The 144,179-nt window shown below is 43.8% G+C and overlaps 2 protein-coding genes across 2 annotated transcripts; both read right to left on the bottom strand.

Moving 5' to 3' along the window:
- Positions 1-29,850: 29,850 nt before the first annotated feature.
- LOC145396174 (cytochrome P450 2L1-like) lies at positions 29,851-37,386 on the bottom strand. Its single transcript, XM_080269615.1, has 5 exons — positions 37,372-37,386; positions 36,385-36,587; positions 36,058-36,175; positions 35,165-35,309; positions 29,851-30,064 (listed from the first exon to the last, which is right to left on the bottom strand). The coding sequence occupies exons 1-5, from the start codon at positions 37,384-37,386 to the stop codon at positions 29,862-29,864; spliced, it is 684 nt and encodes a 227-aa protein (XP_080125741.1). The 3' UTR covers positions 29,851-29,861.
- LOC145396205 (cytochrome P450 2L1-like) lies at positions 37,382-135,966 on the bottom strand. Its single transcript, XM_080269640.1, has 3 exons — positions 135,876-135,966; positions 38,382-38,581; positions 37,382-37,575 (listed from the first exon to the last, which is right to left on the bottom strand). The coding sequence occupies exons 1-3, from the start codon at positions 135,955-135,957 to the stop codon at positions 37,414-37,416; spliced, it is 444 nt and encodes a 147-aa protein (XP_080125766.1). The 5' UTR covers positions 135,958-135,966; the 3' UTR covers positions 37,382-37,413.
- Positions 135,967-144,179: the final 8,213 nt, after the last annotated feature.

The following is a 144,179-nucleotide window of genomic DNA, read 5'->3' as shown; positions in this document are numbered from 1 at the left end:
TGTGGAAAAAGGTGCGCAAGATTTCTGGTAGGTTCACGCCTCCCTCTCCACCGGTGTTGCGACTTCACGGAAACCTAGTGTCTGCACCTGATGCAGTAGCCTCTGCTTTTGCAGATCAGTTTTGCGCTGTCTCAAAAAAGGATCCTTCTAGGCCATATGCTAGCTTTCATAGAAATCAGGAGAGGCTTGGTCTTGACTTTAGCTCTCGTGGCGGAGAGCCACATATTTTAGGCTTTAGTCTCCGAGAGCTGCATGCTGCCCTCTCGGAGTGTGGTGACACTGCTCCTGGACCTGACGACATTCCATACGCTATGTTACGTCATCTGCCGACTGATTCAATTCAATTCTTATTGGACCTTTTTAACAGGGCTTGGAGTGAGGGCTCTATTCCCATGAGTTGGAAGTTGGCTGTTGTCCTTCCCATTCCAAAGCCTGGTAAGGACCATTTCCATATCTCCAACTATCGCCCTATTAGTTTGACATCATGCGTGTGCAGACTGTTTGAAAAGATGGTCAGTGTCAGGTTTATGTGGTTTCTGGAGAAGGGTGATTTTCTCTCTCCTTCGCAGAGTGGCTTCCGGAAATTACGGTACACTACCGACAACCTTATCAGACTTGAGGCATCAATCTGTGAAGCTTTTGCCTCTAAGCAACATCTTGTGGCTGTGTTCTTTGACCTTGAGAAGGCTTATGACACTGCCTAGTGCCATGGTATCCTCCAAGAACTTCATGCCTTTGGTTTACATGGTCGCCTGCCTGTGTTGCTTGGAGACTTCTTGACTGATCGTGTATTTCGGGTCCGTGTGGGTTCTAGCCTTTCTGCGCCACTGTGCCAGGAGGAAGGTGTCCCACAGGGGAGTGTCTTAAGTGTTTCCCTATTTGCAGTGGCCATCAATGGTATCATTGACACTGTGCCTGCTGGGGTATCCTCATCCTTTTATGTGGATGATTTAGCTATATGGTTTTCGGGCTCCCGCATGTCTGCTATTGAGCGGCGTATGCAACTTGTCTTGGACAAATTCTCTGCCTGGGCCACTACCAAGGGTTTTCGGTTTTCCTCTTCTAAGACTGTGGCTATGCACTTCTGTAGGATGAGAGGGGTACACCCAGACCCTGATCTCCAGCTTTGTGGCATGAGACTCCGTTGTGTGGAAGAGACGAAATTCTTGGGCCTGACGTTTGACTATCGTTTGACTTGGGTCTCACACTTGGCAAGTCTTAAAGCATCATGTATGAGGGCTCTCAGTCTTTTGAGCATTCTGTCCCATACCTCTTGGGGTGCTGATCGGAGGATGCTCTTGCATTTGTTTCAGGTTTTTGTAGCCTCCAAGATGTCATATGGCTGCGAGATCTACTCGTCTGCCACAGAGCCCAACCTAAAAACCCTAGATGCTGTCTATCATGCTGGTCTTTGCCTTGCAACTGGGGCTTTTCGGTCATCTCCAATTCCCAGCTTGTTGGTGGAAGCTGGTGTGCTTCCCTTCGATCTACTGCATCAGTCTGTTGCAGCATGGTGCTGGCTCCGAATTTGTCGCCTTCCAGACTCACTTGTATGTAAGTGTGTGATGCAACAGTCTTGTTTTTTATATCATAGTAGACATCCTCGCATGCCTCGTCCGTTTGGCTATAGGGTTCGGGATATCATGGAGGAGTTTGGTTTGTTGACAGTACCTGTCAGTCCTGTTTGGATCCCGAGGGTTGCTCCATGGATCTTGCCCAAGGTGACCTACTGCAGGTTTTTTGCAGACTCCAAGGATTCTGTTGCTCCTCAGTGTCTTTTACAGTTATTTTTAGAACATTCTTCTAGTCATGGTGGATCTGTACCTGTGCATACTGATGGCTCTAAATCCGCCTCTGGTGTAGGTTTTGGAGTGGTATTTCCCAAATTTAGCCGTGGAGGTAGTCTTCCTTTGGCTGCCTCAGTTTTTACTGCAGAGTTATCAGCTATAGTTTTAGCCCTGAAGTTGGTGTTTGTTCACCATGGCAATCATTTTACTATTTTTAGCGACTCTCAAGGGGCACTTTTGGCCCTGGACTCTTTCGACTCTTCCCATCTTATAGTTTTATCTATTTTGGAGTGTTTGTTCCTCATTTGTCGTCGAGGGAAGAGAGTGGATTTCTGCTGGGTTCCGGCACATGTTGGTGTCATAGGTAATGAAAGGGTAGATGCACTTGCTAAGGCTGCAGCTTTACAACCTGTACTGCTCCTTGCCCTTTACCTGCTACTGATTTACGCACTTCAGTGTTGTCTGCTGTTCGTGCTTGTTGGCAGTTACGGTGGGATAGCGTGCCTGTCAGCAAGCTAAAGGAAGTCACCAAGTTCGTCTCTAAGAGAGTTTGTTTTACAATACCTCGTAAGTTAGAAACTGTTCTGACTCGTCTTCGCATTGGACATACCAAGCTCACACATGAGTTCCTCATGTGTGGAGGTGTGCAGCCATTCTGTGATGACTGTTTGGTTCCCCTTACTGTCAGGCATTTGCTGGTTGAGTGTCCCAGTTTGGGCGACTTACGTCGGAGGCTGCTACTGAGGCACCGAGGGGAGGATGGTGCTTACTGTCTCTCTTCGATGCTTGGGAGAGAACCTGGTATCCCTGGCAATGATTTGTTTTTATTTCTGAGGGAGGCTGGCCTCCTTCACCTTTTATGATTCCACTGTTTTTACTTTGATGTCTAGTTTTTAATATGGAGTTTTACTTTTTAATGTTGTTTATATTTCTACTGCTTATATTTTTGCTTATATGGCACCATATGACCATATTGTTGCGGTGCCATGAGTTTTATCAATCAATCAGTTATCTCCCGTTACAAGTTGGCCTGGATGGTGAGATTAATTTAGGGAGCAGTAAGGAAGTGTAGATGAGTGGGTGAGGAAGAGTGAAGGGAGAGGCTCAGTGGTGCATTTGTCCGATAGTGTTAATCCGATAAGAAATATTTATCAGTACCCTTATACTGTACTCAACATTCCCCTCTCGTCTCTCTCTCTCTCTCTCTCTCTCTCTCTGAAACACTTCCCTTGACGTTTCTGTAATGTTCTATGCAATGGAGATTATGAAACAGAGATTCAGACCGGAACCACTGACAGAGTATGGGTAATAGGAAAGCCGGCATCAGAATACCATGTAGTAGCAGATTTATCAAGAGTGGGGGTGGGTGAACATCATGATAAAATTGTCTATCTGAAGTTGTAGTTCTGTCACGGTCTGCCCATGATATTTCCTGGGAACTTGGTATCTCGGAGGCTACAATAGAGATTCATTCACACTCTTTCACATACGCATCCACTATGACCCCTGTCTCATTTAGTTAGTCATTCTCGCATACGCACAGTGCTTAATAGTGGGTTGTGATTTATTAGACGTAAATGGCAACTGTTTCTGGTTACTTTTATTAAAAAACAATTGCCGAATTGGTAGTAGTGGTATCCAGCCCAAACCTCGGGATAGTCATATTTATGTTGTATATCATGGCCCTGTGGGCTGGCATGCTATTGCCAGAAGGACGCGCCATCCTCCGCGAATATATTCAACAAACTGTACTGCACCATGCCCTTCGTGTACTGACACTTATCCGGATACTTTTTAACACACCTCCTGAGTGTTACTAAAATGATATTACTTAAATTTGAGACAAATCTTTTATCATTCCCAATTTGATGGTAGGGTATAAACATTTTTCAACAGGAAATTGTTTCACAATCCTCGAATCACTGCAAGTAGGGGAAGGTGTAAGGCTCTCAGCTGAGAATAACACTGTATACTGGAAATTTAATATACTGCAAGCTTGACTTCCTTCGATTTAAATATCATATGCTTCAAACACACTTGAAGTACAACTTACTTGAAGTACAACTCTGCTGCATACGAACTGAATTATTTTAGTTGTTCGCCTAATAAATGCGGGGTACATTTGCTAATTTGTCTGGTCAGGACAATCTGATTGCATTAACATACCCATACACAGCCCCGGGAACGTGTAATCTCCAAGTGATTCAGCCGAAAAGGATTTATAGGAAAAGTGGCAAGGGGGCTGAGATATTTCAGAGTTCACTATACAATGTCATGTTGTTGTTTTTTCCATGACGGGTGGATAAAACTATTATTTCTACTACTTCTACTACTACTACAAATCAAGAATAATAATAATTATTATTATTATTATCATTATTATTATTACTATTATATAATTATAATAATAAAATACTAAACAATAATCATCATCATCATCATCATCATCATCTAGACCTTCTTTCCCACCCTATGGCAGGGTGAGGAGTAGCAATGTCCCGACAGTCCAAATTTGCCTAATCCAATGGGCCAAGCATCAGTTCACTCATCATTCAAGCCCCCGGAATCCTGGCTCTATCGGATACGCCAAAAAGATTCACCATGTTCTGTAGCTTCACATAAATGGATCCGATAGAGTCAATCCGGATGCTGTCACGTTAAAAAGTGGTGCCAAATCCTTGATCATGCACTTCTCACAATATTCATCCAGCCAGCTTGATCTCTTGTCAGTTCCCTAGCCTCGCCGACTTCCAAACCTCTCTTCCTCACACATTCATCCATCATGTCTCTCCACCTTCTCCTTGGCCTACATCGCCTCCTCCCTCAAATTCGCTCAGATATACCTTTTTCACCACTCTATTGTTATCCATTCTCTCCACATGATCATACCAACTCAGTACACTCTTCGATTCTGACGTCCACAGACTTCCTTACTCCACATCTTTCACGAATCACATTATTTCGTATCCTATCCACCCTCTGTAATCCACATACATTCCTCAACAATCCCATCTCCAATGCTCTTACTCTTGACTTTTCATTTTCATGCCACGCCATAGTCTCACATCCATATGTTAAAATTGGTACTAACACTCCTCCATGTAAGCCTCGTGCAGCCCTAACACTTAAGCATCTGTTTCTTATCAAGGCCTTCATTGCACCAGCTACTTTCTTCCTTGTGTCACCCTACTTTCCACTTCTTTTGCACATTTTCCTCTCTTTTCAATCACTGTACCAAGGTATGTGAACTCTCACCAATTCCAGTCTCTCTCCATTCACTGTAACATCGTACTGGGAGTCACCTTCTCTCTCATTAACCATCACTTTACTCTTTCCTACATTATTTTACTATCAAGGCACGACGCTCGCAAGTATCAGCAGAACTCTGCATTAGCCTACCAAAGTTCTTGTCAGGTATTTGCAAGTAGTATTGCATTATCAGCATATATCAGGTTTGAGATATTCCATCCATCATCATTCATTACCAACGCCATCCCCCTCTCCACTACTCGTGTTTTTACTTGTCTCATCACCTCATCCATATATATATTGAACAACCGTGGGGACATCGCACAACCTTGTCACACGCCTACACCGATCGTGAACCATTGGCTTAGATGCCCATTAACCCTTACACATGCTTCACTACCATCATAAGAACTCTTGACAGCACCTAGCAGCTTACCATCTACACCGTACATGAGCAACATTTCCACAATCCTTCTCTGTCCACTTTGTCGTATGCTTTTTTCCAGATCCATAAAAGTCATAAACATCTTATGGTCCTTCTCACAAGCGTTCTCTGTTATCTGCCTCACTGCAGATATTTGATCCACACATCCTCTGCCACTCCTAAAGCCACCCTGCTCATCACTCACCAGCACTTTTGATATCTCTCTCTTACTTTATAATAATTCTTCCATATACCTTCCCTACCACACTCAATAAACTTATGCCACGATAGTTCTTGCACTCACTTCGCTCACCTTCATTTTTGTACAGGAGTACAATCACAGCCTTTTTCCACACTGCTGGCACAGTTTCACTCATCCATTCCTTCTTACATATCTCCAACAAGCACTTCATTCCACTCTCTTCACTACACTTAATCATCTCTGCATACACCTCATCAACCCCAGCTGCTTTTCCATATTTCAGCTGCTTCACGGTACTCTTCACCTGTATGAGTGTCATTTCTCCGGGCACTACATTCCTTCTCTGCACACCCCCAAAACCAACCATGTTTATAGCGGCTCTGCTCTCTCTTTACCCATTCATCAGGCTTGCAAAATATTCTTTCCATCTGGTCCTTACTTCATCCCCATAATACTGTATTGGCAAAACATCCCTGACATGCAGTTTAATTCAAAATTCAATACTGCGTATAAGTATTTAAATACCAAATACATACCCATTGTGGAAATCATGTAAATATGAAATACATAACTCATATACACATTTTTAATAAACACATTTTTTAAATATCTATAGTATGGTAAGTTTATGAAAGCCTATGGTTCCATAGTAATATTCGTTTATTAAGGCAACGATTTCCACTTCCATTGCGAACAGTTAGAACAGAGCAGACTGAGTGAAAAGAGTTCCAGACAAATTTAGAAATATTTTTGGTAAGGCTTTAGAATAGCAAGAGTGTTTTTGATGGGAGATGTGAATGGAAAAGTTGGGACTGAAAGAGCAGATGAGGCGGCTGGACAATGTGGTGTGCGTCCTGACGTTAATGAAAATGGTAGAGCCCTTGTGGATGCCTGTGCGAAGGGGTTGACAATAGCTAGACCCTTTTTCAGGCTCTAGATATTTTTACTTGTCTGTTATCCTATTAATGGGGGAAGAGGTATTTTGGCCAGATATGTAAGATGGTATTATAATTTCATATTAGAGCCTCAGCCTTATTGGGCCACAAAGCACTTTCCCGTATGAGAGCCGTTTCTGAACCACCACCACCATCACCACAGTTGTACCACCACCAACATCGTCATAGCTACCACCAACACCACAGTTATACCACCACCATCATCATCATAGGCACCATCACCACCATAACTACCACCACAACCACCACCATAACTACCACACCGCCACCACCACCATCATCCTCATAGCTACCATCACCACCATCATCCTCATAGCTACCACCACCACCACCACCAACACTATCACAGCTATCACCACCACCACCATAATGATCATCACAGCTATCACCACCACCGCCACGATGATCATCACAACTACAACCTCCACAATAGTCTTACCACCATCATCACAGCTACCACCACCACAATAGTCTTACCACCATCATCATAGGTACCATCACCACCATAGCTACAACCATTACCACCATCATCACAGCTACCACCACCAGCATAGCTACAACCATTACCACCATCATCACAGCTACCACCACCACCATAGCTATAGCCATTACCACCATCATCACAGCTACCACCACCACCATAGCTACCATCATTTTCTACTAAATTAAATCGTGTGTTTATTGCATCAATGAAGTACCAGACATTGAATTATAGATGTAGTCATGAGAAAAGGTATCCTTACCCCAGGAATGTTCGATGTGAAACGAGCGTTAGCTGGGCTATGTGGGCGGGTCCTTACTGTTTGCCCCTCCTCTATCTAGTGTTGCCATATCACAATCCCATTACAAGAGTTGGAATAACGAGCAAGAATGAGCCATATCGCGGGGAAATATATAAGACGTGTTTGCGTTACCCTGAGCGCCCCGCCGGGGATTAATAATGAAACTCGGCAGGTTTGCTATTTTCCTACTATTCAGCACTTATTATCTGTAGAATACAACAAATAAATTATTTTGGAGGGTACTAAATCTATAGGCATCGACTGTTTTTTTTTATTTTTTTTATCATAGTCTAGCAGGGGTGCACGAATTCATTTGTTTGCTTTAGATGGGTGGTTAAATGCTGAACGTGGATGCTTCAGACGTCTAGAGGCTGTTTTGGAAGCCGGGGATGGGTATACAAAATATTAAAGCAATGAGACTGAACATGTATTATTATTTTCCTTGTATTCAACATTTATTATATGTAGAAAGCAATACACATCATTATTACACTGAAATTTACTAACTTGGCTTATATCGGCTGAAATACTATCATACCTCTGGCATGGGTGCACACACTCATTGCCCGTCTGCATGTGTGTTGCCGACTTCAGACCATTCGGTTACATTTTTATTTAATGAATTCGGTGCCAGATAATAAAGTGTATTGTCTCTATGCATAGAGGCCAAACGATCTAATTAGTTTTTATTACCTCTAGCACAAATTCCAATAACTGTGTGTCACATAACCAATATTGACGGGTTTGAGTTATAAACGTTCCAGTCCCGTCATTCCACAACACTTCGTCGATGTGTCATAGTGCATAGCTCTGAAGGGTTGCGATAGTTTTTCTTATGACTGTAATGTGCAACCTCCCCCCCCCTCTCTCTCTCTCCCCGCAAAGAAGTATGGAGCTCCACAAAAATGCCCCATCACCTCTTCCATGTGTATGTATTGTAATACCAATGAGGGCAATTAATAGGGTCCAAAACACCCCTTCAATCATTGAAACTGGGAACCAGTTCCATCCATCATGTCAAGTTTCTTCAAATTCCTTTTCCCAATTTTTGCTGCACCTCTCCCCCACACACACACGCATGCATGCAGGCACGCGCGGGGGGTGGGGATTATTTTATTGGTAAATAGATATATATACTAGATGGCAGAGTTATGTGATCTAAATGTCATGTTTTTAAGTTAGATGAGGTTAGGTAAAGTCTTAAAAACACTTTTAGAGATCAAGTAACAACAAAAATGCCAGTTATGTAAAAACCATAAAAAGAAGGACTTTCTCTCCATGACACGCCCTATATTATTACAAAGATTTACAAAAAAATACTTACCACATTCTCTGTCGCGATTACGTACTGCCTCTGTACCCACTGATGGAGAACTGTGCTGCTGACAAAATACCTAATCCAAATTCACAAGGATCACCAAACATGCTAAAAAATAGCTAGAATGTTGCTCAGTAAAAGGACCTCGGAAGAAAATCTAACATATTCTCTAAAATATTGCTAAGACTATGTAAGCTACAGACCAACAGATAATCACTTATACTCATGTCACTAGATGTAAGGACCGCTTAGAGTCAGTCTGTATGTGAACATGTAGATGTAGCGAAAAGTAGCGCTAAACTGGCAACTCTAGCTGATAATGCCAACAGATGCATGGTTCCCAGACTAGATAACGGATAATACAGGGCCACTTTAATCCGTTAATCCAGATTTGAAGTTCATTATCTAATCTGGGCATTTAGATCAGCCACACCAGCCAGACTTACAGGACTATGCAAACAATCTTTATGAAATCATCTGTGCAACACATGAAACAACTTAGGTTGTTCAGAAATACTATGATCTTATTACAAGAAGGTCAGTAATCTTCTGTGCAACACATGAAACAACTTACATTGTTCACACACAGACAGCATGATTTTATTAAAGGAAGGTCAACAACATAGCAACATAGTTAAGTCTTGAACAAGTGGAACCAGGCACATCAAACTCGTTTGACAGCATTTATTTTCAACTTAAAGCCATCTGAAAATCCGTGATCTTGCATTTGACCTTTCAAGGTCACTCATGGTCAAAGGTCATGGTGCCAAATGAAAGCCCATATGAGACTTCCCATATCTTGATAATGGTAAATATATCTACTTTCAACCAGTTTCGAGTTATAGCCCCCTGAATATCTGTGACCTTAAGTATGACTTTTCAGTGTCACTTAAGGTCAGAGGTCTTGGTAATAATTAAAAACCCATATGAAACTTCATATATGCTGATGATAGTATATCTTCACCCAGTTTCGAGCTGTAACCCCCTGAATAACCGTGACCTTGAGTTTGACCTTTCAAGGTCACTTTAGGTCAAAAGACATGGTACCATGTGGGATTTCCTTTATGTTGAAAATAGTAATATCTCTGCAAACAGTTTCAAGTTATAACCCCCTGAATATCCATGACCTTGAGCTTGACCTTTTAAGGTCACTTAAGGTCAAAGTTCTTAGTATCATATGAAAGGCCACATTGGAGTTACGGTATGTTAATAATACACAATTACCAGAATCAGAAAACTAGCTCGAAGACAAATAATCCAATACAGTTAGAGACACAAGAACCATCAGAAAATCAAAATCCACCAGAAAGACAAGATACGCAAAGCATGAAGATGAAATTTACTTTGAAGTGAATAATGACAATTGGTCAGAGGGGTCAGACATAAACAGTGAGGATTTTAGACCTATCACACATACTTATTATGATCTAGACAACTTAAATAAGGGAGAATTCAGATCAGGAAACAACATGATTTACCTTAAAACTGCAAGGAAATTCCACAGAAAGTTGATAAGACTACATCCAGTACATTTACTTCCTCACAAAAACCAAATTCATACCAGTATATGTGTACCATGAAGACAAAAATTTCTCATGATTTTCAGGTATGATGAAAGACAGAATAGCTATCCAGACAGTGATGGATGAATGTCAGCAATATTTCGTTAGAAGAAACATTACAGATGAAAAGGATTTTTTTTTTTTTTAAGCTAGAATAAAACATGAATGTTGCCCAGCTGCCAATATGCTTAAATCAGACAAGCTTTTGAGAGTTCAAACATATGAGGAATTTTGGACAGGATTCCTCAGGAAGTTCTTTGGAGGCAGGAATTTTCTAGTTGGTTTAGCCCCAGAATTATATAAAGTTGTGGACCTACTAAGCCAAACACACTCCGACTTAGCTTTAGGTAAAATAACAGCAGACATTTCCACTATCAAGAGAACCCTGTTAGCTTAGCCTAGAAAACTCAGAATGGGTCACAGAAAATGGTAATATGTCACCAATGCATGCCGCTGACATCATTAGTTACATAACTGCTCTATGTAAATTGCAAGAAAAAGTCCGCAAGATCCCCAAAACAATCCCCTATAATCCAGGAATGTGCTTACCAGACAGCAGTTATGAGATAGAATTGCACTTTAACAAAGCCGGTGTGACTGACACATCACAGAGATGAAACTACCAGAGACTGCTACAAGGATAAATAAAACAAGGCAAGGCAAAGACCAAAGACAGTCTCCAACAGAGTACAAACAAACAGTCATGTGAACTCAAGAACTCACTACACCAGGCAACAGGCAGGCTCAAAAATACGGGCATAGCCCTATTAGGCAACGTCTATCTATCTCTATCTATATACCTCGGCTGCTTCCCCCAAGGAAAGGGAGGCAGCCGAGACAGGACGAAACACTCGCCATTAACTCATCCATTTAAACACATTCATTCGCATGCATCTTAGCCCAAAAGGGGAGAACGGACAAATCCTCACCGCACCACTCCACACAAGGGTCAACTGCGCAATGCAGTCAGTGACATCCGCAGCAGGGCCCGACAGCAGAGCTGGTTTACCCCTGCCACATCATAACAGACCCATCCCCTTACCCGCACCTGACCTGACTAGCTGATCGGACCAAATGCGGGAGAATATCCCCTCAGGGCTGCGTCATCACTTATTCATTCACAATTTCTCTCCATTTATTTCTGTCACGCACAGCCACTCTTCCTTGCTCAACAGACATCCCTTTCGCATCCAGCGCTCTCTTCACACTGTCCATCCATCCTATTCGTGGTCTTCCTCTCAGCCTTACACCTCTCACATCAGATCTAGTTATCTTTTTCACGAATCGCTCATTATCCATTCTCTCCATATGCCCAAACCATCGCAACACCCTCTGCTCAACTCTACCAGCCATCTCCCGAACAACTCCAGTTCTCCTTCGCACTTCATCATTTCGCACTCGATCCATACGCGTCACTCCACACATACTCCTCAGACACCTCAACTCCATTACATTCAAGCTTTTCCTCTCTGTTACACCCATATTCCATGTTTCAGCCCCATATAATGCAGTCGGTACCACAACACCCTCATACAGCCTTCTCTTTACATCCATTCTAAGCGAACGACATCTAAACACTTTTTTCATTCCTCCCAGCACCTTTCCTACTTCATTTATTCTAAACTTCACTTCTGCATCTATTCTTCCATCCACAGCAACATGTGACCCGAGATATTTAAAACACTCTACCTCCTCAAGCAACTCGCCATTCAAAACTATATTCATCCCCCTATCATCTACCAACCTCGTACACTTCATCACTTTGCTCTTATTCTCATTTACTTTCAATTTCCTCCTTTCACACACCCTTCCAAACTCCTCTACCAACTGTCTCAATCTCTCCTCTGAATCAGCCACCAGTGCGGTATCATCTGCAAACAGCAGCTGCTTCAGATTCCACTCTCCACCATCAACATTCACCAGACTCAGACCTCCACCTAAAACTCTTGGATTCACCTCCCTTACAACACCAACCATGTAAATATTAAACAACCAAGGCGACATCACACATCCCTGTCGCAACCCCACTCTCACGGGAGACCAATCACTCACAGCATTTCCCACTCTTACACATGCTCTACTATTTACATAAAAACTTTTCACCCCTTTTAGTAACCTACCATCAAGTCCATACAAACTTAAAACAGTCCACAAAGCCTCCCTATCAATTCTATCATATGCTTTCTCTAAATCCATAAATGCCCAAAACACATCCTTACCTTTCGCTAAATACTTTTCACACACTTGTCTCACAGTAAACACCTGATCCACGCATCCCCTCCCTCTCCTAAAGCCACACTGCTCCTCACCAATCACTCCCTCTGTACCCTCTCTAACTCTCATAATTAACACTCTACCATACACCTTACCTACAACACTCAACAGACTTATACCCCTAAAGCTAGTACATTCATACTTATCACCCTTGCCTTTATACAACGGGACCACACAAGCACTTGCCCAGTCAACTGGCACCATACCTTTCACAAAGCACACATTCAACAATCTTACTAACCAGTCAACAATAGTCACTCCACCACCCTTCAGGCATTCCACAGCACACCCATCCATACCTGCAGCTTTCCCTGTTTTCATCTCCTTTACTGCCTTCTCCACTTCCTCCTTCGTGATCAAAGAATCATTCAACTCTCCCAACACATTTATTGCTTGCACCCTTCCATCCGCCAGAATCTCAGCCACCCTCTCCTCCTCTACATTTAACAATCTTTCAAAATACTCTGCCCATCTCTTCCTTACTGCATCCATCTCAATTAACATCCTTCCATCCTCTGCTTTTACTCGCTCTTCCTTCCCAGACTCTCCCTTTCGCACCCTTTTCACCTCCTTCCAAAACATTTTCTTATTCTGTTGAAAATTCTCTGTCAGCCGCCTATCCCACCTCTCATCTGCTGCCACTTTAGCATCACGCACAGCCCTTCTCGCCCTATTCCTCTTTTCCTTATACCTTTCATATGACATCTCATCCTTCCTCTGCAGCCACACTTCATATGCATGTCTCTTCTCAGCCACAGCCATACTTACTTCCTCACACCACCATTCACTTCCTTTTCTTACACCACCACCCACACGTCTCACACCACACACCTTTTCTGCATGCACCACCACAGCACTCTTAAACAACTGCCATTCCTCCTCCACACTGCCATTTTCCCTATCTTTCACTGCGTTCCACTCATCTTTCAATTTCTCCTGATACGCTATCTTTTTCTCTCTTTTATCCAACTCACTCACTTTCAAAACCTTCCTGCCACACCTAACTCTCCTAGCTCTCACCCATCTCTTGCCTACTCTTAACTTTCCCTCCACCAGGCAGTGGTCAGACATACCTCCACCCTCCCCTCTCAGAACTCTCACATCCAGCAATCTTCCTATTACATTCCTAGACACAACCATATAGTCCATCAAAGCTCTATCAACAACCCTTCCACCCTCCTGTCTCACCCATGTATACTTATAAATATCTTTCTTCTCAAACAGCGTATTTCCAATCACCATCTCTCGCTCAACACACATCCCTATCATTCGTTCCCCATTTTCATTTCTTCCAGGCACACCATGCATACCAATTACACCTTCAACTGATACATTTCCCACTCTAGCATTCAGATCTCCCATCATTACCACATTCACATTCGCTCCAAAGCTCTGCAGACATTCATCAACATCATTCCAGAAAGACTCCCTCTCTTCTTCATCCCTTTCACTACCAGGCCCATATGCACTCACAAACACCCACAACTCACGTTCAAATTTCGCTTTCACCCACATCAGTCTCGATGACACCTCCTTCCATTCAATCACACACTGCTGTACTTCCGGACTCACTAAGAAGGCCACACCTTCTCTTGCCCTTCCTCTATCAACACCTGACAATCTTCCATTCACACTTCCAAACATAGACTCACCCTTCCCTTTCATCTTCGTTTCACTCAAAGCTAACACATCCAACTTTCTTCTCACAAACATTCTCCCACCTCGTAGGTCAAACTCGAGAGATAAGCTGTTACTACTATGCAAATCCAGGCCATACAAGATCTCAGTGTTACATCAAAGATATAAAGAAATTAAATTTCCTTGGCCATAGGCTTCATGCAGAAAAATCCACGCCTATCTGTCTATCTGTTGCCAGACGCCTCAATCCCGTAAGGGGTGGCCACAAACAAATCGCCTCCATGTCGCCCTGTCCAGTGCCATTTCACTGCCCTGCTCCCAGCTCACACCCCTATCTCTCATATACCTCTCCATTCCATCCCTCCATCTCATCCTCAGTCTCCTTCTCCCTTCTCCACCTCGCCTGCATACATTCTCCTCGCTAGTCTCTCGCTCTCCATCTTCTCAACCCGGCTAAACCACCTCGACGTATTTCTCCTAATGGTTTCTATCACATCCACATCCACACCACAACGCTCCTTCACTTCCTCGTTTATCAGTCTGTGTCTCTACCTAACTCCAAATGCTCCTATCAAATAACTCCCTTCCACTGCTCTCTTAAAATGTGTCCTTCCAACAACGTCCAAGCATCACTTCCATACGTTATGGCTGGTATCACAGTTCTGCCATGCAGCGACTTTTTACTTCCATGTTCACTTCCCAGTACCTTAACAACACTGTCAAAGAACCAGCAACCTTTCTTTCCTGTTGTGCCCTTTCAAGCCCTTTACCCTCTAAACTTCCATCCTTACCCATCACACCACCCAAGTACTTAAATGCACTCACATTTTCCATTTCCTCCTCATCCAGCCTTACTGTACATTCAGTGGCTTCATTTCTCTCGAAGACCCTAACTTTACTCTTCCTTACATTCACCATTAGTTTCAGTTTCATACACACTCTCCCAAACCCATTCACCAAGACTTGCAGTTCCCCTTCACCTTAACAATACAGTATCATCTGCAAACAACAGTACAGGGAGGTGCCAAACACTGCCCTCTCTCATTAGGGTCGCTCCAACATCCATTGCCCTACCTTGTACCTCTTACATAACCCCATCCATATACAGATTGAACAGCGATGGGCACATGACACATCCCTGTTTCAATCTAACATTCAAATAGAAAAATTCACTCAGTTCGCTATCCACATGCACTCCAGCCTTGGTCCCCTCATACATACTCTTCACGGCATTCAGCAACTACCCATTTACTCCATATATTCTCAATACATTCCACATTCTTTGTCTATCCACCCTGTCATATGCTTTCTTCAAATCTATGAAGGCCGCGTACAACTTCTTTCCGTTCTCTAGAAACTTTTCCACTATAGACCTAAAAGTGAATATCTTATCTACACAACCTCTTCTGTTCCTAAAACCTTCCTGTTCTTCTCCAACTATTTCCTCTGTTATTTCCCTAACTCTGTCAGTATCTTACCATATACTTTTCGTGTTACATTTAAGAAGACAAATGCCACTCTTCTTTTTCCCCTTATCTTTTGTACAGGGGAATAATTATACCTGACTTCCAGTCCCCCAGGACTCTTCCTTCCATGTCAATCTGCACATCTTCCATGTCCATTCTAGTACTATTTCTCTCTCATGCTTCAGCATTTCACCACACACTCCATCCATGCCTGGGGTTTTTCTCATTTTAACTTTCTTCATTGCTCCCACTACTTCAATTCTACTGATTTCTTCCTCTCTTCTCACCTCCCTCCTTCTCCCAGCCATTCCTCAGCCACTTCCACTCGCATTTCTTTCACTCTCTACGTTTAACAATTCTTTAAAGTGTTCTTACCATCTGATCACTTTTTCTCCCTTCTCCACTAGCAATCTACCATTTCTATCTTTCAATCTCCTACGTACTTCTTTATCACCCTGTCTAACTCTAACTCTTTCCAGAACATTGTCTTACATTCCCTCCACTTTACACTCAAATTCCTTCCAAATTCCTCATCCACTCTCCTCCTACTCTCTCTTACTAATCTTTTCATGTCTCTCTTCCTCTCTCTATATATAACTCTCTCTTCCGTCTCTCAACTTCCTCCACACCCTTATTTCTCATCCTCTCACTATATGCTTTTCTTTTTTTTCTTTTTTTTCTTGTGACAGCCTCTCTCACCTCTTCATTCCACCATGGTGTTCCTTGCACACCCTTTCGTCTTCTCTTCACCTCACACACCACTCCACAACAGATTTCTTTTGTGAATTTCTTGCATGCACCTTCCACGTCCCCCATCAGCTCCTTTAAATATTTACCCAATCGCTCCTCCACTTCTTTCTTATATTCTGCCTTTTTTTCCATCTTCTTGTAACCTTTCCACCCTCCTTGTATGAAATGCTTCCTCGTGTCCTTCCCTTCTTCTATTCCTCCATTTCATTTGAACCTTGATTCTCACCATCACCAAGTGGTGGTCAGAATCTCCACTCTCCAAACCATTAAATGCTCTTGCATCCGTTTCACACATTCTCATCCTATCATCCGTTCACACATTATCAATCATTGCCTTCCATTCATTCAGTTCACCACCCACCCTTCTCATCACTCGCCACGTATACCTGTGGATTATTTTAGAGGATATTGGCTATCATCAACCCCCTCCTGTCACAAATGTCTACAAGAGCACTGCCATTCTCATCCACCGCTGCAGGCACGCCCCACTCACGAACTATTCCATTCACCTTCACATTCCCTACTTTTCCATTCATATCTCCACCAAAAACACTCTTTCATTCCTTTCAAACTTTTCTATGCATGATTCCACATTTGTTCAGAACTCTTCTTTCACTCTACTCACACGATCTTGCATTGTCACATACACACACACAGTCGCCTACATTTGTAATCCAACTTTCAATCTTACCCGCACAATCCTTGAGCCAAAGGATCCATACTGTCTTATATTGTCCTTCCATCTCTTGCACACAATACAAACTCCTTCTTTTGCCCTCTCACTCTCACCTACTCCCGCACATATACCCCATCCATACTCCCATTCTCTCACCGTCTCACCCCTCCATGTTGTTTCAGTTATTCCACATACATCCAGTTTTACATTTTCAATCACTTGGACAGCCTCTCTCTCTTTCACCTCATCATTCACACCCCTTACATTCCATGTTGCAATCCGTACCATGTTCATTGTTTGGTCCTTAGTTGTCACCTGTTGATCGATCCTTGTCCGAGGCTTGTTCGTATTTTTAGTTAGTTGTTTTCCGAGGAGGGGCACTAACCCTCTGCCAACCCACATGTTATCACGTACGGAACATGTGTTGGCTGGTTATTAGGTTACCACCCAGCACTGTAAATGGTTTCCTGGTTTACAGGAATCATTTGGCTTGCCACTCAGTGTAAATCTACCCAAAAATAGAGTACCATTACACTAAGTACTACTGCCAAGGTAACGGGAGACTCAGGGAATAGCCTGGATTCCATTTTCTCTCCTAGGCCTTGGTATCTGGTTACACATCTTTCTGCCTCAAACATCAGAGGGCATCAGGCTGCCCTCTTTGCACAACACACACATCCACATTATATCACATTGCCTTAAACCAGCTATCCTCTCTCCATAAAACACCAATCTTGTCATTACATATCATACACATTCCACAACGCATCCCTGCTCTCCCCCCCATAAAAAGAACCATGGCTGCTGCTATACTGGGAATTAGTGCGGTGGTATCTTGGGTGACCACCACCAGCAGGGTTGGGTCGTCTGCACAGGGCCCTTCCGGTCGTCATCAGGCGACTGTGCCACCTCCAGTGTTGCGGCGCCCTAAATCTGCTTGTCAGTGCAGTAAAAAAAAAAATTGAAATATTAGGGGACTTCACTCCAACATCAACTCTGTTCAAAATTTCCTCCAGTTTGAATCCCCTGATCTGCTATTTTTGACAGAGACACAAGTTAGCTCCTCCTCTGATTATTTAGCATCAATTTTCCTGGTTCTATCTTGATTCAAAATTTCAGACCCAAAGGAGGCGTATGTTGCCTTGCTAAATCAGAAATTGCCCTGAAGGAGATTACTAAATTTAATTGTTCTTTTTTCGACTATTCCATATACAAATGAAATTCTTTTGGTAAAATTAAGTATTTCCATTGTGTTTATCGTTCCCCTAATGCCCCTCCAGAGCCGAGTTTATTTGACTCTCTGTCTTCACAACTAAGTGTCCTCAACATTAATATTGCATCAGAAATTACTGTTTTGGGTGATTTTAATGTCCATAATGTTGAATGGCTCACTTATTCAGCCAGAACTGATGACTCTGGTCTTGAATTTGAGCTATTTGTAGACTCATTTAATCTCACCCAGTTAGTCAGTCAACCCACCCGTGTACCAGACAACCCCGATCAAAATCCCCACATATTGAACTTGATTCTAACAACCAATTCGGATGATTATAATGTTGAACTGAAGTCCCCTCTCGGGTTCTTTGATCATTGTCTGATTCAAGCCACCAGTTTAACACTTACCACACCCTCCTGCTCTGAACCTGTCGTGGTGACTAAATGGCACTACGACAAGGCAGGCTGGAAGGGACTCCATAATTTTTTCATGGATGTTTGTTGAACCTCCTTTTTCTCCCACGATGCAAATTCCACATTGGGCCACATACAGGATTTCATTAAAGTCGGCATGGAAACAATCATTCCCCATCATAGTTACAGAAAAAGATGTAATTCTCCTAAATGGTTTGACCACAATTGTGCCAGAGTAACAGAACATAAAACAATAGCCTATAACACTTTTACAAGGACCAAAACCAAAGAAGCCTTTAACTATTACAGAAATATCAGAAATCATGCCAAACTATTATCAATCTTTCTAAATCAAACTTTCTACATAGATAGGCTAACAAACTACTAAACAACCCAAATGATAACAAAATATTCTGGTCAGCCCTTATTTTATTCAAAACTAACTTCACTACCACCTCTTCCATTCCACCGTTACAGTCCCCCAATGGAAATCTAGTAAGTGACCCACGAGGAAATGCCAAACTTCTTGTTGATATTTTTTCAACAAACTCAACCCTAAATACAGAAAATCACAATATTCCTGTAATTGATTTTGATTCCCCTCAAATACCTCCTTTCATGATTCACACCAGACACGTACAAGCTGTATTACAGAATCTCTCAGCAGACAAAGCTACTGGTCCAGATGAAATTCCTTCAATAGTACTTAAAAATTGCTCCTCAGTGTTGGCTCCTGTATTGGCAAAATATTTCCACTTATGCATTCGTACCTCAAGTTTTCCAGCCTCATGGAAAGAAACAAATATCCATCCTGTTCCTAAAAAGGGGACAACTGATCCATCAAACTATAGACCAATTGCAATAACTTCCAATCTCGGTAAAGTTTTTGAGACACTAATTAACAAACACATAATCAAGCATCTAGAAATCAATAAATTAATCAATGATCGGCAGTATGGATTTAGACAAGAACGTTCAACTGTAGACATTCTTTGCCTTCTTACCCATCAGATTAACAAAACAATAGACCAACACGGTGAAACACACACAATAGCACTTGATATACTAAAAGCATTTGACAGAGTATGGTATCGGGTCTCATTGTCTAAGATGTCACACTATGGCCTTGCATCACTGGTTCCTCTAATTTCTTCTTACCTTCATAATAGAAAAATACGGGTCATGGTAGATGGAATTTATTCTCAATTTCATTCCATAAATGCTGGCGTACCTCAGGGATCAATTTTGTCGCCAACTCTCTTTCTCATTCATATAAACAACCTCCTATCTGTCACTCACAACCCAATACACTCTTATGCTGATGACTCCATCCTTCATAGTTCTTTCACATTTAGTACCTCCTTTACACAATTTGATTTTATAAATTCTCAAATAAACACAGCAATCTCTCTGAACCAGGCCCGGGATTCACAAACGGCTGCTGGGTGACTGCGCCGCACGACGTCGTAAAGGAGTCAACGATCACCCCTCAAGGGCTATTCACAAACGCTGTATTTGGCTCCCTTCCAAGTCTCTTCCGTAGCGAGCAGGAATTTTTCTGGGGAAAATTTACTCGACCAATCAGCAGGCACCGATCTATCACGTGACTGAATTTAAACAGACCACACCCTGCCCCATTCTCCTCCCTTCCTCCTCCTTCTCTCCTTCCCTCTCCCCAGAAAACAAGTACATACTGTACATAAATACGTACATATGCATTTACGCACGTAATTACGTACGTACTTAAGGACAAATGTATCCCAAGGCGGACTAAGGTATTTACGTACATTTGAATATAAGTATTAACGTACGTACGTGAATACTTACATAAGTACAGTCACGCGTACTAATATCTGCTCAGGGGTTACCCCTTCCTTCCCCCCTCTACCCTGGACAGAGGGAAGGGGGGAATCGAGAACAAGTCTACCCCGCCTTCTGCCCCCAACTCCCCCATCCCACACCTCCAGCTGCCAGTTACTGATTAGACGCAAATTTTCTCATGTCCTGTAAACATGACTAAACTGTCGTCGCACACGCTTTCAACGGCCAAGATTTGGACTATATTTTTAGAATAAATTATTACCGTATTGAACTGCATTCTCAAATTGAAAATATTCACCATCATTGTAATCCAGTGTCGTCCGCTGCACAATTCTGGGTTCCAGTGCTTACCTTTTCACTTCCCCCAGCTCTCTCTCTCTCTCTCTCTCTCTCTCTCTCTCTCTCTCTCTCTCTGAATTTACTTTTCCCACTCTTTCTTTTTAAATTTATATAACTCTTTGCTTCTCTCCCTCTCTCCCCTTTCTCTCTCGTTCTTTGTTTTAAGTCTTCCCCGCCTCCTGCCCCTCCCCTCCCCCCACCTTTGGCGTGATCAGCAGTCAGTTATACCGTCACCGCTCCTTCGTGTATCGTGTGCAGGCAACATTTATCACACACACTTAGGTCAGATGTATGGAAAGCTCATTTTTTTTTATATATAATTGTATTTCTCATTATGTGCCAAGTTCAAATAGAGAACACCAGACCAATATTCGTAATTTTTATTAGAGTGACCGTTCCACTTCACATAGCTGGGTAGCTGGGCTTATAAACTGCACACACACACACACGACTTAAATAGTGCAATGACAGCGTGGCGTCTACAAATATGGTCATTCTAACAACTGGATTTGCTGGCTCCAAACCTTCCCTGTCCCAGTCAAACTCCTCATTCAATAACCGGTTATTGAGTGAGGAGTTTGACTGGGACAGGGAAGGTTTGGAGCCAGCAGATCCAGTTGTTAGAATGACTATATTTGTAGTCGCCACGCTGTCAGTGCAAAATTTAAGTCGTGTGTGTGTGTGTGTGTGTGTGTGTGTGTGTGTGTGTGTGTGTGTGTGTGTGTGTGTGTGTGTGTGTGTGTGTGTGCAGTTTATAAGCCCAGCTACCCAGCTATGTGAAGTGGAACGGTCACTCTAATAAAAATTACGAATAATGGTCTGTTGTTCTCTATTTGAATTTGGCACATAATGAGAAATACAATTATATATATAAAAAAAAATAGCTTTCCATACATCTGACCTAAGTGTGTGTGATAAATGTTGCCTACACACGATATACGAAGGAACGGTGACGGTATAACTGACTGCTGATCAGGCCTAAGGTGGGGGGAGGGGAGGGGTGAGAGGCGGGGAAGACTTAAGACAAAGAACGAGAGAGAAGGGGGAGAGGGGGAGAGAAGCAAAGAGAAAGTTATATAAATTTAAAAAGAAAGAGTGAGTGGGAAAAGTAAATTCAGAGAGAGAGAGAGAGAGAGAGAGAGAGAGAGAGACAGCTGGGGGAAGTGAAAAGGTAAGCACTGGAACCCAGAATTGTGCAGCGGACGACACTGGATTACAATGATGGTGAATATTTTCAATTTGAGAATGCATTTCAATACGGTAATAATTTATTCTAAAAATATAGTCCAAATCTTGGCCGTTGAAAGCGTGTGCGACGACAGTTTAGTCATGTTTACAGGACATGAGAAAATTTGCGTCTAATCAGTAACTGGCAGCTGGAGGTGTGGGATGGGGGAGTTGGGGGCAGAAGGCGGGGTTGACTTGTTCTCGATTCCCCCCTTCCCTCTGTCCAGGGTAGAGGGGGGAAGGAAGGGGTAACCTCTGAGCAGAAATTAGTATCCATGACTGTACAGTACATGGTCCCATATCTGTGCTCCAGCACTTCTACTAAGGACTGATAACTGTTCCTTTCTACCGACATCTGGCCCAGAATTTCCACTGCAGAACCCTTAAGGCTATTAGCAAGCTGCACAGCGCTCTACCTATCATCCCAACCATTGTGATCAGCAAGTAATTCAAACTGTGCATGCTAAGCTTTCCAAGTCACTCTACCATCAAATTCCTGAGGTTTCTTTTTAATTGGACCCCCATTATAGCCATGCACTTCACTGGTTTCGAGCCTAAAAACTGGGGCATCATCATTCAGTCCAGGACTTAAAACTTCTGCATTCTGATTTTTCAACCCTGTAATGCTACCCTTAAATGCTTGGAATTCGTCAAGATCCATCATACAATGTCTTTTTTTTTTTTTTTCAAATGCTCCTTGTACACTAACCTGAGGCTCAGCAGTGCAATATTTCTCCACAGCCTCTATTCCCTCACAAATTATTTTTAAATGGCCATCTACTTTACATGCTTGAACTGGTCATCTACATGCTTCATCTGGTCACCTACATGTTGTCTGCACTCCATCACATTATTGCTTGCCTCATACTTCCGCTGCTCTAGCTTGAGATCTATTTCCTCCTTAAGTGGTTGCTGTTCTTAATTCATTTCCCCCATGAAAGCATCTAGCTGTCCTTGCATCCTCAGCTGTAATTCCCTCTGTTGCTCCTATAATGCCTCTTGAAGTTGTTCAAATCATTCTTTTTGTTCTTCACGTTGTGCCTGTAGTTGTTCATTCTGTACTTGCAATTGTTCTTTGAGTTCTTTCTGTCCTTCATTCTGTGCCTTTAATTGTACACTTTGGGCCTGTAATTGTTCTTTGAGTTCTTTCTGTCCTTCGTTCTGGACCTGTAATTGTGCTTGTAATAGCTTCATAACTACACCCAGCGATGCCTCCCCCTGCCTAGCTTGGCCTCTTGTCTGTACGCTTTCTCCCTCCATGTCGAAGGTTAGACTTACTGCAGCCCAGTCCCACTCCTGACACCAGTGTTATGTCCCCATCCTACACTGCCACAGGCTCCAATAGCAGTTGTTCAGTACATGATGGACGTTGCCCGGTGAGTTGTTCTTCCTATGGTCAGCCTCTAAGTGTACAATACACAAGATCAGCTAAGGCATTGCAAATAAATGCTGGCTTCTTAAGTTCACTGTCTTTACTTTCCAAATAATTACACTGAATGCTTTCCAACTTCATTTCACTGTTCTAACAAGCACCGGAGCTATAGAAACTTTACAAACTTCAATTACACTTATTGCTTGATAACATTTCACTATTTTCACGAGTACTGATTATATACAAACTTCAATAACAAACCACTGTTTGCCAAAAACACTTCATTGATTTCACAAGTACCGTAAATTTGCAAACTTCACTGCTCTGACACTTCACTACACTCAAACTGAACTGAAAACTGAATGAGCCCCTCTAGTCTCTTCCCCATCCTTATATAAACTTGCATTACTCTAGAAACTTCCAGTACATGCTCGACCTAACAACAGTTAAAACAGTTACCACCTATGAGACATCAAAACATTCCAGAGTTTTCTTACGTTACATAACACTGTAAATTATTTAACATACAAACTAAAATAAAATTATATAATTTAACAAGAAATCACATAACGAAAACATTATACAGCAAAAAAAGAGCACAACAATTAATGTATAACTTACAAAACATCTATGCTCACAAACAGCCGGCAAACTGGCAACTCTGACACGTACAGGAACTACCGCAAGCATCGGGAATCAGTGAAAAACTTCTAGACTACCTAGCTACCAAATCCCGCTTCTTAACAGTACAAACTAATATTACCCAGCTGTATCCAAATATATATTGCAAAGAAAGAAGTGCTAGGGAGCTTCATTAACCAACGGGAAAATGGGTCATGATCCATACTTCTATCTATCTATCTATCTATCTATTGCCAGACGCCTTAATCCTGTAAGAGGTGGCCACAAACAAATCGCCTCCATTTCACCCTGTCCCCAGCCATTTCATTTCCTTCCTCCCAGCTCACCCCCCCCCCTCTCTCATATCCCTCTCCACTCTATTCCTCCACCTCATCCTTGGCCTCCTGCTCCCTCTCACTCCCTCCACCTCACTCACATACACTCTCTTCATCAGTCTCTCACTCTCCATCCTGTCATGACCAAACCACCTCAATGTGTTACTCCTAATGCTTCCTATCACATCCACATCCACACCACAACGTTCCTTCACTTCCTCATTCGTCAGTGTAATAACTGAAACGAAACTTAACAAATTAATCACTGGTCTGGTCGGAATTTGAACTCAGGCCCTTACGCTTCATACACGCACACGTTACCACTGAGTCAAAGAGAGGATCCCCACTTTGCGTCTAAGCAACGCGGGTTTTTGTACACCCCATTACATCCCTCTTTTCTCCCCTTGGTGATTAATCTGGTGAGTTTTGAACACACAAGGTAGCGTAAGCATCAGAGGCCACCATGGGAAGCCTGCGCACCACACCGAAACAGCCCATTGCCGGGACATAAGGACATAAGGACAGGGACACTGTCAGCTAACAATGGATCAACATGAAATTGCCAACCAAGCCCCGCCTCACATCCCACACCGCTGCCTGGTCGGGATTTGAACTCAGACCCTCACACTTCATACGCACACATGTTACACTGAGCCAAAGAGAGGATCCTCACTTTGCCTCTAAGCAACACGGGCTTTTCTGTACCCCATTACATCAGTCTGTCTCTCCTTGTGACGCCACATTCTCCTCTCAAATAACTCATTTCCACTGCTCTCACTCTTGACTTCTGTCCCTCCAACAAGGTCCAAGCTTCACTTCCATATGTTAGAGTTGGTATCACTATATTGTCATGTAGTAGCTTTTTCACTTCCATGGTCACTTCCCTGTTTCTTATTACTGCTTTCAAGGACCCAGCAATCTTTCTTCCTTGTAGTACACTTTCAAGCACTTCACCTCCTAAACTTCCATCCTTACTCATCACACAACCCAAATACTTAAATGCACTTACATAATTTTCCATTTGCTCCCCATCCACCCTCACTGTACATTCACTGACTTCACTCCTCCTGGAGACCATCACTTTACTCTTTCCTACATTCTCCTTTAGATGCCATTTCTTGCACACTCTTCCAAACTCATCCACCAAACCTTGCAGCTCCCCTTCGTCTTCACTTAACAACACAGTATCATCTGCAAAACAACAGTACAGGGAGTTTCCAAACACTGCCCTCTCTCACTAGGGCCGCTCCAACATTCACAGTCCTACCTGGTATCTCTTTTATAACCCCATCCATATACAGATGGAACAACCACGGACACATAACACATCCTTGTTTTAATGCAACCTTCAAATAGAAAAATTCACACAGTTCACTGTCTACACGCACCGCAGCCTTAGCACCCTCATACATACTCTTCACGGCCTTCAACAACTCCCCGTCTACTCCATATGTTCTTAATACTATCTACAATCTTCATGTATCCACCCTGTCATATGCTTCCTCCAAATCCGTGATGGACACATACAACTTCTTTTCCTTCTCTAGAAACTTTTCAACCAAAGATCTAAGAATGAATAGCTTCCTCTCAGGTCAGTCTGCACATCTTCCACATCCATTAAACTACTATCTCTTCCTCATGCTTCAGCATTTCATCACACACGCCATCAATTCCTGGGGCTTCTCCCATTTTAGCTTTCTTCATTGCTTCCGCAACTTCCATCCTACTGATTTCTTCTTCGCTTCTCAAATCCCTCCTTCTCCCAGCCATTTCCCAGACACTTATAGTCGTATTACTTTCATTCTCTATGTTCAACAATTCCTTAAAGTGTTCTCTCCATCTGCTCACTTGTTCTCCCCTCTGCACTAGTAATGTACCATTTTTTCTTTCACTCCCCAGCTAACTTCTTTGGCACACTGTCTAACTCTTTACCTCTTTCCAGAACATTTTTTTACATTCCATCCACTTTGCACTCAAATTCCTTCCAAATTCCTCATCCACTCTCCTCTTACTCCCTCTTACTAATCTTTTCACCTCTCTCTTCCTCACTACATATACCTCTCTCTTGCATCCTTCTCAGCTCCTTCGACATCCCTGTTTTTCATCCATTCACTGTATGCTTTGTTCTTTTGTACCATAGTCTCTCTCACCTCTTCATTCCACCATGCTGTTCCATGCACCCCCTTTCGTTTTCTCTTTACCCCACACACCACCTCACATGCTGCACAGATTTTGTCCGGATATCTTGCACACACTTTCCACATCCCCCATCTGCTCCAATCCATATTTACCCAGTTGCTCCTCCACTTCCTTCTTATATTCTGCCTTATTTCCATCCTCTTGTAACCTTTCCACCCTCCTTGCGTATACTACTTCCTGTCCTTCTCTTCTTCTATTTCTCCATTTCATTTGGACTTTGATCCTCACCACCACCAAGTGGTGGTTAGAAGGTCCACCCTGCCAACCTATGTGTACTCTTGCATCCATTACACACCTTCTCATCCTTTCATCCACACACACATAATCAATCATTGCCTTCCGTTCATTCAGTTCACCACCCATCTTTCTCATCGCTCACCATGAATACCTATGGATCATTTTGTGCCTGAAGAGGGTATTGGCTATCACCAACCTTCTCCCGGCACAAATGCCCACTAATGCACTGCCATTCTCATGCATCTCTGCAGGCACACTCTACTCACCAACTACTCCATCCACCTTCACATTCCCTACTTTTCCATTCATATCTCCAAACACTCTCTCATTCCTTTCAAACTTTTCCATGTAGACTTTCACATTTGTCCAGAACTCTTCTTTCACTCTGGTTGCACAATCATGCATTGGCGCATACACACACAAAATTGCCCACATTTGTAGGCCAACTTTCAGTCTTACCTACACAATCCTTGACCCAACTGATCTATACTCTCTTATACTTTCCTTCCATCTGTTACTCACAACAATACACACTCCTTCTTTTGCCCTCTCATTCTCACCTACTCCCGTGCATATATCTCATCCATACTCACATGCTCTCGAACTCTCACCTCTCATTTAGTTTCATTTAATCCACATACATCCACTGTCGCTCCCTCAAGCACCTGGACAGTCTCACTTTCTTTCACCTCATCATTTGCTCCCCTTACATTCCATGTAGCTATTTGTACCATGTCCTTTGTTCGGTCCTTAGTCGTCACCTAATGGTCAGTCCCGGTCCCAGGCTTCTTGTTCGTATATTTAACTAGATGTTTTCCGGGAAGGGGCACTAACCCTCCGTCAACCCACTTGTTGCCGCATAGGAAACACGTGTTGTTTGATTATTAGGTTACCACCCAGTGTCGTAAATGCTTTCCTGGTTTACAGGAAATCATTTGGCTTGCCATTCAATGTAGAGCTACCCTAAAAACAGAGTACCACTACACTAAGTGGGTGGATGGTGGGCGCCCTCACCTACCAGCAAAATAATTCTGACTAGGTTAAAAAAAAAAAAAAATACTTGTTTTTATTGTACCCAAAACTCAATTTCCGTATCTTTTTGACCCGGCAAAGTCTTAGACGGGAGTAACCTTCAGTGTTTAACAATTTACTGCTCAATAATTCATGTGGTGAGAGGGATCCTGATATAGATAGATAAATAAATAGATAGATATACAGACAAACAGATAGATGGGTACAGAGAGACAGATAGATGGAGATTCGGTACATAATTACAAGGGTCTGCATCATTTTAGACGTCTTAGTTCCTTTGGATGTTTCTAAGTAACGTTTGGATGCTAATTTAAAAAATGTAAGTAGTTTTGCTCAGTCAGGTCAGGTTTTTGTGTTATCGCGGTTTTTAACAAAGATGTAGGAAAATCATTAATTCAGTGAGAATCGGTGAGTTTGTTGATTGAAACCTGCTTAAATTGTTTTAAAATTTAAGCCAAATACCTGTAATGCAATACTCGTTTCTTTCAACACATACACTATACAGTACTTCGCATCACTGTCATTCATATTTCTCAATATGAAGAGAAAGTTCAAGAATGACCCAGACAGGATCTGCCGTACCTGTGGTAAGGTAACTATGACAGACCGCCAGTCAAAATTCATAAACTTTGTGAGGAAAACTTATCATGCCAACTTTGGGATCAGGCTTGGTGATCAAAACAAAGCCTTTGCATCTCACATGTGCTGCAAAACTGCAAGCAGGAGTTTTTGCTGGTCTCCAGATCAGGTAACTCATGAAAGATTCTCAGTTCGATGAAAATCTTGAAGGCAACGAGATCAATGACAGCCTTGCATTAAAATCTACCATTAGGAATTTCCTGGGTAACCACACAAGTCCAGAGTATGAACTCGCTGTGAAACTCCTGAAGAGTTTCCGGGATCTTGAAGCACGGATGTCTGTAAAAATGCATATTCTGAGCTTGCATTTAGACTGCTTTCTGGACAATTGTGGTGATGTCAACGAGGAGCGAGGTGAGCGCTTTCACCAAGACATTAGAGTTATGAAGGGAAAGTACTAATGCCACTGGGATGTGAACATGCTCGTGGAGTACTGTTGGTGCCTAAAGAGAGACGGTCCAGAAGTGAAAAATATGGGAAGGTCTGTGAGGAAAACATTTATCCTAAATAAAATGTAACGATGTCTCCCCTGTACTGTATCTAATGTTTAGATTTTCCGTAAATACATGTATATTGGAACAAATAAAATTGTTAATCTCAACAATTACATTCTTCATGTATGATGCCTGTATACTGAATTAGCATAAAAACCTGACATGTTTGAACAAAATGGTGAACATTTTTAATTCAGCATGCAAATTATATATAAAAACACCAAAAAAAATTTTCACCATAATTTTTTTTGTTAGACTCAGACCTGTGAGAAGGGTGGCTAATGAGACACATCAACATAAGATATATCGTTTAATATAACTACATGTAAGTACTGAAATGAGATAAATGTATAGATAGACAGACAGATTAATAGACAGATAAATATTCAGCAGTGTCATAGATGTACAGACAGGTAGACAGATTGATAGACAGATAGATAGTTCATTTGTTAGAATGATAGATAGATAGACATACTGTAGAGTGATAGGTACAGATATACAGATATAAAAAAAGATATATAAAGAGTAATATATCTGCATGAGCAAATCCCTTTTCTAGTTACATGTACCGCAATAAAATACACATGAAACCAAATCCACTTTACAAAATGGTGCCAAAATTGGACAGATTTTTAATTATTTCTTCCCTCATTGGATGCAGTGCTGAGTTTAGGTGACTCTTCACTGAATGTGGATCCAAGGTGTGTGATGCAGCCTTGGGAACTGATCTTTTCTTTATTCTCTCTCTCTCTCTCTCTCTCTCTCTCTCTCTCTCTCTCTCTCTCTCTCTGTCACACACACACAGCTTTTCCCTCCCCTCTCTCCTTCTCTCCTACTCATTCCTCTTCACGCTCTGCCTCTCCTCAATGACCACCCTGTAAGGCTTCGGGACATTCATAACTAACACATCAGGGTCTCTCTCCGTCTTCAGCGTCTCTCCCTGCGGCGGTGAGAAGGTGAAATTCTGCAACAACGCCGTCAGAAACACAAAGATCTCTACCTTGGCCAAACCTTCCCCCACGCACACCCTACGACCTGTGGATAAGGGGCTGGAATAAGGGTTGGTATGGGTCGGAATAAGAGCTAGATTAAGGGCTGGGACAAAAGCTGGAATAAGGGCTGGAATAAGAGCTGGTGTGGGCTGGAACAATAGCTGGTGTGGACTGGAATAAGAGCTGGTGTGGGCTGGAATAAGAGCTGGTGTGGACTGCAATAAGAGCTGGTGAGGACTGGAATAAGAGCTGCTGTGGACTGGAATAAGAACCGGGATAATGGTAGTGAATGATAAGACAATAATTTTTTCACTACAGTAGCTTGGCCTAAAATTGCAATCCCTCCACCTTGAATCCTGATTTTTAACAGCAGATTAGCATAAGAGAATGCTAGTCATGAAGAAGTGCTGTGGAGAGGAGGGAGAACCATAGCATTGTCTAGCCTCTGAACTACAAGAAATCTATCTATCTATATACCTAGGCTGCTGCTGGGAAAGGGAGTTAGTCGAGACGGGACGACACACTCCTAATTTACTCATAAACACAAACACATTCATTTGCATCTTAGACCCAAGGGGAGAGGGGACAGATCCTCACCATACCACACGCACGAGTCAACTGTGCAGTGCTGTCAGCGACATCTGCAGCATGGTCCGACAGCAAAGCTGGTTAACCCCTGCCACATCATAATGGACCAATCCTCATACCCACACCTGACCTGATGAGCTGATCAGACCAAATACAGGAGAATATCCCCTCAGGGCTGCATCATCATTTGTTTTTTCACAGTCTCACTCCATTCATTTCTATCATGGGCAGCCACTCTTCCTTGCTCAACAGACATCCCTCTTGCATCCAATGCTCTCTTCACACTGTCCATCCATCCTATTTGTGGTCTTCCTCTCAGCCTTACACCTGTCATATCCGATCCAGTTATTTTTTTCACCAATCACTCATCATCCATTCTCTCCATATGCCCAAACCATCGCAACACCCTCTGCTCAACTCGATCAGCCATCTCCCGTGCAACTCCAGTTCTCCTTCGCACTTCATCATTTCTCACTCGATACATACGCATCACCCCACACATACTCCTCAGACACCTCATCTCCAATACATTCAAACTTTTCCTGCTTGCTACACCCGTATTCCATGTTTCAGCCCCATATAATGCAGTCGGTACCACAGTATCCATCCATCTAAGCAAACAACATCTAAACATTTTTTTCATTCCTTCCAGCACCTTTCCTACTGCATTCATTCTACACTTCACTTCTGCATCTATTCTCCCATCCATAGCAACATGTGACCCTAAACACTTAAAACACTCTACCTCCTCAAGAAACTCACCATTCAAAACTATTTTCCTCCTCCTACCGCCTACCAAGCTCGTATGCATCATCACTTTACCCTTATTTTCACTTACTCTCAATTTCCTCCCTTCACACACCCTTCCAAACTCCTCTATCAACTGTCTCAATCTCTTCTTTTAATCAGCCACCAGTGCAGTATCATTCGCAAACAGCAGCTGATTCAGATTCCACTCACTACCATCAACATTCACCAGACTCAAACCTCCACCTAACACTCTTGCATTCACCCCCCTTACAACACTGTCCATATGAATACTAAACAACCACGGAGACATCACACATCCCTGCCGCAGCCCCTCTCTCATGGGAAACCAATCACTCACCATATTTCCCACTCTTACACATGCTCTACTATTTACATAAAATCTTTTCACTCCTTTTAGCAATCAAGCATCAAGTCCATGCAATCTTAAAACAGTCCACAAAGACTCCCCATCAGTTCTATCATACGCTTTCTCTAAATCCATGAACACCCAAAACACATCCTGACCTATCGTTCAATACTTTTCACACACCTGTCTCACAGCAAACACCTGATCCACGCATCCCCTCCCTCTCTTAAAGCCACACAGCTCATCACCAATCACTCACTCTGTACCCTCTCTAACTCTCATAATTAGCACTCTACCATACACCTTACCTACTCTGTAGTCGGCCTAAGAAGTGACAGCGGAGTATCCAGAAGTTTTCGGTCTGGGATAGTGCACATACTCTTCCTTATATCTCTACGAGGTGAAACCTAATACGTAAAACTGTTACATAAAACAATAAATCAATGCCAAAGTACCTGTACGTTTCAAAATTGTAGGAAGCAGTTCGTTAGTTACGATAATAGGAAATCCTAAACGGAACTAATTGAAATTTCACAACTATCTCTCAGGAACAGTCAGGAATAATTTGTGGAGTTCAAATCTAGTATGGTAACATGCAATAATTTTTTAGAGCGTAAGACTGAGCAAAATGGAGCTTCAATAAACTATGAAAATTTACAATTATTATTTATAAAATAATTTCCGTTACAATACTAGGGAATAATTTAAAGTCATATATTTCCGTTTCCAATGTCTCCATGGACGACGACAGAAAGCGGTAAGGTGGCGGAAGCCAGTAAGCTACAGTATTTTAAATGTTTCGAGCAACACGCACGAAAGGAGATAACATTTACTCAAAGACATGCAGTCATGACGGTGCCTTTGGCCAGTTTTCCATTAAGGAAAATCTCTGGATTATGAAATATAAGCCAGAGGGCTATCGGTGAGAGAATTTAGAAAAAAAAAAAATCGAAATTTGCCTAGAGTCGGTGCTCCTCGGAGAATGCTAACTTTTGTCGTAGTCTGATATCCTCAGTGCATAATCGATTAGGAAGAGTAATAAAATGCAGAGGTTCATAAACAAATAATTGAGTTCAAAACTTCCAAATCAGCATTTTCTATTCAGCAGGACATTACGATTTATATAAAAAGAGAGATATGAAGATTACACGATGGAGTTAAATGTGCCTGCTTTTGCATTGCAAGAGTTTATGAACTCATGTTTTGGTCCTGTTTGTTGCCTAGTGTAAGAGAAAAAACAGAATCTGTCATACCTCCTTACAACTAAAAATAATTGCATCATTTGGGAATAAGGTTGCTAATTATAGTTATTATTTGCGAGAGGAAGGCGGAATAAAAGACAGTATGGTCTTGCTGCTACCGCAGGTAGGGCATCATTACGAAGAAAAATTTCATTGTTATGGCATCCTTATTGTTGCTGTATCATCATCATAGCATTTGAAAATAAGGCAGTGTATTGCAGTCACAAGAATTTTCATTAACTGGTCTTCAAAACCAGAGCATCTGTATTTGAAATCCTGGGAAACAAATAAATCAAGAACAGGGAGTTATAGGCCTACTGCCCACCGCGCACGGAGCAATACAGTTCACATTCATTCAGTTAGGGTAAAGGTAGCTAAGTGTTAACTTCTGATATATCACTGCCTCCTGTTATTCATTTTACATCATTCTTAGTGCGATATAATATATATGTTATTTGATATGACTTGATGAAGGCAATGAATGTTTACCTTATTTTCACTGTTTTCATTAAACGTATGGCAGTGCAGAGTGACCGAAGCAATCTGAAACTCTGCCATCAGTTCTTGGGGCGACTGTACAACACTGAACAGACTTATAGCCGTAATGCTAGTACATTCCTACTTATTACCCTTGCCTTTATACAGCGGAACCACACAAGCACTTGTCCAGTCAATTGGCACCATACCTCTCACAAAACACACATTCAACAATCTTACTAACCACTAAGCAATAGACGCTCCTCCACCTTTCAGGCACTCCACGGCACACCCATCCATACCTGCAGATTTCCCTGTTTTCATCTTCTTTACTGCCTCCTGCACTTCCTCCATCGTGATCAAAGAATCATTCAACTCTCCTAACATTTATTCCTTGCACCCTTCCATCTGCCACAGTCTCAGCCTCCCATTCCTCCTCTACATTTAACAATCTTTCAATCTACTCCGTCCGTCTCACCCTTTACTGCATCCATCTCAGTTAACATTCTTCCATCCTTTACTTTTCCTCGTTCTTCCTTACCAGACTCTTCCTTTTGCACCCTTTTCATTTCCTTCCAAGACAATTTCTTATTCTGTTGAAAATTCTCAGTCAACCGCCTACCCCACCTCCCATCTGCTGTCACTTAGCAACATGCACAGCCCTGCTTGCCCTATTCCTCATTTCCTTATACCTCTCTCATTAAACCTCATCCTTCCTCTGCAGCAACACTTCATATGCACATCTTTTCTCAGCCACAGCCATACATACTTCCTCGCACCACCATTCACTTCCCTTTCTTACACCACCACCCACTCCTCTCACACCATACACTTCTTCCGAATCACCCACCACGGCACTCTTAAACAACTGCCATTCCTTTTCCACACTGCCATTTTCCTGATCTTTCACTGCATTCTACTCATTATTCAATTTCTCCTGATACTTTATCATTTTTTCCTTTTATCCAACTCACTCACTTTCAAAACCTCCCAGCCACACCTAACTCTCCTAGTTCTCACCATCTTTTACCTACTATCAACTTTCCCTCCACCAGGTAGTGGTCAGGCATACTTCCACCCTCCCCTCTCAAAACTCTCACATCCGACAATCTTCCTCCTATACTCCTGGACACAGTCACATAGTCCATCAATGCTCTATCAACAACTCTTCCACTTTCCTGTCTCATCCATGTATACTTCTCAAAGTATTTCCAGTCACCGTCTATTGCTCAACACACATCCGTATCATTCTATCCCCATTTTCATTTCTTCCAGGCACACCATGCATACCAACTACACCTTCACCTGCTACATTTCTCACTTTAGCATTCAGATCCCTCATCATTACCACATTCACATTCGCTCCCAAATTCTGCAGATACTCATCAACATCACTCCAGAAAGACTCCTTCTCTTGTTCATCCCTTTCACTACCTGGGCCATATGCTACTCACAAATACCCACAACACACGTTCAAATTTCGCTTTCACCCACATCAGTCTTGATGACACCTCCATCCATTCAGTTACACTCTGCTGCACATCCGGGCTCACTAACACTGCAAGAAATAAGCTGCAAAAAGATGAAAAAAAAAAATCTGGCAGAGTTAAAGTAAAAATAACATAGTGTCAATAAAGATCAATGATCATGATGATGATAATGATGACGATGATAATGATAACTATTTTCTTTGCCTTTTCTTTCCTTATCATCAACTTACCAATTCCAAATGGCAGAAACCCTTCCCTCCTGTTGTTAAATGAGCCGTCTGGGTTGAGGAAGTGGTCTGGGTTGAATTCGTTTGGTTGGTCCCAGAACTGAGAGGCTTTGTGGCAGAACTCCAAGTGAGGAACAACCACTGTGCCCTGGTAAAATAAAAATAATAATAATAATAATAAGAAGAAGAAGAAGAACTAGAGGATCCCCCCAGGGAGGGAATCACACCAGCCGCGAGCCGATCCATATCTAGCGCAGCTCGCGAAATGACCTTGACCTACCTTCACCAATTTCTAACTCGTCCGAGATTTTCATGCCTAGTACACACGCATAAAATTTTGTGATGATACTGTATCTTGAGTGGCTGCGATGTTATCGTGCTACCAGACACACAGACAGACAGACAGACAGACAGATAGACAGACAGACAGACACACACACACACACACACACACACACACACACACACACACACACACACACACACACACACAGCCATACACTCACACACAGACGAACTGAAAAGAATAGCAGCATCACTATCAGGGCTGGTAATAATAATAATGTGGATAGTGTGTATTTTCAAAGATTTTTCCTTATTTTCTTAACTACTTTAATAACTTGAATTCGAATTTTTTTACTTGTTCTTTCTAATTTTCTTCCTGGCTGTTTTAAGAGGCTTTGGATATTTTGCAACATTTGTTTCTTACTGATTTGTTTTGTACAGAGTACCTCAATAACCACTTCTGTGTTATTACTGTGATATCGAAATTATATAAATAGCATACAATTCAGTGTAGTGTTCAAGGCATGGTAAGCATGATAAATCGCTTAGGGAGAGGTACTACGGAACCTCCTAGAATATGGGTCTCATGAATTCGAATCACAGACACCAACCTTGGGAATGAGGTACCCATCCAGCATGGTGTCTGCAGAGGCGACGTGAGCGGTGGCAAAAGGTGCCAGAGAGACAATACGGTGCACCTCATGAATCACTGCCTCCAGGTACGGTAGTCTGGGGAGAGAGAGGAAGAACTGTGCATGAGAGAGAGAGAGAGAGAGAGAGAGAGAGAGAGAGAGAGAGAGAGAGAGAGAATAGTTGTACCACCAAAATATATGTACTTACATAGCCATGTGGTGGTCATTTGGAAAGTTGGAACTGGGAATCTTATGAGTGACAGACAGACAGACAGACAGTGATATTCTACCACCAAACTCTCTTACTTGTTCCTCTCGTAGTAGAAGAGAAGGCTGTCTCTCGGGACCTCTTGATCAATTTCCCTCTGGACCCTGGCCTGTACCTCCGGGTGCTTGGCTAAATACAAGATGGCCCAACGCACAGTGGATAAGGTGGTGTCAGTCCCGGCGACCAGTAAGTCGATAATCACAGCACGCAAATTCTGCTCTGAAAAATGTGAAGAGGATAACTGGTGGTTTGAATGTAGGCAGAATATTCTGGTCCTGTTCAGAGGAAAGTTGGGGCCATCTTCTCGTCGGTTGGGCAAGCTGCCTAAGACCTCTTCCCAAGCAACTTATTTTGCTTATTACTTTTTGTCATTCTCTTTTGCTTCACTTAAGTCTTTCAAATACCACCATACTCAGCGTAATTAACATACAAATTGATGTTGACCAGCCGTATCCAAAAATAAATCACTAACAATGAGGTGCCAGGGAGCTTCCTTAACCAACGAGAATACTGATCTCGATATGGTGGTGTTGATCCCAGCAAACCGCAAGTTAGTTTATTACATGCAAATCCAATAATGAAAAAAGCAGTTTGAAGTGAGAAAGTTATTTGTCTGGAATTTGAGCCTAGCTAAAGTATTACACTTGGCAAAGTCTAAGATGTCCAAGTGCAGTGTGGATATCATAGCCTTGAGCCCAGCAAACAGTAAGTCACTCATCATTACATGTGGGTCCATTTCTGAAGATGTAATAAATAAATAAATAAAAGTTTGGATCTGTTAAGATCAAAACTGCTTGAGTTGACCTTGCTGTGTGACACTGGCCTGTGACTTTGATCTTTAACTGATTATACTCAAAACTGAATCCATTTATTCTTGCCATATCCTCAACCCTTCCACAGAGTCTGATCTAAACAGAATAAAAATTATTTAAGTGGACCTTACCCAGTGACCTTGACCTTTAACCTATCATTATAAGGGTTATAGGTACCTCCTAATCCACATAGAATAATGGCTTTAACCTCACCTGTGTAGGGAGCATCAGTGGTCTCACTCTTAAATAAATCACTCAGGGAGACGTGTCATGAAGCCTCCTGTGGGACTTAATCTCACCTGTGTATGGAGCGTCTGTGGCCTCTCCCTTGTTGTGGTCCATCTGTATCAGGTACTGGTCTATGAGGTCCCTGGGGTGAGACGGGTCCAGTGTGTCCTTGTGATCCTTCAACACTTCCTGCAACACCACACCATGCCCTGAGTTGCCTGTCCTTGGTAATATGGCCTTGAGTTGCCTGTCCGTGTTAATACGACCTTGAGTTGCCTGTCTTTGTTATGGCCTTTAGTTCCATGCCTTTGATAATGTGTCCTTGAGTTGCCTGTCTTTGTTAATTTGTTCATCCACCATTATCCAGTTCGATATTGTACTATTTGTTTTGCTCTCTTTCTAACTTGGTCCAGAGTTTCATCCTTTTCTAATTTATTTCTCATAGTTCAGTGGCAGAAAAAGACAAGGTTGCAACTCCACATCCTGTCCATACCATATCTTCGTCACAAGAAGACGAAGAGGAGGAGGAGGAAGCAGAAGAGAAATAAGAACAGGAGAAGAAGAAGAAGAAGAAGAAGAAGAAAGAAGAATGCTAATCACTGCTACTTTTATTACAATTAAATGTAACTTGTAACTAGCTGTGGCATTTTACTGTACATAGATAACACACTGCCACACCCACATCAGCAGACTGCGCCTTTCCCACAACGTATAGAATTGACATGGGAGATGTAATATATAGATGATCCAGTACAAGTGGAAATGTTGGATGGGAGGTAGACACAGAGCTTCAATTCTTTATTCACTTTTACGTTTTGGGCTACACTTCCTGAAGATGGGTTCTGTGTAGCCCGAAACGTTCTTTTCTCTATGGGTTTGGGCTACACTCCCTGGGTTCTGTGTAGCCCAAAGCGTTAGAGAAAAGAGAGTTCAAGCTCTAACCCGTATCTCCCACCAAGAGGCGCAATATATACCCGACCCTCATGTATACTTACGGAAACTATATCCAGGCATCTCTCCACACATCGCTGAAGTTTATCGTAGCCCAGTTTTTTCTTGAGGAAGGGAGGGGCTACTTTACGAAGCCAAGGGAAGATGTTGAAGAGGTAGACTCGACCTACAAGAGATTCGCTAGTGGAGCAGACTAACTCGACGACTTCCTGTCCTCGCGGGTCGTCCATTTCGTAATGCATGTCTGGGAAAGGAGAGGAAGGGAGAAAAACAGAAAAGAAATGAATGTGGGAACGTCAAAGATTAAGTGGAGCAAGAGCAGAGCAGAAGGAAAGTTGAAGGAATAAAAACAGTGTGGAAGTAAAGCTTGATGAGAGAATGGTGGACCAAGAATATTATGGAAGAAGAGCTAAGAGATATGATGATGATAATGATGATGATGATGAGGACGAGGAGGAAGAGGGGGAGGAACACGACCCTGCTGGCAATTCCTGGTGAAGCACACGATTACTACTCGTATACTACAACAGCTTCTGTTTCTGCTGCTGCTGTTACTACTACTACTACTACTACTACCACTACTACTACTACCACCACCACCATAGGTACTGCTACTATTACCACCATCACTACTACTACCGCACCACTGCCACTGCCATTGTCATACAGTACTGTATATTTGCCAGACCCTGTTGGCAGCACGGGCCAACTTACAGTCACTCTTATCTCTGTCATTTGTGGTCTCTTAGTCACTTAACCTGCTGTATCGGAACAGAGAATTATTACAGAGTAAAGCACCCTGGACGGCTCCAGCATCCTTCTCTGTGTCTAACAAGATGCTTGGCATCGATAACCTATTCATACCTTTGTTTAGGGTCTTTTTGGAGACCTTTTTAGGCCCTGTTTATGTATCCTGCAACAGTCAACCCAGTGTTTGTCAACCAGACTGCACCTGTATTGTCATAGCGTAGGACTAGACCTCTTACGTGAATCGTGTTCAGAGCTTCCAGTGGTATAGTTTATGTTAAATACAAATATTGCATACATGTCACAAAAACATATGACTAAAAAAAACACGTAACTTAACAGAAGCAATTGTGAGTGTTTTTTCAGCTTGGCAACGTCTGGGCCCCTGCCTGACTACTCTCGGTCTGCTTATGGACTGGAGGAGGGGTTTATGTGGCCACTCCGACCTCCCTCAGTCCTTCCTCAAATTTCTCAAAGTTCTCATTAACATGTAATTTTGTCATGTCTTTTAGAGAGTTCAGCAAATGTTGTTCTAGTGTTAAACTCACCACCAACCAACTTCCACACCACATTCAGTAAGGCCACCCCCAGAGACAGAGGGAGTGGTTGTTCCTTGCCCGTGTGCTTCATATAGTCTTGCACCAGATACCCTGCCTCCCTCTGTATCACCTCCTCGAAGCAAGTCTTCCCCATGCCCAGGTCCCGAAGCTGATGAAGGGCAAAGCGACGATTATTCTGCCACAGGGCCCCACTGCAGAAGAGTATGCCTGCAGTAAAGGATGTAAGTTTAGTTGTATATATTAATCTATCTGTATCCATCTATCTATCTGTCTGTTTGTCTGTCTGTCTGCTGCCCGCCCGTTTGTTTCTCTCTCTCTCTCTCTCTCTCTCTCTCTCTCTCTCTCTCTCTCTCTCTCTCTCTCTCTCTCTCTCTATCTATTTATCTGCCTGCCTGTCTATCTGTCCTTTCTCTCTCTCTTTCTCTTGCTAGCTAGCTAACTGCCTGTCTGTCTGCCTGTCTGCCTGTCCATTTGCTTGCCTCTCTCTCTCTCTCTCTCTCTCTCTCTCTCTCTCTCTCTCTCTCTCTCACCCAGCATGGAGCCACTGCCGATTGCACCGTAGGTATGGAAGTCTGGCCTGTCTGACAACTTCAGCTTTGCCATCGCTCTCTTGATGACCTCATAGTTGCACAAGAAGACGTTGACCCGACTGCCAATGCGCCATCTGCGGGAGACAGTGAGTGACCTGCTGTGTGGAGAGGAAATTACTGGCCAGCTGTGTGGAGAGGAAACTTTTGAATGACCAGCTGTGTGGAGAGGAAACTATTGAATGACCAGCTGTGTGGAGAGGAAACTATTGAATGACCATCTGTGTGGAGAGATCATATTGAATTGGCTTGTTCCTGACCATAATGCCCATCTCTTGGATTTATTCTTAACAAATAATCCAGATCATTACAGGATAGAGGTACTGTCACCACTTGGATCCTCTAACCACAATCTCATCAAAGCCTCATTAGTTAACCCTCCCACACCTCCCCGTTCTGAACCTGTCAGGGTGACCCGATGGCACTTTGATAGGGCAGACTGGGATGGATTTAGAAATTATCTTGCTGACATTCCATGGCAGTCTTTCTTCTCTAGTGATCCCAATTCTACTCAGTCCCACATTTGTGACTTAATACTAGCTGGTATGGACTTATTCATACCAAGTCAACAGTTCACTAAAAGATCGAACTCTCCAAAATGGTTTGATGGCAACTGTGCCAGAGCAACAGTTCAAAAGTCATTAGCATATAATTCTTACTTAAAATAAAAAACATCTGAATCACTCTCCCAATTTAAAATTGCTAGAAATCATGCAAAAGCTGTATTAAATCTATCTAAATCAAACTTTCTTCAAAAGCAAGCATCAAAACTACTTAACAACCCTAATGACAATAGAATATTCTGGTCAACTCTTAATTCTTTCAATAATAACTTTAACAAGTCATCTTCCATTCCCCCACTAAAATCTTCAGATGGCAGTATTACAAATGACCCACGTGGGAAAGCAGATATCTTTGCTAGTACCTTTGCAAGAAACTCTACCATAGACGATACCAGCCAGAATGTCCCAGTACTGGACCTTGATTCTCCCGAAATTGCCCCGCTTAAAATACAGACAAGATACGTAAAATCCATCCTAGACGATTTACCTACCAACAAAGCTCCAGGCTCAGATGGAATTCCGCCAATTGTTTTGAAAAAGTGTTCCCCTGAACTTGCCTCTGTCCTAGCTAAATTATTCAGACTATGCATACCTACTTCTTTTTTCCCAAATTCATGGAAAGAAGCCAATATCCACCCAATTCCGAAGAAAGGAAGTTCGTCTGACCCCTCCGATTACAGACCAATAGCTGTCACATCATCTCTTGGTAAGGTATTTGAAACTTTAATTAATAAGCACATTGTTAAACATCTTGAATCCAACAACTTAATTAGTGATAGACAATATGGTTTTCGCCACGAAAGATCTACCATTGACATACTCTATCTCTTAACTCATACCATCCATCAGTCAACTGATCTTTTTGGAGAAACTCATGCAGTAGCTCTTGATATCTCTAAAGCTTTTGACAGAGTATGGCACCGTTCCCTGCTGTCCAAACTCCCTTGCTATGGACTAACGTCTTTTCTTCCTTCGATTTCTTCATATCTTAGTGACAGGAAAATAAGAGTAAAAGTAGATGATGTATATTCCAATTTCCACTCAATTAACGCCGGTGTGCCGCGGGGATCAGTTCTGGCGCCAACCCTATTGCTGGTTCATATTAATAATCTTTTATCTATCACCCACAATCCAATTCACTCATATGCAGATGACTCAACACTACAGAGTTCATTCACACTCAGACGCCCATTTACAAAGTCTAATATCTCTACCTCTCAACTCAGTACAGCCATCTCCATAAATCAAGATCTATCTATGATCAGTGAATGGGGACAAAACAACCTTGTCTCTTTTAATGCTAGTAAAACTAAATATATACAGTTTACTGATAGACAGATATTGCCAGATTCGTACATTACCTTTAGTGGTACTAATATTCCCATCTCCAAAAGTATTGAAATTCTTGGCGTCTCACTTAACAGTGCCCTCTGCTGGACCTCTCATGTCAGATCACTTGCTAAAACATCCTCAAAGAAACTTGGATTATTGTACAGAGTCTGTAACTTCTTCGCCGATGAGCAGTTAGCTATAATTTATAAGGGTCATGTGCGCTCTCAGCCTGAATATTGCTCACCCTTGTGGAATGGTTGTGGAGAGGTTGCATTAAGACAACTAAAATTCAGAACAAAGCTGTTAGAATCATTAACAACCCTGTCATTACATATAAACTACCTCCTCTGCAATTAAGAAGGAATGTTGCCTCCCTTGCATTATTTTACAGATATTTTTTTGGCAAATGCTCAGACGAAGTTGCGTCCATGATGCCACGTCGCCATGCCTTCCCTCGTGCTACACGGGCATCTGGTAGCGCTCATGACTGGAATGTCACCCAACCATATTGCAGAACTTCTGCCTATCAGAATTCTTTCATTCCCCGAACTGCATCTCTCTGGAATTCGCTTCCCCAGAGTTGTTTCCTTCCAAATTTCAACCCACAGCTGTTCAAGTCTAACTGTTACAGATATTTTATGAATGGAGGATGCCAGTAATCTGGTGTATGGATTGTTTTTTTTTAATCATTTGTTTCCCCTTCCTCCGTTCTATTATTTATAATAAAAAAAAATTGTTTTGTCTATTTTTGTTAAGAAGCGGGATTTCCCAGTTGGGTAGTCGAGAAGTTTCTCGATGTTTCCCATACCGTAGTTCCGTTACAAGTCAAAGTTGCCAGTTATCCTATTGTTTGTGAGCGTTGTTCTTTCGTAAGTTGTACATTAATTTTTATGCTCTTTTTCTCAATAACGTTTTATTTATGTGATTGTTAACCCTCTCAGGCACAGTCAGGCGATTCACGTTCCATGTGGATTGATCTAAAGATGATCAGTCACACGAATCGCGTTCCTAAGCACAAAGAAATTCGTCAAAAATGAAGTTTCTGCCCGATTTGCGTCAAATTTTGAAGCGTCGTAGCGAGTGGAGCGCTTTCCCATGGTAAGGCATTGGCAACACTAAGCTGCCTTACGGGGCCCAGCATGTGGTGATAAACCTCAGTCTCTTCCAAGCAGCCACGCAGTGAGTTTGCATTGCGTGTCCTGTCCCTTTAAACTTCTACTAATTCTCCCCCTCCTGCCTGAGCTGAAGCCCCTATGGACTCAGTGTGATAATCCAATATTTGTGAGCATATTTGTATGTGATATTGTCGATGGAACATTGATATATGTCACGAAAAGGAATAGTGGCCATTTCCATTCGTTAGGGTTAGAGGCGATGTGCGTGTTCACTGTTGCTGGGTTTCGCCTCTCGCCCTCCCAAAGGCCCTATTGCGTGATTACAAATACATATACAATAAAGCCAATGCCTAAACTGTATTTTGTGTGAAAGATATTGTGGCTGGCTTGATGAAATTGTGGAAGTAGTTAGCGTTATGCATGCTATAAACCATAGTGTGGAATGGGGCAGGCATTACGTACAGTTTTTATAGTCAGAAAGGGAGAATTCGAGGTGTTTTGGGATGAAATTATTGTGATTCTGAGAGTGAAAATGGGTATAGAATTGTGTGAAATATACGTCAAACATGCTGCGGGTGTTCGTGAAGAAGTGTGGTGTGTGCCAATACAATGGAGTTGCATCGCATTCTCCTGGCGAAGGATGCTGCATCAGTCACATTGAAGCGTAGTAAGGAAGGGAGTAATTGCAGAGGTTAGGATGGAATCATTGTGGTAGTCACGTATTTGTGCATGATATTGTGTGAAGTGTAAGTGAAATGTGCCATGTATCCTCGTGACGGCATAAATTATGGTGCGTAGCATACATTAGCAATACCTTAGTGGCAGGGGTCCTCAGAAATAGGGACGCCTAGAAATGACGGACATCAATGAACAGGTACTGTACCTTGGTCTGACATTTAGTGATAAATAATTATACTTTATGTAAAATATACGTGAACTGTGCTGCGAGTTTTGTTTAGGTGCATAGCGTAGATGAGCAATACTTTAGCAGCAGGTGTGCTGTGAAAGGTGACGATGCCAAGGAACGAGGGACATCATTGAACAAGTACTGTACCTTGGTCTAACATTTAGTGATGAATTAAACTTAATGTAAAATATACGTGAACTGTGCCGTGAGTGTTCGTTTAGTTGCATAGCATAGGTAAGCGATACTTTATAGCGGCAGGTGTGCTGTGAAAGATGACGATACCAAGGAACGAGGGACATCATTGAACAGGTACTGTACCTTGGTCTGACATTTAGTGATAAATTATACTTTATGTAAAGTATACGTGAACTGTGCCACGAGTGTTTGTTTAGGTGCGAAGTGTAGGTGAGTGGTACTTTAGTGGCAGGTGTGCTGTGAAAGGTGACGATGCCAAGGAACGAGGGACGTCATTGAACAGGTACTGTACCTTGGTCTGATATTTAGTGATGAATTATACTTTATGTAAAATATACGTGAACTGTGCCCCGAGTGGTCGTTTAGGTGCGCAGCGTACAGTAGGTGAGCAATACTTTAGCGACAGGTGTGCTGGGAAAGGAAACGACGCCACGGAACGAGGGACGTCAGGGGACGGGTACTGTACCTTCCAACGCCGGGCAGCCACGGACGCCAGTGGACAGGTACTGTACCTTTCTAAAACAATTGTTCAAATTTATGATTCTCTTCTAAAATGTTTGTGATATGTGCCACGAGTGTTCGTGGAAAATATCGTATCATGTGTTGGGGGGAACGTTTGGGGAAGTAGGGGAAAGTATATATATATATATATATATATATATATATATATATATATATATATATATATTCTCCCTCACAATATCTGAAGGTTCCCCACACATGATATACTCCCTCGCACACACACACACACACACACACACACACACACACACACATATATATATATATATATATATATATATATATATATATATATATATATATATATATGTGTGTGTGTGTGTGTGTGTGTGTGTGTGTGTGTGTGCGAGGGAGTATATCATGTTTGGGGGAACCTTCAGATATTGTGAGGGAGTATATCATGTGTCGTGAAACTTAGGGCAAGGAGGATCGAAAAATAAAAAAATAAAAGTTATATATATATATATATATATATATATATATATATATATATATATATATATATATATATATATATATATATATATATATATGTGTGTGTGTGTGTGTGTGTGTGTGTGTGTGTGTGTGTGAGGGAGTATATCACGTGTGGGGGAACCTTTTATTTTATATATATATATATATATATATATATATATATATATATATATATATATATATATATATGGCACACACCCACGGACGCCATTGGACAGTTATGAGACCGTGAAAAGACAATGAAAAGTTATCATTTATGTGAACTGTTCGTAAAGGGTGCAGTGATTGGCTGTACAGAAAGATATAACATGATGTGTGTAGTGCCACTCTCAATGGAAGGTGTTGCATGACAGTGAATAATATCTCTTCTTTTTCAGCAGAGAACCTAAAAAGCTCATACTTGACTTTCTGTGTCAGTGCTTGCCAAAATGGAGAAGAAAGGTTTGTCTTCGGACCAGTGGCAAAAGGTTCTCTATGAGGAGGAGACTGAGAGCGAAGTAGAGGACGAGCTGAGCGATGTTTCAAGTGAGGAGGAATGGGACGATGTCCAAGAGGATTCCCCCCGGGCGTCATTGCCCCCAGTGTCAGGACTATCAGCCCAATCATCGTCTTCACTTGAACGACAGACATCGCCTTGGCTTGGACCTCTCGCTCCCACAGCCATCGTGGTCTCTCCACCTCAAGCCTCCAGTTTCCCCTTGGCCGAGCTTATGTCACTGGTAGCAGGGCCTAGTTACGTGACACTGGCACCTGCACGGCGCGCATTGTCTGCGGCACAACTGGTGCAGGAGGCAACTGTGTTGTCGTCCCCTGCCCGGTCGACAAGGGCACTGTCTCTGACAGCTTTCATCCCCCTGACGTTTTCCAGCACCAGGAGACAGTCTCGTCCTCCTCATCACCGGAACCCTCACCACCTTCACGAGGCCGGCGTGGTCCATGGCCCGGCTATGGGGGGCGGCCAAGGGGTGTCCGAAGAGGAACAAGGGTGTCAGTACACCAACCCACTGCCACCACTGTGGAAGGTGTTGCCGCAATGGATCCAGGGTGGAGCAGTGCCCCTTTCACACCAGCTAATGGGCCCTTCCCAGGATCCCCTGGAATGAAGGTGGATCTGCCAACAACTCCTCTCCAGTTCTTCCAGCTGTTCTTCATGAGGGAGTTGTTGACATATTTCACTCACGAGAAACACAGCTACGCGTCATTCCTGGGAACAGCGTGTGAAGCATGGTTCATCTGCAATGAAGAGGAGATGGCCAAGTTCCTGGGGCTTTACTTTTTCATGGGGGTGATGAATCACCCGAGCATCCGACACTACTGGATGAGATCCTGCCTCCTCAACTACTCGCTCTTTACACAAGTGATGAGTGGAAGGCATTTCAGGATGATCCTGAAACACTTGCATGCCTTCAACTCACTTGCGATACCCCAGGACAATCAACACTTGCTCATCAGGGTTCGCGCGGTGATGGAGTACCTCCTTCAACGGTTCCAGAACACCTACTTACCCGAGGAGCACCTCAGCCTGGACGAGGGCTCACTGCCGTGGAAGGGGCGCCTAAGCTTCCACGTTTACAACCCATTGAAGCCCTCAGAGTATTCCAACAAGCTGTATACCCTGGCTGAGGCTTCCTCAGGTTACATCTGGAATTTCAAGGTGTATATGGGGCAGAAGAGGGCGCTGGAGATCACCATGTGGAGCCTCGTAGAACTGCTGAAGGATCAGGGATACAGAGTTTACATGGACAACTATTGTAACTCTGTATCCCTGTGTGAACGCCTCCTCAGTGCAGGAACCTACGTGTATGGGACCCTACGCCTGGCAAGAGGAGCATCAAAGCAGCTGCAGGACATTGCCAGGACCATGAACCTGCCAGTGGGGGGCATGACAGGAATGCATAATGACAACGTGATGGTGTTGCTGTGGAGGGACAAGCGCATTGTCAACATGGTCTCCACCTTCCACAGCACACAAGCACCATCCAGAAGCGGGTTCAAAAGAAGACCATGGCTCATGACAGGAGGACAACCTATGTCCAGAAGACCGTGGACAAGCCCGTCATGGTGGATGACTACAATCGACACATGGGTGAGGTGGACCACTTCGACCAGATGGTCCAATACTACCACATCCAGCGGTGGATCGTGAAATGGACCAAGAAGATCACCTTCTACTTCATGCACATGGCCATTTTCAACGCGTTCGCCCTGTTCAAGAAGTGCTCACTTGGGTCAGTCAGTCTGCTCGAATTCGTGGAGGAGATAGTGGACAAGCTCCTCTACTTTGATGAAGCAGAGTGGCCCGCATCAGGGCACGTCATCCACCATGCCCCTGACCTTCCAACCCGACGGCCAGCAGAACATCCAGCACCTGCGGCACCTGCTGCAGAGCCAGCACAGGTGCCATCACCACCGGCTCCTGCACCAACACCACCATCTCCAGGAGGAGGGCCAGGACAGGAGACAGCACCACCATCACCTGTGGGACCAACACAGGTGCTGAGAGAACCTTCACCGGTTCCTGGTCCATCAGGAGAACCTGCTGCCGCTGCCATGCCTGGGCCTGCAGCTGCACCTCCAGGACAACAGGACTGGGGAATGCCAGGAGGACATCCAGCCAAGCGTCATCACTTCATCAATGACAGAGTGCTGTTGGATAACACACTGGGCCACAGACGGGAGAGGATCCCCAACCGGAGGAGGCTGCAGTGCACCATGTGTTCCCTGGCGAAGTTTAGGAGGGACACAAGTCACATGTGTCCTGTTTGGGATGTGGCACTGTGCGTGGGTGATTGCTTCAAATGGTTCCATGCCGAGCGAAGTATTCCCTAGTGCAGTGTATACACACACACACACACACACACACACACACACACACACACACACACACACACACACACACACACACACACACACACACACACACACACACACACACACACTCACACACACACTACCACACTTACACACACACTAACACAGACACACACACACACACTCACACACACACACTAACACACACACACACTAACAGACACTCACATACACACTCACACACACACTACCACACTTACACACACACTAACACAGACACGCACACACACACTCACACACACACACACACACACACAGACTCTTGTAAAGAGCTACAAGAAGAATTAAATAAACTTCATGAATGGATAGTACATGGCAAATGGAATTCAATGTGGACAAGTGTCATGTAATCAAGTTTGGTAAAAGTGGAAAAAGACCTGATTGGGATTATAAGTTAGGAAAAACAACCCTATGCACATCAGAAAGAGAGAAAGACCTAGGTGTGATTATCAATAACAGACTATCTCCGGCTGACCACATCAGCGAGAAGGTACGGAACATGTATACACTGCTTGCAAATATGAGAATAGCATTCACATACATAAATGAAGACATGCTAAGAAGGATAATAACATCATTCATTAGACCAACCCTGGAATATGCGTCAGTATTCTGGAGTCCTCATCTCAAAAAGCATATAGACAAGATTGAAAAAGTTCAAAGGGCCACCACAAGATGGATACCAAGCTTAATGGACCTAAGCTACGAAGAAAGACTAAATAAACTGGAACTACCAACACTACAGGAGAGAAGGAAGAGAGGTGACATGATAATGCTATATAAGTGCATATCAGGAAAGGAGAAAATAGACATAAATGATTACTTAACATGTGGAGAAGCATCAGCAAGAGGACACTGCAAAAAACTGCATAAGAAGAGAGGTGATAAAGACGTAAGGAAATTCAGTTTCCCAAACAGAGCAATTGATCAATGGAATGCACTACCGAATGAAATAGTGTGTGCCAAAACAATTCACAAATTTAAGGATATGTACGATAAATATGGTTTAAGACACGGGACAGTACGAGCTTGACTCATTCCTGTAAAGATACAATTAGGTAAGAACAATTAGGTAAGAACACTAACACACTTACACAAACACTAATACAGACACACACACACACACACACACACACACACACACACATTACCGCTCGCTGGTGCAGTGGTAACGTTCTCGCTTGCCAACTGGTGGACGGGAGTTCGCGCCTCGCTCGGGTTGCGAAAAGTTTCACTGACGAAATGGGTGGTTACTGTCCCCCTGGAGCAAGGGAACGGGTGTGTGTGTGTGTGTGTGTGTGTGTGTGTGTGTGTGTGAAGGTCACAGCCTTGCCCTTAGATCGGACTATATGAGCTCTCAGCTCCCTTCCGGGAGGGTAAAATGCTGACGATCACGACCACCAAGTGATCCTGACCGACCCGGTGAATTTATAATTACACACACACACACACACACACACACACACACACACACACACTACATACCTCCTCATCTTCCAATCCCAGAAGGTCCTACAACTCCATCAACACCCCTGGAGGAAGTGAGTTCTCCGAATTTTGTTGATATGTATAGTGACCTATTATCATTACCCCTATAATTTTCAGGCAAATAACCGTCTTTTCCTACATATTACACATATGACAGAAAGTAAAGCCTCATTAGCAGTAACTTGGAGAAGGTAGTGTTCATGTGTAGTAGGTTACAACCATAAAAAATCAACCTTGAAAGATGTGTCTGTATATAAAAAAAAAAAAAAAAAAAAAAAAAGCTTTGGGAGCATAGTCTTTAGGCAAAGGGGGAGAAAACACTTTTTTTTTTTTGCTTGCAGTAAAAGTAGGTGCCGACCGGAAGAGTAATCTACCTTTGTCGTCCTATTACTTGAAAACTATTGGGTGTATCAACTTTCTGTAAGAACCTTGATAAAGAGCAGTAAATTCTACGTATGTTCATTTGCAGAATACAAACGTTTGGGAGCATTTTCTGTTAGAAAAGCTGGGAGAAAAGACTTTGTTTTTTTCCTCACTAGCGGTAAAGTCGGAAGCGCTCGGAGGAGTATCTCACTTTGTTGGCCAATTACTCGAAAAGTATTGGACTTATCGATTTCCTGTAAGAACCATGATAAAGAGCAGTAAATTCTACGTATGTACAAGACATAACAATGTAATATCTATGATAAAAATTCATTGTTACGTAGGCGGTAATATTGCATATGCTATGCGCACATCACGAAAGTGACGTACAGACGTGAGTTCCCAGTCGTTTTTGGCGATTTACTCGAAAACTATGAGCCGTATCGAAACCATTTTAGGTCATTAGAAAGCTGGTGAAATTCTGCATAATATTTTGCAATAAAAACATAACATGTGCGAGAAAAGTTCAGAATTAGAGCTCTTTGAATTTTTTTTCCAAAAATTCAGTTTTTGGCTATTTTCTCGAAAACTACAAATCATATCACAACCGGATTTGTCTCTTTAGAAAGCTGGTAATTTCTCTGAAGAATACAGAGTTGAATAATCAGAATCCAGACGTTTTAAGTCTGGGCCTTAATTATAATGCCCCAGTTTTTAGGCCCCAAACCAATGAAGTGCATGCCCATAATTGGGGTCCAATTAAAAAGAAACCTCAGGAATTTGATGACACAGTATCTTGAGAAGCTTACCATGCACAGTTTGAGTTACTTGCTGATCAAAATGATTGGGATGATAGGAAGAGGGCAGTGCAGCTTGCTACTAGCCCTAAGGGTGACGCAATGGAAATTCTGGGCCAGATGTCAGTAGAGGAGAGGAACATTAATCAGTCCTTAGTAGCAGTCCTGGAGTGCAGATATGGGACCATGTAACAGACTGAGGTTTACAGAGAAAGATTCCGAAACCATGTACAGGCATGAGGTGAATCCCTACAGCAGCTTCCTCATCCCCTTGAGAGTATGGCATACAAGGCTTATCCTGGAGCAGCACCTAACCTGTTGGCTATTCTTCTGGAGGACCAGTTGATCGATGCTCTTGATAGTGCAGAACTGAATGTGCAAGTGAAGCAGGCACAACCCAGGCACAGGCATGTGAAGTGGAAAAAATTGAAGGAAGGTGCTTGTACTGTGAAGAGCCAGGACATAGAAAAATGGATTGCAACAAGTGGATGAGAGAACAGGAGAAGACTGGAGAAGGTTGCTGGTTCTGTGAGAAACTGGGACACAAGATGGTGGAATGTTAAAAATGGAACAAGGAGCAAGAACTGAACAGTGCAAGGAAATCCCCGATTGCAACAAATGGGTGTTGGAAATGTGATGAGGTGTGACACTTCAGCTATGAGTGTGCAAATGAGAAGGATGAGGGGAAATTAGTGAAGGCTCGTGACAAGAGGCAAAAATCAGCCAGTTTTTCCGAAGAAGTCCAACCACTGAGGAAATGCAGGAGAACCTTGATGAATAGCGTGTGATAAGACGGAGGAACAGACGACAAGCAGTGTGGTAGGAATGGGAATCTTAGCAAGAAATGCAGCTGTACTGCAGTGAAAGGGCCAGCGTCCATTGAAGACGACCTGAAGATGATGCAGATTTACAACCAGTGCTAGAGTGGCTGCAGCGAAGTACAGTGCGACCATTTTGGAACGAAGTTTCCAGGATAAACCCTGCAACCAAGAGCTACTGGAGTCACTGGACATTCTTCGTTTGAACAACGGACTTTTGGAGCGTCAGTGGGAGATAACTGATGGCCTCAAAAAGTACTGGCAACTGGTGGTTCCAAAGCAAAGGAGGTCTGGGATCTTTGATGAGTCTCATAACCAGATCACTAGTGGCCACCTGGGAGTGAAGATAACTCTACACTGGTTTGACAGAGGTTCTACTGGACTGGCATCCGCCAGGATGTTGAGGAGTGGTGTCGGGCCTGTGATGTATGCTGTACCAAGAAGGGACCCAAGAAACGTGGTTGCAGCTCTCTTCAGCTGTACCAAGTGGGTCCACCAATGGAAACAGTCACAGTGGACATTGTTGAACCTCTGCTACTCACTGAAAGAGGAAACCAGTATGTATGTGTCTCCAGGGACAACTTTCCAAAGTGACCAGAATCCAATGCCATCCCTGATCAAGAGGCTGCGACTGTTGCTCAGGTGTTGGTTGACCAATTTTTTTTGTCGTTTTGGGATGCCACAAGAGCTACATTCAGACCAGGGTAGAAACTCGAGTCTGCTGTGTTCCGTGAATGCTGCAAGTTACTGGGGATCAAGAAGACCAGGACAACCCCACTATGGCCACAGTCAGATGGGATGGTGGAGAAATATTCAACTGGATCCTGGGACAGAAACTGGCCAAGTACTGGATACAGAGACAAACAGAATGGGACCAGAAATTACCTGCATTACTGGCTTCATATCAGTCTGCATCCCATGAGTCTACTGGCTACTTACCTGCAAGACTGATGTTGGGCCACCAGTTATGCTTACTTGTTGGCTTTTTAATGGGAAGATCACCTTGTGAAGAGCTGCCTACAGACACCTCCAGTTATGCGAAGCATCTTCAGGAAAGGCTGACTGAGGTACATCATCAAGTGTGAGGAGCCCTTAAGTTTTCAGGAGAAGTGATGAAGATCACGTATGATGCCAAGGCAAGTGAGGTGAGCTTCAAGGATGGTGACAGAGTTTGGTTATACAATCTTCATCAAAAGAAGGGACAGTCACCGAAACTGCAAAGCCGATGGGATGGGCCTTACACTGTGCTGGACTGCCTATCAGATGTAGCGTACCAGATTCGGGGAAGCAGGAAATCTCGCCCAAAGGTGGTGCACGTGAATTGTCTGCGGCAGTACCATGGGCCAGGACAGTACAACTGGGACGTCTCTTAGGATTTATGCTCTCCCACAGCCGAGGATATTGAGGAGAACCAAGGAGCTGAAATACAAGAGGATGATGACAGTTTCCCAAGAGAAGAGGTGCATCAGGAAGACGACCAAGACCTTCCTGGAGGAGAGGACTGTATGGAGGAGTGGCATAGGAGGAGACCTGTTAAGCTGAAAGATTATTTTGTGTATCGTTAGATGTTACATTATGATTAATGTTTATATTTGTATATATTGTGTAGTTTTGTCGGGACAACAAAAGACTAGGGACGGATGTAGTGTTAAAAAGTGGGATTTGCCAGTTAGGTAGTTGAGAAATTTCTCGACGTTTCCCATACCATTGTTCCGTTACAAGTCAGAGTTGCCACTTAGCACGCTGTTTGTGAGCGTGGTTATTTCATAAGTTCTGCATTAATTCTTATGCTCTTTTTCTCATTAATGTTTTATTTATGTGGTTGTTCAATTATGTATTTTAATTTAAGTTTGTATGCTACATAACTTAGAGTGTTATGCAGTATAAAAAAAAAAACTTCTGGCATGTTTTGGATGTCTTCAAGATGGTAACTGTTGCAACCCTGCTCCCTCGGGAATAGATGAGAACTTTATAGTAAATGAACACAATAGAACAATGCAAGCTTATAAAAGGATGAGGAAGAGAGCTGAGTTCGTTCAGTCATTTTTCAGTTCAGTTTGAATGTAGTGCAATGCCAGTGAAGTTTGTATATCATTGGTACTTGTGAGAATAGTGAAGTGTTGTTGGCAAACAGTGTTGTGTTCTTGAACTTTGTGTATCATTGGTACTTGTGAATAATAGTGAAATGTGGTCAAGCATTAAGTGAAATTATAGTCAATAGTGTTTATATAGCTCCAGTGCTTGTGAGGACAGTGGTGAAGATGGAAAGCATTAAGTGTAATTATTTGGAAAATAAAGACAGTGAACCTAAGAAGCCAGAGTTTTTTACGACGCCTGAGCTGATCTGGTGTCCTGTACACTGGTAGGCTGACCATAGGAAGAACAGCTCACTGGGCAACGTCCTTCCCATCCTGAACTACAGCTGTTGGAGCCTGTGGCAGTGTGGGATGGGGATATAACATTTTCGTTTTCTTTCTTCCTTTCTTTATTCATTTTCTTTCTTTCTTTCAGCCTTTCTTTCATTCAAACGCCTGTTAACATGGGTGTAGCTAGACAGACTGATAGATATGTAGGTAGACTGATAGATAGATAGGAGAAGGAGGAGAACGAGGACAAGAGAAGGATGAAGACTAGGAGCACGAAGAGTAAGAGGACGAAGAGGAGGAGGAGGAAGAGAAGAGGAGGAGAAGGAAGATGATGGTGTATAATGACTCACGTAATGATATCTCCGTAAATTCGCCTCAACTTCTTCACCTGCTCATCTAAACACGTCGAGGAGTCTGGCAGCTTCCCCAGTATAGGAAGACCCCAGATGCCTGTGGGGGAGAGACATGTAGTTGTAGTAGTAGTAGTAGTGGTGGTAGTAGTGGTGGTGGTAGTAGTAGTGGTAGTGGTAGCAGTGCTGGTGTTAGTAGTAGTAATAATAGTAGTTGTTATGCTAGGTGTTCTTAGGTCAACTCCTCGCCCTAAGAACACTAGCTGCTGAGCCAGGGTTCTCTTTCGAGACCGGAACTAGAATACACTACGAGAGGAACAGGGCATAAATCTCTTGGCAAACAACCTTACATTATCTTAAATTCACAAACCACTAGATACAATGTAGATATATCAAAGGCATAATACACTGTTTGGGTTCAAAGTCAATCTCGGGACAGGAGGGTTTCTACAGGGCTGCTGAAGTCCTGGGCTCCTATACGTGTTGGCTGGGTGTGGGAGGGGTCTCGTCAGGTGTGCCTTCCCTTAGAGGGCTCGGGACTGCTCTCAGGGTCTATGTTGTCATCTAGGGGCTGCTGGGCAGCGTGAAGAGGGGCCCTTGTCAAGCTGGGCCTCGGTGGGGTGTTCGGTCCCTTGGGCGGGACCAAAGAGAGAGAGGAGGCGCACTTGTCTGCGCCCACCCTGGAGAGAGGGTCATCGTCCTTTTGAGCTGGGGAGGTCATGCCTCAGGGTCCGAGGGGAGCCTTGGGGAGTACGAGGTCTGCAGTCTCCCTCGGGTCGGGTTGCCGTCAGGTGTGCGCTGTGACATCCTCTCCTCTGGAAGTCCGACAGCAGGCGGTCTCGCCTGGGTGCTGGCTAGGCTGCTCTCACTTCCAGGGTCATGATGGGGCCTTGCCAGACCTCCTTCAGACAGGGTAGTTCCTCCTGGGGGTTGCCTTTGTGTGGAGAACAGGAGGGGTGTCCCACTCGGCCACAGGAAGGGTGGGCTGAGCAAGGGATGTCTTCTGAAGGGGAAGTCACAGGGGGCAAGAGACAGATGGTGCCTGGTGTCTCTCTGACACAGCTATTGGCTGTCACTGAGGTCCCAGGGGCAACATGGGTAGGGCAGCTGGTGGCCATCCCTCTCCTGTCAGAGCTGCTAATGGCCATCACCGGGCCCTTCTTCTTAGCAGGACTGAGGGCGAGGCGCAGCTAATGGCGTGGGTGGACGGGTGCAGCTAGTGGCAATCACCAAGGTCCTTTGAGGGGAGGCGCGGCTAATGACTGTCGCCCGTTTCCCGGCGAGGCTAGTGGCCGTCGCCGGGCCCTTGTTCTCCAGGTGGACTGTTCGCTGAATGCGGCTAGTGGCCGTCACCTGCTCACTGGTGCAGCTAATGGCCATCACCGAGATCCTTGAAAGAAAGGGGACAGCAGAAACAGTGTGAATAGTGGCCGCCACCTGCCTGCTGGTGCGGCTACTGGCCATCATCGAGGTCCAGCTCCCTGGGACAGCTACAGCAGGAGAGTGGTTAGTGGCCAACTCTCCACTAGTGTGACTAGTGGCCATCACTGGTCCTTGCAGTAGAGGGGGATGCAGCTAATATGTGGCTACAGGCCGTCACTCAGACACTGTCTGGTACTGAGAATTCAGCCCCATCCAGAACCTAGTGAGGGCTAGTCTGGCTGGAGGGTAATGCCCTAGCACTGATTACTTCTGGTTGGGTCCATTGCGGGGAATAAGGGCACAAGGAAGTAGGGGACATAGGCCCATACCACCTGGGTAGCGCAAGCGCCCTTGAAGCCCCTCCGTGGTCTCCCCCTGGGGTGGGGGTCGCGACGTCCTGGTGGTGTCTCGTCGTGGGTGGTATTTCAGTAGTAATAGTAGTTGTAGTGATCGTGGTGGTGGTGATGGTTGTAGCAATAGTAGTAGCCAAATAGTGGTGGTGGTAGTAGTAGTAATAGTAGTAGTAGTAGTAGTAGTAGTAGTAGTTGTTGTTGTTGTTGTTGTTGTTGTTGTTATTGTTGTCTAGCCCCATGTTCATCCGAAAAATGTGACAAAGACATATAATAGTTGGTACTGTCTTCATGATCATCATGATCATCACCATCATGATCATTATCATCATCACCATCATCATCATCATCACCTTCACCATCATCATCATCACCATCACCTTCACCATCACCATCAACTTCACATCATCACCATCATCATCATCACCATTATCATCATCACCTTCACCATCATCATCATCATCACCATCACCATCATCATCAACTTCACATCATCAGCATAATCATCACCGTCATCATCATCACCATCATCATCATCATTCTCAATTTAGAAAGGCTTCTACTTACTTGCATGAGTCAGCCTTAATCACCTAATGGCCGCTCTCCACGCTGCCCGATCTCTAGTAGCCTTTCTATTCAGTCTTGTATCCCTGAGGTCACACTTCATGACCTCGCTTTTTTTTTTTTTTTTTTTTTTTTGCTACTGTACGTTACACTGTGCCTAAAACCGCCACCTCTCCATCTAGAATGCTGAGTTGTAGCGATAGATTAGCACAAGAGTATGATGCTAGTCACGAAGAAGTGCCGTGGAAAGGATCCATAGCCGTAATATTGCCCTCCTGTGTCAACGAGCTACGTGAAATAATCCGCAAAAGGACGAAAAATCACCAAGTTATGATAAAGAAACTACGGGTATTTATATATATCTGCTGGACATTAGAAAATACAAAAATAAACATTGGTCACAGCATTCAGAGAGCGCATACCTCCGCCAACGCTTATACCAGACTACTCAGATCACGGCCAAAATGCAGCCAACTCTTCCTTGGCCCACGACCCACATGTCCACAAAACTTCTTTCAAATCCATCGATAACTTTTTTAGATATCTTGCGCACAGACAGAAAATCAGGAGTGAATACATAATCTACACCAGCTTTTATCGGCGGAGGTAACAACAACAACAACACCATATACTGGTTGCTCTTCGTAATACCGTTCAAGTAAATATTTATTCTTAATCATCATATGTAAATGAGTGTATTAGCTGTTCATTCATTATTTGATGAGAGGATGTGGCAGCTGTGTGTGGTGGCATCACTTACACATTTTACACACATTTACAGATTTGACTAACATTCGTGATTATGGCGTCTGGCTAGAGAGAGAGAGAGAGAGAGAGAGAGAGAGAGAGAGAAAAACATTTACAGATTTGACTACCATTCACATATCTTACCAACTCAGCTGGTCCCCACGCCCTGTTCACAATCATACCACCTTGGTAGGCTGTCGCTGCGCCCTCCTGGCTCCCTAACACACTTCCTAGGCGATTTATTTGGTTCATTACACCTTGCTGTCCTGTATGCATCAAGCTGTTTAGAAATGTTAAGAATATACTCGCTAAATCCATCTTTTCATCCATCCTCAACCCAAAGTGGATCTGTAATACTTAATATTCTCTAATGATTAACCCGCTAAAGCAAACGACAACAAACAAATACAAACAACAAACAACAAGCAACAAACAACATCAACAACAACAAACAACAAACAAAAACTTCAAACAACAACAAACAAAAAAAGAAAAACAAGCAACAACAAACAACAAACAAAAACATCAAACAACAAACAACAAACAAAAAGAAAAACAACAAAGAACAACAAACAGCAATAAAAATAAAAAACAAACAACGACAATAACAAACAACAACAAACAATGACAACAAACAACAAACAACACAAACTAACAACACCAAACAACAAACAACAAACAAAAACAACAAACAACAAAGAACAAAACAACAAAGAACAAAACAACAAAGAACAAAACAACAAAGAACAACAGTAACAACAAACAAAAAACACAACAACAAACAACAACAACAAACAACAAAATACAACAAAATACAACAACAAACAACAAATAACAACAATAACACCAAACAAGAAAAAACAACAAACAACAACGACAAACAACGACAAACAACAACAAACAAAAACAACAATAAACAAAAGACAACAATAAACAACAAACAACAAACCACAAACAACAAATAAACAAACAACAGCAAAGCAACAACAACAACAACAACAACAAACCACAAACAACAACAAACAACAAACAAACAACAGCAAAGCAACAACAACAACAACAACAACAAACCACAAACAACAACAAACCACAAACAACAAACAAACAACAGCAAAGCAACAACAACAACAACAACAAACAGCAACAAGAAACAACAAACAACAACAAACAACAATAAACAACAAAAAGGAACCAAAAAACAAACAAACAAACAAAAAACAATTAAAACAAATAACAACAAACAGCAACAACAAACAACAATAACAACAAACAACAATAACAACAAACCACAACAAACAACAAACAAACAACAACAAACAACAATAACAACAAACCACAACAAACAACAAACAAACAACAACAAACAACAATAACAACAAACCACAACAAACAACAAACAAACAACAACAACAAACAAAAACAAACATCAACAAACAACAATAACAAACAACCAATAACAACAACAACAACAATCAACAGCAACAACAAACAGTAACAGCAACAAATAACAACAAACATCAACAACAACAAACAACAACGACAAACAAGAAACAACAACAACAACAACAATCAACAACAACAACAAACATCAACAACAACAACAAACATCAACAACAACAACAAACATCAACAACAACAACCAACAACAACAACAAACAACAAACATCAACAACAACAAACACCAACAACAAACAACAACAAAAACAACATATAACAGCAAACAACAATCAACAAACAATAACAAAAAACAAACAAACAAACAACAAACAAACAACATCAAATATTCATTGTCTGACTAAATATACCTGCGCTGTTTACTTATCTCCTAATTCTACGGACTATCAAAAATTCTTTTACTATATTACTTCTACGATGGAACACATACTATCCATATCTCCTTTCTCTGAAATCTCCATTCTAGGAGATTTCAATGTTCACCACCACCATTGGCTCTCCTCTCCTTTCACTGATCCACCTGGTGAACAAGCCTACACCTTTTCTATCTTTAATGAACTACAGCAGCTTGTACAGCACCCTATCCGTATCCCTGACCACCTTGGAGAGAGTTCCAACCTACTTGACTTCCTTACAACCACTCCATCTGCTTACACTGCTAAACTTTTCTCTCCGTTGGGCTCCTCCAATCACAACCTTATCACCTTACCCTGTCCTATCACTCCAGTATGGCCTGTGGACCCTACAAAGAAACGTCGTCTGTGGCACTTTGGAGCTGAGGAGTGGGAGACCCTCATGCAGTACTTCTTTTATTTTCCCTGGAATAATTATTGCTTCCATGGCCGAGAGCCATCCGAATGTGCCTTCTGCATTACAGAGGTTATTTTCTCGGGCATAGAAGCATACATTCCTTTCTCATATCCTTTGCCTAATGCAAGAAAGCCTTGGTTTAATCACGCTTGTTCTAATGCTGTCTGCAACAAGGAGAGGGCCTATAAAAGGTACCATAGCCAACCCACCCTTGAATCGCATCTTTTATACGTTTCTGCCTGGAATCGTGCTAAGTCTGTTCTTCGCTCTGCTAAAAATAATTTCATCTGTACTAAATGCTCTCAACTCTCCAACTCGAATTCTTCCCGCTCCTTCTGGTACCTTGCCAAAAATCTTTCTAACAACTTTACCTCATCATCCTTCCCTCCCCTTTTCTACACTGATGGCTTTGTAGCTATTTCTTCTACTGAAATAACAGATCTGTTAGTCCAGACTTCCTCCTCGAATTCCAGCTTAGACTATTCCGGTGCTGTTCCTTCATCACTTCCCCCCCTCTGACTTCCTCATGGCTGACATTAAAATTTCTTCAGCTGATGCATTTTCTGCCATCCCAGGCCTCAAGACTAATTAGGCATATGGGCCTGATGGAGTCCTTCCTGTTGTTCTCAAGAACTGTGCTTCTGTGTTTACACACTGCCTAGGCAGACTCTTTCGCCTTTGTCTATCAACTTGTACCTTTCCTTCTTGCTGGAAGTTTGCTCTCATTCAGCCAATCCCAAAGAAGGGTGACCATTCCCAACCCTTTAACTATAGTCCAATTGCTTTAACATCCTGTGTCTCAAAAGTTTACGAATCAATTCTTAATAGAAAACTTTTAAAGCATCTTTCCTATCACAACCTTTTTTTGATCGTCAGTATGGGTTCAGTCAGGGATGCTCCACTGGCGATCTTCTCACCTACCTTTCAGACTCCTGGTCATCCTCCTATCGGGACTTTGGCGAAAGCTTTGCCATTGCACTTGACATCTCAAAGGCTTTCGATCGAGTCTGGCATAAATCTTTAATGTCCAAACTGCCTCTTCCGGTTTCTATCCTTCTATCTGTGCCTTCATCTCTACCTTCCTTTCTGGTCCTTCTATAGCCGCTGTTGTAGACGGCCATTGTTCTTCTCCTAGATCTATCAACAGTGGTGTTCCTCAGGGCTCTGTCCTATCACCAACTCTCTTCCTTTTATTCATCAATGACCTTCTAAGCTGTACATCTAACCCTATCCACTCATACGCTGATGACTCCACCTTTCATCTTTCCATTCGGTTCCTGCAATCCATCTCAGCAGTTATTTTAACAAACAAGGGATGAGGCTAAGGCACACCTAATTTCTGACTTGGGTCGTATCTCTGACTGTGGTAAATATAATCTTGTTTGTAATGCATCAAAGACTCAGTTTTTACACCTATCAACCCAACAAAATCTTCCACAGGTATATCCACTAATGTTTCATAATATTCAGCTGAATTCTGCATCATCCTTGAACATGCTTGGGGTTTCATTTACTCGGGAATTATCTTGGAAACATCATATTACATCTCTTGTAAAATCTGTTTCCAAGAGATTAGATGTGCTAAGCTGACTCCATTCCTTCTTAACCCCTGCACAATTTTTGACTCTATGCAGGGGTTTTATCCACCCCTGTGTGGAGTACAACTCTCATGTATGGGAAGGCTCTCCACATACAGCTCTTCTCAATAGGGTGGAGTTAAAGGCTTTTCGTCTTATTAACTCTCCTCCCCTTACTGACTCCCTTCAACCTCTGTCTCTTCGTCGCACTGTTGCATCTTTATCTCTTTTCTATCGCTACTTCAATGGTCACTGCTCTTCTGAACTGTCTGCATGCATTCGTCCACCTCTATGATGGGCGCGTAGCACCCGTCTAGTAGCAAACTCTCATCCCTCTTCTGTCCAACTCTCTAATGAAAGAGTTAACCGTTACTCCCAGTCCTTCATTTAAGCAACAGCTCATCTCTGGATCTGTCTCCCTCTGTCTGTGTTTCCTGCTTCTTATGATCTCCATTCTTTCAGACGCAGTGTGTCCAGGCATCTCGAAATGATCGAATCTTGAATTTGGCTCTCTCTTGTGTATTGTTTTTCTCTTAGAAGGAACAATAATTGCGGGCTCGTGGCCTTTGGCTCCTTCTTCCTTGCATAAAACAACGACAAACATCAACAACAAACAATAAGCAAAAACAACAAACAACAACAAACAACAAACTAACAATGACAAACAAACAACAAACTAACAACGAAACAAACAACAAACTAACAACGACAACAAACAACAAACAAACAACAACAAACAAACAACAACAAACAAACAACAACAAACAAACAACAACAAACAAACAACAACAAACAAACAACAACAACAATCAACAACAACAAACTAACAACGACAAACAAACAACAAACTAACAACGACAAACAACAACAAACAACAAACATCAATAACAAACAACAACAAACAACAAACATCAATAACAAACAACAAACAAGAAAAAACAACAACAAAAAACAACAACAACCACAACAACAAACAACAACAACAAACAATAAAAATATCGGTAATGTCTGCGTGGATGTCAAGAATACATATTTTCGTCCATTAAGAAACCTCCCTAACACTTTTTCTTAAGCGATTTAATCTGCTCATTACAGCTTGCTGTCCTCTTCCGTGTTATAAAAGTCCTTCCAATATCGCCATATTCTGCATAAATGACCTTCAACAGAATGTTGGCCAGTCACAAAAAATAATAAATCGCTAAGGAAGAGGTGTTAGGGTCCCTCCGCACCCAGTGAGCATGCGGGCCAAGGTCAGACAGGGATACACAGGCGTCCGAACACCGCATTGAAATTCCAGTCATGATCCACGTCACCTCACAAAGCGCTTCACCACCTGGAAGAAATACTACCTCGAATTTATGATCACAATATTGAACACATGTACGTGACCTACATACATACATACACATGCTACAAGGACTTACAAATAAAATCCACTACACACATTCTCTCTCTCTCTCTCTCTCTCTCTCTCTCTCTCTCTCTCTCTCTCCATTTAATTTATCTATATAGAGCTAACACCATACTCTAGATATACTCAATTTCTTTTTCACTCTAACTTGGCCCAGATTTTCGTCCTTTTGCAGCTTGCGTCACGTAACTCTGTGGCGGAGACAATAATACCGCTCTACACGCTTTCCACAGCACTTCTTCGTGACTAGCATCTTAATCTAGCGTCAGTCTACGAGATGAAGATGAGGAGATGGTAATTTTAAGCCAGGTAAGAGTTTAAAGAGTATTCAAGTCCCGTTCCCTGAGGGCCGCCAGTGACCTTCCTATGATGCAATTCGTCCACAATCCCTCCATCATGTTTTTGTTTTTGTAGAGGATCAATATGCCCTTGAAGAAGCCAGCTCTCACACCCTGCAGTGACGCCATCCTTCCTGTACTTATCTGACGGTCAGAATCGCTAATTTTTATTCTAGTTAAATTACTAGAAGTGAAGGAGCGTTGTGGTGTGGATGTGATGTGATAGAAAGCGTTAGCAGAATACAATGAGGTGGTTTGACCATGTGGGGAGGATGGAGAGCGAGAGACTGACGAGGAGTGCGTATGTGAGTGAGGTGGAGGGGGGGTAAGGGAAAGGGAGACCGATGATGAGGTGGAGTGGGGAAGAGGGAGGGGGAGATCGAGGATGAGATGCAGGAATGGAATAAGAAGCTCTATGAATGGTGGATGAGTTAGTACAAAGGAGTACAAAGGAAAGCAAACAGCAACAGACCTTATGGTACTTTCGAGGCTACTTGTTACAGAGTAGACTATAACTGCGAGATCTAATTCTACATGCTGAAGGATAAGGACGGTAAAGCAAAAAGGCTCCCCCTGCCTCCAAACCCTCCTGTTAAAACTGGCAGGAAAAAGTGAGGAAAAACCGGAAAAACTGACAGGGAAATTTCATAGGAAAGACTGAAAGAAAAAGTTACATTCTGTAGTACTTTATCTTTAAGCTACCACTTTGAATAACCTGAAAGTGAAAGCAGTAAAGTAAAATGAATAATCAAATAATGAATAACTAAGGCACGACATGTATGGGTACGTTCAGTTAACGGGGTGTCTGTAGACAAGGCATGGAAATTGCATAGTGCACAGTTCAGTGGTGGTGTGGCAGCCTTGCCTGGTGCATTTAAGGTAGGCAGCAGTCAATCAGGCCACAGCTCCGTTTACTCCACTGAGACATGGAACTTTTCTATGTGAGAGAAGTATACAAGTTTTCTCTTGACCCCTGGTACATAAAAAAAAAATCCCAATAGTGGTCACGTTTTTTTTTTTTCTCTTTCTTTATGTGTCCGACTCTGGGCAAGGGCTTTCAGGTCCTATGTCCCGGGGGCACTAGCTTATCCCAAGGCCCAGTAGTCCTCCTACACCTCCACATGTCACCACTTTGGCGCTAACACCCACCGTCCATATTGAATACAGGCTAGGGCTGTCTCATACAGGACTGGTGTATTGGCATTAGCGGGGGTATTTTTACGACATGTTGGCGAGTCATCTGGTATGTCAGGAAAGTCTGTTTTTTTATATATGAAATTCAAATCCTTAAACTGTTCCCTGCCCCAGCCGGGATTCCAACCTGGGTCCATCAGGACTCCAGGCCGCCTCTTCACCGATTCAGCCACCGCCTCCCCCACTTCACTAACAGGGACCCTCAGTGATCCACAGCCCATCACAGGTCGAAAGGAAGAGTAGTGACCGTCAACTCAGGGCTATCTGTGCATATCCAAGTCTGTGCTTATACTGTATTTGCATTTAATAAATTGATCTGGGCACTGAGAGGAAAAAAAAAAAAAGTTCATACGAGTATATACACAAGTCGTTTATTCTGGAGCAAACATATTAAACTGGGGGTTAGACGACAGACACTGATCCATGCGACCTTTAAAGGTTAGTACTGTATTATGGCTTACTACATTGGAGGGCAATTTGTTCCATATATTTACAACTCTGTTAAAGAAGAAATGCTTGGCTTCATGCGACTGGAATCGTTTGCCAATTATTTTGTGCCCATTGCCTCTAGTATAAATCGAATAATCAGCTGTGAAGTATTTATCAACAGCCATGTTATCGTGCCCTTTGAATATTTTAAATACTTGAATTAAATCTCCTCGTAATCTGCGCTAGTTAGGGTGAAGAGATTCAGGGTTTCTAAACGCTCCTAGTATGGTTCGTTTCTCAAGCTAGGTATCATTTTGGTTCAGGGTTGGTGTTTTTCCTTATTTTTTGAATAAAAATAAAAAATAAAACAATGATTTTTATTCATTCAATTTATTTGATTTTTTCATTTATTTGATTTCTCTGCTAATTATACAGCTAATATTTTAAAAGCAGTATACTGAATACTGTTAACTTCATGTCCTGTCTATCTACTGATGGTTGAGGCTGAAAGCTACAGCCCAGAATCCAGATACATCATTGGTTATGTAGCTGCCTTGTGTAAATTACCTGATAGGACCCTTAAGATCGCCAAGACGATCGCGTACTCCCCACGCATGTGCTTACTATACTTAAAGAACGAGGTAGAGATGCAGTGCAGTAAAGCAGGGATGATCGACACACCCGCACATTCTAGTAGAATGAGAGTACCTGAGACAGTATCAGCTGTGAAAACATCTACACCGACCTCAAACAGAGAACAAAATCGATCGCGACCCGAAAGCAGGCAAACAACTAAACGTGTCGAGGGTTCGATCACAAACACCGAGCTACATGCAGTTTCATAAGTTTTCGCTCAGCCCGAGCAGATCTCGCGCCACAAACAACACTACATATGGGAAGTCACCTCGAAGGTCACAGTCAAGAGATAGGTCCATTCTATGTCATTATTGTGCAAACCCACGACACAAGGAATGAATGCTTTATCAAAACAAAAGAGGATAGACAAAAGACACAAGGATTTGGTCCTTACTGTAGGCATCATAGATGCCAAGGGCACTGGACCAGTAACTGCAAAACAGTAGAAAAAATTGTGTCTATGTTCAAATTGGGGGAAGACCAAGTCATGACAAAAAACGAACAAACGTAAAGAAAAGAAATTCTAAAATTCACATAGGATGCATGTTGGGAAATGAGTGTATCTTGATACCAGCTGTATGTATGTGAGGATCAAAACGTTTCCTTATTTTTAGACACAGGCTCTCGAGTGAACTTAATAAAACAAGAAGAAATAAATAGAATTTTTAAAACTAAGAAGAAAGTAACTTTTCTGGAAGAAGCTGATTTAGGTTTATATACGGTAGATGGAAAAAAAATTACAGTAAAAGGTATGATAAGGTTAAATATCAGTTTCACAGAGACTACACGACCATTCTCTGCATTTTTCTATATCGTTGAAAACTTAGCAATTAAAGCTCATATGTTACTGGGCTTAAGATGCATGAGAGCAGAGAACATAACTTTACTCCCACAAATGAATGGAATAGACTTTGACAATGAATTCATAGAGGAAATACCATCAGAACCCTCACCGATTTGTACAAGAGAACCAAAAAGAATTGGTAATATTAAAAGCTTAAATAAACATACACAAACAGATGAGTGTATAGATCCACTCACACCACCAGCCCCAGCCTCCAGAATTAGAGATCCAGATAACAGTGCTGATTTATCAGTTTTTCCCGCCCATCTGACCAATGATTTAGTTATACCACCTAATTCCTATATGAAAGTTACCATTAAGAGCAAATTACGGAATAGTACTGTTCTTTTCTTAGAAGAATTATGTAACGTAAAGGGATTGTCAGTAGAAAACGCATTATGTCAGATGAACGACGAAAGGCAAACTCAGATATTCATAATTAATCACATGAATGGGGAAGTTCAGTTGAAAAAGGGGACTTGCATAGTTAATATTGAAAAATGTTCCGCCCCTGTGAAGGAAATAGTTATAGCTGGAGTGACAGGTGAGATAAAATCTACGGATAGAGAAAACATAAAAGAGAATTTAATTCACTCAGGTGAATTTGATGAAGAAAATGATTTGTTAACCCTGCTGGAAACACACAGGGACACTGTAGCATTACCCGGGGAACAATTAGGGTGTACTAACCTGATTAATCACAAGATTAATGTGCACCCAGAAGTGCATTTATTCAAATATGTATACAACTTGTTTAAAATGTAATATTACTAGATCATTGCAATTTACTATGAATATTATATGTATACAATATTATAATCAATAATATGTACTAATAGATTAGCATATGTCAATGATAATTACTGTCGGAGGACGTCCAGCGTGTGACCGAGCAATGTTAGGACTCCATATTATAAATACAATTAATTATGGAAAACATGATAGATAGATAGATAGACAGAGCACCAGGCAAGCCTGGGAATGGGAAATGAGCTTGCAAGTGTAAGTGAGGAAATGTTGACAATACACTGGAAGCAGCAAGTCAGGGGATGATATAGGTAGGGTGTCAGCGAGATAAGCATACGAACAATGCCTAGTGACCATACACACACATACCCACATACTCACACACAGGTTTCTAGAACATTCCAACAACAGTGTAACACACGTGACACGACCCCTGCTACACCAGAATTTAGGAAGCAGAGCTCAGAAGGAGGCTAGCTATAGAACCGACAGGTAGTGGAGAGAGTGAACAAGAAGAGGGGTCCAACTAGACTTACTTAGTATATTAAGTCTCTGTAATACATACACTGCTCAACTTAAGATTTTCTCTGAATATAATAAATCAAGATCAACTCCCTGTATTCATCTTTAACTCCTACTACAAGAATCGAGAGTCACAACTCCACCCTTCATCTTTCCATTCGGTTCCTGCAACGTCCATCTCAGCAGTTGCTTCAACAAACATGGGATGAGGCTATGGCACACCTAATGTCTGACTAGCCTTGTATCTCTGACTGGGGTGAAAATAATCTGGTTGTTTTTAATGCACCAAAGACTCAGTTTTCACATCTATCAACCCTACAAAATCTTCCACAGGTATACCCACTAATGTTTAATAATATTCAGCTGAATCCTGCATCATCCTTGAACATGGTTGGGGTTTCATTTACTCGGGACTTATCTTGGAAACATCTTATTATATCTCTTGTAAAATCTCCTTCCAAGAGATTAGGTGTGCTAAGCTGACTCCGTTCCTTCTTTACCAGTGCACAATTGTTGACTCTATACAGGGGTTTTATCCACCCCTGTGTGGAGTACAACTCTCATGTGTGTGGAGGCTTTCCACATACAGCTCTTCTCAATAGGGTGGATCAAAGGCTTTTCATCTCATTAACTTTCTTTCTCTTACTGACTTTTCCACCTCTGTCTCTTCATCACACTGTTGCACCTTTGTCTCTTTTCTATCGCTACTACAATGGTCACTGCTCCTCTGAACTGTCTGCATGAATTCGTCCACCTCTACGGCGGGCGCGTAGCACCCATCTAGCAGTAAACTCTCATCCCTTTTCCGTCTAACTCTCTAAAGCAACAGCTCATCTCTGGATCTGTCTCCCTCTGTCTGTGTTTCCTGCTTCTTATGATCTCCATTCTTTCAGACGCAGTGTGTTCAGGCATCTCGAAATGATCGAATCTTGAATTTGGCTCTCTCTTGTGTATTGTTTTTCTCTTAGAAGGAACAATAATTGCGGGCTCGTGGCCTTTGGCTCCTTCTTCCTTGCATAAAACAACAACAAACAATAAGCAAAAACAACAAACAACAACAAACAACAAACAACAACAAACAACAAACAAACAACAACAAACTAACAATGACAAACAAACAACAAACTAACAACGAAACAAACAACAAACTAACAACGACAACAAACAACAAACAAACAACAACAAACAAACAACAACAAACAAACAACAACAAACAAACAACAACAAACAAACAACAACAAACAAACAACAACAAACAAACAACAACAATAATCAACAACAACAAACTAAGAACGACAAAAACAACAAACTAACAACGACAAACAACAACAAACAACAAACATCAATAACAAACAACAACAAAGAACAAACATCAATAACAAACAAGAAAGAAGAAAAAACAACAACAAAAAACAACAACAACCACAACAACAAACAACAACAACAAACAACAAACAATAAAAATATCGGTAATGTCTGCGTGGATGTCAAGAATACATATTTTCGTCCGTTAAGAAACCTCCCTAACACTTTTTCTTAAGCGATTTAATCTGCTCATTACAGCTTACTGTCCTCTTCCGTGTTATAAAAGTCCTTCCAATATCGCCATACTCTGCATAAATGACCTTCAACAGAATGTTGGCCAGTCACAAAAAATAATAAATCGCTAAGGAAGAGGTGTTAGGGTCCCTCCGCACCCAGTGAGCATGCGGGCCAAGGTCAGACAGGGATACACAAGCGTCCGAACACCGCATTGAAATTCCAGTCATGATCCACGTCACCTCACAAAGCGCTCCACCACCCGGAAGAAATACTACCTCGAATTTATGATCACAATATTGAACACATGTACGTGACCTACATACATACATACACATGCTACAAGGACTTACAAATAAAATCCACTACACACATTCTCTCTCTCTCTCTCTCTCTCTCTCTCTCTCTCTCTCTCTCTCTCTCCGTTTAATTTATCTATATAGAGCTAACACCATACTCTAGATATACTCAATTTCTTTTTCACTCTAACTTGGCCCAGATTTTCGTCCTTTTGCAGCTTGCGTCACGTAACTCTGTGGCGGAGACAATAATACCGCTCTACACGCTTTCCACAGCACTTCTTCGTGACTAGCATCTTAATCTAGCGTCAGTCTACGAGATGAAGATGAGGAGATGGTAATTTTAAGCCAGGTAAGAGTTTAAAGAGTATTCAAGTCCCGTTCCCTGAGGGCCGCCAGTGACCTTCCTATGATGCAATTCGTCCACAATCCCTCCACCATGTTTTTGTTTTTGTAGAGGATCAATATGCCCTTGAAGAAGCCAGCTCTCACACCCTGCAGTGACGCCATCCTTCCTGTACTTATCTGACGGTCAGAATCGCTAATTTTTATTCTAGTTAAATTACTAGAAGTGAAGGAGCGTTGTGGTGTGGATGTGATGTGATAGAAAGCGTTAGCAGAATACAATGAGGTGGTTTGGCCATGTGGGGAGGATGGAGAGCGAGAGACTGACGAGGAGTGCGTATGTGAGTGAGGTGGAGGGAGGGTAAGGGAAAGGGAGACCGATGATGAGGTGGAGTGGGGAAGAGGGAGGGGGAGATCGAGGATGAGATGCAGGAATGGAATAAGAAGCTCTATGAGATGGTGGATGAGTTAGTACAAAGGAGTACAAAGGAAAGCAAACAGCAACAGACCTTATGGTACTTTCGAGGCTACTTGTTACAGAGTAGGCTATAACTGCGAGATCTAATTCTACATGCTGAAGGATAAGGACGGTAAAGCAAAAAGGCTCCCCCTGCCTCCAAACCCTCCTGTTAAAACTGGCAGGAAAAAGTGAGGAAAAACCGGAAAAACTGACAGGGAAATTTCATAGGAAAGACTGAAAGGAAAAGTTACATTCTATAGTACTTTATCTTTAAGCTACCACTTTGAATAACCTGAAAGTGAAAGCAGTAAAGTAAAATGAATAATCAAATAATGAATAACTAAGGCACGACATGTATGGGTACGTTCAGTTAACGGGGTGTCTGTAGACAAGGCATGGAAATTGCACAGTGCACAGTTCAGTGGTGGTGTGGCAGCCTTGCCTGGTGCATTTAAGGTAGGCAGCAGTCAATCAGGCCACAGCTCCGTTTACTCCACTGAGACATGGAACTTTTCCATGTGAGAGAAGTATACAAGTTTTCTCTTGACCCCTGGTACATAAAAAAAAAATCCCAATAGTGGTCACGTTTTTTTTTTTCTCTTTATGTGTCCGACTCTGGGCAAGGGCTTTCAGGTCCTATATCCCGGGGGCACTAGCTTATCCCAAGGCCCAGTAGTCCTCCTACACCTCCACATGTCACCACTTTGGCGCTAACACCCACCGTCCATATTGAATACAGGCTAGGGCTGTCTCATACAGGACTGGTGTATTGGCATTAGCGGGGGTATTTTTACGACATGTTGGCGAGTCATCTGGTATGTCAGGAAAGACCATTTTTTTATGAAATTCAAATTCTTAAACTGTTCCCTGCCCCAGCCGGGATTCCAACCTGGGTCCATTAGGACTCCAGGCCGCCTCTCCACCGATTCAGCCACCGCCTCCCCCACTTCACTAACAGGGACCCTCAGTGATCCACAGCCCATCACAGGTCGAAAGGAAGAGTAGTGACCGTCAACTCAGGGCTATCTGTGCATATCCAAGTCTGTGCTTATACTATATTTGCATTTAATAAATTGATCTGGGTACTGAGAGGAAAAAAAAATGTTCATACGAGTATATACACAAGTCGTTTATTCTGGAGCAAACATATTAAACTGGGGGTTAGACGACAGACACTGATCCATGCGACCTTTAAAGGTTAGTACTGTATTATGGCTTACTACATTGGAGGGCAATTTGTTCCATATATTTACAACTCTGTTAAAGAAGAAATGCTTGGCTTCATGCGACTGGAATCGTTTGCCAATTATTTTGTGCCCATTGCCTCTAGTATAAATCGAATAATCAGCTGTGAAGTATTTATCAACAGCCATGTTATCGTGCCCTTTGAATATTTTAAATACTTGAATTAAATCTCCTCGTAATCTGCGCTAGTTAGGGTGAAGAGATTCAGGGTTTCTAAACGCTCCTAGTATGGTTCGTTTCTCAAGCTAGGTATCATTTTGGTTCAGGGTTGGTGTTTTTCCTTATTTTTTGAATAAAAATAAAAAATAAAACAATGATTTTTATTCATTCAGTTTATTTGATTTTTTCATTTATTTGATTTCTCTGCTAATTATACAGCTAATATTTTAAAAGCAGTGTACTGAATACTGTTAACTTCATGTCCTGTCTATCTACTGATGGTTGAGGCTGAAAGCTACAGCCCAGAATCCAGATACATCATTGGTTATGTAGCTGCCTTGTGTAAATTACCTGATAGGACCCTTAAGATCGCCAAGACGATCGCGTACTCCCCACGCATGTGCTTACTAGACTTAATGAACGAGGTAGAGATGCAGTGCAGTAAAGCAGGGATGATCGACACACCCGCACATTCTAGTAGAATGAGAGTACCTGAGACAGTATCAGCTGTGAAAACATCTACACCGACCTCAAACAGAGAACAAAATCGATCGCGACACGAAAGCAGGCAAACAACTAAACGTGTCGAGGGTTCGATCACAAACACCGGGCTACATGCAGTTTCATAAGTTTTAGCGCAGCCCGAGCAGATCTCGCGCCACAAACAACACTACATATGGGAAGTCACCTCGAAGGTCACAGTCAAGAGATAGGTCCATTCTATGTCATTATTGTGCAAAACCACGACACAAGGAATGAATGCTTTATCAAAACAAAAGAGGATAGACAAAAGACACAAGGATTTGGTCCTTACTGTAGGCATCATAGATGCCAAGGGCACTGGACCAGTAACTGCAAAACAGTAGAAAAAATTGTGTCTATGTTCAAATTGGGGGAAGACCAAGTCATGACAAAAAACGAACAAACGTAAAGAAAAGAAATTCTAAAATTCACATAGGATGCATGTTGGGAAATGAGTGTATCTTGATACCAGCTGTATGTATGTGAGGATCAAAACGTTTCCTTATTTTTAGACACAGGCTCTCGAGTGAACTTAATAAAACAAGAAGAAATAAATAGAATTTTTAAAACTAAGAAGAAAGTAACTTTTCTGGAAGAAGCTGATTTAGGTTTATATACGGTAGATGGAAAAAAAATTACAGTAAAAGGTATGATAAGGTTAAATATCAGTTTCACAGAGACTACACGACCATTCTCTGCATTTTTCTATATCGTTGAAAACTTAGCAATTAAAGCTCATATGTTACTGGGCTTAAGATGCATGAGAGCAGAGAACATAACTTTACTCCCACAAATGAATGGAATAGACTTTGACAATGAATTCATAGAGGAAATACCATCAGAACCCTCACCGATTTGTACAAGAGAACCAAAAAGAATTGGTAATATTAAAAGCTTAAATAAACATACACAAACAGATGAGTGTATAGATCCACTCACACCACCAGCCCCAGCCTCCAGAATTAGAGACCCAGATAACAGTGCTGATTTATCAGTTTTTCCCGCCCATCTGACCAATGATTTAGTTATACCACCTAATTCCTATATGAAAGTTACCATTAAGAGCAAATTACGGAATAGTACTGTTCTTTTCTTAGAAGAATTATGTAAAGTAAAGGGATTGTCAGTAGAAAACGCATTATGTCAGATGAACGACGAAAGGCAAACTCAGATATTCATAATTAATCACATGAATGGGGAAGTTCAGTTGAAAAAGGGGACTTGCATAGTTAATATTGAAAAATGTTCCGCCCCTGTGAAGGAAATAGTTATAGCTGGAGTGACAGGTGAGATAAAATCTACGGATAGAGAAAACATAAAAGAATTTAATTCACTCAGGTGAATTTGATGAAGAAAATGATTTGTTAACCCTGCTGGAAACACACAGGGACACTGTAGCATTACCCGGGGAACAATTAGGGTGTACTAACCTGATTAATCACAAGATTAATGTGCACCCAGAAGTGCATTTATTCAAATATGTATACAACTTGTTTAAAATGTAATATTACTAGATCATTGCAATTTACTATGAATATTATATGTATACAATATTATAATCAATAATATGTACTAATAGATTAGCATATGTCAATGATAATTACTGTCGGAGGACCTCCAGCGTGTGACCGAGCAATGTTAGGACTCCATATTATAAATACAATTAATTATGGAAAACATGATAGATAGATAGATAGACAGAGCACCAGGCAAGCCTGGGAATGGGAAATGAGCTTGCAAGTGTAAGTGAGGAAATGTTGACAATACACTGGAAGCAGCAAGTCAGGGGATGATATAGGTAGGGTGTCAGCGAGATAAGCATACGAACAATGCCTAGTGACCATACACACACATACCCACATACTCACACACAGGTTTCTAGAACATTCCAACAACAGTGTAACACACGTGACACGACCCCTGCTACACCAGAATTTAGGAAGCAGAGCTCAGAAGGAGGCTAGCTATAGAACCGACAGGTAGTGGAGAGAGTGAACAAGAAGAGGGGTCCAACTAGACTTACTTAGTATATTAAGTCTCTGTAATACATACACTGCTCAACTTAAGATTTTCTCTGAATATAATAAATCAAGATCAACTCCCTGTATTCATCTTTAACTCCTACTACAAGAATCGAGAGTCACAACTCCACCCTTCATCTTTCCATTCGGTTCCTGCAACGTCCATCTCAGCAGTTGCTTCAACAAACATGGGATGAGGCTATGGCACACCTAATGTCTGACTAGCCTTGTATCTCTGACTGGGGTGAAAATAATCTGGTTGTTTTTAATGCACCAAAGACTCAGTTTTCACATCTATCAACCCTACAAAATCTTCCACAGGTATACCCACTAATGTTTAATAATATTCAGCTGAATCCTGCATCATCCTTGAACATGGTTGGGGTTTCATTTACTCGGGACTTATCTTGGAAACATCTTATTATATCTCTTGTAAAATCTCCTTCCGAGAGATTGGGTGTGCTAAGCTGACTCCGTTCCTTCTTTACCAGTGCACAATTGTTGACTCTATACAGGGGTTTTATCCACCCCTGTGTGGAGTACAACTCTCATGTGTGTGGAGGCTTTCCACATACAGCTCTTCTCAATAGCGTGGATCAAAGGCTTTTCATCTCATTAACTTTCTTTCTCTTACTGACTTTTCAACCTCTGTCTCTTCATCACACTGTTGCACCTTTGTCTCTTTTCTATCGCTACTACAATGGTCACTGCTCCTCTGAACTGTCTGCATGAATTCGTCCACCTCTACGGCGGGCGCGTAGCACCCATCTAGCAGTAAACTCTCATCCCTTTTCCGTCTAACTCTCTAAAGCAACAGCTCATCTCTGGATCTGTCTCCCTCTGTCTGTGTTTCCTGCTTCTTATGATCTCCATTCTTTCAGACGCAGTGTGTTCAGGCATCTCGAAATGATCGAATCTTGAATTTGGCTCTCTCTTGTGTATTGTTTTTCTCTTAGAAGGAACAATAATTGCGGGCTCGTGGCCTTTGGCTCCTTCTTCCTTGCATAAAACAACAACAAACATCAATAACAAACAATAAGCAAAAACAACAAACAACAACAAACAACAAACAACAACAAACAACAAACAAACAACAACAAACTAACAATGACAAACAAACAACAAACTAACAACGAAACAAACAACAAACTAACAACGACAACAAACAACAAACAAACAACAACAAACAAACAACAACAAACAAACAACAACAAACAAACAACAACAAACAAACAACAACAAACAAACAACAACAAACAAACAACAACAAACAAACAACAACAAACAAACAACAACAAACAAACAACAACAACAATCAACAACAACAAACTAACAACGACAAAAACAACAAACTAACAACGACAAACAACAACAAACAACAAACATCAATAACAAACAACAACAAAGAACAAAAATCAATAACAAACAACAAAGAAGAAAAAACAACAACAAAAAACAACAACAACCACAACAACAAACAACAACAACAAACAACAAACAATAAAAATATCGGTAATGTCTGCGTGGATGTCAAGAATACATATTATCGTCCGTTAAGAAACCTCCCTAACACTTTTTCTTAAGCGATTTAATCTGCTCATTACAGCTTGCTGTCCTCTTCCGTGTTATAAAAGTCCTTCCAATATCGCCATACTCTGCATAAATGACCTTCAACAGAATGTTGGCCAGTCACAAAAAATAATAAATCGCTAAGGAAGAGGTGTTAGGGTCCCTCCGCACCCAGTGAGCATGCGGGCCAAGGTCAGACAGGGATACACAGGCGTCCGAACACCGCATTGAAATTCCAGTCATGATCCACGTCACCTCACAAAGCGCTCCACCACCCGGAAGAAATACTACCTCGAATTTATGATCACAATATTGAACACATGTACGTGACCTACATACATACATACACATGCTACAAGGACTTACAAATAAAATCCACTACACACTTTCTCTCTCTCTTTCTCCCTCTCTCTCTCTCTCTCTCTCTCTCTCTCTCTCTCTCCATTTAATTTATCTATATAGAGCTAACACAATACTCTAGATATACTCAATTTCTTTTTCACTCTAACTTGACCCAGATTTTCGTCCTTTTGCAGCTTGGGTCACGTAACTCTGTGGCGGAGACAATAATACCGCTCTACACGCTTTCCACAGCACTTCTTCGTCACTAGCATCTTAATCTAGCGTCAGTCAACGAGATGAAGATGAGGAGATGGTAATTTTAAGCCAGGTAAGAGTTTAAAGAGTATTCAAGTCCCGTTCCCTGAGGGCCGCCAGTGACCTTCCTATGATGCAACTCGTCCACAATCCCTCCATCATGTTTTTGTTTTTGTAGAGGATCAATATGCCCTTGAAGAAGCCAGCTCCCACACCCTGCAGTGACGCCATCCTTCCTGTACTTATCTGACGGTCAGAATCGCTAATTTTTATTCTAGTTAAATTACTAGAAGTGAAGGAGCGTTGTGGTGTGGATGTGATGTGATAGAAAGCGTTAGGAGAATACAATGAGGTGGTTTGGCCATGTGGGGAGGATGGAGAGCGAGAGACTGACGAGGAGTGCGTATGTGAGTGAGGTGGAGGGGGGGTAAGGGAAAGGGAGACCGATGATGAGGTGGAGTGGGGAAGAGGGAGGGGGAGATCGAGGATGAGATGCAGGAATGGAATAAGAAGCTCTATGAGATGGTGGATGAGTTAGTACAAAGGAGTACAAAGGAAAGCAAACAGCAACAGACCTTATGGTACTTTCGAGGCTACTTGTTACACAGTAGGCTATAACTGCGAGATCTAATTCTACATGCTGAAGGATAAGGACGGTAAAGCAAAAAGGCTCCCCCTGCCTCCAAACCCTCCTGTTAAAACTGGCAGGAAAAAGTGAGGAAAAACCGGAAAAACTGACAGGGAAATTTCATAGGAAAGACTGAAAGGAAAAGTTACATTCTATAGTACTTTATCTTTAAGCTACCACTTTGAATAACCTGAAAGTGAAAGCAGTAAAGTAAAATGAATAATCAAATAATGAATAACTAAGGCACGACATGTATGGGTACGTTCAGTTAACGGGGTGTCTGTAGACAAGGCATGGAAATTGCACAGTGCACAGTTCAGTGGTGGTGTGGCAGCCTTGCCTGGTGCATTTAAGGTAGGCAGCAGTCAATCAGGCCACAGCTCCGTTTACTCCACTGAGACATGGAACTTTTCCACGTGAGAGAAGTATACAAGTTTTCTCTTGACCCCTGGTACATAAAAAAAAAATCCCAATAGTGGTCACGTTTTTTTTTTCTTTTTCTTTATGTGTCCGACTCTGGGCAAGGGCTTTCAGGTCCTATATCCCGGGGGCACTAGCTTATCCCAAGGCCCAGCAGTCCTCCTACACCTCCACATGTCACCACTTTGGCGCTAACACCCACCGTCCATATTGAATACAGGCTAGGGCTGTCTCATACAGGACTGGTGTATTGGCATTAGCGGGGGTATTTTTACGACATGTTGGCGAGTCATCTGGTATGTCAGGAAAGACCGTTTTTTTATGAAATTCAAATTCTTAAACTGTTCCCTGCCCCAGCCGGGATTCCAACCTGGGTCCATTAGGACTCCAGGCCGCCTCTCCACCGATTCAGCCACCGCCTCCCCCACTTCACTAACAGGGACCCTCAGTGATCCACAGCCCATCACAGGTCGAAAGGAAGAGTAGTGACCGTCAACTCAGGGCTATCTGTGCATAGCTAAGTCTGTGCTTATACTATATTTGCATTTAATAAATTGATCTGGGTACTGAGAGGAAAAAAAAATGTTCATACGAGTATATACACAAGTCGTTTATTCTGGAGCAAACATATTAAACTGGGGGTTAGACGACAGACACTGATCCATGCGACCTTTAAAGGTTAGTACTGTATTATGGCTTACTACATTGGAGGGCAATTTGTTCCATATATTTACAACTCTGTTAAAGAAGAAATGCTTGGCTTCATGCGACTGGAATCGTTTGCCAATTATTTTGTGCCCATTGCCTCTAGTATAAATCGAATAATCAGCTGTGAAGTATTTATCAACAGCCATGTTATCGTGCCCTTTGAATATTTTAAATACTTGAATTAAATCTCCTCGTAATCTGCGCTAGTTAGGGTGAAGAGATTCAGGGTTTCTAAACGCTCCTAGTATGGTTCGTTTCTCAAGCTAGGTATCATTTTGGTTCAGGGTTGGTGTTTTTCCTTATTTTTTGAATAAAAATAAAAAATAAAACAATGATTTTTATTCATTCAATTTATTTGATTTTTTCATTTATTTGATTTCTCTGCTAATTATACAGCTAATATTTTAAAAGCAGTATACTGAATACTGTTAACTTCATGTCCTGTCTATCTACTGATGGTTGAGGCTGAAAGCTACAGCTCAGAATCCAGATACATCATTGGTTATGTAGCTGCCTTGTGTAAATTACCTGATAGGACCCTTAAGATCGCCAAGACGATCGCGTACTCCCCACGCATGTGTTTACTAGACTTAATGAACGAGGTAGAGATGCAGTGCAGTAAAGCAGGGATGATCGACACACCCGCACATTCTAGTAGAATGAGAGTACCTGAGACAGTATCAGCTGTGAAAACATCTACACGACCTCAAACAGAGAACAAAATCGATCGCGACCCGAAAGCAGGCAAACAACTAAACGTGTCGAGGGTTCGATCACAAACACCGAGCTACATGCAGTTTCATAAGTTTTCGCTCAGCCCGAGCAGATCTCGCGCCACAAACAACACTACATATGGGAAGTCACCTCGAAGGTCACAGTCAAGAGATAGGTCCATTCTATGTCATTATTGTGCAAAACCACGACACAAGGAATGAATGCTTTATCAAAACAAAAGAGGATAGACAAAAGACACAAGGATTTGGTCCTTACTGTAGGCATCATAGATGCCAAGGGCACTGGACCAGTAACTGCAAAACAGTAGAAAAAATTGTGTCTATGTTCAAATTGGGGGAAGATCAAGTCATGACAAAAAACGAACAAACGTAAAGAAAAGCAAGTCTAAAATTCACATAGGAGGCATGTTGGGAAATGAGTGTATCTTGATACCAGCTGTATGTATGTGAGGATCAAAACGTTTCCTTATTTTTAGACACAGGCTCTCGAGTGAACTTAATAAAACAAGAAGAAATAAATAGAATTTTTAAAAATAAGAAGAAAGTAACTTTTCTGGAAGAAGCTGATTTAGGTTTATATACAGTAGATGGGAAAAAAAATTACAGTAAAAGGTATGATAAGGTTAAATATCAGTTTCACAGAGACTACACGACCATTCTCTGCATTTTTCTATATCGTTGAAAACTTAGCAATTAAAGCTCATATATTACTGGGCTTAAGATGCATGAGAGCAGAGAACATAACTTTACTCCCACAAATGAATGGAATAGACTTTGACAAAGAATTCATAGAGGAAATACCATCAGAACCCTCACCGATTTGTACAAGAGAACCAAAAAGAATTGGTAATATTAAAAGCTTAAACAAACATACACAAACAGAGGAGTGTATAGATCCACTCACACCACCAGCCCCAGCCTCCAGAATTAGAGACCCAGATAACAGTGCTGATTTATCAGTTTTTCCCGCCCATCTGACCAATGATTTAGTTATACCACCTAATTCCTATATGAAATTTACCATTAAGAGCAAATTACGGAATAGTACTGTTCTTTTCTTAGAAGAATTATGTAAAGTAAAGGGATTGTCAGTAGAAAACGCATTATGTCAGATGAACGACGAAAGGCAAACTCAGATATTCATAATTAATCACATGAATGGGGAAGTTCAGTTGAAAAAGGGGACTTGCATAGTTAATATTGAAAAATGTTTCGCCCCTGTGAAGGAAATAGTTATAGCTGGAGTGACAGGTGAGATAAAATCTACGGATAGAGAAAACATAAAAGAGAATTTAATTCACTCAGGTGAATTTGATGAAGAAAATGATTTGTTAACCCTGCTGGAAACACACAGGGACACTGTAGCATTACCCGGGGAAAAATTAGGATGTACTAACCTGATTAATCACAAGATTAATGTGCACCCAGAAGTGCATTTATTCAAATATGTATACAACTTGTTTAAAATGTAATATTACTAGATCATTCCAATTTACTATGAATATTATATGTATACAATATTATAATCAATATTATGTACTAATAGATTAGCATATGTCAATGGTAATTACTGTCGGAGGACCTCCAGCGCGTGACCGAGCAATGTTAGGACTCCATATCATAAATACAATTAATTATGGAAAACATGATAGATAGATTGATAGACAGAGCACCAGGCAAGCCTGGGAATGGGAAATGAGCTTGCAAGTGTAAGTGAGGAAATGTTGACAATACACTGGAAGCAGCAAGTCAGGGGATGATATAGATAGTGTGTCAGCGAGATAAGCATACGAACAATGCCTAGTGACCATACACACACATACACACACACTCACACACAGGTTTCTAGAACATTCCAACAACAGTGTAACACACGTGACACGACCCCTGCTACACCAGAATTTAGGAAGCAGAGCTCAGAAGGAGGCTAGCTATAGAACCGACAGGTAGTGGAGAGAGTGAACAAGAAGAGGGGTCCAACTAGACTTACTTAGTATATTAAGTCTCTGTAATACATACACTGCTCAACTTAAGATTTTCTCTGAATATAATAAATCAAGATCAACTCCCTGTATTCATCTTTAACTCCTACTACAAGAATCGAGAGTCACAACTCCACCCTTCATCTTTCCATTCGGTTCCTGCAACGTTCATCTCAGCAGTTGCTTCAACAAACATGGGATGAGGCTATGGCACACCTAACGTCTGACTAGCCTTGTATCTCTGACTGGGGTGAAAATAATCTGGTTGTTTTTATTGCACCAAAGACTCAGTTTTCACATCTATCAACCCTACAAAATCTTCCACAGGTATACCCACTAATGTTTAATAACATTCAGCTGAATCCTGCATGATCCTTGAACATGGTTGGGGTTTCATTTACTCGGGACTTATCTTGGAAACATCATATTATATCTCTTGTAAAATCTCCTTCCAAGAGATTAGGTGTGCTAAGCTGACTCCGTTCTTTCTTTACCAGTGCACAATTGTTGACTCTATACAGGGATTTTATCCACCCTTGTGTGGAGTACAACTCTCATGTGTGTGGAGGCTTTCCACATACAGCTCTTCTCAATAGGGTGGATCAAAGGCTTTTCATCTCATTAACTTTCCTTCTCTTACTGACTTTTCCACCTCTGTCTCTTCATCACACTGTTGCACCTTTGTCTCTTTTCTATCGCTGCTTCAATGGTCACTGCTCCTCTGAACTGTCTGCATGAATTCGTCCACCTCTACGGCGGGCGCGTAGCACCCATCTAGCAGTAAACTCTCATCCCTTTTCTGTCTAACTCTCTAAAGCAAGAGTTAACTGTTACTCCCAGTCCTTCATTTATGCAACAGCTCATCTCTGAAACTATCTCCCTCTGGCTGTGTTTCCTGCTTCCTGTGATCTCCAGTCTTTCAAACACAGTGTGTCCAGGCATCTCGAAATGATAAGATCTTGAATTTGGCTCTCTCTTGTATTTTGTTTTTCTCTTCGAAGGAACAACAATTGAGGGCTTCCGGCCTTTGGTTCTTTTTTCTTCGCATAAAAAAAACTCTTACCCCTACGATGACATTATTTACCAAGATTTCCAATGTGGCCAAAATCAGGTCTAATATGTCAACACCTCGTTTTGAGCAGTCTATGAACTGATGCAATGAAAGTCCTTGCAAGTTAGAGTTCAGGTCCAACCCTGTGTGTGACAACAGGGTCTCTCCCCATTTGGCAACCAGTAAATTAAAATCACCAAAGATTACAGTATTATGATTGCTACATATTTCAGCAGTTTCGCTGTAAATTTCACTGTCTATATAACTGGACTGTGCAAGCAGCTGATAAATCAATCCAAATACTGTTTTGCCACGGGATGTATTTCTGAGTTGAAGATAAATACAATTAACATTATCAATAAAGGGCTTATGAATTATGGCTGGATGAAGTCTAACTTTAATATATAACAATACACCGCCCCCCACTCTATTATTATTATTCTCATTACTAAAGGTTGTACTCTGCTAAAAAATCTCGTTGTTCTGTGTTGAGCCATGATTCTATTACGCCTATTACATCATAGTTTTCAGCAAGAACATAAGCCTCTAAGTCAGAAAATACATTTCACAAACTATGTGCTTTCACAAGAAGAGCCTTAATATCCTTGCCTCCATTTGTCTGCTTATGATTCATGACTTCTACATCAACTCTTCTATAGGCCTCATATGATGAGTGATTTTTTGCCACAAAAAACACACTGCATCATCTAATAAACGACCAAGATGAGCAGAGCCAACTGCATTTAAATGTAGATCATCATGTGTAAACAGAGCCCACTGCTTATAAAAGTGATTCCAGGTGTCTACAAACTCAATTATCCCCCTGTAAGCAAAGTGACTTAATACGATTATTTGAGCTAAGAACATTGCTGTAAAAGACACTGCTTGCAGCAACCCTGGGGAGAACACCAGAAATAAGAATATTATTAGTTTTTTCATTGTCATGCTGCAGCATCGACTTGAACTTGTTCAGGAGCTCTTCAGGCCAGGTTCACATTACAGTACATTGTTGCCTGCGTGTATGATAACCAGACTGTCATTGGCTGTACCTTGCAAGACAGTGTGCACAGCCTTAGTTACATCAAGTCCAGCACCTGGAATGTAACAACGCTTTCTTTTAGTTGGTGCTCTGCCACAGAACTCCACAAGCTGTATACGGATGATTGAGTCCCCCACCAGTCGTGCCTCATGAGTTTCTTCGTCAGCATCAGCCAATATCCAGAACCTATTATAGGTGGTGACTGGTAAAATGCATCGCATCCTTTTCACTCTCTCACCATTTCATACTACCTGGAAATTATTCTATTCCGATGAGGGTTGGGTAGTTTAAGTGGCAGCATAATAACCGAACTGAAATTTAACGAATTAATCACCAGTCTTGCCAATATTCGTTCCTGGGCCCTCGTGCATCGTAGGCGTGCACATTAGCACTGAGCCAGTGAGAGGATCCCCGCTTTGCCTCCAAGCAACACAGGCTTTTATATTACCCCATTATATCACTCCTTTCTCCCCCTGGTGATTGTAGCGTAGCATCGGGAGCCACCAATGGGGGCGCTGTGGACCACACCAGACAGCTCACCCCAGAGATGTAACGACTAGGACGCTACCAGCAACAACATCATTGCCCTCTACTCGCCTCATATCCTACACCTCTGCCAACCAATGTAATGACCGCACTGAAACTTAACAAATTAATCACACTGGTCTGACCGAGATTCGATCTCTGGCCCTCGCGCTTCATAGGCGCAAACGTTACTATTGAGCCAAAGAGAGGATCCCCACTTTGCCTCTAAGCAACAGGGACTTTTATAGACCTCATTACAGCAGGAGGAGGGACAATGTCAATGTTGCCTTGGGCAACAGCAGTCCTTGACAGAGGGGTATTGCTCTCCTCCACATTGCTTCCAATGTTGCTTGCAACAAACTCCTCGAACATAACAATCCTGCAAGTCAGAATATTAATTTTGTTAGTAGCTTCAGACAGCTTTACCTCAAGATCACGCCAGTGTTTGCACATCTTGCAAACAAAAGAGCGGTCGATGAAAAAAACTCCAGTGAAGCTGACGGTGCAGGCAGTGCATGTAATGTTCAAGGGCATTTTGATTGCCGCTGTTCTAAAGAATTCAAAGTTAATTGAATGCTGTCAAGTGAAAAATGTGTTATCACTTGGAATGAAGGTACTAAAAAATGTGTATAGAAATAACATAACACTACCTGAAGCAGTACCTTTAAACAATAAATGAATTTATTTGTATCTGAAAAAAAATAAAGTGTTACAAAACCTCGGAGAGCGAAGCAGTAGGAGACAGGGCGACATGGAGGCGATTTGTTTGTGTCCACCTCTTACGTGATTGATGCATCTGGCTATAGGTAGACAGAAAGACAGATACAGAGAGAGATTTTTTCTTCAGCTAAGTGGGTCATAGGAGCCTGTAGGTGGTTGGGCACATATGCTTGTAAAGAAACTCCCTAACATCTTTCCTTAAGTGATTTATTTTGCTTGTGACACTTTACAGTCCTCCCCTGTGTTACATAAATCCATCTATTATCGCCATACTCTGCATAAACAACGTACAAAAGGATATTAAACCAGGCATAATAATAAAAACAAAAAACACTAAGGAAGAGGTGTTAGGGAACCTTCTTACCCGATGAGAATGCATGCTAAAATGCGTGACTCATGAAGCAGTGCCCCTGAAATGGAAACAGAATACCATAGTGCCCCCGACAATGGGGCAAGCAAGATACAGCCTAGTATGCCCGGGAACGTGCCGACACCCCCACACGGACCCCACGGAGTAGCCGCCACCAGTCGGAACAACCCCCGGCAACAACGACATATGTCAGCCCAGGCCGTGCGCCCCTATGTCACGCAGCCACCACGCCGTCGCCACCGTAGGAGAAGGACACTACCTTCACAGAGTGGGATTGTTGAACCAAGTAGGGGTGGAGTTGTTCTAGACACTCCAGATGGCGCCCCTCCTCGTGAGACGGCCTATTGTCGCTCCGAAAGTGTCATGGTAGAGACGGCCTATTGTCGCTCCCGCCCTCATGAGACGGCCTATTGTCACTCCGAAAGTGTCCCGATAGAGACGGCCTATTGTCGCTCCCCTCCTTGTGAGACGGCCTATTGTCGCTCCGAAAGTCTCCTGGTAGAGACGGCCTATTGTCGCTCCGAAAGTGTCCCAGTAGAGACGGCCTATTGTCGCTCCTGCCCTCGTGAGACGGCCTATTGTCGCTCCGAAAGTGTCCCGGTAGAGACAGCCTATTGTCGCTCCCCTCCTCGTGAGACGACCTATTGTCGCTTCGAAGGTGCCCTGGTAGAGACAGCCTATTGTCGCTCCCCTCCTAGTGAGACAGCCTATTGTCGCTCTGAAGGTGCCCTGGTAGAGACGGCCTATTGTCGCTCCCGCCCTCGTGAGACGGCCCACTGTCGCTCTGAAGGTGCACAGAAGGAGGCAAGGAGCGAGACGTCACCCCGGCAGGAGACAAGAGCCCAGGCCTCCCATACCAGAGTGACCTAGACAGGCCTCACAGCCTCCCCTGCGTCTGGGTCTGGAACAGACGCACCTGACGGGCCCAAGCGTAAGCCGATGACGCAGCCCTCCCCTGTCGGCGCCCCTAGACGCTGGAGACCGCAGTCCGCAGTCTCTCCCTATCCTCCCCAGGACACCCGGGCGCGATCTCCATACGCCCCTACGACGACGTAAGGCTCCCACCTCCGGCCGAGACTTACACCAGAGGTTCCTGGAGCTAATCGGCCCCAGTCCCGAGGGCCATACCCCTGAGCCCAGTCCGGAAGCCACGGGTAGCCCAGGACGCAAGAGGACGCCCTTACGAGTTGTCCCGTGCCCTCTTGGCATGCCTCCCCTTGGCGGTGCCCCTAGCCCGGCAAGATTGCCGACGGCGTGTTCCCGCCCTACCCCCACGATGAATACGTGTGTTGCTACCCAGAAACAGTGCAAGTGATTTAGGTTAAGTGTGACTTTGCCTAGTGTAGTATTGTGCAGTGACTTAATATAGTGAACATCGGGGCAAGTAAGATCACAGTGAGAGAATAAAAAACGAGTGTGCGAACCAAGATCTGATGAACTATATTTATGAGTGACGTCTGTTATATACAATTAGTATGACTGTGCCGCCTGGAAATTCCTCCATAGTAATACACTCCTACTGCTGTGAGCTCTAAAGAAGTAATACGAGGAAGAGTTAGTGATATTCCCCCACTCATGCTGCCCGTAAATCCTGTACGACACTTTCTCGTCCCAGTATCTAGTGTAAGTGTAAACCAAGAATAAAATCAATTACCAAAGTCCCTTTGCTATTGGAAAACGTGTAATCCTCATTGTTAATACTTGCCTTTCTCCAGTATTACCATAACTCCCTCCTAGCTGTCACAAGTCACTCCCCGCAACCCCCCCCTTTTCTCCCCCCCCCTTGTGAGACTCACTCCCCGTGCCTCCCGCGCGCGCCTATATTCACTGTACCCTGAATACACTAGGATTGATTGTGTTGGCATTAATATCAGATAAGCAATATCCTGCGAGATACACATGTCCGAGATAAGGTTTTATATTGCTATATATTATGTTGTAATATCTGCTGATTTGTCCTGTGTCTGATTGTGGTAATATACGTGTAAAGGTTATTGCCTAGAGTTTTTGTGTCCTGCCTCTCTCGAAAGAGGACCCCCGCTCCACGTTAGGTGTATTAGGAACGAGAAGTCGAGCCTATTTACACCTAGCATTACACTTGTGGCCAGTGGTGGTTCTTGACCCGGGCGTAAAGGAGAGGTAATCAGGAATATTTGGCAAAATGGCAACTAAACCGCACGTTCAGTTACCCAAATTTGACCCCGACCAGTATGATATACAAACATATCTGGCAATAATTAAACTCTTACTGGATATTGGCTTTGAAAATGATCAACAGAAAATTGCAGTCACACTACCACTATTGGGTAAAGCAGCGGCGAACAAAACACCGAAAATCGTCCCGGAGCTCACCTGGCAGAACTTTACAAAGTTCACTGTACAAGCCATCACCCCATCATTAGGGAAAGTGGTGGCACTATCCCAACTGGATAGTCTAAAATTTGACGGGAATCTAAATGATACCCTAACTCTGGCAAGACGCTGAGTCACCACTGCCTACCCGGAGGCAGATGAAGAAACCCGAGAACAACTCACGTTTCATACACTCCTCAGGATTCTCCCCAATTTTATTATAGAACATTTCATAATACACGAACCGACGGGAGACCTGGATAAAGATATCAGTTTAATGAGGCGCCTTCTAGCCATCCATGCCACCCCTCAATGCATCGGCGAAATAAATCAATTCCCCATTGACCTCATCACTGTCAACAACATCACCATCAACCCGTGGGAATTTTCTCCGTGCTGCCACGGATGCCCGATCCACGACATCCGTGAGCAGCTAGAAGCAGCCGAGTGCAGTCAAATGACACGAGGGCGCTTACAAACCTCCCCACCATACGCAAATTCCCCTAAACCTCAGGGGAAGAAAATACAAAAAAGGAAACACAAAAAGCGCCCCCCCACTGCCCCCGTATCCCACTGTAATGGCGGGGGCCACCTCACATCCCCTTTCACTATCTCTTCTATTCTACCTTCCCCTATTCCTGCCCCTATTTCTAACCTTCCCACCCCATGCACCACTATACCCCCTCAACACAAAACCTGCCTCCCTCTTCACAGGCCTCCTAGGACCCTTCCCTCATCTTTCCCTAACCTACTTCCTAAAACCCCCTCCCCCTGTCTACTGCCTTCCACCTACCACCCTGCACAACCCACCAACATCACTTCACAACCACTCGCTTTCCCCACCCACATGGTTAACTCATTCACCTTTCCTATCACACCCTCCTCCTCATCCCCACCCACCTTTTTTTCCTTGCTCACCTCCCCTACCCCACCTTCAACCTCACCATCCCCACAGACCACCACCTTGTCCCCAATAACCTCACCAGATGCCTCGCCGCCCACCACACCCCGCACCCCACCATCCATCCCTCTCTCACGAGCTCAGCCCCCTGCTACCACCTGCACCGCCCCATCCCTGAACATTCAGACAACCCCACGAGGCCGCATCTCCCCACCACCACCGGCTCCCTCTCCCACTACACCTCACCCCACCTTTCCTCGCCTCCGATGACACACACCACCTGCCACATCCCACTCCACAGCCCCTGCCAAGCCACCACGGTTCCAGCACCGCACACCGTCCGCCATCACCCCCACACCACTAGCGCAGAACCATGCTACCGCCCAAACCACCCCACCACCAAACACCCGGATGGCGCCACAAGATCGCACTCCCTCCTCGCCACCTACACTCCAAGCCACCTCTCCTGCCACCTCACCACTGCTACCGACCCCACACCCCCAACCTCCCCCTGCTCCCGCACTGCCTGTCACTTCCACATGCGAGTGCTATGTTTCCTCCTCGCCATCCCCCTCCACCCCCCCCTACCACCTCAGCCTCCCCTGCCGCCACCACCACCCGCACCTCACCTGACATCTCACCCGCCACACCTCACTCACCCTCACCCCTTCCCTCTGCAGCCTCACCCTTTCCACCCGAGCCCACATGCCCCGCCCACCCCGCCACCCCCACAAGACAACCCACTACCACTGCCCTCTCCCCTTCACACCTACGCACACCCACTCCGACGATCTCACCTTCCACCGCGCCCCCAACACGCGCAACAGCTCGTGCTAACCAACCCCGCCCACCCTGCACGCCCACTTCCCCACTCACACCCACCCTCAGGACCACCACCACCCCCTCCGGCCCACTCTCACGCCCACCCACCCGATACACCCACACTCCTGCACCACCCACCTCCCCACGACTTCACACCATCAAGCTACATCAGGCCCAAATCCCCTCCACCTGTACTCCCCAGAGACACAACGCCACATTACCATGGCACAAGGCCCGGCCCCTACCCTCGGTGTCCAGCATTCAGCTTCTGACCACACCGGCAGCCACACCAAACAAGATGAGAGTAAGACGGGCCATATGGGCACCTACCCTTGGCAGGAACCAAAGACTCCACGGGCCACAACACCTGCTAACCCTCCTCCAGCCCACCAGCACCGCCTCCACACTCTTCCTCACCTGCGACCCCGAGCAGGAAGAAAACCCCTAAACCATCGCATGACAAACCGTGCTGCAACACCTCCAGCCCGTGTACACCACCTACAACACGCAAGCATTCCACCTCCAGCCATGAGGACGTGACTTTTTACAGGGGGAGAGTGGTAAAATGCGTGACTTACGAAGCAGTGCCCCTGAAATGGAAACAGAAGAAAACCATAGTGCCCCCGACAACGAGGCAAGCAAGATACAGCCCAGTATGCCCGGGAACGTGCCGACACCCCCACACGGACCCCACGGGGTAGCCGCCACCAGTCAGAACAACCCCCGGCAACAACGACATATGTCAGCCCGGGCCGTGCGCCCCTATGTCATGCAGCCACCACGCCGTCGCCACCGTAGGAGAAGGACACTACCTTCACAGAGTGGAATTGTTGAACCAGGTAGGGGTGGAGTTGTTCTAGACACTCCAGACGGCGCCCCTCCTTGTGAGACGGCCTATTGTCGCTCCGAAAGTGTCCTGGTAGAGACGGCCTATTGTCGCTCCGAAAGTGTCCTGGTAGAGACGGCCTATTGTCGCTCCCACCCTCGTGATACGGCCTATTGTCGCTCCCACCCTCGTGATACGGCCTATTGTCACTGCGAAAGTGTCCCAGTAGAGACAGCCTATTGTTGCTTCCCTCCTCGTGAGACGGCCTATTGTCGCTACGAAAGTGTCCCGGTGCAGACGGCCTATTGTCGCTCCCCTCCTCGTGAGACATCCTATTGTCGGTCCGAAAGTGTCCTGGTAGAGACGGCCTATTGTCGCTACGAAAGTGTCCCGGTACAGACGGCCTATTGTCGCTCCCCTCCTCGTGAGACATCCTATTGTCGGTCCGAAAGTGTCCTGGTAGAGACGGCCTATTGTCGCTACGAAAGTGTCCCGGTACAGACGGCCTATTGTCGCTCCCCTCCTCGTGAGACATCCTATTGTCGGTCCGAAAGTGTCCTGGTAGAGACGGCCTATTGTCGCTCCCCTCCTCGTGAGACGACCTATTGTCGCTCCGAAGGTGTCCTGGTAGAGACGGCCTATTGTCGCTCCGAAGGTGTCCTGGTAGAGACGGCCTATTGTCGCTCCCCTCCTCGTGAGACGGCCTATTGTCGCTCTGAAGGTGCCCTGGTAGAGACGGCCTATTGTCGCTCCCGCCCTCGTGAGACGGCCCACTGTCGCTCCGAAGGTGCACAGAAGGAGGCAAGGAGCGAGACGTCACCCCGGCAGGAGACAAGAGCCCAGGCCTCCCATACCAGAGTGACCCAGACAGGCCTCACAGCCTCCCCTGGCCTCCACTCCCTACGTCTGGCTCTGGAACAGACGCACCTGACAGGCCCCAGCGTAAGCCGATGCCGCAACCCTCCCCTGTCGGCGCCCCTAGACGCTGGAGACCGCAGTCCGCAGTCTCTCCCGATCCTCCCCAGGACACCCGGGCGCGATCTCCATACGCCCCTACGACGACGTAAGGCTCCCACCTCCGGCCGAGACTTACACCAGAGGTTCCTGGAGCTATTCGGCCCCAGTCCCGAGAGCCATACCCCTGAGCCCAGTCCAGAAGCCACGGGTAGCCCAGGACGCAAGAGGACGCCCTTACGAGTTGTCCCGTGCCCTCTTGGCATGCCTCCCCTTGGCGGTGTCCCTAGCCCGGCAAGATTGCCGACGGCGTGTTTCCGCCCTACCCCCACGATGAATACGTGTGATGCTACCCAGAAACAGTGCAAGTGATTTAGGTTAAGTGTGACTTTGCCTAGTGTAGTATCATGCAGTGACTTAATATAGTGAATATCGGGGCAAGTAAGATCACAGTGAGAGAATAAAGGACGAGTGTGCGAACCAAGATCTGATGAACTATATTTATGAGTGACGTCCCTTATATACAATTAGTAAGACTGTGCCGCCTGGAAATTCCTCCATAGTAATACACCCCTACTGCTGTGACCTCTAAAGAAGTAATACGAGAAAGTGTTAGTGATATTCCCCCACCCACGCTGCCCATAAATCCTGTACGACACTCTCTCGTCCCAGTATCTAGTGTAAGTGTAAAGCAAGAATAAAATCAATTACCAAAGTCCCTTTGCTATTGGAAAACGTGTAATCCTCATTGTTAATACTTGCCTTTCTCCAGTATTACCATAACTCCCTCCTAGCCGTCACAAGTCACTCCCCGCATCTCCCCCTTTTCTCCCCCCCCCCTTGTGAGACTCACTCCCCGTGCCTCCCGCGCGCGCCTATATTCACTGTACCCTGAATACACTAGGATTGATTGTGTTGGCATTAATATCAGATAAGCAAGTATCCTGCAAGATACACATGTCCTTGATAAGGTTTTATACTGCTATATATTATGTTGTAATTTCTGCTTATTTGTCCTGTGTCTGATTGTGGTAATATACGTGTAAAGGTTATTGCCTAGAGTTTTTGTGTCCTGCCTCTCTTTATTGCACTAAGCTCCGGTCTCGAAAGAGGACCCCGCTCCACGTTAGGTGTATTAGGAACGAGAAGTCGAGCCTATTTACACCTAGCATTACACATGCCTTGGTTATCACGTAAGGAAAATTTGATGCATCTTAGTTATGAGGTAAGAATCAGCCTTCTTGGTTACTGGTCAAAATAACCCTCCAGTCTCAAACATTTGGTCATTAATGAAACTGAAAGAGGTTATGAGGCAGGAATGAGTCTCCTTGGCTATTAGTAAGATTTACCCTACAATCTGACAACATTTGGCTATTAATGGAGCTGGCTAATATTCCTAAGCTGAGAGAGGCTTGGTATGTTTCTCTGCCCTAACATTTCACCTCTACTTGTCACTTTCCTCTGCTGGCTTATATTCCGAAGGTGAGAGAGGCTTGGTATGTTTCTCTGCCCTAATATTTCACCTCTTCTACTTGTGACTTTCCTCTGCTGGCTAATATTCCTAAGGTGAGAGAAGCTTGGCATGTTCCTCTGACCTAATAATTCACCTCTTCTACTTGTCACTTTCCTCTGTTGGTAAATATTCCTAAGCTGAGAGGGGATTGGTATGTTTCTCTGCCCTAATATTTCCCCTCCTCTACCTGTCACTTTCCTCTGCTGGCTAATATTCCTAAGCTGAGAGAGGCTTAGTATGTTTCTCTGCCCTAATATTTCACCTCTTCTACATGTCACTTTCCTCTGCTGGCTAATATTCCTAAGCTGAGGGAGGCTTTGTATGTTTCTCTGGCTACTGATACAGATGTTACCCTAATATTTCACCTTCTTTACTTGTCACTTTCCTTTGCTGCCCTACTGTTACACCTCTCTTACTTGCCACTTTTCTCTGCTGACTAATATTCCTGAACTGAGAGAGGGTTGGTATGGTTCTCTGGCCATAGATCAAAGTGATTGGCAATCCTTAAGTGTAAGTATTTGTAGTGGAATAATATGCAAATTTATCTCTGACTAACTGTTCGAATGTGTTCATATATATATATAAAATGGTAGGGTATTACAGTGAAGGCTGAGACATACAAAGAAAGTTGGAAAGTACAGTGAAAGCCAGAAAGCACAGTGAAGATAGGGAACAGAGAAGTATGGTAAAGACAGGGAAACAACGAAGAAAGGATCGCAGAATGATGATCAGGAAAACAACTGAGAAAGAAAGTAGAAGGAAGATACAAAAGCACAATGGAGATATGTCGAGGATATAAACAAGGGTAGGGAAATCAGAATCACAAAGGTAGGAAAACATTGAAGTTAAGGCTACATACAAAACAAACCACAGACCATGTAAGGCAAGATGAAAGTCTTCGAGATGCAGGGATCTCTGAGAAATTTGACTCCTGTGCTGATGTGAAGAGCGTCAGGCCTTCAATATGAATATGAATAATACTCTGTTAAAGGATGCCATACTGATACTGCCGTTATTACCATTCTGTACACGGAAAGTTGTTGATTAAGTGATGGTAGGAAGATAAATGTGTCTCAGCGATAATCTTACATGTGTCCTGTGCCCGAATTCTCACCACATACTACCAAAACAGCTCAGCATATTAAAAATACGCAACCAAAGCAGCTCAGAAAGTCAAAAAACACACCCAAAATAGCAACCAAAGCAGCTCAGCAAGCCAAAAACACAAGCAAAATTATCAAAATAACACAGCAAGTAAAAAAACAACCAAAAGAACTCAGCAAAAAAAAAAAAAAAACTCAGCAAGACAAAAACCGCAACCAAAATAGCTCAGTAAATCAAAGAGCACAATAAGCAGCTCAGCAAGACAAAAAAAAAAAAAAAACGCCTCAGCAAGTCAAAAAACACAACCAAAACAGCTCATAAAATTAAGAAGCACAACACAGCTCAGAAAATAAAAGAACACAACAAAACAGCTCAGTAAATAAAAAAAAAAGCTCAACAAATAAAAACACAACAAAACAGTTCAACAACTGAAAAAAAAAAAAAAACAAACAGCACAGCAAGTAAAAAAAAAAAAAGAAAGAAAAAGCAGAGCAAGTAAAAAAACTGCAGGAAAAACAGCTCAGCAAGCAGGGAAGTGGGCAGCACACATACCCGTTCCTTTATGTTTTCCCATTGAAAGAGAACTGGAGAAATTTTAGAATCCTTCCATCCCTCCCTCAAAAAAAAAGGAAAAATAAAAATCCTCTAATGGCCACTGCTTACCTGGGGGCAGCCTCGATGGTTTCTTAAAAGCAATGTGAAGGAAAAAGAAAACTAACACGAACAGTAGGAACTCGGTCACCATCTTGCCTCTTCTGTCTCCCTCTCTCTCTCTCTCTACTGCCTGGCTGTTTCTCCTCGCGGCGGTATCTGAGAGTGCTGTATGAGGTGCAGGGAATGCAGGACCCGCCCTTCCACGCATGCGCAATCATTCTTTCAGCCGAGGGGAGTGTGGGAGGGGGCAGATGAGGATAACCCGGCTCAAAGATAGTGTTAAGAGGGTGGAAAATACAACATAGCGATGTTCAATGTATAATGCAACACTGGATTTCTAAATAAAATATATAAAAGGAAGTAGGAATGATTATATTTAAACACATTAAAACAAGACTGTGTATAACATTTACAGTAGAGAAATAAGTGTAAAGTCTTAACAAAAATAATTTAAAACATCTTTCCTATCACAGCCTTCTTCCTGATCGTCAGCATGGGTTCCGTCAGGGACGCTCCACTGGTGATGATCACCTACCTTTCAGACTCCTGATCATATCCCGTTCGGGATTTTGGCGAAAGCTTTGCCATTGCACTTGACATCTCAAAGGCTTTCGATCGAGTCTGGCATAAATCTTAAATTTTCAAACTGCCCTCTTGCAATTTCTATCCTTCTGTATGTGCCCTCATCTCATGCTTCCTTTCTTGTCGTTCTATAGCTGCTGCTGTAGACAGCCACCGTTCTTCTAAAGCTATCAATACAGGTGTTCCTCAGGGCTCTGTTCTATCACCAACTCTCTTCCTTTTATTCATCAATGACCTTCTAAGCTGTACATCTAACCCTATCCACTCATACGTTGGTGACTCAACCCTTCGCCTCTCCATTTGCATCTCTCAGCGTCCAATTCATCAGGTACTTCAGCAAACAAGGGATGAGGCTATGGCACACCTAATGTCTGACTTTTTTTTTTTTTTTTTTTTTTTTTAATGCGAGGAAGAAGGAACCAAAGGCCATGGCCCGCAGTAACAGTTCCATCCAAGAGAAAAACAAAATACAATAGAGCCAAATTCAAGATCCGATCATTTGGAGATGCCTGGACACACTGCGTTTGAAAGACTGGAGATCATAGGCAGCAGGAAATACAGATAGAGGGAGACAGTTCCAGAGCTGACCTGTTGCATAAATGAAAGACTGGGAGTAACGGTTAACTCTTGCATTAGAGAGCTGGACAGAAAAGGGATGAGAGTTTGCTGCCAGACGGGTGCTACGCGCCCGTCGTAGAGGTGGAGGAATGCAAGCAGACAGTTCAGAGGAGCAGTGACCATTAAAGTAGCGATAGAAAAGAGATAAAGATGCAACAGTGCGGCGAAGAGACAGAGGTTGAAGAGAGTCAGTAAGAGGAGGAGAGTTAATGAGACGAAAAGCCTTTGACTCCACTCTATTGAGAAGAGCTGTATGTGGGGAGCCTCCCCACACATGAGAGTTGTACTCCACACAGGGGCGGATAAAACCTCTGTATAGAGTCAACAATTGTGCAGGGGTAAAGAAAGAGCGGAGTCGGCTTAGCACACCCAATCTCCTGGAAGCAGATTTTACAAGAGATGTAATATGGTCTTTCCAAGATAAGTCCTGAGTAAATGAAACCCCAAGCATGTTCAAGGATGATGCAGGATTAAGCTGAATATTATTAAACATTAATGGGTATACCTGTGGAAGATTTTGTCGGGTTGATAGGTGTAAGAACTGGGTCTTAGATGCATTAAAGACAACTATATTATTTTTACCCCAGTCAGCGATACGAGCCAAGTCAGACATTAGGTGTGCCATAGCCTCATCCCTTGTTTCTTGAAGTAACTGTTGAGATGGGCGTTGCGGGAACCGAATGGAAAGGTGAAGGGTGGAGTCATCAGCGTATGAGTGGATAGGGTTAGATGTACAGCTTAGAAGATCATTGATGAATAAAAGGAAGAGAGTTGGTGATAGGACAGAGCCCTGAGGAACACCACTGTTGATAGATCTAGGAGAAGAACGATGGCCGTCTACAACAGCGGCTATAGAACGACCAGAAAGGAAGCTAGCGATGAAGGCACAGATAGAAGGATAGAAACCGTAGGAGGGCAGTTTGGAAATTAAAGATTTATGCCAGACTCGATCAAAAGCCTTTGAGATGTCAAGTGCAATGGCAAAGCTTTCGCCAAAGTCCCGAAAGGAGGATGACCAGGAGTCTGAAAGGTAGGTGAGAAGATCGCCAGTGGAGCGTCCCTGACGGAACCCATACTGACGATCGGAAAGATTGTTGTGATAGGAAAGATGCCTTAAAATTTTTCTATTAAGAATTGACTCGAAAACTTTTGAAATACAGGACGTTAAAGCAATTGGACGATAGTTGGAGGGTTGGGAGTGGTCACCCTTCTTTGGGACTGGCTGAATGAGAGCAAACTTCCAGCAAGAAGGAAAGGTACAAGTTGACAGACAAAGGCGAAAGAGTTTGCCTAGGCAGGGTGTAAGCACAGAAGCACAGTTCTTGAGAACAACAGGAGGGACCCCATCAGGCCCATATGCCTTGTTAGTATTGAGGCCAGTGATGGCAGAAAATACATCAACTGAAGAAATTTTAATGTCAGCCATGAGGAAGTCAGAGGGGGGAAGTGATGGAGGAACAGCACCGGATTCGTCTAAGGTGGAATTGGAGGAGAAAGTCTGTGAGAAGAGATCTGCTTTATCAGTAGAAGAAATAGCTACAGAACCATCAGAGTAGAAAAGAGGAGGGAAGGATGATGAGGTAAAGTTGTTAGAAAGATTTTTGGCAAGGTGCCAGAAGGAGCGGGAAGAATTCGAGTTGGAGAGTTGAGAGCATTTAGTATGGATGAAATTATTTTTAGTAGAGCGAAGAACAGACTTAGCACGATTCCGGGCAGAAACGTAAAGATGATGTGATTCAGGGGTGGGTTGGCTCCGGTACCTTTTGTAGGCCTTCTCCTTGTTGCGGACAGCATTAGAACAAGCGTGATTAAACCAAGGCTTTCTTGCGTTAGTCAAAGGATATGAGAAGGGAATGATTGCTTCCATGCCCGAGTGAATAACCTCCGTAATGCGCAAGGCACACTCAGATGGCTCACGGCCATGGAGGCAATAGTCATTCCAGGGAAAATCAAAGAAGTACTGCCTGAGGGCCTCCCAGTTCGCGGCTCCAAAATGCCACAGACGACGTTTCCCTGGAGGGTCCACAGGCCATACCAGAGTGATAGGACAGGTTAAGGTAATAAGGTTGTGATCGGAGGAGCCCAACGGAGAGAAAAGATTAACAGAGTAAGCAGAAGGATTAGTTGTGAGGAAGAGGTCAAGTATGTTGGAGCTCTCTCCAAGGCGGTCAGGGATACGGGTAAGGTGCTGTACAAGCTGCTCTAGGTCATTAAGGATAGAAAAGATGTAGGCTTGTTCACCAGGTGGATCCGTGAAAGGAGAGGAGAGCCAAAGGTGGTGGTGAACATTGAAATCTCCAAGAATGGAGATTTCAGAGAAAGGAGAAATGGACAGAATGTTTTCCATCGTAGAAGTAAGATAGTCGAAGAATTTTTGATAGTCAGTAGAATTAGGGGATAAGTAAACAGCACAGATATATTTAGTAAGAGAATGACAGGAAAGCCGAAGCCAGAGTGTGGAGAATTCAGAAGAATCAAGTTCAGGAACACGAGAGCAAGATAAGTCGTTGCCTATGTATACACAACAGCCACCTTTGGCTTTGAAATGAGTATAGAGAAAGTAGGAGGATACAGAAAAGGGTTTGCTGTTGGTTGCCTCAGACAGCTGAGTCTCCGTCAGAAAAAGAAGATGAGGTTTAGAGGAGGAGAGGTGGTGCTCAACAGAGCGAAAGTTAGATGAAAGGCCGCGAATGTTGCAGAAATGAAGAAGAAGAGAGTCAGACAGTGGTTCCAGGCACCTTGAGTCGTCACCGGGAGAGGGGCAGATGGCGGGGGCATTTATGGTCCCCCCCCCTGGGGACTCCGAGGCTTGATTAGTGGACGCCATTTTCGTTGATTTTTGAATAGGAAGTGTAGTGTGTACTGTGCATGTAGTTTGGTGAAGATAGTTAGAGAAATTTGTACTGGAGAGCATGCTGGCCTACTCTCTGTGTAAATGAGACACTGAAAAAGTTCAGCAAAGGGAGATGGTCAGGAACTAGTCCTGAGGGCTGATGAAACGGGAGCTCCAGCACTCCCTGTCATCAGCTTTCCATCCACCTCGGGAGTACTGCCCTGCTCGACTGGTGCTACAGTCTACTCCTCATATCTCTGACTGAGGCTAAAGTAATCTTGTTTTGAATGCATCAAAAGCTAAGTTCTTACATCTTTCAACTCGTCAAAATATTCCACAGGAGTATCTTCTAATATATAACAATATTGCATATCTGACTTCTGACTTGGGCTCATATTCTTATAGGTTGAAGAAGCTCCCTAACACCTCCTTCTTATCGATTTGTTTTGCTAATTGCATCTTACTATCTTTGTCATTTAAATCATTCAGATACCATCATACTCACCATAAACAGCATACACTTACATCCCCATCCCACACCGCCACAGGCTCCAGCAGCAGTTGTTCAGTACAGCAAGGACATTGCCCAGTGAGTTGTTCTTCCTATGGTCAGCCTTTAGGTGTACAGTACACAAGATCAGCTGAGGTGTTGTCAATAAACACTGGCTTTTTAAGTTCAGTGTCTTTATTTTCCAAATAATTACACTGAATGCTTTCCAACTTCACTTCACTATTCTCACAAGCACTGGAACTATACAAACTCTACGAACTGCAATTGCACTTAATGCTTGACAATACTTTACTATTTTCACGAGTACCGATTGTATACAAACTTCAGTATCACTTCACTGTTTGCCAACAACACTTCAGTGTCTTCATAAGTATTGAATATATACAAACTTCACTGCACTGACACTGCACTACGCTCAAACGCAATTGAAAACTGACTGAGCCTATCTAGTCCCTTCTCCATCTTTATATAAAATTTCATTCTTCTAGAGACTTCTAGCACATGCTCGACGTGGCAATAGTTAAAACAGTTACCAACTATGAGACATCAAAACATGCCTGAGTTTACTTACATTACATAACACTAAATTAGTTAGCATAGAAATATAAATCGAATTACATAATTTAACAAGCAATCACATAACTAAAACATTCTATGGAAAGAAAGAGCACAAAAATTAATGCATAACTTAATGAAATAACTACACTCACAAAGGCAGGCAAACTGGCAACTCTGACTCATACCAGAACTACCGGAAAGATCAGGAATCATTGAGTAACTTCTAGACTATCTAGCTACCAAATCCGGCTTCTTAAGACTACTCCCTCCCTAATTCTTTGTGGTCCCGACAAAACTACACAGTATATACAAATATAAACCTTAATCCTAATGATACGTCTGACTATACACAAAATAATCTTTCAACTTATCAGGTCTTCTAAGCAGCTTCCGACGACGTCCTTTCTCCTCCACACAGTCCACTTCTTCTGGAAGGTCTTGGTCCTCTTCTTGATTCACTTCTTCCCTCGGGAAGCTGTCACCATCCTCTTGCACTTCAGCTCCGTGTTCCTCCTCAACATCCTCACTGCAAGATAGCATGATTCCTCGGAGACGTCCCAGCTGTACTGTCCTGGCCCTTGGTACTGCCACAGACGGTTCACGTGTACCACCTTTGGGCGAGACTTCCTGCCTCCCCGAATCCGATATATTACATCTGACAGAGGGTCCAACACAGTGTAAGGCCCATCTCATGGGTTCTGTAGCTTCAATTACTGTTGGAGCTTGAATTCATGTGGGAAGTTTCCCGCCACAACCCACGCCTGAGGCGTGCTTGGCATGGGCGGGCAGTCTGCCTCGGGCCATCGTACAAGGAGGACTCACCCTTGCATGTACACCCGCGTACCAAAGTTTCGGTACCCCCCCTCGATGGAAGGAAGTGGAAGTCAGGGTTAGAGAGAGGGCAGGTGAACGGACAACCGTGAGTGGTACTTTGGAACTGAGCTACGAGGCGAATAGTGAGAAACCTAATGACACTGGATTCGAAACATTTCCATGCTATTCACCTGCAAAACATTATGCGTTCGTAACATACATACTGTAACATATAACATAGACTACTGTGTTATCATGGTGTCCTGTGATACTGACCCATCTGTTTCGGATCCTCATCACACAAATAAAGCACCGAGCCAGTTGTATATAAGTTGCAACTTGTCATTATAACTGCAGACATAATTTTTGTGACTGTTATCCCTGGATTGTCTATAGCTATAATATAGAATGATTGTGAATTTAATGTTGATTCTCACAGTAGTTGTGCGGATGGTTATATATGTGGCAATTATTTTATGTGGACGACTAAACCACATTGTGATGGACAGTGGAGAGCATTCGCCAATAATTTACTATAACCAGATGAAATTAGATGCAAACAACACAATACAGTATATTATGAGACAACGAAGACACAGCTGTGGTATCCTGCTTCGCCTTGTTATCAAGGCCTTAACTGTGGCTTCACCTCATACGTGCATTATTTTCCTTCAGTCTCTGCCTCTTTTATTACTCTTACTTCCCGGTATCCTCTTACTGCGAGTCGTCATATTCCTTAGAGGGTTTCTTCTCGTCCGGTCCTATAACCCCTACTGTATTACATTATTCCTCGCATCATCACTCCCAGACAAACAACGTTAGCACAAGACTGCTGAATCTGTTAATACTATTATTGCCACTGCCACTACTACTGTAATCCCCCTTTTCCTATTGTGTCTAATTTCCCTCACAGTACTAGTACTGCTGCTCCTATTACTACTCCACTATAAATCTGTATAAAAATAAATATGATTGTCCTTATGTCTGTGTATCTGTTAATCATAATTATTGTCCCAGTCCCACCGTCGACAACTAGTCACTGACGCGGCACCGCTACTCCAGTTCCCACCCACCATGGATTCTACTCCTCCCCCACTCCGACACCACATTACCCTTCACCTCATCCTTGGGCCAGAAGGCCTGTTGTTCACCCTTTACCGGTGAATATACGTGGGATGCATTAATAATAAAAAAGAAGGCATTTGAGAGCTAAACGGTAATAGCCCTTTAAAATATTCTGTTTGCCAAGTCCAAACTTTAGGCCATATTTTGATACCATGAAGGTTTTATGTTGATAGCTCAAGCCATTCATGAGATTTAATGGTGCTAAAGGCAGGCAATAAAAACTAGTTGACCTTTAGCAGTTAGTTTGGTGACCTTGACTCTGACCCCGAGTTGCCATTTTCGAACTCCTCCAAGATTTTGGCCATATCTTGATACGCTGAAGGCTTCATGTTGATAGCTCAAGCCGTTCATGAGATATAATAGGAACACACACACACACACACACACACACACACACACACACACACATACACACACACACACACACACACACACACACACACACACACACACACACACACAGATGCAGTTAAAAACATGATTGCTCCGCCTTCTAAAGGTAGGCGATAATAATATAATAATAACAACAACATCGTAGATGTGTACTGTAGTGTTCCTAACATTACACTTAATAACTGCAGACCCAAACGTGCTTATATTACGGAGCACTGATATATTAACCACAAAACCGACCACAGACCGTTCTTATCATTACCACTGCACCTTCCCTATAGCACTTCACCATGGTAATACAGCCCACTGTAGTCCTCTGTGAGATCGCTACACGTGTTTGGGAAAAATAACAGTGCACAACATGCCTACAAACCACTAAAATAAACATATGATGTTTCACTGACATCCATCAAATAGCGTAGGGGAAGTTAGAGGACAAACAAACAAACGACTGGACACAGACAGACAGAAGCAGAATGTCTCGCAGCGGTATGTAACGACCTGACAAAACTCTTGTGATCCTGCACTGCAGGTGTCATCACAGTAATAATAATAATAATAATAATAATAATTGATCACATGTTATTAGGCACGATACTGAGAAGGACACACACTGGAATAGCAAGTGTCGACGCAATGCAGAATCTGTTTGCCATGACAGAAGGTTGGGTTGCGGTCAAACATTAATTTAGTATTACTATAACCCTACCATTACAGCATATAATGGCACTGTTTGGTTTTATAATTATGCAACAGCTGTTTTCACTTGTTTTATCAGGGAGATTATGGTGTTTGTCCTCCTCTGTATCATGGATATTAACATGTGATTACTACTACTACTACTACTACTACTACTACGATTATTATTATTATTATTATTATAACTATGATGACACCTACAAAGCAGGATGGTAATAGTTTTGTCAGGTTGTCATATACCGATGCGAGACATTCGGCCTCAGTCTATGTCCAGCCGTGTGTTTGTTTGTCCGCTAACTTCTAGGCACTTTACTGGATGTCAGTGAAACGTCACAGGTGTATTTTAATGGGTTGTAAACATGTTGTGCTGTGGTAGGTCTCCATATTATAATTGCAAATCATATTAGATAGATAGAGAGACAGATAGAAGCAGGAAGTCAAATGATGAGAAGGTGTTGTGTCTGCGAGATTCGAGCAGTGCTAAACATGCTTACACACTCTTAACACTGAGGAAAGCTGACGACAGCGGCCAGTAAGGAGATGATGCAGTTAGCTGTCAGCAGTCCTCTCGTGAACAAAGATCCACGAGGAACATACGTGACACACCCCTGCTACACCAGATTTTAGGAAAGAGAGCTCAGACGGAGATTAGCCACCGAACAGGCTAGACAGAAGGAGACAAGCGACCCTAGAGAGAGGTCGAGACGGAGATTAGCCACCGAACAGGCTAGACAGAAGGAGACAAGCGACCCTAGAGAGAGGTCGAGACGGAGATTAGCCTTAGAACAGAAAGAGAGAGAGATAGCGAGACAGGGAGGTAGCTACCCGGGACTTATACTCTTATACCTGTTTAGTATTTCTAAGACAAATAAAAATAGTCCCATACTATTCTTTACCTCTCCCGTCACTACATGACATCTGGTGGGGAAACTACTACAAGATATAAAAGCCGCTCGACCACAAGTCTAAAATATACTTCTCTACAAGTAACTACAAAGTCTTTATGACAGTGCACTGTGTTTTTTTCCCAAACATGTGTAGTGATCCCACAAAGGACTTCAGTGGGTTGAATTACTATGGTGAAGTGCTACAGGTAAGGTCCAGTGGTAATGATAGGAACGGTCTGTGGTCGGTTCTGTGGTTAATATATCAGAGCTCCGTAATATAGGCACGTTTGGGTCTGCGTCTTTTATAATTATGTAATGTTCGGAATACTGCAGATGTATGTTGTTGCTGTCAATTTTATAATTATTCTTATTAATGCATGCCACGTATATTCACCGGTAAAAGGTGAACAACAGGCCTGGTGGCCCAAGAAGGAGGTGAGGGGTAAAATGGTTCGGAGTGGGGGAGGAATAGAGCTCATGGCGGATGGAAGAGAGGGGGGTGGGGTGCAACTGGGGTAGCGGTGCGGGGGTAAGTGACGAGTTGTCGACGGTGGGACAGGGACAATATGATTAACAGATACACAGACATAAGGACAATCATATGTATTATTATACAGATTTATAGTGGAGTAGTAATAGGAGCAGCAGTACTAGTACTGTGAGGGAAATTAGACACAATAGGAAAAGGGGGATTACAGTAGTAGTGGCAGTGGCAATAATAGTATTAACAGATTCAGCAGTCTTGTGCTAACGTTGTTTGTCTGGGAGTGATGATGCGAGGAATAATGTAATACAGTAGGGGTTATAGGACCGGACGAGAAGAAACCCTCTAAGGAATATGACGACTCGCAGTAAGAGGATACCGGGAAGTAAGAGTAATAAAAGAGGCAGAGACTGAAGGAAAATAATGCACGTATGAGGTGAAGCCACAGTTAAGGCCTTGATAACAAAGCGGAGCAGGATACCACAGCTGTGTCTTCGTTGTCTCATAATATACTGTATTGTGTTGTTTGCATCTAATTTCATCTGGTTATAGTAAATTATTGGCGAATGCTCTCCACTGTCCATCACAATGTGGTTTAGTCGTCCACATAAAATAATTGCCACATATATAACCATCCGCACAACTACTGTGAGAATCAACATTAAATTCACAATCATTCTATATTATAGCTATGGACAATCCAGGGATAACATTCACAAAAATTATGACTGCAGTTATAATGACAAGTTGCAACTTATATACAACTGGCTCGGTGCTTTATTTGTGTGATGAGGATCCGAAACAGATGGGTCAGTATCACAGGACACCATGATAACACAGTAGTCTATGTTATATGTTACAGTATGTATGTTACGAACGCATAATGTTTTGCAGGTGAATAGCATGGAAATGTTTCGAATCCAGTGTCATTAGGTTTCTCACTATTCGCCTCGTAGCTCAGTTCCAAAGTACCACTCACGGTTGTCCGTTCACCTGCCCTCTCTCTAACCCTGACTTCCACTTCCTTCCATCGAGGGGGGGTACCGAAACTTTGGTTCGCGGGTGTACATATTAGAATAAATCTAAAGCAGGCCTCACTATTTCCATCTCCCTCCTGGTTCTCACGCCAACATGGTGCAGTGGAGCTATACATGTAACCCAGGAGTGGTGCCGTCAGTGCTCGAGCAGGCGAACCTTGAGTCAAAAGACTTGTTCCGCTGCATGCCGCCAAGAGACCAAGCACACAGCAACATGTACAGTGTGCCACCACCCCAGCTACAACCTCCAGGAATGGGGACAGCCTAAATTCCAGCATACCCAACTCTGCACCCGGAAGCACAGACCAAGTGATGAGTATCTGCACCACCAGCGGCTGGTGGTAAGGCTACTATGGGAATGTCGCCATCCCATTTAGAAGCATGGCCCGTGGCATCGAGTGCTACAGCCATGGTTGCAAGTGGGTCCCACCCTTGGCCGTGGGTTCCGTGAGATTGCTGTGTGATCCTGAAGTGCATCAATGTGTGGATACACGGGTTGCCATGCATAGATTCGAGGCCATGCACACAAAGGAGGCCATTGGCATGGTAAGGAGCATGGTGGTGGGCCCCAGGAGTACTGTATGGGCATGGTCAGACTTCTTCACATGCACACAGGAGAACCCACTGAATGGTGTTCTCGTATGGTGGTGGTCCAGAAGAAAGATGGGTGGCTGCGCAGAACAGTGGAGTATCAGCGACTCAATCAGGCAATCCAGTGGGAGACCCAACACCTCCGACCCACATTCGATGCAATCATTAGCGTGCCGAAGCACATGTTCAAACAGTAGTGGATGTTTATTTGAAGTTCCATCAAATCCACCTCGATGAGGAGAGCAAGAAGATAATCACATTCATCACCCTGTGGGACCACTTCCTCTACCAGTGCACACCCATGGGCCACTGTACAAGGCAGGAAGCCCTTACCAAGCACTTCGATGATGCAACAGCAGAGATCCCCAGTAAACTGAAATGTGTCGACGACACGCTCCTGCACGACTATAGCATTCCTGATGCTCTCTGGCTCACATACCAGTTCTTGTGAACATGTGCAGAAAACAGAGTCACTCCACACCCAGACAAGTTCCGTTTCTTCAGAAGCGTGACCTTCTCAGGTTATCAACTCAGCTGGGAGGAGTATCAGCCTAGCCAGGGCTTGCTAAGCAGTATAACCAGTTTCCAGATGCCGCCACGCCCCTCCCTCACAGATATCTGATCGTGGTTTGGGCTTGTGAACCAGGTGGCGCCACTCCTCGCCATTGCAGCATTCATGGAGCCCTTCAGAGAATTATTGAAAAAACTGTCAGGGAAAGTGGTGTACTGAAGTGGCCAACTCTAGTACATCTTCGAGTCAACAAAGGAAGCTATAGGCCACCTTGTGGGGAAGGGCCTCCAGTATCACGACCACACGGCCCACAGCAGTGTTCACTGACTTCAACATTCTTGGCATCGGCTTCATGGTCATGCAGCAGTACTGCCAGTGGGTGTCTCAAGAAACCCCCTTGTGCTGCAGGGGTGGCTGGATACTGGCCCTATGCAGAAGCCGCCATCTAACAGTGGCCGAGAAAAACGACTTAGCATTGGAAAGGGAGGCCGTTGCCATCGCATGGTGCCTAAAAAAGGCACACCTGTCCCTGCTGGGGTGTCTGGACCTCACCTTCATCACAGACCACACCGCACTCACCAAGATCTTCAAGGACAAAGAGCTGAGAGACATCAGCAACCCCTGCATACTCAATCTCAGGGAGAAGACACTGATGTACTCATTTCACATAAAGTACCTAATGGAGGAGGTGAACCACACAGCAGCCACTCTTTCAAGATATCCCCTGCTATGGGGCAGACAGGATGAGGCAGATCTGGTGGAGGATGAAGCTACATATGCCGCGGTCGCAGCAGCGATGGCTTGCACCCTAGAAGATGAAGAACGCTCCATTTGGACCTCCATCAAGTGGAGGATTAAGCTTTCCAGGATGAGGACTACAGGCTCCTCCATGAGCGCATGAGTGCTGGGAACTGGGCCGACTGGAAGGATTAGGAGCCAATAGCACTCTGCCTGTACTGCGGGATGAGGAGGGACCTGTCATGCCAGAAGGACATTGTCATGTTCGCTAGAGATGAGAGACACCTGAGACTTGTAATCCCCACAGCCCTTCACCGTGCGGTCCTAGCCACCCTCCACGCAGGTCACAAGGACAGAGACTCCATGCTCAGGTGCACCAGGCAATGTGTGTACTTCCCCAGAATAGATACTGAGGTGAAGTAGAAGCGAAGGCACTGTCATGTGTAAGAAATCAATGCCCCATCACAACATGCGGAAACCTTGCTGCCCACACTCCCACCTGAGTACACCTTCCAGCAAACGGTGGCTGACCTTTTCCAAGTGGAGGGGGAAGGGTACATCGCTGATGCAGACAAGCTAACCCGCTGATTGGAGGTGGAGCATGTGCCCAGGGGCACTGCCACCTCATGGCTTATAACAGCCTTTCGTAAGTGGTTGAAAAGGTTCGGCATCCCAGAGGTTCTGTCTTGTGAGGGGGTTATGAACCTCGTAAGTGGGGAAATGAGGGCATTTCCATCCTTGTGGCATGTGCAGCTGAGGTGTCAAAAGCCCATGACTCACAGTCCAACGGCCGAGCAGAGGCTACAGTCAAGTCCGCCAAGAGGCTACTGAGGAACAACACCCACCCAGGAGGTTCCCTGGACTCGGATGCTGCTGCTAGGTCCTTATTGCAGTACCTCAACACCCTACTACATGATACTGATGTATCACCAGCCCAGCTGCTGATGGGACGTCAGCAGAGAGACTATGTACCTGCTGCCAAAGAACACTACAGGATCAGCAGCCGATGGGCCAGGATGCCGAGGAGCAGGGAACGGGCCATGGCCCACACTGTGGATGCTGCTGCCATGAGATTCAACCAGATGGCACACAACGTCGCCCCTCTCGACCCAGAACAGTGGGTGCACCTACAGAACCAAGAGATGGGGTGATGGGACAGTGTTGGGGTTATCGTTGACACCCCACCCTCAAGGCAAATACCTGGTGCAGCTGGACGGCAATGGGTGAGCCTCCCTCAGAAATTGTTGCCACCTACGCCCCTACAATGAGTCAAGGGAACAGATACCCACCACGCACATTAACGATGGTCCCCATCGGGAGGCTGACCACAGGGGGGAAGCCCCTCAGTGTCTCCCTCCCCTAGAGAGGCTGCAGAATGCTAGGCGTGCCCCAAGACACCTAGAAAACTATGTACAGTGACACTGAAATGTTGTGTACCCCTGGGCATGTCAAGGTGTTTTGTAATGTGTATGACCTTGTTGCACTTGTACCATATTACCAGAGCAATGGTTGCTCCTGCACATGTAACTGATTTCCTTATTGACGTAATTATGCCACTCTAAAGTCAGAATGTATGTGACACGTAAATTTTGCCACTCTTATGTCATGTAATTCCTAGCCTCAAGTCATGATGAGTGTCAGTACCTGCCCATTGCTTTGTTGCTGCAGTGACCTCTCTCCTCCTCGATTAATATGCTTGATATCAATACTGCACTAGGTTTAGAGTTCTCTGCAATGGAGGGGGGGGGTGGAGTTTGAATTCACTTTGGAAGTTTTCCACCACCACCCATGCATGGGGCTTGCTTGGCACGGGCGGGCAGTCTGCCTCAGGCCATTATAGAGGGAGACGGCGCCCTTGCCTGTACATATTAGAATAAATCTCAAGCTGGCCTCGCTGTTTCCATCTCCTTTCTGGTTCTCACCCTAACAGTAACTGTCCCATCTTTCGCTGAGGATTGTATAACCAAACTTGGTCACCAACCTTGAAGCTCACCCCACTTGCCTTGGCATCATACTTGCACTTCATCACCTCTCCTGAAAACTTAAGAGTTCCCCACACTTGATGATGTACCTTAGCCAACCTTTCCTGAAGTTGCATCGCATAGATGGAGGTGTCTGTAGGTAGCTCTTGACCAGGTGGTCTTCTCATTAACAAGTCAATGGGTAGGTGTAACTCGTGGCCCAACATCGGTTTTGCCAGGGTGTAGCTGGTAGACTCATGAGATGCAGACTAATATGGCATCAGTAATGCAGGTAATTTCTGGTCCCGTTCTTTTTGTCCCTCAATGCAGTACTTGGCCAGTTCTTGTCGTAGGGTCCAGTTGAAAATCTCCGTCATCCCATCTGACTGTGGCCTTTGTGGGGTCATCCTGGTCTTCTTGATCCCCAACAACTTGCAGCACTCATGGAACACAGCAGATTCAAAGTTTCTACCAAGGTTTGAATGTACTCTTGAGGCATCCCAAAACAACAGAAAAACTGATCAACGAACACCTGCGCAACAGTAGCAGCCTCTTGATCAGGGATGGCATAGGCTTCTGGCCACTTTGTGCAACAGTCCATGGCGCTACATATATATACAGGTTTCCTCTTTCAGTGAGTGGCAAAGGTCCAGCAATGTCCACCAGGATTCTTTCCATCGGTGCACCCACTTGGTACAGCTGAAGAGGGGCACAACCACGTTTCTTGGGTCCCTTCTTGGCACAACACACATCATGATGCATGGCAATCCAGTAGAACCTCTGTCACATCCAGGTTCGAGTTTTCTTCACTCCCAGGTGCCCACCAGTGATCTGGTTATGGGACTTATCCAATATCCCAGACATATTCTCCGGAACCACTAGTTGCCAGTACTTGCTGCAGCCATCAGGTATCTCCCACTGACACTCCAGAAATCCGTTCTTCAGACAAAGAAGGTCCCACTGACTCCAGTAGCTCCTGGTTGCAGGGCTAAATCTAGAAACCTTTTCCCAATATGGTCGCATTGTACTCCGCTGCAGCCACTCTAGCACTGGTTGTAAATCTTCATCCTCCATCTGCATCTTCTTCAGGTCTTCTGCATCTAATGCTGGCCCTGTCACTGCAGTTTGGCTGTATTTCTTGCTACTGACGTTTTTTTCACTACACTCCTGGCACTCCGGGTCACATGGCCTATGACTCAGGGTGTCAGCATTGCCATATACACAAACAGGATGGTGCTGTACCTCATAACTGTGCTAGTCCAGCCTTGTCCTTCCAGAATCTTTAGCGTTTTCAGCCACTTGAGTGCTGCATGATCCGTCCTGATGGTGAAGCAGGACCAGTACAAGCAAGGATGGAAGAAATCAAGGCTCTTCATCACTGCCAAGTGTGCCTTACAGGTCACACAGTAGTTTCGCTGTGGTGGGCTGACCTTCTTGATGTAGTATGCCACCACATACTCCTTGTCAACCTTTTTCTGTGACAGAACTCCACCAATACCATGGTCACTAGAATCACAGTTCAAGATAAGTGGCTGACTCCGATCAGAGTATGGCATTACTGGAGAGCTTGCCAAAGCATGCTTGAGTTCGTTGAAGGCTTTTTGAGTTTCTGCTGTCCATACAAACTTCTGCCTCTTCCCAAGCGGCTTCTGCAGAGGTTCAGCTATCATTGCAAAGTCCCTGATGAAACGCTGGTAGTAGGTGCACACACCAAGAAAACTCCATATCTTCTTCACTCAAGTTGTAACTGGCCAGTTTTCCACAGTTGCCACCTTCTCCTGGTCAGTATGGATTCCGCTCTTGCCTACAATGTGTCCCAGGTACTTTACTTTCTTCTGAAACAAGTAGCACTTCTTGGGGTTCAGCTTTAGGTGTGCTGCACGGGTCCTGTTCAGCAACTCTGCAGCCTTTCCAATTCCTGGTCGAACGTCCGTCCAAACACAATCACATCTTCCAGATAGATGAGAGCTATCTGGTGGAGCAGGCCTTCAAGTACGTGGTCCATGCGATGCTCAAAAGTAGCTGGGGCATTGCAAAGGCAAATGTATCACTTTAAACTGCCATAAACCCCACCTTTATGAATAGGCTGTCTTCTCTTTGTTCTTCTCTGCAACCTTGACCTGATGACGTCCTGCCTTTATGTCTAGGGTGAAGAACCACTTAGCACCTGACAGAGCATCCAGGGTGTCTTCAACTCATGGCAAGGAGTATGCGTCCTTCACTGTCATATCATTCAAGGCTCGATAATCTACACAGCACCTTTGTGAGCCATCCTTCATCCTTACCAGAACCACTGCTGATGCCCATGGACTGCTGGACTTTTCCATCACTCCTTGGCTTCGGAGATTCTGCATCACCTTCTCCATTTATTGCCGTTGGGCTGGCGCCATCCTTTGCACTGGCTGTTTAATCGGGCAGTGATCCCCAGTGTCTATACTGTGCTCCACCGGATCAGTGCACCCCAGGTCTAGGTCTCCAGTGGAAAATACATCATCAAAATTCGTCAGCAGCTGTCTCAACTTCAGCCCTTGTGAGCCATCCAGGCATTGGCAACTCCTAGAAAATAGGTCATGTAAGTGGTCTGGCAGGTATCTATCTTCCTTGACTAGGCTCCGTTTACAGGCCTTCCTCCGATGCCACGAAAGGTCCACTGGTTGGCACAGTCCCACAGTTTCTCCCTCAATGTTCTTCTGTGGCTCACGGGAGAAATTGACCACCACAACCGGCACTTCACCTGCACCTGTTTCCACCAAAGCTCTTCTCACCATCACTCCATCCACCACCCCTATACAGGTGTCAAAAGAGCCACTCATCTTGCACTGGGGCAATTGTTTTGATCTGGGGGGTTATAACTGTAGTGCGGGGTGCTCTTTCCTTGCCACCAGAACTGGTATGTCTCACTGCCATGACAGGAACCGAACTTCTTCGAACGTTCAGCTTCATGGAACAGAATACAGCTCACATCCCATGGACATCAGAAAGTCCAGACCCAGAGGGCAAGGACCCTCCATCTCAGCTACATAGCCTGGAAGCATGGCCTCTTACCCTGCCAGTTCAATCCGAACATCCAGGGGTCCCCTCAGTTCTACTCAGTGCCCGGTTACGCCACACAGTTGTTCTGATGGCTCAGGCAGATACCAATGATGTAACACAGTAGCCTCACAAAAGTCTGCTCTGAGGCCGAATCAATTACCAAGGAACATTACTTTCCACCTGCTCTTCTGTCTACTTGCACGTTGTCAGTTGCCGTTCTCTTGCATTTTCTCAGTGGGGAGGCTACTTCGAAAAGGCCAGCTGGTGGTTCCCCTATAACACCAGCCTCCACTAGTTTCCCGCTTCTTTCTGGTCTTCTGCAGCCTTCTTATCATCCTTTTTCTTCTTTGGACACTCAGAACTGACGTGTCCCACCTCACTACATGTCCAACAGGCGTTTGTTACATTTTAAGATTTCCTTGCACTGCTATGTTCTTGCTCCTTCTTCCATTTGTAGTGATCCTCCTTTTTGTGTCCTGGCTTTCCACAGAACCACCAACCTCCTCCGGTTTTCTCCTGTTCCCTCTTCCACTTGGAGCAGTCCTCTTTCCTATATCCTGGCTTTTCACAGTACCAGCAACTTCCTTCAGATTTTTCCACTTCATGTATGTGCCCCTTTCTTGCCTTGAATCCTGCACTACGACCTGCCTGAAAAGTAGACATACTGGACCTGACATACGAATCATATTCTAGAGTCCTGGCAAGTGCTTCTTGCATGCTTATGGGTTGTGCCTGCTTCACTCGCACTTTCAACTCGGCACTATCAAGAGGATCGATGAACTGGTCCCTCAGAAGAATAGCCAACAAGTTAGGTGCTGCTCTAGGGTATGCCTTGTATGCCATACTCTCCAGGTCATGAGTAAGCTGCTGTAGGGATTCTCCTCGAGCATGTGCAAGTCTCTCGTATCTTGCTTTGTAAACCTCATTCTTGTACATGGTCCCATATCTGTGCTCCAGCACTTCTACTAAGGACTGATAAACTCTTCCTCTCTACCGACATCTGATCCAGAATTTCCAGAGCAACACCCTTAAGGCTATTAGCAAGCTGCACAGCCCTCTGCCTATAATCCCAACCATTCTGATAAGCAAGTAACTCAAACTGTGCTCGGTAAGCTTTCCAAGACACTCTACCATCAAATTCCTGAGGTTTCTTTTTAATTGGACCCCCATTATAGCCATGCACTTCACTGGTTTCGGGCCTAGAAACTGGGGCATCATCATTCAGTACAAGACTTAAAACTTCTGCATGCTGATTTTTCAATCCCCATAATGCTACCTTTATATGGTTAGGATTCGTCAAGATCCACCATATAATCTATTTTTTTTCAAATGCTCCTTGTACAGTTGGCCGCACTCCCGCGTTCCCTGAACTTCACCCATAGTTTGCGATGTGGCACCACTGTATTTGTTTGGATCTTTGAACACGTAGCGTATGAAGTGCTGGGACCTAGTAATTATGACGTGGCATGGACAGTGAGTAATGGAATTTTCCTCTCAGCGTCTGTGCATTATCGAACCTATGTATCATTTAATTAGCAATAAGCATTAGGATATAACTGGACCCTGTATCGGGTGTCTAGTTTGGTGAGGAGGAGGTATGGCTAGAGGTGGCGTGAAGGAAAGACGGGGGAGGGGTAGGCTATCCCACTCTGGGTAGCTTGGCAAACTGTTTCGGGAAGAAGGTTCACCAGCAACTATCGTATGAATCTGGTTATGTAATAAACCAACAAATAAACCACCACAAATGTAAGAGTCACACATCATTATATTGGAATCAACTAAAAATGGAGAATAACCACGTAAACATATCCTGCTGTTTCATTGCAAAATTCAGGCGGTGCACAGAAGGTGCTGACCAAGATGGATATACTGCCACAGCATGTCATCTTTATGGTATTCCTAGTAGACATAAAAGGGAGCAGCATTTTGGCACCGTGCTATCACCTATGAAGGTATTCTGTTAGGTATGCACACAGTGCAGCTACGATGTAGGCATTCTAACGTGCTTATAAAACTACACAAGTTTTAATTTATGAACGTGTCTACATTCCATATAATAACAACAGGAATAGTTAGTTTTCGGTAGTTATTTTCATTGTTATTGACTAAAATAGTGTAATTGTGGTGACAGGTCAAGCCAAATGGCCTCATGAATCAGCCTCCACCCCCCCTGCACCAGCCACATCATGTGATAAGCCTAACACTTAACATGCTGAGGTCTGCTGTGTTTTACGTATCACTATGTAGCTTTCATAGCCAAGTAATACATACATTATTTAGCTCTCCATACAAAGGTGAAAGCATGCCGTGTGTGTGTGCCCCTAACCATGTGAATGTTTGTCATCTCGCTCATTCCCTGTAAAGTATTGGGTTCCAGCTTACGACTCAGCATACGACTCAGCTAGAAACAGGAGAGCCCTCCCCTCCCCCATCCATTCCCTCCCCTCCCTCACTAGCAACACTTCCTCCCCACCAAATTAGACACCTGATACAGGGTCCAGTTATATCCTAATCCTTATCACTATTTGATAAATAGGTTCGACAATGCACAGACGTTGAGAGGAAAATTCCATTACTCACTGTCTGTGCCAATTCACTATTGCGAGGTCCCAGCTCTTTATACTGCTGCGGTACGTGTCAAAAGATCCAAACAAATATGGCGGTGCCACATCGCTGACTATGGGTGAAGTTCAGGGAACTCTGGAGTGCGGCCAACTGTACACTAACCTGAGGCTCAGCAGTGCAATATTTCTCCACAGCCTCCATTCTCTCACAAATTATCTCTAAATGGCCATCTACGTTACATGCTTGAACTTGCCATCTACATGCTTCAACTGGTCACCTACATCTGTCTGCACTCCATCACATTATTCCTTACCTCATACTTCTGCTGGAAAAGGCCAGCAGTCCTTGAGCATCACCAGTGGCTCTGGTAAGGACGAAGGATGGCTCACTAAGGTGCTGTGTAGATTATCGAGCCTTGAATGATATGACAGTGAAGGACGCATACTCCTTGCCATGAGTTGAACACACCCTGGATGCTCTGTCAGGTGCTAAGTGGTTCTTCACCCTAGACATGAAGGCAGGACATCATCAGGTCAATGTTGCAGAGAAGAACAAAGAGAAGACAGCCTTTTCATAAAGGTGGGGTTTATGGCAGTTTAAAGTGATACCACTTGCCTTTGCAATGCCCCAGCTACTTTTGAGCATCGCATGGACCGCGTACTTGAAGGCCTGCTCCACCAGATAGCTCTCATCTATCTGGACGATGTGATTGTGTTTGGGCGGACGTTCGACCAGGAATTGGAAAGGCTGTCAGAGTTGCTGAACAGGATCCGTGCAGCAGATCTGAAGCTGAACCCCAAGAAGTGCTACTTGTTTCAGAAGGAAGTAAAGTACCTGGGACACATTGCAGGCAAGAACGCGATCCGCATTGACCCGGAAAAGGTGGCAGCTGTGGAAAACTGGCCAGTTTCAACTTGAGTGAAGAAGATATGGAGTTTTCTTGGTGTGTGCACCTACTACCAGCGTTTCATCAGGGACTTAGCAATGATAACTGAACCTCTGCACAAGCTGCTTGGGAAGAGGCAGAAGTTTGTGTGGACAGCAGAAACTCAGAAAGCCTTCAACGAACTCAAGCATGCTTTGGCAAGCTCTCCAGTAATGCCATACCCTGATCAGAGTCAGCCACTTATCTTGAACTGTGATTCTAGTGACCATGGTATTGGTGGAGTTCTGTCACAGAAAAAGGTTGACAAGTAGTATATGATGGCATACTACAGCAAGAAGGTCAGCCCACCACAGCGAAACTACTGTGCAATCCATAAGGCACTCTTGGTAGTGATGAAGAGCCTTGATTTCTTCCATCCCTGCTTGTATTGGTCCTGCTTCACCATCAGGACGGATCATGCAGCATTCAAGTGGCTGAAAAAGCTAAAGAATCTGGAAGGACAATTGGCTACTGGTGTGGGAGGCTGAACTAGCACAGTTATGAGGTACAGCACCATCCTCTTTGTGTATATGGCAATGCAGACAGCCTGAGTCATCGGCCTCGTGATCCGGAGTGCCAGCAGTGTAGTGAAAAAAACGTCAGTAGCAAGAAATACAGCCAAACTGCAGTGGCAAGGCCAGTATTAGATGCAGAAGACCTGAAGAAGATGCAGATGGAGGATGAAGATTTACAACCAGTGCTAGAGTGGCTGCAGCGGAGTACAATGCGACCATATTGGGAAAAGGTTTCTAGATTTAGCCCTGCAACCAGGAGCTACTGGAGTCAGTGGGACCTTCTTTGTCTGAAGAACGAACATCTGGAGTGCCAGTGGGAGACACCTGATGGCCGCAGCAAGTACTGGCAACTGGTGGTTCCGGAGAATATGTCTGGGATATTGGATAAGTCCCATAACCAGATCACTGGTGGGCACCTGGGAGTGAAGAAAACTCGAACCTGGATGCACAGAGATTCTACTGGATTGCCATGCATCATGATGTTGAAGAGTGGTGTAGGGCCTGTGATGTGTGTTGTGCCAAGAAGGGACCCAAGAAACGTGGTTGTGCCCCTCTTCAGCTGTACCAAGTGGGTGCACCGATGGAAAGAATCCTGGTGGACATTCCTGGACCTTTGCCACTCAATGAAAGAGGGAACTTGTATATATGTGGCGCCATGGACTGTTGCACAAAGTGGCCAGAAGCCTATGCCATCCCTGATCAAGAGGCTGCTACTGTTGCTCAGGTGTTCGTTGATCAGTTTTTCTGTTGTTTTGGGATATCTCAAGAGTACATTCAAACCTTGGTAGAAACTTTGAATCTTCTGTGTTCCATGAGTGCTGCAAGTTGTTGGGGATCAAGAAGACCAGCATGACCCCCAGTAAGACCACAGTCAGATGGGATGACGGAGATTTTCAACAGGACCCTACGACAAGAACTGGCCAAGTACTGGGTAGAGACAAAGAGAATAGGACCAGAAATTACCTGCATTACTGATGGCATATTGGTCTGTATCTTATGAGTCTACCGGCTACACCGTGGCAAAATTTACTTTGGGCCACGAGTTACACTTACCTGTTGACTTGTTAATAGGAAGACCACCTGGTCAAGAGCTGCCTACAGACATCTCCAGCTATGCAAAGCAACTTCAGGAAAGGTTGGCTAAGGTACATCATCAAGTGAGGGGAGCCCTTAAGTTTTCAGAAGAGGAGATGAAGTGCAAGTATGATGCCAAGGCAAATGAGGTGAGCTTCAAGATTGGTGACCAAGTTTGGTTATACAATCCTCAGCGAAAGAAGGAACAGTCACTGTTAGGGTGAGAACCAGGAGGGAGATGGAAACAGCGAGGCCAGCTTGAGATTTATTTTAATATGTAAAGGCAAGGGCACCGTCTCCCTCTTTAATGGCCTGAGGCAGACTGCCCGCCTGCGTCAAGCAAGCCCCAGGCACGGGCGGTGGAGGGAAACCTCCCACGTGAATTCAAACTCCAACACCCCCCTCCTCTATTGCAGAGAACTCTGAACCTAGTGCAGTATTGATATAAAGCACATTAGTTGAGGAGGAGGGAGGTCATTCCAATAACAAAGCAATGGGCAGGTACTGACACATCATGACTTGAGACTAGGCTTTGCATGACACAAGAGTGGCAAAATTTACATGTCACATACATTCTGACTTTAGAGTGGCATAATTGCATCAATAAGGAAATCAGTTACATGTGCAGGAGCAACCGTTGCTCTGGTATTATGGTACAAGTGCAACAAGGTCATACACATTACAAAACACGTTGACATGCCCAGAGGTACACAACACTGCAATGTCATGGTACATAGTTTTTTAGGTGTCTTGGGGCATGCCTAGCATTCTGCAGCCTCTCTAGGGGAGGAAGAGGCCGAGGGGCTTCCCCCCTATGGTCAGCCTCCTGCTGGGGACCATCCTTAATGTGCGTGGTGGGTGTCTGTTCCCTTGAATCCTCGTAGGGGCGTAGGTGGCAACGATTTCTGAGGGAGGCTCACCCACTGCCGTCCAGCTGCACCAGGTATTTCCCTTGAAGGTGGGTTGTCAATGATTACCCCGACACTGTCCCACTACCCAATCTCCTGGTTCTGTAGCTGCACCCACTGTTCTGGGTCGAGAGGGGCGAGGTTGTGTCCCGTCTGGTTGAATCTCATGGCCACAGCATCCCCAGTGTGGGACATGGCCCGTTCCCTGCTTCTCGGCATCCTGGCCCATTGGCTGCTGATGCTGAAGTGTTCTTTGGCAGCAGGTAGCCTACAGAGTCTCTCAGCTGATGTCCCATCAGCAGCTGGGCTGGGAATGCGTCGGTATCATGTAGCAGGGTGTTAAGGTAATGCAATAAGGCCCTAGCAGCAGCATCCGAGTCCAGGGAGCCTCCTGGGTGGGTGTTATTCCTCAGTAGCCTCTTGGCGAACTTGACTGCAGCCTCTGATCGGTCGTTGGACTGTGGGTCATGAGCTGATGACACCCTCAGCTGCACATGCCACACGGATGGGAATGCCCTCATTTCCTAACTTATGAGGTTCATACCCCCCTCACAAGACAGAACCTCTGGGATTCCGAACCTTTTCAACCATTTACGAAATGCTGTTATAAGCCATGAGCTGGCAATGCCCCTGGGCAGGTGCTCCACCTCCAACCAGCTGGTGTGCTTGTCTGCATAGTTGATGTACCCTTCCCCCTCCACTTGGAAAAGATCAGCCACCGTTTGCTGGAAGGTGTACTCAGGTGGGAGTGTGGGCAGCAAGGTTTCCGCGGGTTGTGATGGGGCATTGATTTCGTACACCTGACAGTGCCTTCGCTTCTGCATCACCTCAGTTTCTATGCTGGGGCAGTACACGCATTGCTTGGCGCACCTGGGCATGGAGTGTCTGCCCTGGTGACCTGCTTGGAGGTTGGCTAGGACCGCACATTGAAGGACTGTGGGGATTACAAGTCGCAGATGCCCCTCATCTCTAGCGTACATGACAATGTCCTTCTGGCATGACAGGTCCCTCCGCATTCTGCAGTACAGGCAAAGTGCTATTGGCTCTTAATCCTTCCAGTCGGCCCAGTCCCCGGCACTCATGCGCTCATGGAGGAGCCTGTAGTCCTCATCCTGGAGAGCTTAATCTTCCACTTGATGGAGGTCCACAATGGCGCCTTCCTCGTCTTTTAGGGTGCAAGCTATCGCTGCCATGACCGCAGCATATGTAGCTTCATCCAGGTCTGTTTTGTCCGGTTCCTGGGGCTTTCCCCATTTTAACTTTCTTCATTGCTTCCACAACTTCCATTCTACTGATTTCTTCTTCTCTTCTCAAATCCCTCCTTCTCTCAGCCATTCCCCAGCCACTTATACTCGTATTACTTTCATTTTCTATGCTCAACAGTTCCTTAAAGTGTTTTCTCCATCTGCGCACTTGTTCTCCCTTCTCCACTAGAAATCTACCATTTTTATCTTTCACTCCCTAACTAACTTCTTTGGCACCCTGTCTAATGCTCTCTACCTCTTTCCAGAACATTTTCCCACATTCCCTCCACTTTACACTCAAATTCCTTCCAAATTCCTCATCCATTCTCTTCTTACTCACTTACTAATCTTTTCACCTCTCTCTTCCTCACTACATATAACTCTCTCTTCTGTCTCTCAACTTCTTCCACGCCCCTATTTCTCATCCACTCACTATATGCTTTCTTCTTTTGTGTCACAGCCTCTCTCACCTCTTCATTCCACCATGCTGTTCCCTGTACCCCCTATTGTCTTCTCTTCACCCCACACACCACCTCACATGCTGCTCAGATTTCTTCTGTGAATATATTCCACACTTCTTCCAGGTCCCCCATCTGCTCCAATCCATATTTATGCAGTCGCTCCTCCACTTCCTTCTTATATTCTGCCTTATTTCCATCCTCTTGTAATCTTTCCACCCTCCTTGCATCTACTACTTCCTGTCCTTCCCTTCTTCTGTTTCTCCATTTCATTTGGACTTTGATCCTCACAGCCACCAAGTGGTGGTCAGAAAGTCCACTCCCCCAATCTCTATATACTCTTGCATCCATTCCACACCTCATCCTTTCATCCACACACACATAATCAATCATTGCCTTCCGTTCATTCAGTTCACCACCCATCTTTCTCATCACTCGCCACGGATACCTATGGATCATTTTGTGCCCGTAGGGGGTATTGGCTATCACCATCCTCTTCCCGGCACAAATGCTCACTAAAGCACTGCCATTCTCATCCACATCTGCAGACACACACCACTCACGAACTACTCCATCCACCTTCACATTCCCTACTGTTCCATTCATATCTTCAATCAAAAACACTCTCATTCCTTTCCAACTCTTCCATACACATTTCCACATTTGTCCAGAATTCTACTATCACTCTGCTTGCACGATCTTGCATTGGCTTATACACACACACAATCGCCCACATTTGTAGTCCAACATTCGTTCTTACCCACACAATCCTTGACCCGACTGATCCATACTCTCTTATACTCTCCTTCCATCAGTTACTCACAACAATACACACACCTTCTTTTGCCTTCTCATTCTCACCTACCCCTGCGCATATACCCCAACCATACTCCCATTATCTCACACTCTCACCTATCATTTAGTTTCAGTTACTCCACATACATCCACTTTCGCACCCTCAAGCACCTGTACAGTCTCTCTTTCTTTCACCTCATTATTTGCTCCCCTTACATTCCACGTAGCTATCTGTACCATGTCCTTTGTTCGGTACTTAGTCGTCATCTTTTGGTCAGTCCTGGTCCGAGGCTTCTTGTTTCTATTTTTAGCTAGATGTTTTCCGTGGAGGGGCACTAACCCTCCGCCAACTCACTTGTTGTCACGTAGGGAACGCGTGTTGGTTCATATTATGGTTACCACCCAGCGTTGTAAATACTTTCGTAGTTCCCAAGAAATCATCTGGCTTGCCATTCAGTGCAGAGCTACCCTAAAAGCAGAGTACCACGTCACAAATTGGGTGGATGATGGGCGTCCCCACGTACCAGCAAAATAATTCTGACCGGAATTTAAAAAAAAAAAAAAGTTTTTTACTCCACCAAAAACTCAATTTCCGCATCTTTTTAACCCGGCAAAATCTTACACAGGAGTAACCTTCAGTGTTTAACAATTTACTGCTCAATAATTCATGTGGTGAGAGGGATCCTGAGATAGATAGATAAATATACAGATAGACCAACAGATAAACAGGTAGATGGGTACAGACAGGCAGACAGATGGAGATACTGTACATAGGATGGCTAATGAGACACATCAACATAAGACATATCTTTTAATACAACTACATATAAGATATATCTTTTAATATACAGTAACTACACATAAGTAGTGCTGAGTTTAGGTGACACTACACTGAATGTGGATCCAAGGTGTGTGATGCAACCCTGGGAACTGATTTTTTCTTTATTCTCTCTCTCTCTCTCTCTCTCTCTCTCTCTCTCTCTCTCTCACACACACACACACACACACACACACACACACACACACACACACAGCTTTTCCCTCCCCTCTTTGCTTCTCTCCTACTCATTCCTCTTCACACTTTGCCTCTCCTCAATGACCACCCTGTAAGGCTTCGGGGCGTTTATAATTATCACATCAGGGTCTCTCTCAGTCTTCAGCGTCTCTCCCTGCGGCGGTGAGAAGGTGAAATTCTGCAACAACGCCGTCAGGAACACAAAGATCTCTACCTTGGCCAAACCCACCCCCACGCACACCCTACGACCTGTGGATAAGGGGATGGAATAAGGGTTGGTATGGGTCAGAATAAAAGCTAGATTATGGGCTTGGACAAAAGCTGGAATAAGGGCTGGAATAAGAGCTGGTATGGGCTGGAATAAGAGCTGGTGTCGACTGGAATAAGAGATGGTGCAGACTGGAATAAGGGCTGGAATAAGAGCTGGTGTGGGCTGGAATAAGAGCTGGTGTGGTCTGGTATATGAGCCGGGATAATGATAGTGAATGATAATGAGACTATAATCTTTTCACTCTACAGTAGCATGGCCTAAAATTCCAATCCCTCCACCTTGAATCCTGAGTTTTAACAGTAGATAGCATAAGAGGATGCTAGTCATGAAGAAGTGCTGTGGAGAGGAGGGAGAACCATTGCATTGGCTAGCCTCTGAACTACAAGAAATCTATCTATCTATATACCTAGGCTGCTTCCCCCAGGAAAGGGAGGTAGCCGAGACGGGACGACATACTCCCAATTTACTCATAAACACAAACACATTCATTCGCATCTTAGCCCCAAGGGGAGAAAGGACAGATCCTCACCGTACCACACTGAACGAGGGTCAACTGTGCAGTGCTGTCAGCGACATCTGCAGCATGGTCCGACAGCAGAGCTGGTTTACCCCTACCGCATCACAGTGGACCCATCCCGTTACCCACACCTGACCTGTTAAGCTGATCAGACCAAATACAGGAGAATATCCCCCCAGGGCTGCGTCATAATTTGTTCATTCACAAACTCTCTCCAATCATTTCTATCACGAGCAGCCACTCTTCCTTGCTCAACAGACATCCCTCTCGCATCCAATGCTCTCTTTACATTGTCCATCCATCGTATTTGTGGTCTTTCTCTCAGCCTTACACCTCTCATATCTGATCCAGTTTTTTTTTTTCACAAATAACTCATCATCCATTTTTTCCACATGCCCAAACCATCGCAACACCCTCTGCTCAACGCGATCAGCCGTCTCCCACACATCTCCAGTTCTCCTTCACACTTCATCATTTCTCATTTGATCCATAGGCATCACTCTACTCATACTCCTCAGACACCTCATCTCCAATACATTCAAACTTTTCCTGTCTACTACACCCATATTCCATTTTTCAGTCCCATATAACACAGTCGGTACCACAATATCCATCCATTCTAAGCAAACAATATCTAATCACTTTTTCATTCCTCCCAGCACCTTTCATACTTCATTCATTCCGAACTTCACTTCTGCATCTATTCTTCCATCCTCAGCAACATGAGACACTAAACACTTAAAGCACTCTACCTCCTCAAGCAACTCGCCATTCAGAACTGTTCATCATCCTACCATCTACCAACCATGCACAATTCATCACTTTACCCTTATTTTCACTTACTCTTAATTTCCTCAATTCAAACACCCTTCCATACTCCTCTACCAACTGTCTTAATCTCTCCTCTGAATCATCCACAAACAGCAACTGATTCAGATTCCACTCACTACCATCAATATTCACCAGAATTAAACCTCCACCTAAGACTCTTGCATTCACCTCTCTTATGAATACTAATCAACCAAGGAGACATCACACATCCCTGCTGCAGCCCCTCTCTCATGGGAAACCAATCACTCACCATATCTCCCACTCTTACATATGCTCTACTATTTACATAAAAACTTTTCATTCCTTTTAGCAACCAACCATCAAGTCCATACAATCTTAAAACAGTCCACAAAGCCTCCCTATCAATTCTATCATACGCTTTCCCTAAATCAATGAATGCTCAAAACATATCCTTACCTTTCGGTAAATACTTTTCACACACCTGTCTCACAGCAAACACCTGATCCATGCATCCTCTCCCTCTCCGAAAACCACACTGCTCATCACCAGTCACTTCCTCTGTACCCTCTCTAACTCTCATAATTAGCACTCTACCACACCTTACCTACTGTACAACACTCAACAGACTTATAGCCCAGAAGCTAGTACATTCATACTTATCACCCTTACCTTTATACAGCGGAACCACACAAGCACTTGCCCAGTCAATTGGCACCATACCTCTCACAAAACACACATTCAACAATCTTACTAACCATTCAGCAATAGACGCCCCACCACCTTTCAGGCACTCCACAGCACACCCATCCATACCTGCAGATTTCCCTGTTTTTATCTTCTTACTGCCTCCTGTATGTCCTCCGTCATGATCAAAGAATCATTCAACCCTCCCAACACATTTATTCCTTGCACCCTTCCATCTTTCACAGTCTCAGCCTCCCTTTCCTCCTCTACATTTAACAATCTTTCAAACTACTCTGCCTGTCTCACCCTTTACTGCATCCATCTCAATTAACATTCTTCTGTCCTCTACTTTTCCTCGTTCTTCCTTCCCAAACTCTCCCTTTTGCACCCTTTTCACTTCCTTCCAAAACATTTTCTTATTCTGTTGAAAATTCTCAGTCGACCGTTTGCCCCACCTCTCATTTCCTGTTACTTTAGCATCATTCATAGCCCTTCTTGCCCTATTTTATCTTTTCCATATACCTCTCATATGACACATCCTTCCTCCGCAGCAACATTTCATATGCACGTCTCTTCTCAGCCACAGCCATACTTACTTCCTCGCACAACCATTCATTTCCCTTTCTTACACCACCACCCACTTGTCTCACACTACACACATCTTCCACATGCCCCACCACAGCACTCTTAAACAGCTGCCATTACTCTTCCATGCTGCCACTTTCCTGATCTTTTACTGCGTTCCACTCATCTTTCAATTTCTCCTAATACTCTATCATTTTCTCTTTTTTATTCAATTCACTCACTTTCAAAACCTCCCGGTCACACCTAACTCTCCTAGTTCTCACCCATCTTTTACCTACTCACAACTTTCCATCCACCAGGTAGTGGTCAGACGTACCTCCACCCTCCCCTCTCAAAACTCTCACATCCAACAATCTTCCTCCTACATTCCTAGACACAGTCACATAGTCCATCAATGCTCTATCAGCAACCCTTCCACTCTCCTGTCTCACCCATGTATACTTCTCAAACAAAATATTTCCAGTCATCATCTCTCGCTCAACAGACATCCGTATCATTCGTTCACCATTTTCATTTCTTTCAGGCACATCATGCATACCAACTACACCTTCAACTGCCACATTTCTCACGTTAGCATTCAGATCTCCCATCATTACCACATTCACATTCGCTTCAAAACTCTGCAGACACTCATCAACATATTCCAGAATGACTCCCTCTCTTCCTCAGCCCTTTCACTACCAGGGCCATATGCACTCGCATATACCCACAACTCACGTTCAAATTTCGCTTTCAAACACATCAGTCTTGATGACACCTCCTTCCATTCAGTTACACACTGCTGCACTTCCGGGCCCACTAACACTACAGGAAACGAGCTGGAAAAAGATGAAAAAATAAATCTGGCCAAGTGAAAGTAAAAATAGTATAGTGTCAATAAAAGTAAGTAATGATGATGACGATGATAATGATGACTATGTTCATTGCCTTTTCTTTCCTTATCATCAACTTACCAATTCCAAATGGCAGAAACCCCTCCTTCCTGTTGTTAAATGAGCCGTCTGGACTAAGGAAGTGGTCTGGGTTGAATTCGTTTGGTTGGTCCCAGAACTGAGAGTCTTTGTGGCAGAACTCCAAGTGAGGAAGAACCACTGTGCCCTGGTAAAATAAAAATACTAATAATAATACTAATAACAATAATAATAATAATAATATTTAGAGGATCCCCCAAAGGAGGGAATCACACCAGCCATGAGCCGATACATATCTAGCGCAGCTGGAAATATGACCTTGACCTACCTTCACCAACTGCGAACTCGTCCGAGATTTTCATCCCTATCACACACGTATAAAATTTTTTGATGGTACTGAATCTTGAGTGGTTGCGAAGTTATCGGGCTAACACACACACACACACACACACACACACACACACACAGTCACACACTCACACACCAACAAACTGAAAACAATACCAGCATCATTGTCATGGCTGGTAATAATAATAATGTGGATATTGTGTATTTTCAAAGATTTTTCCTTATTTTCTCCTTCACTACTTTAATAACATGAATTTGTTATATTTTACTTATTTCTTCTAATTTTCTTCCTAGCGGTTTTAAGTGTTTTCAAATACTTTGCAACATTTGTTTCTTAATGATTTATATTGTACAGAGCACCTCAATAACCACTTCTGCATTATTGCTGTGATACTAAAATTATATAAATAACATACAATACAGTTTAGTGTTCAAGGCATGGTAAGCATGTTAAATCACTTAGGGTGAGGTACTACAGAGTTTCCTAGAATATGCATCTCATGGATTCGAATCACGGACACCAACCTTGGGAATGAGGTACCCGTCCAGCATGGTGTCTGCAGAGGCAGTGTGAGGGACGGCAAAAGGTGCCAGAGAGATAATACGGTGCACCTCATGAATCACTGCTTCCAGGTACGGTAGTCTAGGAAGAGAGAGAAAGAACTGTGCATGAGAGAGAGAGAGAGAGAGAGAGAGAGAGAGAGAATAGTTGTACCACCAAAATTAATGTTCTTACATGACCCTCTGGCGGTCATATTGAAAGTTGGAACTGGGAATCTTATGAGACAGACAGACAGACAGTGAGATTCTACCACCAAACTCTTTTACTTGTTCCTCTCATAGTAGAAGAGAAGGCTGTCTCTTGGGACCTCTTGATCAATTTGCCTCTGGACCCTTGCCTGTACCTCCGGGTGCTTGGCTAAATACAAGATAGCCCAGCGCACAGTGGACAAAATGGTGTCAGTCCCAGCGACCAGTAAGTCAATAATCATAGTACGCAAATCCTGTTCTGAAAAATATTAAAAATGATAATTAGCGATTTGAATGTAAGCAGAATATTCTGGTACTGCCCAAAGGAGGTTATGATGGTCTCAGTTTGGGCAGACTAAAAACCTGATTATCGTAACACCTAAATCCAACACTGAAAAGTATGAAATGGATAACCAGTGACTTAAATGTAGGCAGAATATTCTGGTACTGCCCAGTGCAGAGTGGATATGGTAGTCTCAATCCCAGTAAACAATAAATCGATAACAATAATATCCAAATCCAGCTCTGAAAACTATGAAAAGGACATCCGGTGGTTGGAATGCAGGCAGAATATTCTGGTACTGTTCAGAGGAAAGTTGGGGCCATCTTCTTGTCAGCTAAGTCAGCTGCCCAAGACCTCTTCCCAAGCAACTTATTTTGCTTAATACTCTATGTCATTCTCTTCTGCTTCACTTATGTCTTTTCAATACCACCATACTCAACGTAATTAACGTACAAATTGATGTTGACCAGCCGTATCCAAAAATCAGTCACTAACGATGAGGTGTCATGGAGCTTCCTTAACCAACGAGAATACTGATCTTGATATGGTGGTGCTGATCCCAGCAAACTGCAAGTTTGTTACCATTACATGCAAACCCAGTAATGAAAAAGGCAATTTGAAGTGAGAAAGTTATTTATCTGGGATTTGAGCCTAGCTAAAGTATTACACTTGGCAAAATCTAAGATGTCTAAGCGCAGTGTGGATATCATAGCCTTGAGCCCAGCAAACAGTAAGTCACTCATCATTACATGTAGGTCCATTTCTGAAGATGTAATAAATAGATAAATAAAAGTTTGGTTCCGTTTAGATCCAAAGTGCTTGAGTTGACCTTGCTGTGTGACACTGGTCTGTGACTTTGATCTTTAACTGATTATACTCAAAACTGAGTCCATTAATTCTTGCCATATCCTCAACCCTTCCACAAAATTTGGTCTAAACAGAATAAAAATTACTTAAGTGGACTTTGCCCTGTGACCTTGACCTTTGGCCTATCGTTATAGGATTATATATGTACCATCTTTTATATTGTGCAGGAAGAGGTTTAGGTTTCCCTTAATCCACCTAGAATACTGGCTGTAACCTCACCTGTGTAGGGAGCATCCGTGGTCTCACTCTTAAATAAATCACATAAGGAGACGTGTCACGAAGCCTCCTGTGGGATTTAATCTCACCTGTGTATGGAGCGTCCGTGGCCTCTCCCTTGTTGTGGTCCATCTGTATCAGGTACTGGTCTATGAGGTCCCTGGGATGAGACGGGTCCAGTGTGTCCTTATGATCCTTCAACACTTCCTGCAACACCATGCCATGCCCTGAGTTGCCTGTTCTTGTTAATGTGTCCTTGAGTTGCCTGTCTGTTAACTCCTTAACAGCAGGGCATCACTTTCGTGACACTTGGGAACAAGGGATCATACCGCAGGGCGTCACATTTGTGATTCTGTGTTATTTTGAATTTGCCCGGCCTTTCAAGTGGTGGCTTGTATCATCTATCAGTACTGCCAATGTCCAACACTAGTCAGCACCCCTAATCTCATCTGTACTCCCATCCATTGTTGACAATTTAGCCATTTTTCCCCGTTCTTGACTCCCCTCCCTACCTCCCCTCCATTACCCTCTCCTCTCACCTGCCTGGCCGCGCTGCAGTAAGTAAATCTTTCTTGGAAATTTCCATTGATTTCATCCATTGAAATAAACCCTATGCCCTATTCTTATACAAAATAATATATACATAAAAGAAATAAGGTAAGTGATAGTGCCATACACCTGAAATTGGCTAATTATCACTTGACGACACCTCATATGCATTCGTTCGCTAATTTTCCCTGTTTATTTCCTCTTGAATTATGCCGTATAATCTATTCTCGTAATAAAAATATATATAAAGAAGGAATGGAGAAGGCTAATTGATATTTACATTTACCTGGAACTACCTAATTTATTATGTATTGCCTAGATATCCTGGTAATGTTTTCGTAGTTCTTATATTAGCAGATGTCACCACGCTGACATTGGCAGCCTTTCACTGCCCCTAGGCCACCACAGCATTCAGTTTACTGTCGTCTTTTAAGGTGAAGCCACGTTGGATTCGTGCCTGTCCAATTCCGCCGCTTTTTAGCCCCATGCAAAGGGCCCTGTGACCTCTACCCATACTAAACCTTGTGTGGAAAGGGGTAAAGGGCTAAGTGACTGCTGTGGAACGTGAACTGGCTATTTTATCAATGAAAATGTTGGACAGTGACTACGATCTTTCTGGTGACTAAAACAGTGCAAGTGGAAATGGAAATAATGTGTAAACAGCAAGTAAAAGCAATGAATGTAAATAAAAGTGAACAGTGGAAAATAGTTTTATAAGTTACTGCAAGTGACAGTGCATAGGACAGTGTAAATAAAATAGAAATGTAAATAATGTAAATAAAATAAAGAATGTAAATAGAAATGTAAATGAGTAGTAATATAAGAATACGAGTATATATACTAGGAGTAATGAATGTGAAAGTTTCACTGCAGCATGTATGAATACTATGTGTTTTGAAAGCGAGTGAAAGTGACAGATTCTCTCTCAACACTAGTATACAGTACAAGAAAATGAATACTACATATTTTACTGAAAGTGAAATTGAATGCCTACAGTGATAATAAACTACTATTACTGAAGGAAACTTATGGATAAAGACTGCAGATATATATAAGTGTTATATAGTAATAGAAATATAAAGTGTGAGTGTTTTTATGAATAATAAATGACAGAATACCAGCAGCGAACGAGCGCAAGTGGGAAGCTGGTACTCGCTCATAATTTTCATTGCTATAACAGTGTTTTTTTTTGGAGTATGGATTCCAAACTATTTGAAAATCATAGAATAGTGTTTCTAGTGATAATATCAGGCTGTGGTAATCATATTACGAAGTGTCGGGATGTGTAAAGTGGAGACTTCGTTACCCAAATTCAGAGGTCTCCACAAGTCCTACAGTACTCGACGAAGGCTCAACAAACATCCCAGGAGAAAACTGAAGGTATGTGCCATAAGCATACATAATTATAATATTCTAGGAGTAATAATTGATTTTTGGCAAGTATTTTTAGAGAGTCTCTCAGAGCGCGAATATCCCTGCGGGACATGCAAGAAGCGCCAAAACAACCCCACGGTTTAGGGGTTAATATGTCCATCCACCATTATCCAGTTCGATATTGTATTATTTATTTTTCTCTCTTTCTAACCGTCCCACGCAAGTGTAAGTTTCCTGGCTCACGATTTTACTCGTCTGGCTGCCCGCCCAGCCCGCCCGCATGCCGCTGAAAGCACGTATTCTCGCCTTATTTTCGCCACCCAAACTCAATATACTGCCATGAAACCTATATCATCTCACTCGTCGATGTTTGTTCTAGCTGTTAAGCACAAAAAAAAAAAAATCAGGAAGACACGAATAAAATTACAAAAGGCAGCCCTGAATAAACATATTGCAATGTCAGCTTCACTTCCCAGCTTCACCATTCGAATGCTTTCCATCGTTCAAATATTATTAGAAGTTTTGATAGAGAATTTCATCAGCTTTCAAACGAGAATTATCCAGTTTTGATACAATTTGTAGATTTTGAGAAAATAGCCAACAACTGAAAGCCATTTTTTTTTTTATCTTTTTTGTACAGGGAGCTTTTCTGCAAAACTTTTCTCACACCTTATATTTTTATTCAATAGTATTGTGTAGAATTTCATGAACTTTCTCACGTCCACGCTGATTTTTGATACATCTCATAGTTTCCGAGCAAATCGCAAAAAATGATTGGGTACTCACGGCCATGTGTGACTTTCATCATGGACGCACAATCAATGTTATATTCCCGCCTACGTAACAACGACTTTTTATCAGAGATACTACATTGTTATGTTGTGTACATACGTAGAATTTACTTCTCTTTATCATGGTTCTTACATGAAATCGATACGTCTAATAGTTTTCGAGTAATTGGATGACAAAGTGAGATTACTCCAAGCACTTTTGACTTACAGCAAGCAAGAAAAAAAACACACTGTTCCCCCGTCTTTTCCTACAAAATATGCTTCCAAAGGCTTATATTTTGGTAATGAACATATGTAGAATTTTCTGCTCTTTATCATGGTTCTTACAGAAAATCGAAACGTCCAATAGTTTTTGAGCAATTGGCTGACAAAGTGAGTTTACTCCTCCAAGAGCTTTTGACTTTTACCGTGAGAAAAAAACACTCTCTGTTCCCCCGCCTTTTCCTACAAAATATGCTCCCAAAGACTTATATTTTGGTAATGAACATACATAGAATTCACTGCTCTTTATCATGGTTCTTACAGAAAGTCGATATGTCCAATACTTCTCGAGTAATAGCACGACAAAACTAAATTACTCTTCTGATAGCTACTTACTTTTACAACAAGGAAAAAAAAAAAAACACTGTCTTCCCTCCCCCTTTGCCTGAAGACTATGCTCCCAAAGTTTTTTTTTTTTTTTTTTACTTTTATGTACACTGTAAATCTTGAAGGGTTGTTTTTAGTGTTATAACCTACTAGACATGAACACTACTTTTTTCTAGTTACTGCTAATGAAGGCGTACATCCTGTCATATGCGTAATATGTAAGAGAAAATGGTGATTTGTGTGAAAAATATAGGGATATTGATAATAGGTCAATATATATATATATATCAACAAAATTCGGAAAACTCACTTCCTCCAGGGGTGTTGAGGGGCCTGAAGAACCTTGTGGGATTTGAAGATGAGGAGTTATGTAGCATGTGAGGAGTTATGTAGCATACAGATAATGCCTGCCTCATTCCACACTATGGCTATGGCATACTTAACATATGCTAGTTCCAATATATCACAAAGCAAGCCACTATAGCTTTCACACACTGCACGGTTTAGGCACTGGCTTCTCTATATACGTATATTTAATCACAGCATAGGGCCCAGAGGAGGCGGAGTGGCAAAACCCCGCTACAGTGAACACACGTCTTGCCACTAGGCCTAATGACTGATAATGGGCACCATTTCTTCTCAAGAGATATATCTATGTTCCATTGACAAAATCATTTCAAAATGTGCTCAGAAATAATATATTATCACACTCAGTCCACTGGGGTTTTGACTCGGGTGGGAAAGGGAGAATTAGGGTGATTTAAAGGGTCAGCACACGTGACGCAGCCTCACAGCCTGGCTCCTTGTGATTGACTAAGGTTTCTCACTATGGGCAGCCTCCTGGGAGGCTCTACAATGATGCCAATGGTTTACCTCGGAAGAGGAATGCACCTGCTAGATCACGTCCAAATTTGACACAAATCGGCAAAAAACTTTCCTTTTGATGGCGTTTTTACTGCTTCTTCAAGCGATTTGCGTGAGTGTGGGTCTGTGCCAAAGAACGCTATTCGCGTCAACGTGCCTGGGAGGGATAACTTGGTCCAGAGTTTCATCCTTTTGCAATTTATTTCACGTAACTTAATGGCAGAAAAAGACAATGTTGCAACTCCACATCCTGTCCATAGCATATCTTCGTCACAAGAAGATGAAGAGGAGGACGAGGAGGATGAGGAGGAGGAGGCAGAAGAAAAATAAGAACAGGAGAAGAAGAAGAAGATGAAGGAGAACGAAGAATGCTAGTCACTGCTCCCCCAGTATCCCTGCTTGTCGTACGAGGCGACTAAAAGGGTTGGTGGTGGGTTAGTGCCCCACCCCGTAAAAAGAACTAACTAAAAAAGCAAATAAAGCGCCTCGGACCCGGACGGACCATACGTTGACGACTAAGGAACGGACAAAGGACATTCTGAGAGTAGGAACGTGGAATGTGAGAGGAGTGAATGATGAAGTGAAAGAGAGAGAGATTGTCCAGGTGCTTGAGGATGCAAAAGTGGATATATGTGGATTGACTGAAACTAAATGGAAAGGTGAAAGGATGAGAGAATGGGAATACGGTGTAGGTATATGTGCGGGAGTCAGTGAGAATGAGAGGGCAAGAGAGGGAGTATGTCTGATGATAAGCAAGAAGTGGAAGGAGAATATAAGAGAGTATGGAACAGTGGGTGCAAGGATTGTATGGGTGAGGATGAAAGTAGGTATACAAGCATGGGCGATTGTATGTGTGTATGCTCCAACAGAGGATCGAGTGGCAAGAGTGAAAGATGAGTTTTGGGCGAGAGTAGAAGCATGTATGGACAAGTTTGAGAGGAGCGAGAGAGTGCTGTTGATTGGAGACATGAATGGCAAAGTCGGGAATGTACGAGTGGATGGAGTGGTTGGTCAGTGGGGTGTGCCAGCAGAAGTAGATGGGAATGGTAGTGCTTTGGTGGACATCTGTGCTGGTAAGGGGTTGGCAATAGCCAACACCTACTTTCGTCATAAGATGATCCACCGGTATACATGGAGAGTAATGAGGAGGATGGATGGTGAACTTGTTGAACAAAAGGCAATGATAGACTACGTGTGTGTGGATGAGCGAATGAGAAGACAAGTGTTGGATGCAAGGGTGTGGAGAGGGTGGGGGAATGGAGTCTCGGACCATCACTTAGTGATGGCCAAGGTAGAGCTGCAAAGAAAGTGGTTGAGGAGGCGAAGGGGAAGACAGGAGGAAACAGCTCCTGTGAGAAGAGTGGAGAAATTGCAAGATAGTGAGAAGAGGACAGAGTATAAGAGCATAGTGGAAGAAAGATTGGGAAGGTATGAGCTAGAGCAGATGGAAGGGGTGGAAGACGTATGTAAGATATTCACGGAAGAGATAAGCGCAGCGTGTGAGGTGGTTTGTGGAGTGAGGAGGAGATGCAAGGGTGTGCAAGGGACAGCATGGTGGAATGATGAGGTGAAACGAGCTGTGGAACAAAAGAATAAGGCATATGGTGAATGGTTGGCGAGTAGAGGTAGGGGAGAAGATGAGAGAGAGAAGAGAGAGGTATATGTGAGCAGGAGAAGGGAGGTTAAGAGACTGGTGAAGGAGAGTAAGAAGAAAGTGGATGAAGAGTTTGGGAGGAATCTGAGTGTGAAATGGAGGGAGAGTAAGAAATTGTTTTGGAAGGAGGTAAAGAAAGTAAGGATGTGTGAAAGGGGAAATAGTAGGGGAGTGAAAGATAGGAATAATAGATTGTTGGTAGAGAAGAGAGAGAAATTGAGGAGATGGAAGGAGCACTTTGAGGATTTGTTGAATGTAGAGAGTGAGAGCAGTGTGAGTATAAGTGGTTGGGGAATGGCTGGGAGAAGAAGAGATGAGAGGAGGGAGGAAGAGATCAGTAGGTCGGAAGTAGTGGAAGCGATGAAGAAGATTAAGCTGGGAAAGGCCCCAGGAATTGATGGAGTATGTGGTGAAATGCTTAGGTATGGGGGTGAGATTGTTGTGGAGTGGATATGGAAGTTGTGTAGATTGGCTTGGGAAGAGGGAAGGGTTCCAGAGGACTGGAAATCAGGTATAATTGTTCCTCTGTACAAAGGAAAAGGGGAGAGAGAAGTATGTGGTAACCATAGGGGTATTTGCCTTCTTAGTGTGACTGGTAAAATATATGGTAGAATACTCATTGATAGGGTTAGGCATATGACAGAGGAGCTAGTTGGAGAAGAACAAGGGGGATTTAGGAAGGGAAAAGGGTGTGTAGATCAGATATTTGTTCTAAGATGTTTAGTGGAGAAGTATCTAGAGAAGGGAAGGAAAGTGTACGCTGCCTTCATGGACTTGGAGAAAGCTTATGACAGAATAGATAGGAAAGGTATGTGGAAGGTATTAAGAATATATGGAGTGGAGGGGAAATTGTTGAGTGCTGTGAAGAGTATGTACGAGGGAGCTAGGGCTACGGTGCGAGTGGATGGTGAGCTGAGTGAGTTCTTTGATCTCAATGTGGGACTGAAACAGGGGTGTGTAATGTCTCCATGGCTGTTTAATATATATATGGATGGGGTCGTAAAGGAGGTACAAGGTAGGGCAGTGGATGTGGGGGTGGCCCTAACGAATGAGGGTGAGATTTGGAAGCTTCCGGTGTTGCTGTTTGCTGATGATACAGTATTGTTGAGTGAAGATGAATGGGAGTTGCAAGGTTTGGTGAATGAATTTGGGACAGTGTGTAGGAGGAGGAAGCTGAAAGTTAATGTAAACAAAAGTAAAGTTATGGTGTTTGAGAGGAATGAAGTCACAGAGTGTGCAGTGAGGTTGGATGGTGAGGATATGGAGAATGTGAGTGCATTCAAGTACTTGGGTAGTGTGATGAGTAAGGATGGAACTTTGGGGGATGAAGTGCGTGAAAGGGTACAGCAGGGAAGGAAGGTTGTAGGCATGCTGAAAGCAGTGATGAGAAATAGGGAAGTGAGTATGGAAGTTAAGAAGTCTCTGCATGATGGTATTGTGATCCCTACCCTGACGTATGGAAGCGAGGCGTGGACCTTGCAAGAGGGGAACAAGTCAAGAGTGAGAGCAGTGGAAATGAGTTACTTGAGAGGAGCATGTGGAGTGACATGGAGGGACAGGTTGACGAATGAAGAAGTGAAGGAACGTTGTGGGGTAGATGTGGATGTGGTTGAAAAGATTAGGAGAAATACACTGAGGTGGTTTGGACATGTGGAGAGGATGGAGAGTGAAAGACTGACTAAGAGGGTGTATGTGGGTGAGGTGGAGGGAGGGAGAGGGAGGGGTAGACCGAGGATGAGGTGGAGGGATGGAGTTGAGAGGTATATGAGGGAGGGGGGGGTGAGTTGGGGGGAGGGGAGTCAAATGGTGGGTGACAGAGTGACTTGGAGGCGTTTTGTCTGCGGCCACCCTTTGCGGGATTAGGGCGTCGGGCTATAGATAGATAGATAGATAGATAACACACACCCACACCCACATCAGCAGATGGAGCCTTTCCCACAACTTAAAGAATTGACAAGGGAGATGTAATATATAGATGATCCAATACAAGTGGAAATGTTGGATGGGAGGTAGACACAGAGCTTCAATTCTTTATTTTACATTTTGGGCTACCCTTTCTGAAAATGGGTTCCGTGTAGCCCAAAACGTTCTTTTCTCTATGGTTTTGGACTACACTCCCTGGGTTCTTTGTAGCCTGGAGCATTAAACAAAATAAAGAGTTCCAGCTCTAACCTGTATCTCCCACCAAGCGGCGCAATACGAGAGTCGACCCTCATGTATACTTACGGAAACTATATCCAGGCATCTCCCCACACATTGCTGAAGTTTATCGTAGCCCAGTTTTTTCTTGAAGAAGGGAGGGGCAACTTTATGAAGCCATGGAAAGAGGTTGAAGAGGTAGACTGCACCTACAAGAGATTCGTCGGTAGAGCAGACTAACTCAACGGCTTCCTGTCCTCGCGGGTCATCCATTTCGTAATGCATGTCTGGGGAAGAAAGAGAGGAAGGGCGGAAAACAGGAAAGAAAGAAATGTGGGAATGTCAAATATGAAGTGGAGCAAGAGCAAAGCAGAAGGAAAGAGCAAAGAATAAAAACAGTGTGGAAGCAAAGTTTGATGAGGAAATGGTGGACTGAGAAGATGGAAGAACAGCTAAGAGATATGATGATGATGATCATGATGATGATGAGGAGGAGGAGGAGGAAGAGGAGGAGGAACACAACCCTGCAGTTCGTGGTGATGCACACTACTACTACTCATATACTACCACAGCTTCTGCTTCTGCTGCTGTTACTACTACTACTACTACTACTACCACAACAGCTACTGCTACTCTTACCACCATCACTACTACTACTGCACCAGTACCATTGCTATTGTCATACAGTACTGCATATTTGCCATACCCTGTTAGCGGCAGGGGTCAACTTACAGTCACTCTTGTCTCTGTCATTTAAGGTCTTTTGGTCATTTCAGCTGCTGTATCCCAACAGAGAACTAGTCCAGAGTAGAGCACCCTGGACGGCTCCAGCATTCTTCTCTGTGTCTAACAAGATGCTAGGCGAGGATAACCTCTTCATACCATTGTTTAGGGTTCTTTTGAGGATCTTTTTAGGCCCTGTTTATGTATCCTGCAACATTCAACCCAATGCTTGTCAACCAGACTACGCCTATATTGTCATACTGTAGGACTACAACTCTTACGTGAATCGTGTTCAGAGCTTCGAGGAGTATAGTTTATGTTCAGTACAAATATTCCATACATGTCACAAAAACATATGACTAATAAAGATACATAACTTAACAGAGGCAAATGCGAGTAGTTTTTCAGCTTGGCAACGTCTGGGCCCCTGCCTGACTACTTTTGGTCTGCTTATGGACTGGAGGAGATTGTGTGGCCACTATGTCCTCCCTCAGTCCTTACCCAAATTTCTCAAATTTCTGATTGACCTGTAGTTTAGTCATGCCTTTTAGAGGGTCCAGCAAATACAGTGAACGTTGTTCTAGTGTTAAACTCACCAGCAACCATCTTCCACACCACATTCAGTATGGCCACCCCCAGAGAGAGAGGGAGTGGTTGTTCCTTGCCCGTGTGCTTCATATAGTCTTGCACCAGATACCCTGCCTCCCTCTGTATCACCTCCTCGAAGCAAGTCTTCCCCATGCCCAGGTCCCGAAGTTGATGAAGGGCAAAGCGACGATTCTTCTGCCACAGGGCCCCATTGCTGAAGGTTATGCCTGCAGTAGAGGATGTAAGTTTAGTTGTATATATATTCATCTATCTATCTATCCATCTATCTATCTGTCTGTCTGTCTGCCTAAATGTCTGTCTGCCTGCTCGTTTTCTCTCTCTCTCTCTCTCTCTCTCTCTCTCTCTCTCTCTCTCTCTCTCTCACCCAGCATGGAGCCACTGCCGAATACACCGTAGGTATGGAAGTCTGGCCTGTCTGACAACTCCAGCTTTGCCATCGCTCTCTTGATGACCTCATAGTTGCACAAGAAGACGTTGACCCGACTGCCCATGCGCCATCTGTGGGAGAGAGTGAGTGGCCAGCTGTGTGGAGAGGAAACTATTGACCAGCTGTGTGGATAGGAAACTTTTCAGTGACCAGCTGTGTGGAGAGGAAACTATTGAATGACCAGCTGTGTGGAGAGGAAACTATTGAGTGACCAGCTGTGTGGAGAGATCATATTGGATTGTCTTTTTTTTTAATTTGTTTTGTCTTTTTTTTTTTTAAGAAGCGGGCTTTGCCAGTTAGGTAGTCGAGAAGTTTCTTGATGTTTTCTGTACCATAGTTCCGTTACAAGTCAGAGGTGCCACTTACCCTACTGTTTCTGAACGAACTTATTTCGTAAGTTGTACATTAATTTTTAATGCTCTTTTTCTCAACCATGTTTTATTTATGTGACTTAGTTAAATTTTGTAATTTAATTTAAGATTTTATACTAAATAATTTAGAGTGTTACGCAGTGTTAGAAAACTCTGGCATGTTTTGGATGTCTCCGAGGTGGTAACTGTTGTAACTGCGCTCCCTCGGGAATACACAAGAGCTTTGTAGCAAAACAACACTGTAGAACAATGCAAGCTTATATAACGATGGGGAAGAAACTAGAGTTAAAGTCGGTTTTCAGTTCAGTTTGAGTGTAGTGCAGTGTCAGTGCAGTGAAGCTTGTATAGTTTCAGTACTTGTGAAAACAGTGGTGTTGGCAAACAGTGAAGTGTTCTTGAAGATTGTATATCAGATTCTGTACTTGTGAAAAATAGTGAAGTGTTGTCAAGCATTAAGTGAAACTGCAGTTAGTAAAGTTTATATACCTCCAGTGCTTCTGAGAATAGTGAAGTGAAGTTAGACAGCATTCAGTGTAATTATTTGGAAAATAAAGACAGTGAACTTAAAAAGCCAGAGTTTATTTATGACACCTGAGCTGATCTTGTGTACTGTACCTATACACTGACCATTGGAAGAACAACTCACTGGGCAATGTCCTTACTGTACTGAACTACTGCTGTTGAAGCCTGTGGCAGTGTGGGAAGGGAATGTGACACTGGTGTTAGGAGTGTGGATTATTAAGGGCTGCAATGATTCTAACCTTCGACATGGAGGCAGGAGGTGTACTGACAACAGTCCAAGCCAGCAAAGGAGGAGGCATCGCTGGGTGTAATTATGAAGCTAATAAAGGGTGACCCAGAAAAACCTCCCACATTTCAAAGGTAAATGAAAAAAAAAAATGGTTAAAGACAATCAAAATATTATTTGCACACATGAAACTTCATTCAATTCAGTTTTTATTTTCCATGTTTTAAAGATGACATCTTTCAAGTGGTGGCCATCATTGTCTATACACACTTGGAGGCGATTTCTGAAGGCTGCCATGGCTCCACGGGTCATGTCGGGTGGAAGAGCGGCTATCTCATGCTGAACAGCAACCTTAAGGGCTTCAAGAGTTTGGGGTCGATGAGTATACACTCGTGATTTAAGGTAGTCCCACAGAAAAAAATCACAAGGGGCGAGGTCAGGGGAACGGGCCGGCCACCCAACATCGCCACGCAACTAGATCACCCGATCCGGAAACATTTCCCTCAGCACTTGCAATGATCTTCGAGCTGTGTGTGCCATAGCTCCATCTTGCTGAAACCAGACATTCATCAACCCCAAACTCTTGAAGCCCTTAAGGTTGCTGTTCAGCAGGAGATGGCCGCTGTTCCACCCGATATGACCCGTCGAGCCATAGCAGCCTCCAGAAATCGCCTCCAAGCATGTATAGACAATGACGGCCACCATTTGGAGGATGTCATCTTTAAAACATGATGAATAAATACTGTACTGAATGAAGCTCCATGTGTACAAAATAATATTTTGATTATCCTTAACCATTTTTTTTTATTTACCTTTGAAATGTGGGGGGTTTTCTGGGTCACCCTGTACAAGCACAACTACAGGCAGGGAACGATGGACAGAAAGTACTCAAAGAACAATTACAGGCACAGACAAAGGACAGAAAGAATATAAACAATAATTACAGCCACAGAACAAAGAACAGAAAGAACTCAAAGAACAATTACAGGCACAGAACGAAGGACAAAAAGAACTTAAAAGACAATTACAGGCACAAAATGAAGAAATCAAAGAACAATTACAGGCACAAAGTGAAGAACATAAAGAATGATATGACCACCTTCAAGAGGCATTACAGGAGCAGCAGAGGGACTTACAACTGAGGATGCAAGGACAGCTAGATGCTTTCATGAGGGAAATGAAGGAAGAACAGGAACAATTGAAGGAGTGGGAATACGCTGAGTTACAGCAGCAGAAGTATGAGGTAAGCAATAATGTGACCAATGCAAACAGCATGTAGATGACCAGTTAAGTCAATTAGTGAGGAAATAGTGACGGAGTGCAAACGCATGTGGACAACCAGCTGAAGATTAGTGAGGGAATAGTGATGGAGTGCAGACAGAATGCAGGTAATCAGTTGAAGCATGTAGTCAACCATTTGAAGATAATTAATGAGAAAATTGAGGCTGTAGAGAATTATTGCACTACTGAGCCTCAGGTTAGTGTACAAGGGGCATATGAAAGGAATGGACAGTGTATGGTGAATCTTGACGGATCCCAAGCATCTAAAGGAAGCAATACAGAGTTCAATAATCAGAATGCAAAAGTTTTACATCCGGTCCTTAATTATGATGCACCAGTTTTTAAGCCCCAAACCAGTGAAGTGCATGGCTAAAATAGGGTCCAATTAAAAAGAAACCTCAGGAATTTGATGGTAAGGTATCTTGAGAAGCTTACCGGGCACAGTTTGAGTTACTTGCTGATCAAAATGGTTGGGGGTGATAAGAATAGGGCAGTGCAGTTTGCTACTAGCCCTAAGGGTGCCGCAATGGAAATTCTGGGCCAGATATCAGTAGAGGAGAAGAACAGTTATCAGTCCTTAGTAGAAGTGCTGGAGTGCAGATATGGGATCATGTACTAGACCGAGGTTTACAGAGAAAGATTCCGAAGCCATGTACAGGCTCAAGGTGAATCCCTACAGCAGCCTGCTCATGACCTGGAGAGTATGGCATACAAGGCGTATCCTGGAACAGCACCTAACCTGTTGGCTATTCTTCTGAGGGACCAGTTCATCGATGCTCTTGATAGTGCAGAGCTGAGAGTGCAAGTGAAGCAGGCACAACCCAGACACAGGTACGTGGAGTGGAAAATTTTGAAGGAAGGTGCTGATACTGTGAAAAACTAGGACATAGGAAAGTGGATGCAACAAATGGAAGAGAGAAGAGGAGAAGACTGGAGGAGGTTGCTGGTTCTACGGGAAGCTGGGACAAAAGAAGGTGGAATGTTACAATGGAAGAAAGAGCAAGAACGGAACAGTGCAAGGAAATCCCCGATTGCAACAAATGGGTGTTGGAGATGTGGTGTGACACTTCAGTTATGAGTGTCCAAATGAGAAGGATAAGGATAAATTAGTGAAGGCTGGTGACAAGAGGCAACAACCAGCCAGTTTTTCCCAAGAAGCCCCACCACTGAGGAAATACAGGAGAACCTTGATGAATAGTGTGTGAGAAGATGGAGGAACAGACGACAAGCAGTGTAGTAGGAATGTGAATCTTAGTAAGAAATGCAGCTGTACTGCAGTGAAAGGACCAGCGTCAGTTGAAGAAGACCTGAAGAGGATGCAGATGGAGGATGCAGATTTACAACCAGTACTAGAGTGGCTGCAGCAGAGTACAGTGCGACCATCTTGTGATGAAGGTTCCAGGATAAGCCCTGCAACCAAGAACTACTGCAGTCAGTGGACCTTCTTCGTTTGTACAACGGACTTCTGGAGCATCAATGGGAGATACCTCATGGCCTCAGCAAGTACTGACAACTGGTGGTTGCAGAGCAAATGAGGTCTGGGATCTTGGATGTGCCTCATAACCAAATCACTAGCAGGCACCTGGGAGTGAAGATAACTCTAAGCTGGCTGTGACAGAGGTTCTACTGGATTGGCATGTGCCAGGATGTTAAAGAGTGGTGTCAGACTTGTGATGTATGCTGTGCCAAGAAAGGACCCAAGAAGTGGTTGCACCTCTCTTTAGCTGTACCAGGTGGGTCCACCGATGGAAAGAGTCGTAGTGGTCATTGCTGAACCTCTGCCACTCACTGAAAGAGGAAACCAGTATATATCTGACTTCATGGACAACTTTACAAAGCAACTGGAAACCTATGCCATCCATGATCAAGAGGCTGCGACTCTTGCTCAGGTGTTGGTTGGCCATTTTTTTTTGTCATTTTGGGATGCCACAAGAGCTACATTCAGACCAGGGTAGAAACTTCGAGTCTGCTGTGTACCGTGAATGCTGCAAGTTACTGGGAATCAAGAAGACCAGGACAACCCCACAAAGGCCACAGTCAGATGGGATGGTGGAGAAATTCAATTGGATCCTGGGACTGGAGCTGCCCAAGTACTGCATAGAGGGACAATCAAAGTGGGACGACAAATTACCTGCATTGCTGATGGCATATCAGTCTTCATCTCATGAGTCTACTGGCTACACACCTACAAAACTGATGTTGGCCCACGATTTATGCTTACCTGTTGGCTTGTTAATGGGAAGACCACCTGGTGAAGAGCTGCCTACAGACACCGCCAGCCATGCGAAGCATCTTCAGGAAAAGCTGGCTGAGGTACATCATCAAGTGTTTAAGTTTTCAGGAGAAGTGATGAAGTTCAAGTATGATGCCAAGGCATGTGAGGTGAGCTTGAAGGATGGTGACAGAGTTTGGTTATACAATCCTCAGCAAAAGAAGGGACAGTCACCGAAGCTGCAAAGCCCATGGAATGGGCCTTACACTGTGTTGGACTGCCTATCAGATGTAACGTGCCAGATTCGGGGAGGCTGGAAATCTTGTCCAAAGGTGGTGCATGTGAATCGTCTGTGGCAGTACCATGGGCCAGGATAGTAAAGTTGGAACGTCTCTGAGGAATTGCGCTCTCCCGCAGCCGAGGATGTTGAGGAGGACCAAGGAGCTAAAGTACGAGAGGATACTGAGTGTTTCCCAGGAGAAGAAGTGCATCAGGAAGTGGACCCAGACCTTCCTGGAGGAGTGGACTGTGTGGAGGAGCAGCATAGGAGAAGACCTGATGAGTTGAAGGATTTTTTTGTGTATCTTTAGATGTTACATTACGATTAATGTTTATGTTTGTATGTATTGTGTAGTTTTGTCGCGACAACAAAGGACTAAGGAGCGGGGGTAGTGTTAAAAAGTGGGATTTGCTAGTTAGGTAGTCAAGAAGTTTCTCTACATTTTCCGTACCATTGTTCCGTTACAAGTCAGAGTTGCCGGTTAGCCTGCTGTTTGTGAGTGTAGGTATTTCCTAAGTTCTACATTAATTTTCATGCTCTTTTTCTTATTAATGTTTTATTTATGTGATTGTTTGTTAAATAATGTAATTTAATTTAAGTTTGCATGCTACATAACTTAGAGTGTTATGCAGTAGAAGATAACTCTGGGATGTTTTGGATGTCTCCGAGATGGTAACTGTTGTAACCGTGCTCCCTTGGGAATACATGAGAACTTTTTAGTAAATGAACACTCTAGAAAACGCAAGTTTATATGAGGATGGGGAAAAGACTAGAGTCCGTTCAGGCAGTTTTCAGTTCAGTCTAAATGTAGTGCAGTGCCAGTGAAGTTTGTATATCATCGGAATTTGTGAGAATAGTGAAGTGTTGTTGGCAAACAGTGAAGTGTTCTTGAAGTTTGTATATCACCGGTACCTGTGAAAAATAGTGAAATGTTGTCAAGCATTAAGTGAAATTGCAGTTAGTAAAGTTTATATAGCTCCAGTGCTTGTAAGAACAGTGAAAAGTGTAATTATTTGGAAAATAAAGACAGTGAACTTATGAAGCCAGTGCTTTTTTTAACATGTCTGAGCTGATCTTGTGTCCTGTACACTGGTAGGCTGATCATAGGAAGAACAACTCACTGGGCAACGTCCTTCCCATACTGAACTACAGCTGTTGGAGCCTATGGCAGTGTGGGATGGGGACATAACATTTTCGTTTTCTGTATTCCTTTATTTAGTCATTTTCTTTAGTTCTTTCAGCCTTTCTTTCTTTCAAATGCTTGTTAACATGGGTGTAGCTAGACAGATTGATAGATAGATAGGTAGACAGATACACAGATGGGAGAAAGAGGAGAATGAGGACGAAGAGAAGGACGAAGACAAGTAGGAGGAGGAGCATGAGGAGGTAGAGGAAGAGAAGGATGAAGAAGAGAAGGACGAGGAAGAGGATGAAGATGAGCATGAGGAAGAGAAGAGGAAGAGGAAAATGATGGTGTGTAGCGACTCACGTAATGATATCTCCGTAAATTGGCCTCAACTTCTTCACCTGCTCGGCTAAACACGTCGAGGAGTCTGGCAGTTTCCCCAGTATAGGAAGACCCCAGATGCCTGTGTGAGAGAGACGTGTAGTAATAGTAGTAGTAGTAACAGTAGTGGTAGTGGTGGTGGTGGTAGTAGTAGTAGTAGTGGTAGTAGTGGTTGTGGTAGTAGTAGTAGCAGTAGTAGTAATACTAGTTATTATGCTAGGTGTTATTAGGTCAAGTCCTCGCCCTAAGAACACTAGTTGCTGATCCTGGGTTTTCTTTCGAGGCCAGAACTAGAATACACTATGAGAGGAACAGGGCATAAAAAATCTGGGCAAACAACCTTACACGTATATTATCTTAAATTCACAAACCACTAGGTACAATATAGATATAACAAAGGCACAGTACATTGTCTGGGTACAAAGTCAGTCTCGGGACAGGAGGGTTTCTACAGGGCTGCTGAAGTCCTGGGCTCCTACAGGTGTCAGCCGGATGTGGGATGGGTCCCGTCAGGTGTGCCTTCTCTTAGAGGGCTCGGGACTGCTCTCAGGGTCTGCGTTGTCTTCCAGGGGCTGCTGGGCGGTGTGGAGAGGGGCCCTTCTCTAGCAGGGCCTCAGTGGGGTGTTTGGTCCCTAGGGCTGGGACCAAAGAGGGAGAGGAGGCACACTTGTCTGTGCCCACCCTGGAGAAAGGGTCGTCATCCTTTGGGGCTGGGGAGGTCATGTCCCAGGGTCCGAGGGGCGCCTCGGGGAGTGTGAGGACTGGAGTCTCCCTCGGGTCGGGTCGCTGTCAGGTGTGGGCTGCAACATCCTCTCCTCTGTGAGTCCAACAGCGGGTGGTCTCGCCTGGGTGCTGGCTGGGCTGCTCTCACTCCCAGGGTCGTGATGAGGTCTTGCCAGACCTCCTCCAGACAGGGTAGTTCCTCCTGGGGACTGCCTCTGTGGGGAGAACAGGAGGGATGTCCCACTCGGCCACAGGAAGAGTGGGCTGAGCAAGAGACATCCTCTGAATGTCTGAAGGGGAAGTCACAGGGGGCAAGAGACAGATGGTGGTTGGTCTCTCCCTGACACAGCTAGTGATGTTGTCATCAAGGGCCCAAGGGCAACAGGAGTAGGGCAGCTGGTGGCCATCCCTCTCATGTTGGTGCGGTTAATGGCCGTCACCGGGGCCTGACTTCTTAGCAGGACAGAGGGCGAGGTGCGGCTAATGGCCATCACCAGTCCACAGGTGTGGCTAGTGACCATCACCAAGATCTTTTGAGGGGAGGGGTGGCTAGTGGCCATCGCCTGTTTCCCAGCGTGGCTAGTTGTCATCGCTGGGGCCTTGTTCTCTGGGTCAACTGTTGGCTTAGTGCGGCTAGTGGCCATCACTTGCTCACTGGTGTAGCTAATGGCCGTCACCGAGGTCCTTTGAGGTGAGGGGACGGAAGGCACAGTGTGGCTAGTGGCTGTCACCTGCCTGCTGC

Source organism: Coenobita brevimanus, chromosome 35 (genome assembly GCF_032717465.1).
Source record: "Coenobita brevimanus isolate Jiangsu-jjx chromosome 35, ASM3271746v2, whole genome shotgun sequence".
NCBI classification, from domain to species: Eukaryota; Metazoa; Arthropoda; class Malacostraca; order Decapoda; family Coenobitidae; genus Coenobita; species Coenobita brevimanus.
This window is presented reverse-complemented; position numbering and strand designations above follow the sequence as displayed.

What these genes read in the sequence shown, in the direction of transcription:
- LOC145396174 (XM_080269615.1), bottom strand. An exon ending in ATGGGTACCTCATTCCCAAG is followed by an intron (nt 35,310 to 36,057) that starts GTTGGTGTCTGT and finishes TTATTTTACCAG; the next exon opens with GGCACAGTGGTTGTTCCTCA. An exon ending in GTTTCTGCCATTTGGAATTG is followed by an intron (nt 30,065 to 35,164) that starts GTAAGTTGATGA and finishes CCTTATCCACAG; the next exon opens with GTCGTAGGGTGTGCGTGGGG.
- LOC145396205 (XM_080269640.1), bottom strand. Translation starts at nt 135,957, where the DNA reads ATGAAGCACACGGGCAAGGAACAACCACTCCCTCTCTCTCTGGGGGTG. An exon ending in GGTGTGGAAGATGGTTGCTG is followed by an intron (nt 38,582 to 135,875) that starts GTGAGTTTAACA and finishes CTCCTTTCCCAG; the next exon opens with ACATGCATTACGAAATGGAC. An exon ending in GATGCCTGGATATAGTTTCC is followed by an intron (nt 37,576 to 38,381) that starts GTAAGTATACAT and finishes GTGGTGTTGCAG; the next exon opens with GAAGTGTTGAAGGATCACAA.